General features: G+C 36.0%; 4 protein-coding genes, 1 long non-coding RNA gene and 1 pseudogene across 6 annotated transcripts; 5 read left to right on the top strand and 1 right to left on the bottom strand.

Moving 5' to 3' along the window:
- The first annotated feature begins 3,679 nt into the window (after positions 1–3,679).
- LOC140171328 (nodal-like) lies at positions 3,680–9,225 on the top strand. The gene is made up of 2 exons (XM_072194568.1): positions 3,680–4,094; positions 5,990–9,225. Exons 1-2 carry the CDS (start codon positions 3,743–3,745, stop codon positions 6,943–6,945), a joined length of 1,308 nt encoding a protein of 435 aa, XP_072050669.1. The 5' UTR covers positions 3,680–3,742; the 3' UTR covers positions 6,946–9,225.
- A 4,257-nt stretch (positions 9,226–13,482) lies between these two features.
- LOC140171326 (stabilizer of axonemal microtubules 2-like) lies at positions 13,483–24,895 on the top strand. 2 transcript variants are annotated; one of them, XM_072194567.1, is made up of 4 exons: positions 13,483–13,764; positions 20,571–20,750; positions 21,534–21,736; positions 23,134–24,895. In XM_072194567.1, exons 1-4 carry the CDS (start codon positions 13,727–13,729, stop codon positions 24,180–24,182), a joined length of 1,470 nt encoding a protein of 489 aa, XP_072050668.1. In that variant the 5' UTR covers positions 13,483–13,726; the 3' UTR covers positions 24,183–24,895. The 2 variants fall into 2 exon arrangements, with proteins under 2 accessions (XP_072050668.1, XP_072050667.1); XM_072194566.1 differs by lacking the exon at positions 13,483–13,764 and adding an exon at positions 18,412–18,581.
- An 8,496-nt stretch (positions 24,896–33,391) lies between these two features.
- Positions 33,392–53,298, top strand: LOC140171325 (ubiquitin carboxyl-terminal hydrolase 39-like). The gene is made up of 13 exons (XM_072194565.1): positions 33,392–33,532; positions 38,306–38,476; positions 39,456–39,522; positions 40,772–40,866; positions 41,706–41,842; positions 42,685–42,837; positions 43,874–44,099; positions 45,249–45,440; positions 47,524–47,666; positions 47,996–48,138; positions 49,793–49,940; positions 50,700–50,786; positions 51,978–53,298. Exons 2-13 carry the CDS (start codon positions 38,374–38,376, stop codon positions 52,044–52,046), a joined length of 1,563 nt encoding a protein of 520 aa, XP_072050666.1. The 5' UTR covers positions 33,392–33,532; positions 38,306–38,373; the 3' UTR covers positions 52,047–53,298.
- Positions 53,299–61,434: 8,136 nt separating this feature from the next.
- LOC140171335 (melatonin receptor type 1A-like) lies at positions 61,435–77,740 on the top strand (annotated as a pseudogene).
- A 14,320-nt stretch (positions 77,741–92,060) lies between these two features.
- On the top strand, positions 92,061–97,479 carry LOC140171336 (uncharacterized). Its single transcript, XR_011861585.1, has 4 exons — positions 92,061–92,752; positions 93,540–93,612; positions 95,056–95,224; positions 96,101–97,479. It is a non-coding gene; the product is annotated as an uncharacterized lncRNA (long non-coding RNA).
- Positions 97,480–101,871: 4,392 nt separating this feature from the next.
- Positions 101,872–117,692, bottom strand: LOC140171334 (S-crystallin SL11-like). Its single transcript, XM_072194575.1, has 5 exons — positions 117,448–117,692; positions 111,728–111,820; positions 111,048–111,163; positions 110,210–110,302; positions 101,872–103,588 (listed from the first exon to the last, which is right to left on the bottom strand). The coding sequence occupies exons 1-5, from the start codon at positions 117,584–117,586 to the stop codon at positions 103,424–103,426; spliced, it is 606 nt and encodes a 201-aa protein (XP_072050676.1). The 5' UTR covers positions 117,587–117,692; the 3' UTR covers positions 101,872–103,423.
- Between the last annotated feature and the right edge of the window lie 318 nt (positions 117,693–118,010).

The raw sequence follows: 118,010 nt of genomic DNA, 5'->3' as shown, positions 1-118,010 counted from the left end.
ATAAATCTGATGATTTATACTTTAAGTGTATGTAGGTGGGATGAAAAGCCGACGATCAATTGAAAATTTTGACCTTTCGTATTGAAGATATGGATTTTGTTCCCAAAACACCAACAAAAATTAGGTCTTTTGGGGAAAAAAATCCATATCTTCAATATGAAAGGTCAAAATTTTCTATTGACCGTCGGCTTTTCCTCCTGCTACATACACTTTAAGAATATGTCATTAGATTTATATAATTTACTTCGAGGACTGTTATATATCAAAATGTGAAAAATATCAAATTTTTATAATTTGTCATAAAATTTGTATTATATTGTGATTTTCAAAAATGAAAATTATTTGATATCAGAAAGACATGCTTCGTATTCAGAATGCAATTCGATAGGTCTGAGGTGCTCTCATGTCCCACAAAAAATACTGTCGAAACGCAATAAACGATCATTTTAGATCCCTTAAAACTAAGGATGTTCTTTTTTAAAGTTGTGTATTATTGTCTGCGGTCAATATAACACGCTCTGTATTGTGTGACATAGCAGCAATTGATGGCGTAATGTTGACTTTCCAGGCTCCGGACTTCCGTGCAAAAATATCGATATGTTTGGAAATCCCGCCTGTGCATAGGTGCACCACGTGCACATCATGCGTGAAAATATATGTGCAAACATTTTGAAACAGATATTCCTTGTATTTTATTAACATTTTAGTAACATTTATATTGTTTTGCTTTGGTAGTTTGAGAGCCCTGATAACTAAATGATAAATTTAAGCTGTTTCGTAATAAAACAGACCAATGCTGTATCTATACTGACTAAGGTATAACTGTACAATATATACTCATGGTATTTATGATCACAATCGTGCGTGTCATTTGTTAAACGACTGATTTAAACTTACCCATAGATTTGCGGTCTTGATCTTTGTTTTCAGTAATAGATGCCACATTTGTTAAATTTCCGAAGATTTTTTCCATTTTTAGATTTTTTTCTAGTTAAATCTGGCTACAGCTGTAGTAGAAAAACAATGTGAATAGATCAATTAACATGGGCTTGATTACGAAAACGTTAAACGTAAACATTCGTTTGAATTTCTTTCAATAAACATTTTTTAAGTTTGTATGTTGCTTTTTTTACCCCGTTATTTCCTTCATTTCCCGAAGTCATGTCCTCTTTTCCAAAAATGAACATAATTATGAAATGGGGGAGATCAGCACTTTTTAAAATTTTGAAATTCACATTTTATCCCTTTTATACCTTTACATAAGTACTTTTAATTGCATTAAACAAATTTTCATTTAAGAAAATGTTTTTCTTGCTACTTTTGACATTTTATGAACAGAATATCAACTGCTGCTTCCAGCTTCCGACAGCAACCGTTGCATTTTGTTTAAACGCGTAGTACTCACAAAATATACGCTCGTTTAAATGGTGGCTTTTCACGCGTTTTGTGGCGCGTTTGACAACTCTCGCTCTAGAAACGCACTTCATTACTTCATTGTACACGGTATGTACGCGGCCTTTCATTATTCCTATGGCGAATGATTTGTCAAAAATTAAGGATTATTTTTCTTTGGAAACTTCATTAATTCCTCAATCAGTTTCTATTATTTTATTTTATTATTTATTTATTTATTTGTTTGGAAAACGCTTTTATAACAGCGGCACCCACCGTCTTGGTGGTGCATCCATATAAACAAAAACGTTTGCATCAACATGATCAAGCTAAAGCATCTTGATTCGATTTAGCTTGATCATGTTGATGCAAAATTGTTTTTTTTAATCATTCTAGAATAATAACATCGCAGTCCTAACTAAACGCTAAACTTAACGGTTGCCTCAAAAGTAATAGCTTATTTTAGCTCCGCATTTTTGGTCCTCGTATTATTACAATGCTAATGTTTATTAAAATAATCATTTCCCCCAGAAAGATCAGACAACAAATTATTTTGATGAAGCATACTTACTCATTAGAAATCCCGCTAAAAACTGACAAATTAAGCAGAAGGAAACCCGATGTTTCCGTTGTCCAGATGATTTCACCGACACCGCAACATGAAGAAATTGTGTTACGTTTCGATTTCCACAACAACAGGTTACCGCCAGTGCGTACGATGAGTGCGCACTGCGCAACGAATGAGCGCAATGACGCGATGAGGTATCCAGCGTGGTTGAACTCAAGGTCAATGACCTGTGCTTGCACATGGTATGTTTTATTTGATTGGACTGTTCATTTCAAATGTAATGAAATGAGAATGAATAAGGAAAACACATACAAATTGACAAATTAACAACAGAAGAAAAGGGCGTGCGTCCTCATTGTCCATCTCACTCGCCCTTACTCAGCAAATCATAATAATGGCATTGGTAAATTATAGGCCTCGCCACATATATCTGGGCAAACAAGTCGACACATCCACTTTTGCGATGAAAGTCATTGTGCCTAGAGAAAAACGTAATAATACAAACCTATACGTCCCCAGTTCAGACATTCAAAAAATAATTTATGCTAAGATCAGGCTGTAAAATAATCTATTCATTTGTTTCTCGTTCACACAATGTATATTTCATTCCCATTATCCTGGTTCTAAAGAAGGCTCCTGTTTCCTAATGTCATTAATGCGCTTGTCAATTCTAATCCCGACCCCCGTGACCCGCGCAATAGTGGGAACTTGCTGCGGCTGGGGATTGGCCAGAAATGTGATATTCTCGTTTGGTCAACTTTTCAAAATCAGCCCCCCCCCCCTTCCCAATAAATAACATAACATAACACAATGTTTAAATGCACCTTTGCCTAGGGATTCAAGGGGCAAGAGAAAGTAAACCAACAAATACAGAAAGCAATGGTAACAAAAATTACGGAAATACGGTGAGATTTGATTAAAGGGCCTGATGGTTTAAAATAACACTTCTTAATACCAGAACTATTTATGAATCCAGAAAAGATGTAATAATTACATATACTCTGATGAAACAAACAAGAAAAAAATGCAAAGTAGAAAAATAATATTCCAAAAAGGAAGAGGCTGGGTGGGGAAGAGAAACATTTATTTTATTTTACTAAGCCTCAACCGGAACTCAATGTTATCATAATTAATAGTTACATAGCAAACGGAATCGTGTCCAGGAAAGTGACCAATCATGTTTGAATGAGGCGTAAAAATATAACAAGCACGTGATAAATTATTTTGAACTGTTGCTCTTTATACCGTACACGTGTTAAAACTTTTAATCTTGTCAACTCCTTTGAGTCGATAATACTTACAAATCGACATGATTAATATTATCTTTAGAATTCCAATAATTACCGCTATTAGTACAAATACTTTTACTTATAACTGACATGTCAACTTAGTTATCATTAAGTCCGCTATTCCACCCATTTGAGTGGTCAAACAATAGGTGGACATCAAGTGGACATTGAGTGCACAATAGCCGCTGATGGATGACAATGTGGGGAGGAAGATAGACAGGATGATTGGATTATGATATTCATTGGTTAACCCGCGCCCTCGTGGTGAGTTAATAAGGGTATATTCAGAGCAATTCGAATCGATCAGAATTGGATTAGGCCCATTTAAGAGCTGCTTGAAGCTGATTGGTTAACTACTAGAGCTAATTAAGTTATATCAGTTCAGTTTGTTTTGGTTAAAGTCAAAAACCTCACTTGGATTTTATCCATACACCGATCAACATCATTACCATTGCTCTCTAAGTTATCATATAGGAATATTATCATCATCGACATGGAAATTTTATATTTGGTTTTGGCTTCAGTCTTCGTCACCCATTGCGTCGCATTCGATGCGGAATTTCTGCACGACGAGTCATTCTTGGAAGAACTTGATGAAATTGCTCGCTCCAAAAGGGACACGAACCAGCTACCTCATCTTCTGAATTTCAACGGCAGTATAGATGTAACCGATGAGACTGATTGGAACGCTACAGGACATTTTATCCATAACCCGTCTCCCACTTATATCATTAATTTATATCAATCTTTGACTACGGGATACAATTTGTTGCATCCGTCAAAGACAGAGAGTTTGGCGATAGAAGAGTCCGATACTGTGAGAAGTTTTGGTGCTAAGCTTGCCGGTAAGTCTATGTTTTAAATAATGTTTATTAATTTTGTTGTACGGAACGTGTATGAAACTAGGTTCAAATAAAGAATCATAACGAAAAAGAAACGGAATTATTTTTTGGCGCAATTACATACTTCAGCGCCTTATCAAACGCTCCTTTCCATTTTTAGATATTTCACTCGTTCGTTCATCATTCAACAATTCATTCAACTTCACAGTATTTTAGCTCCAAATTAAAAGTGGATCATTATGATAATTATTACCATGATTACCACAAACATTATCACACTGATCATAGTTTACTTTTTTCAAAACACTGTTTTCAAAATGTACATTCTTGGAACGAACGTGTAAAAAGTTCTAAAAACGAGTTTAACATTCGGCATTCAGCCATATTTATCTTGTAGAGACGTTATAAATCTACGGGCAAAGGACAAAATGCGAGTTTTTATTTTCAAATGTGAACTTTTGAAGGTATGATGTCCAAGATATGTGTGATCATAACACGGATATTGGTGACACCCTTGTGTTCAAAATCTGTGGCCACGTCCATTGAACCGCTTCCCATCCATGTTCAAGAAAAGCAAATGTTGTTTTGTATTTCTTATACACATCTTACCAAAACCACTTGCTCCTTTTTATAAAATATAAATGATCTCTTTATAAAACGACTGGAAAAACTGCCCCTCTGTAAAAAGTACTACATGATATAGTCTAACATTGAAAACTGCGTATATTAACCTGCACACGTGCACTGGTCACTACCTTTAGGTCAAGTCTGGCAATATACTTTCATCTAGAACTTCACTAATTTTGCTCAACAGACATGATTGACCCTTCATTTTACAGGAAACTGTGTCAGCTTTCTATTTCTTACAATTTTGGACTCAAATTTTAACTTCAAAATTTTATAATCAACCTATCCAAGAAGGACCAAATTAGCGAAGCACATCAACAAAGTCAATTTTACGGGAAGTCCACTTTCTGCATGCAAGCAGTTCTTGAATCCGTGCATGCATAAAAATAAATAATTACTATAAATGCTTCGTATTGCGGAGCATTCGGTGAAATTGTCTTCAGCGGTTATACCATTATTTTCTTTGAGTGAAACCACTGATATTAATTGCATATTATATGATTTTTATCAATATTTTTTACATTTTTGTTGACATTCATTTTAGGCCTGCATTTATATATAGATTGTGTACAAAATGTTGAAACTTAACAGTGGTTCAATTTTGTCATATTTCAGACAAGCCAATTATGTCGTCTGATGGCATACAAAGTCAAAATTATTCCTTTTCAATAAGTCGACCTCGACTTGAAAACATTAATCGGGTTTGCTCTTTCTCAAAAAAGAATTTGTAATCGCGTTTATTTAACTAAGTAAGTGGAAACATTTTACCAATCGTTCAAGAGATCCCCTACCTAGTTCAAATTTAGTTTTCTATAATTTTGGTGTATACTTTTGAAGAACTAAATATAAACTAGTTTATTTAGCCAAAAAGGGGCCCTTGCGAAGCACGGCTTTGAAGAGGGTCCCCCGTGGTAGCTAAACAAGTCGCAGTTTTTGGAGTGCGGAATGTTCAATAAAGTGGAATAAAAGGTCCACGGTGTTTCCCGAATAATTAATTTGTTTGTACTTTCCCGAAATATCGTTGAAGAAAAATGTCATGTTTTTTGTGTGTACAATCTTTGAAAAAAAAGGTTCTAAAGGGTTCGTCAACTGACCTCCAGATCTTTAGAACCCTTATTGGTCCTTATGAGCTTTCTGGTTCTTGAACTTGTACGGGACAAAAAGGTTCTAACTTCTATGTTGTAAGTATTTTCTCATGTTTATTGACTATTGTTAATTGCTACCATAAAAGTAATCAAATCCTTCCATCATTTTTGTCTTTTCTTATACAGTTCAGAATGTCTCCTCTGATGGCACCTCAGCGCAGTTCCTGGCCAAATTCAAGTTGTCATCATTCATGACTCACCCAGAAGATCTTCATCTAGCAGAGCTTCGAGTTCAGATCCGACCATCTCGGCGTCACGACACTGTTGAAATCGGCGTTCATCATTTCGCACGAAGGCCTTGCCATACTGATGCTACTGTGTTTGATTGTCTTGTAAGGAAAATGCTTTCCCAACGGCAACTGTTTGAGCGTCATCATGATTTCTACGATGGTCGAGAAGTCTTTGACGTCACCGAAGTTCTCCGGGCATGGTTAACTGAAGATGCACAATGGGATAATAATTTTGAACTTCGCACAAGACACGAGTTTAGTGACCCTAATTTGATCGTGGATATTGAAACTCCAACGGATATTTTTAGTGAAGTTGTGCTTGTTTGTTTTTCAAAAGCTTCAGTGCCTTTAAGTATTCATTTGGACGCTGGTGCGTCAGTGAAAGTTCGACAGCGACGAGGTGTAGATCGACTAGCAGCTAAACGGCAGAAAAAGAAAGAAAAAGAAGCTCGGAAATTAGAACGGGAGCGTCAAGAACAGGCTAGACGGGACAAACTTGAAAGAGAACGTTTGCAAGGAATGCAGAAAGAGATGGAATCAGGACCTTGTCGTCGTGTGCCAATGGAAGTTGACTTTCAACGCGTCGGTTGGGAACAGTGGATTATATACCCAAAGAACTTTAATGCGTATCGCTGTGCTGGCAGATGCACTGGATATTTAGACTCTGATGATAACCCAAGTAATCATGCTATTTTAGTCGGACTTTTACGGATCCGCGATAAACGCAGGGCACCAGCGCCGTGTTGTGTACCAACGAAGTTATCACCTTTGAGTATTTTGTATTTTGAGAAAGGTTCCATCGTTATGAAAAACCATGAGGATATGATCGTGCAAGAATGCGGATGCAGGTGATATGAACTTTGAACTTTGAACTATCTGTGAACTATTATATTTTCAAATGTGGAATTTTTATATCAAATGATACAGACTATAAAATTATATAAAAAATGTGTACATAGATATATATTTTATAGATATTATATATCGATCTTATTTTCAATGAAAGACCTTAATGTAATTGTATAATGCTGTCAATTCAATATTGATCATCTATTTCCATCAGAAAAATATGTCTTTTTATGCCTAATCATAATCATAAAATCCTTTAATTTCCCAATATTATTGACATGGATTTTAGTATTGCGGGTTCCGAGCTTTTCCTGATCCATTTATCATGAGAGTACACATTATACAAAATGATCAATGCACGAAGTTGGCTTCAATACATTACAAAATTTAAATTATGTTATTACATTAATTATTATTATTATGAATGAGTGGAAGAAGTATATACCGTGGCTACCCCGTTGGTTTGGGAAACTGTCAGAGAAAAAAAAAGAGAAATTATCCTGTGATTATCATTCTTAAACTTTTGAATCTTAAAATTTCAATTTTAGCAGAGCTGTGAATTGTTTAAGCTCTGGTGGCATAACCATCTTTATTTTAGCAATTAAAGCACGATAGTTTTAATACATAAAACGTTCAGCCATGTAAATTAAAGCTATAAAAATTGTATTGTAATTGACGTTCCTGATTCTATCATCCATCTGATGTGCGATGTCCCTTTTAAAGGAATTTTATTAGTAGTTACTTTTTTTAGGCGACAAAAAACACATGTTCTACGGGATCCCCGCGGGAGGACGAACTTCCCAAATAAATGTAGGGTCAGTCAGTCGATAATTTTGTTCTTGATTTTTTTTCTGGAAGAAGCTAACTGACCGTAAAAATCAGCGAAAGCTTGAAAAATCTGATTTTGTTTTCAAATATAGTATGAAAGTTATGACCGTTTAAAAAATCAATCCACCCCGAAAAACTGCTGGTTTTATTCCCTGATTTCATATAGCTAACAAAATCCCCGAAACGTAAAATCTCGATCAGTCGGGACCGTAGAACATGATTTTTTCGTAGCCTGCAAGACAATGACGTATACATTTATTAGCAGTGTATTAGATTTCTACTTCTTGAATACAAGTCAATCATGGTGAATCAATAATAATAATAAATGGATTAATTAAAATGATTAATAACCAGTAATTGTGTATATGCATTTATATATTATTGATATTAAATTAGGTAATTATTCATTCAAAGGGAGGCTGATACATGCAGCTCAAGAAGACATTGTGGAAAGAAGTTCAAAGAATACAAGTAGACATGGTAAAAACGATTTTAAACTTCCATATGAGAAAGTAAACTTGTTGAGTGCATTATCTTTTAGATTTTGATGATATAACATGCAAATTTAACAAATGTTTCAATCATTTGTAAAATACTATTCTTAACACAAACAAAAGACATGTCAATTCAACCATGATTCAACACAGTAAAATTAACATCAGTACACTCGAACTCGGCATTAGGCGGAGGCGCCGTCGTATTTAATGTATAGCTTTGGATATCTAATTATTTTCTTTATTTTTCACCCGGGTAAGTCGGGTAGAAAATAAAGAAAATAATAATATTAAATTTCCAAAGCTAACGTTAAATACGGCGCCTCCACCTAATGCAAAATCATTAAGTTCTGACCATTGTTGGTTGAGAAAGTGCGCCACCATTGGAATATATTTGCAGGCCACAAACAAGTTGCTTTCATGTTAAATCGCCTTTGCTTGTTTGATCATGATGAGAACATCTGCTACCCATCAACAAAAATGCTTTAAAACGTTAAAAAAAATAACGCTTTGATTTCGGTCAAAACGTTTTAATGACATTTAAATGTCTTTTTAGATAAAGGTAAAAAAAACATTTTCAAAACGATTTGTAATGAAACAAACATTAATTATAAAATGTTATTGCAAAATACTTTTTTTGGCAAACAATATTTTGTCAACACTTAATAACATTATGTTAGAATGTTTGCATCAACCTGTTTTCTGAATGTTATTATTAAACCATTTTATACCGTTTATATAACCTGACATTTAAACGTTTTCTATAAGAACGTTTTGTTTCCTGGGTAAGACTTGAATTGATCTGAGATGATACAAGACAAGTTAAGCATCATATTCCATCCAGATTACATTATACAAATATATCATTTTATGTACAATAGTTATTATTATATTTTGGTCTTCATGTATGCGTCATTTCATTTGTATCAAATGTTTAATAAATATTATTAACATGATTAAACGTGCTAATTGTAAACAAACATAATTCATCATTGTCATTGTTCCTTTTGTCTGAAGTGCTTACTTAAAAAAAATAAAGCAGTAACTATGGTAACTGCAATTAGTACACAGCAATAAGGATACAGCAGCCAAAGCATCAAAAATGGTGGTGGTGGTGATGGGATGGGTCTTCAAAATATTTTGTACGGGGATGTGCCGCGCAAACTTTCGGTGCTGACTTTCTATATACCAACTTTTTGCTGTTTTTCAAACACAAAAAGACCACCAAAAATATGCAAAAAGTACCCAAATTTGACCTAATTGGGCATTCTTAGGGACACTTTTTTCCTCCACTGAAAACCCGCCCATCGATATACCAATCTCGCTGAAATTGTCCCAAAACCGTGGCACATCCCATACCTCCAACCAGGGTGGCCCCCCCCCCCGGGTGGTGATGTGCGGGTAGTGATGGTGGTAACAGTGGCCTGGACATGGATGGTGATGATGATTTGATATAACGACAATAAAGTAGAATTAAATAAATTAAACAAAATTAGGACCCAATTTGTTAAAGAATTTTACTCAAATTCCCATTTAAATGATCCCAGCTTAAAAAATATTTTTGATTCAATTTAAATACAAAATCTAAACGGCGATTCAATTTAGATTCTTCCAACCAATCTATTATCATAGGATCACGTTTGGCGGTAAAATACTATAAATTAATCAAGCAGCAAAGACAATAAAAGTGTATCTTTTTTAAAATGAACAATGGAAGGAATTCAACTGCATCTTCGGAATTTGGAGAAAAAAATGCCTTTTTTTTTTAAACGTACATCTGGATCAAGTTTTTCACCGCAAGAACTTTAATCGGAGATAGAATTTAAAAAAAGATTAGAATGTCCTTCTGATATCAATTAATTTTGATTTTTTTTTAATTCGCGATATAATACACATGGCAAATGATTAAAAATTGACGTTATTAACAGTCCTCATAGTAAACTTGATGAATCTAATGATATGTACTTAAAAAAGTGTATGTAGCTGGGATAAAAAGCCGACGATCAATTGAAAATTTTGACCTTTCGTATTGAAGATATGGATTTTTTCCAAAAAACACCAAAAAGTTTAGGTCTTTTGGGGAAAAATGGATATCTTCAATATGAAAGGTCAACATTTTTAATTGATCGTCGGCTTTTCATCCCAGCAATATACACTTTAAGAACATATCATTAGATTTATGAAGTTTACTCTTTGAGGACTGTTAAATATCAAAAATTTAACAAATTTGTATTATATCGCGCGCGAATTTCAAAAATCAAAATTATTTGATACCAGAAGGACATTCCCCATATTCAGAATGCAATTCGATAGGCCTGGTGTACTCTCAGCTCCCACAAAAATACTGTGCAAACGCGTAAAACGTTAATATCCGATCCCTTAAAGGTGGGTGACCTGATTGATAGCCTCATCTCCAACTTTACCCTATCAAAATGCAGATTTTGGTATCAGGTGAAAGCTCATATCTTTCTCATTAACATATTAAAATTAGGCGTTCCAAATCGGTATATTAGCGAAGAAATCATCAAAAAACTGCCGAATTAGTCTTAAATGTGGTATGTATACCACATTTTAACTAATTCGGCAGTTTTTGAAGATATCTTCGGAAATACACCGATTTGGACCTCCTAATTTCAGTATGTTAATGAGAAAAATAAGATCTTTCATTTGATATCAATTTATTACATTATCATGATAATTATCATTAATAAAAACACCACGGTAGACTGCCAGTTTTACGCTCTATTGAATGTCAGTAATTCCATGAAGAATTAGTCGCATTTACAATGAACATTTACATGATCTTTTTGCATGAATGCTTGAAAGGGACAGTACTTTATGTTATACATAAGTTTTAAAGAATTTGATTTTAATATATCAGGTCATCATCCTTAAGTTGTCGTGATTATTGAGTTTCTGACAACGGCGTTAAAACACCGTGCCTTGTGGTTAGTTTTGTTCCTTCTAACATACAAACCGTCTCAAAAACCATTATCAACAATATCTAGGAAAGTTGTTTTTGCCTAGTAAAATACCGTAGTTTTCTGTGATTCCTTTTCTCCGAGAAGAACCAACCTTTCTTTTACGCGCTATAAAACCAATCAAGAGCCATAGGGAGTTTGATTGACAGTGGCGTCAAACGCAGTCTTTTGGGCGGGTGCGGCGTGCAGGTGCGGGTGCCTGTATTCTCTGACTATTGACCTACTTTCTCACATGCCGCAGTGTTGAGAAAATATTCGTGCCGGTTATATCCCAAACACCCACAGAGGTGATAGTTTACGGCGAGTTTTGTAATTATTACTTGATTTTGATATGTAAGTAATACGATAAAGTCGTCATAGGCAGTAATGTGTTTGTATTAAAGGAAATAACAAAAATAATTATTTAAGTAATAGAAATACTATTTGGAAATTGCAGCAAGATTTGCAGATGTTTTTATTTGAACAGTACCAGTTCACCAGTTTTGCTAGTTTTCCTAATCTTTGGGCTAAATTAATAGCATCGTGAAGGTCATATATATCATTTTATACTGATAGCTTCGGCATGTACTTAAATACAGCTTGTATGTGCATTTCAGTGTGTATACATAGGCTATTTACTTTTCAAATCTTGTGACAAATAGTGCTTGCTGATGCTTGTATAAGGTATTATAGACAAATTATTAGAATGCATGTGCACCAGTAGAAATGGCCCAGGTTGAATAAAATAAATAAACATATGAATGAATATTTTATTCCCTGGATTATTTTTGTTGGGACAAAATAATGATATAGTTTGACGCTTTGAAATACAGTTATGTTAATCATAATAAAGTTACAAAGTTAAAAAATAATATCGAAATATTGTAAAATCAAACTTTTCCCCTCATAAGTTGTATCAAAACAACATAGGCCTATTGAGGAAATTGATATGACAGATTTTTAAACTTTGATATGGAAAGATACCCCAGCCCTGTTGTCTCACCAGAGAAGATGAGCAGAAGTCTTTCTATCTGATGATAAAAAAACCTCTAGGTATGATTACGAAAATGTTTTAAATAACTATTATCTACAAAAGTTTTATAACAATGTTTTATATAAAATGTTAACATAAAGCGTCTTCTGTTATGATGTGAAGGGTTAATATAAAACAGGGAAAATCTGTTCCAACTGACCAGCAGAGAACAAAGGATAAGCAATAGATAAGATTAAAATCAAGGAAAATATGATACAACCTCCAATGGGGAATAACAAACGTATAAACGTATAAAGTTAAAAACTCTTTTAACTTTGTTTATACGTTTTGTGTTATTCCCCATTGGAAATCGATGTTGTGTCATATTTTCCTGTTTTTAATTGTGAACTTGACTTACTCATTCTTTCATTTCTCTTGACAATTTTTCATTTGCCCGCCCTATTCCTTTTAAAGGAATTTTTATTAATTCGGTCTCAGATTATAATTACACCTGGAAAAATAGAAAATAAATATTATTGATCAGAGACAAAAATGTTGTAACTACTCTCTGATTTATATTTTAATTAGATCATCAAAATATCCCCAAAATTGGTTACAACTAAAGAAATAAAGACCAATGCATTTCACTCTTCTGTTGAGAACATTTCACAAATTTGAGAAAGGAGTTGACTAGATGTTTGACTCTAAATCAATAATAATGTATTTTATTATTTAGAAGTTAACTAGTTGCGGTGGTTCAAAGCTAGTTTTGGGTGGAAAAAATCAAGTTTTTAGATTTAAAAAAAAATTGGCCAAAGATACACACGTTCAAAAAACTTCCCTATCATAAAATAATTCATCTAGGCCTATAGTGTCTGACAAACTGATATGGTTTTCAAGTTCGGGAAAAATCGCCCCAAATCCCAATAAATTTGAATAACAATATCAAAAAGTTCCCGGAAAAAGTTGCACACATATTTCAGTACCTTCCCACAAAGCTCAAATTTAGCCACCAATTAAAGCAATTTTACTGCATTACGAACACTGTACACCATATGAGCCGAAACAAACCAAAACCTGAACCCGAGACCATTATCCCTTGGTTGACGATAACGTCATCCCTAGACAACCACACCGCGACTTTAGATTCTATTCCCACACACGTATTGTATTGAACTGCGACGCTACCTCGCTACAATCATTTTGTTATTGATCAAATCAATCAATTATCCGCAGCGGTCAAAGGGCAATCGTTGGGGAAGCCAGGCTCCGCCTTTGATCACTGTCAATTTGTGTACTTGTTGGCTTGGCGACCATTGAAGTAAGCTGTTGTCCTTGATGCAAACACGACAATTAAACAACGTGGAAACTAGGCATCGATTCTTGGCAAACGCTCAGTGAATGCTGACAGCTGAATTCAGTACTTGGTGTACAAATTTGAGACAAATTTTGAGTAATTTATTGCGTGTTTTCGCCACTTTTGACGTGGATTTGCTTGGCATAATTTCACGCCAGTGCTGTTGTCCAACATGGGCAGAAAATGTATTTGCGAAATATGTTTGTGTGGGTAAGTAAGCTTAGTTAAGGGACCGTTCATAAATACTTTGGTGGGGGGACTGGGCAAAGTGTGGGGGACACAAAAGTTTTGAGTTGCACAAAGGGGGGACCAAAAGTTTTGGTTACCAAAGGAGGGGGTCAAAAAGTTTTAAACAAAAAAAGAACAAAAGAACAAGAGCATACAAAATTTTTTTGGCGCTACCGGCGCAAGATATGTATAATAAAGCCCTTTTTACCACGATTATGGCCCAAAATAGTGTAAAATACATTTTGGGGCGCGCTACGCGCGCTCATTGCCGGTATCCCATTAAAGCCTTTTTGGAATCTCAAAGACTTTACATGTATTCTACAGTCGCTATAAGAAAAGGGTGATTATGTATGTATCCCACTGATAATACCGGGTCAAAATGATGCAACCAGGATTTGTTTTTGTCTTTGCCCGAAATTTATATTTTGCCCCCTGGCTAAGAAAGCTGGCTACGCCCTGATAAACAAGTCTTAAGTATTAAAAATCTTGAGTATGTGCCCAGATGTTGCTCTGAATTTCCAATGGATAGCGACGGGGGCAGGTGGGGGCATGTGCCCTGGGCGCCACTCTTAGGGGCACCAAATTGACCAATTCAGCATCGATTCTGCGCTACTCTAAGCGATGAAATTCAAAATTTTAGCAAGCGCTTATGCCGCATTTCAGGACAAAGTCATTTGAAAGATCAATTTAAGACCGATATTCTTTCATTATAACCAAAATTAATTAGCGGTAGGCCCTATTTGTGCTCCGGCGCAATAATTATTTCAAGAATCGGGAGCGACACCTAGCCTTAGCCCTGGGACCCCCAAGCCCTAGCTACGCCACTGTCAATTTCCCTTTTTGTGTTACTTTTATTTATTTGATTACTGAGAATGAAACAAAATTACAATGCATAAATTGAAATTAAACTTCATACAAGTCACAGCATGTGAAAAACACCTTGAACTTTCAGGCCTATAATTGTGACTGAGTTTGCACAAATGGAGTAGCCCCCCTCCTCAGACTGTTTTTTAACCTCTTGGAAGGGGGGTCAAAAAAGTTTCATATATCTAAAGAGGGGGGTCAAAAAAGTTTTAGGTTCTCTGGAGGGGGGGGGTCAAAAAAGTTTTGACTCCAAAAATTCCAAGTGCCCAGCCCCCCCCACCAAAGTATTTCTGAACGGTCCCTAAACGATTTAAAATTTTTGTTTTTCAGGAGGTACTATAAACTTTAATTGATGTGAAAACAAGTTTGATTGATATTGTCTTTTGTGCAATTATGCTTTGCCTCCGGCTCAGTCTCAGAAAGCTTCAGAAGTGCCAAGGCATCTGTTCTGTTCGTTCTTCTGGGATGCATTTTTTGTTTTCTCTTTATTTTTATTTTTTAGACTTTTTGTCATCTTTGTTATGTTTGTGAAACTTGAAATCATAATCATGTAGTATGATAAAGTCTTATTCGGATTTCCTTTGACAGCTTAACCATCGCGTATACGTGCGCGACGTCAAGCGTGTGCATATTGGACCTTGTGCAAATAATACTCGCTGGACGGCCAGCAGTACGCTTAATTTGTAAAAGGAAATCTGAATAAAACTTTAATATCCCAGAGTTAATGAATCTGGTGAATGATAATGCATGTTGTAGCTGGGGACAAAGTATCAGCACAATTCAAGTTTCAACCTAAAACATGTAAAGTTAATTTTTTATTACTTCCGTGAATTGCGATCGCGCAGAAGTGCGTTGGTCAGCCAATCAGCGTGATTGTTTATCAGTTCTGTGCACAGTTGTTTGCTTGTTGTTACCAATTAGTCGGCTTCATACATATGTATTCCATCATGATAATAGTGGCGTATAGCCGAGTCATTTTGCTAAATCAGCAGTCAAAATTAGCTCAGTAATAATTAATTACCGTATTGTTTGTAATAAACGCTCCCCCTCTAATAAACGCCCCCCTCCAATTTTTCTGTGAAAATTGACAAAAATGCAAACATTTCAGTCACGATCGCTAAATTGAATGGACAAAACCTATTATGACTCAACTCCCATCCATTTCATTGCCTAATTATGGTAGAATTTCACTCATGGACATGCACTTACAGGTGTAATTTTGTTGTATTCCCCACAAAAATATCATTTTCCGTGGGCGCCGCCATCATGTATAGTGTAAATCCCTCCTTTTAATAGGAGCACCATCGGGAAATTGAACACAATTTTTAAGCTTTTTTTACTGACAATTTACTTTCAATAAACGCCCCCTTTTGGAAAAATGCAACGCCCCCGGGGCGTATTACAAACAATACGGTAAGTACATTTGGCGTTTCATTACAAAGTGCAATTGAGTGTTGGGAGTGGACAAAGTATCAGCACAATTCAACCTAAAAACATGTAAAGTTAATTTTTTATTACTTCTGTGAATTGCGATCGCGCAGAAGTGACAAGGACGTCTACTACGCGCCGCGCCGATTATCAATATGGACCATATGCCACTTTTCATACGGTACACATTTTAAATAGTAAACAAATTTTAGAAATATTGGCAAATGAAAAACATTGTATGTCACTCATACTAGTCATAGCGGCATACATCAGTTTGTTACTTTCCATACTATGGAATTGAGCAGACAAACAGTAAAAAGGATTACACAGCGACCGAGATGGTATAAGGTTGCGATAAGGTTAGAGTATTGCGTTTTGCATGTTTTCCATAGTCACGTTAGACGTATCATTTTGTACTTATTGTTTTCAATTTGCCATTAATGTGTCTTCATTTCTTTTGAAAGTTCTATTAAGATAAAATCTTTTTAATTTACTAAAGAAATTTCACATCAATTACAAAATATAATTAATGTATACGTCTGATTTACACATTTTATAATGGACATTTCTTTGACCCTGATTTTCTCGAAAGTTGTTTATTCACGGTGCCCCACAATACGTCACTATGGAATACAGCCAACAGTGTTCGATTTACCACCTGCACACCTGTGACTTTGATTCTGTGCAGGTATTGTGGTCATTTCATAACGGACCAATATTTATATTAATTCTTTGATTAGAGGCACATTGTATGTTTCTGATTCCAACTGTGTAATTTACGACTAAAATTCTACCGGTACATAGTATGCACTTGTGCAGAGTAGGCCCTACATTTGAAAAGTTACCTGCACAAAATCAAAGTCATCTGCAAATGTGCAGGTGGTAAATCGAATACTGGGGGCGTTAGTTTTAGGGTTATTTTCATCACAAAAACTGCTGGGGGGGAGCGTTTATTTGAAGGGGAATGACTATTTGAGGAAATACGGTATGCACTGCAAAGCACTTTTAGTAATGATTGGCAATTATCATACCACTCATAGGGTTTTAACTTTTAAATGCCTTTTTCAAATGTGTACTAGATAATAAAATATGCATTTAAAAGCATTGTGGTGCAAATGTATGAAATATTTGAAATTAATTGCTTGAAAATGAAGAATAAGCACTGTGGTAAAAATATTTGAAATTAATTGCTTGAAAATGAAGAATAAGTCTACTACCCGAGGTATAAAAACCTCTCTGGGTACCGGTATTTCAAAATTTGACAAAAAGGAAGAATACAGCAATGCTGAAAATGTGAGGTGATTGCATGTTGTCCATAATTAATGAAGCCTCCAACATTGACTTACAGATAGCAAATTGTATCCTTATATATTACGTCATATCTCATGCAAGGTATGTTTAACTAGAGCTATGTTTGTAGAAATTTGATTTTTTTCTGATTTTGTAAAGCACTGAGAAATTTATAACCTGTATAAATTAGCCATTTTGTTTCCTACTAGCCTTGCCACTTGGCAACGGACCCATACTCCAGTCCTAACAGCAATACTTATTCAGGACTTGAGCAAACATTATTCCAAGAAATCCATCAAACAGTGAAATGTTTTGACATATAATTGACAATTATGTGATCTGCAAATTACAGTTAATGTTTACAGAGTTACAGAGCTGTAGTGTTAAAGGTATTTGTTCTGATTTTAAAATAACCAGGATTAAACAACACCCTTCAATAGTGCTACATGATATAGGTACCGTATTAAATTAATCAATGCCTAATTACCACAATTATAAAACCTTTTCCTCTGATCAAGTTTTTAAAGATATTCAACATAAATTAGAGGCCCCTGTGAACTTTGCCCATTCAGGTAACCCCATTTGAAATTCAAAATGGACATCATGTATAGCCTGCAGCTCTTTGGGGTGTTTTTAAAGATATTCAACATAAATTAGAGGCCCCTGTGAACTTTGCCCATTCAGGTAACCCCATTTGAAATTCAAAATGGACATCATGTATAGCCTGCAGCTCTTTGGGGTGTTTTTTCTTCTTTATTTTATACACCAGAATTTACAAAAGCTTCCAAATTTTACCAAATTAATATCGATTATACCGGAAATTAATAATATCACTTTAGTAACTCTGTTGCTAATTGATCATGATGCCACTGGCTTAAAACTATGGTAACCAAAGGAAGCTTTTAGTAATGGCTCATTACAGCACAAACTTGCCGCTCTAATGGTATCACCATGGTAGTCAGAATTCTATAGATACGTCAACAAACTTACATAAAGACAGGTGGAAAGAAAAATTGTGTCTTGTGCAGTGATCGCTAACTACCAACAGGAGTAGACGCAGACTGATACATCACCGAGTTACAGTTTTATTCTAACAAATTACCAGGATTTATAAAGTGATATATTAGCGGTTCAGGAATCTATTACTAGGATATATTTTACTAGTGTCTCGATATTATGGCACCCAAAGAGTGCATTTGTCAGCTTTGTCAGTGTGGGTAAGTTGATGTAATAACTATGATTTTATGTAATCTTAAGATGTTGCAGAATTTGATTTTTAAAGGCTGTGGTATTTATGTATAATTTTCTTCAGATGAAAATTAAGAGGAAATTTCCTGATGGGGGAAATGGAATCTGTTGTTAGGAATAATGGTCTTGACTCTTAAGAGGAAAATTTATCCTGATTTTGGACTAGTTTTAGGATCTTTCCAAATGTTGCATAGAAAGCAAGATCGACTTTATAAGAATGATGTGCAGGATGATGTGTTTGGTGGTTTAAAAGCCAGGTAGTATTTTGTTCACTTTGCAAGAATTCAATTACAATCTGGCAACAGCATTTTACGACAATCTTTAGATTTTCTCCCATTTTCTTAGTGTTTAGGCTCAGAATAGAGAATAGATCACAGAATTGTGAGAATAGATTCTCAGATTGTCACAAATTTCTAGGCCTAAAGGGTTAGAACTGTAAACTGTTGGAAACATGAATCGCTAGATAAAGAAGTCAATTGCCAAATATAGAGTATTCATCAGTAAAATATATTTTAGTTTCATTACTTGCATTTTTGCACATCAGCTAATTCATGCTTTAAATTTAAATGCTGGATTGGTGAATATATGACTTATAGATTGCCCAGACAGATTGTTGCCCCTTTTTTGTGAGCAACATAAAAATTTGTTGCAGGTGACGTAGCAGAAAATGTTTTAAAAATCATATATTTTTCAGATGCACATGATTAACAGAAAAAATACATTAACCTTTTATGAATTTCCCTGTAACATTTAGCGAAAGTACATCTAAATAATATACAATAATGGTGTATCCATGACGTACACGTAAACAGGTGATCAGTACACCTATTTATGGAGCCCGTTGCTCAGGAAACAGTATGCTATCCTATTCTATTGATTTGTAATAAGCGATAGACAAAAAATACAAAACAAACGACTAGCTCGCATTGCCTGTGTTTTTGTGTGAAAGAAGCCAGGGATATACGGCTAAATAAAAACTGTTTTTCATATGGCACACATGCACATTTTGTTTTCAGAGCTATTCTTATGCACTTTTAATTTGAAAAATCCAGAAAAAAATACATATTCATGTATAAAATTCATAAGAAAAATTGAGATATTTTCTCATAGTTTGAAATCAATAGCTGTTATTAAAAATCACACTATATAATTTAGATTTGAAGCAATTTTACTTGACACACAAGTTTAAAAAAAAACATCTCGCATATGGTTTTTGGAGCATCTACAGTTGTACAGGAAATGTTGTTTTTTATGCAAAGATAATGTTATACCATACATTAACATACTTGCTGAATGCCAAGTCTAAATGCTCACAGTTAACCCAAAGACCCAGGGTTTTTTCCCATAAACCAAAAGACCTAATGTTTAGAGAAAACAATGTTATAATGACTCTATAAAGAAGGAACAAGTTGTTTACCCATTTATTTGTATCATTTCACAGCAAAATGCTGAATTAAACAAAAAATTAAAATTACCATTGATTCACATCAACAAATTTACATGCTATTACATAGGAACACGTGACAATATTTTGTTAGTTTTTCAAAATAAAGGTGTTACACGCGAATCGATACTCAATAATACTTAATAATGTGATTTGAAATGTGCACAATTAATTTTTTTTCTATCGATTTGCGTGTAATACCGTTATATTGACAAACTAAAAAATATTGTCATGTGTTCCTATGTAATAGCATGGTAATATTCAGTATTATTGCGTGGACTTGGATGTCGACCTTTTCCCATGATACATCACAATTTTCCCATGATACATCACGATTACATCGCAAACCGCTGGCGGCGCCCTTATTGCGAATAGCGAGAATTGACTTCACCATGATATGGAGCAGGAATAGCCAGAGATTATCACAACTGTATTGTTCAATTAACTTGTAAAAGAAAACCACTTGCTTTTTTAATGTCCAATTTATATCATTTTCTCTTTTACATTTCTGCAGGCGCCATCGATGCCCACACAGAGCCAAATCTACCATACTCAAGAACCACGGACCATGTATGTTAACAGAGTATGCTAATAAGTACAAGTCCTATCCAGGAGCTGGGATGAGGGAGAGCTTTAAACCCAATCAACAGATGCTGCAAGGAGGAGAACCTATGTCTGATGCTACCACACAGAGGTAAGGATCAGCCCACTTAACCATATAGTGTACACACCATTGACCAACTGTTTTTAAAATACTCCCTAAAGTTTTGGTGACGACACATGGACTTGGATGCAGTAGTGTAATTACACCAAATTTGACCCTCTGTGCAAGTTTGAATTAAATTATGACCCCTGAAACAGGTTTACATGTTCAACTGGCTTGACAAAAACACCCCTTTTTCTTGAAAATCAGTTTGGTTACATGAGTGCACACCAATTGATATCTGAGTGCCCCCAACCCAACCCCCCACCCCAAAAAAAGAAAACTAGGCATATAATATTTTGTTTGTTTGTTTGAATATTGATTAAATTATTATAAAATCTTACCACTTTATCTTTATCAACCATTGCCTTTTAACATTTTTAGTATATGGATTATGAATGCAAAAAAGAGGAACAGAAAAAAAAACCCAGAAAGATAAACTAATCCTTTTTGCTCATAGAATATCAAGTACCGGTAGTTAAGCAGTAAATAGAGTTACGCATCGTGAATCAGAACAAACAAACACATTGGCAATCAATTTTGTGATGCAAGAGGAAGCTGATTTTACAAACATAACAAAAGAAAAGGATTGTTACTTTTAACTTGCAAATAGACAAAGGAGGTGACTTGACTTGTCCAAAATTGAAAAGTAATTCTTGAGGAGAACTGAATGCAAAACCAAACTTCATTGGTGCAACTTTCTAAATATACCACATCACATAGCCTACCAAAAACAATGAATAACTAATAATTTTCTTTCTTGTTTCCCCACAGACTTGATTACATCCCTCACGATGCACAACGCCCTGCTCCCCATGTTCCTGATGGTTACAGAAAACCTGATGGTGATTTTGACCTCTTGACCTCATACACCAAAGACTATCCTGCAAGAAAAGCTGATATGCCCAAGAGTTTTAGGGGTACACACACAAACCATGTACCAACTGGTGAATTCAGGGGACACCCAACATACACAGGTAAGACTAATGGCTTACAAATGAGAGAATGTTCTTAGACATCCAGTAGTTGAAAATAGAATTTGGAAATCAAGTTTGGAAGCTTCCCTATATTTGGCTATTCAATTTAAAATCCACACTACCCCTTTGGAAGATTTAGCTAAAGTCTTCCACAGAGGGAGTATAAGTTTTGAATAGAACAGACACATTTTGGGTAACTTCCATTTGAAATACTCACTCCAGTTGTGAAAGATATCTAGGTAAAGCTATAATACAGGGGAGTATTGGTTTCAAAATGATTTACCCTGACCAATTACATTTTAAAAACTTGCTCCACCTGTGGAAGGTATTTCCAAAATCTTCCACAGGGGTAGTGTTTACTTCAACTGGAATAGCCCATTGCATCTGGAACCTCCAGAATTCATCAGGCATCTGACCTGCTGGATGGGTTACATGATAGATAACTATGTATCGTCTTGATGGCTTAGTCCCATACATGAGATAAAAGTTCAAACTGAGTCCTCCTGTCTTGTTTAGTGATGGTTGCTTTTAATCTCGGTCCCAGATGACTTCTTTGATGCATGACTCTCACAGATGACTCTTTTGGTGCATTCCACTCATACTCTCTTATGCCATCTATCACACAACTAGTCCAGTGGTCAGTTGCCTGATGAGATCTGGAGTCCAGACACACATAGCAAGATTGCAAAAGCATGTTTCAAAATTTGATTTATTTTCAAACTCTGGAGGCAATGGTGTCTTCCAGTGATAACTAGAGTGAGGGAGGAGACTTCCTTCTTGGAAAATATTAATAGGTAAAATCTTGACAAAAAATATTAATAGGTAAAATCTTGACAAAAAATATTAATAGGTAAAATCTTGACAAAAAATATTAATAGGTAAAATCTTGACAAAAAAGATAGATCAGCCCTTTGTGAATCCTCTGTCTTATTTAACAAGGATTTTTTAAAGACCAGGTTTTTGCCCCCTAGGAATGCTAAACCTTAAAAATTGCAAATTGTCATGCACTTCATGTGAATTTGTTCAAATTTACATCATATTTGACCATTTTAACTTTAAAATGGCAATGGCTTTTTAGCTTGTTTCATGCATATTTGTACCAAGGGACTAGATTATCTCTACAAAGAAATCTATGCCACTGTGAAGAATTATTCATGAGTTAAAGAGTTATACTCTAAAGGCTTAGAAATTTCCATTTTGAAGCCTTCTAAAAACAGATGAACTTCACCTAGTCGTCTTCGCCCAATTAAATGACTCTTTTTGTTTTTCTCTCAAATGTATCCATAGACTTGCTCCTCTGTTCAAAGTTTGAATGTATTTTCCTTTCTGTTAATTTAAAATGCAAATTAAGACACCTGATAAATATAAAATCTACATTGTTTTTTTCCTTTCTCCAGATGACTACCGCAAATGGGACCTTGCACCAAGAGACGCCCCGAAACCGCAGAATGCCTACATACCTCCAAATGCAGCCTTTGATGGAGTTTCTACTTTCACTCGGGACTATGCCCCTAAGAGAGCTGAAATGCGACCAAACATGAAACCATCAAACTCTGCATATCAATCCCAAGACCCACTAGATGATAAAACAAGTCATCGCTTGGACTATATTCCCCATCAGGCACAGGCTCGCTATGTGCCGCCAAAGGAGGCCTACAAAAGAAACAAGCATCCATTTGACAGCATGACAACGTTCAGACGTGACTTTACCGGTACAAACGCACCACGATCGGACAGCTTCAAGCCTCCAGTTGATGCACTCCATTCTGATACGCCGTTTGATGACAACACTACTTTTAAAACTGATTACAGACCATGGGAAGGGCAGCGCCCCCAACCCCACGTACCAGAATCATGGTCAAAACCAGCTGGTGAGATGGACTTAGCAACAACATCAAAAATCGCATACCCACCTCATCAGATCAGACCACCAAGCCACAAGAGGCCAAAAACGACTGGTCGCATGACAGAAGCGCCTTTTGACGACCGCACACATTACAGTCAAGATTTCAGGCAGTGGAGCAGTGTGCCCGAGAGACGCGGTGACCCAACACAGAAGCCTTACCAGAGGCCAGACTTACCATTTGAGGGAACGACGAACTATAGGTCTCACTATATCCCGAAACAAGCGCCCCCAGTACGTAGCCTGGGCCCTGATCGTACAGCTAATCTTAGCTCGGAACCATTTGATGATCGCACCATGTATAAGACAGAATACATTCCTAAAGAGAACGCCTTATGTCCCGCTATTAATTTATCAAATGCTGGTTATGAATTCACAATGTTAGACCAACGTGGACATGAAATCTGGGCTATGAGAGAAGCGCAGAGACGGAGTGCCGGTTCTAGTAGAGCAGCCAGTGCAATAGGGATGCGTACCGGTAGCGGAAGTATGCAGAGAACACCCACACAGCAACTCTCAATGGAACAAGCCACTCTAGCTTGAAAGAGCACCAGAGACGTTGGTAAAATTGTATCCATAAACTCACTCTCAGCACTCATGGATGCTCACTACAGTGAAAAAGATGTGTGCAATGGGACCTGCTAAAATCAATCAGCCAATAAGAGCCGATTCAAGCAGACCATGCACTCAGGAGCCACAGCTGTATTCAAATACTCAAAGTCAAGTGTAACATCATCACAAGGCTTGTAAATGGCATTTTCTTGGTTGACATAAAAACAATCAAGTTAGATATGCTGAATTAGCCCAAAGGGGGCATGTAGAAAAAGGGGATAGTCATATTGTAGGGAAATAGTCCCTGCAATTCTGCTCCGTAAAATTCATGTTTTCCATGTTTCTGTTCAATTATCAAAATTCAGTGCAAGCATTGCATTATGAAAACTCAATGCCCTTAAAGTGCTCAAAAGTTATGTTTTAATGCATTCAATTTCTTTGATATATTGGAATGTATTCTAAACAATTTCTTTAGTTCATGGCTGTGCTGTATAATTACAAGGCTACACCTTGCGCACCAGCGCATCACTCAACCTAATCAGGGATCATGAGAGTCTGACAGCTGGACTGATTGATTTAAAGTCCAGGTAAATTAATCTCTATTTGGCGACGAAAAAATACCTGTCTACGGGCAGACAGACCTTTCAAATATAGGGTCGGTTGGTCTGGCATTTTTCTTTTTCTGGAGGCTAAAATTTCATCAAAATCTTGACAAATCTGAAAAAAAATCTGAAGATTTTTTGCAAACATATTGTTTTTAAACTTTTTCAGCCAAAATTAATAATTTTTTGCCCCAAAACAGCTGATTTTACATAATTTTAGCAAAATCAGCTTTATTTTGCCATGTTTAATTTATCTATAGTCTCTACATAACTTGGCAATATCAGTATAATAAAATACTTACCGTAATAAAATAATGACATCATCACCCATGTTATATAGCTATATAAGGCGATTGAAAAACAATTTCCTTTGATTCTCTAATTGAATTCCACCTTTCTCTTCCCTTTCAATACCCTCATCCCAAGAGCAGCTGACATGTTGGTATTTTGGTAACTATTTTGCTCATATTACCCCCTTCCCCACACCCAGAATATCTGTTGAAATCATAATGTCACCCTTCTCCATACCAACAACTTTTGTATCATAGAATCTATTTTGTATACTGAAATATATACAATGTAGCATAGAGCAAAAACAGTTGATGACAAATTAAGCAATTTTGGAGATGGTCGAGGTGTGTGTAAAATACAGTTTTTGATATGAGAGAGTGGATAAAAAAAAAACTGAAATATTTTTATGGCGGTTTTAGTTGTGCTAATTTTGGAAACATGAGTCACTGTCTAATTGTAATTAACACTGTTGAAAGTTTGGTCTTTTAATTAATATCTTAATTTGTTTCTTTTGTTTTTTATTTCGAGCATGTTCAGTTATACATGCACCATGCATGATTGAAGGCTCTAATGTGGATGGATTCATAATCAGTCAAGCAAGCAATCTTAGAGTTGTTCTTACAATGCTGGTGCAATGTGTACCAATTGGCAATCGCTTTCCTTTTTGCTTATTAATTTACAATGCATTTGTATTGTCAAATGACTAAAGAAAGAGGTACGCAGTGTTAAAGCCATATTGTAACATTTGCTGAGGAAGATTTCCTCAAGTTCTGTCATAATTCTGATGTTTACATGATTTTAATTACACATTAATGAACTAACATACCATGCAAAAGTCATGCCCTTAATAAATAAAGATGTGTCCCATTGGTTAATCCATACAATTGAAATTAGTCGAATGCCTACGTTGATGACACTGTTAGTACATGGCGTGTGGAATGGTCATAACACATCAATATGATATATAGGATGAACTCAGTCACAATCGACAGTACACGCATATAGGCAACATCAGCACTGGAATTAAATTGTGATTTTTTTTCTTCAGCTCAGAATTGAAAAGGCAACTTTATCTGACAGTAAAAACCAATATTTTGTAGAAAAGAATACAAATCTATTTTATGGAAATGTTACAATATGGCTTTAAAATAATGTTAGGTTTTATGACATTTTAATTAACATTACAACAAGTAATCCAAGTATGTGAATAGTAAATCAGTTTATGCCTTTAAAAAATGTAATAATATGAACAATTAAGTTGCTGAAATTATAGACTATAGTATTTTTGTACCTGTTGATAGCTTTGGTTAAATGGCATCTGGTTATTTTGACATCTTTAGTCAATCAATCAATTACTTTAATGGCAGTTGCATTGGTATAGAAGGAGGCTATTGATCTCTGTCTTAATACCTGGTAATTGCATATTGATTTAATTGTTAGGATATCACACCATACAAATATTGAGTGATGATGTTCAGATAGCGCTGGTCAAATTTATGCCAATTTCTTATTTCTTATTTTTATTTGTAAAGTTTCTTAGTCAAATTGTCAAAGTAATGAGAGGGGTATAAGTCAAATTCTTTGTACATGTATTGGGGTTAGAGCTTTTAAAATGAACAAGTTTCAAACTTAAATAAGTGATATATTTTGACTAAATTGAAAATAACAAAATGAGTTCATAATTCAGAAAGTGACAATTTGTACACTTTCATTCAAAATAATACATGTAGTATATCATGATTTGGCGACACAATTAATACCAAGGTACATGAGCATCATAGGTAATTAACATTATAAGGAATATAATGAAGCTATTTAATTAACAGCAAAGTCTTTTAGACCGATATAAGGTTTCCGGTTGCCATGGTAACTGCCAGGCTTGTGTGTATGGTGGTGCAGGGTCAGTGTTAATTAAGTGTGTTATTCAACAGGCTCTGTATTCCTGGTAAACTATGCAGAGAAATTGTTTAGGATTGATTTCACTACACACCAGCTTGGTATGTTGCCTTAGCAACCAGGTGTTTCTAGAAGGAAATTGTATCATCAATTGATATAGGGCCACAAATGTATTGCAATGGATTGATTTGTGGAGCAGGAATTTGTGAATCAATTTTATTTTATTGATTGTTTATTGAAAGAAACATGTTTATTGAAAGAAATATTCCATCCAAGATATGCAATGTACTAAAAATGAAAATTATTTTGTTGAACATAAAAGTTGTACATAAAAAAGATATAAAACTATAGAAAATGTCTAAAATGGAATTGATTGTACAGTAAATAGACAATGCAAACATGCATGCATGTTGTATGTAGGAAAGAGCTTACGGTTTGCTGCACAGAGCTAGAATATCATCGCAATGCTAAATTTGATAGTCCTGAATATTTGGTTTTGTTTAGATTTTTTTTTTACGAGAATCATCTTTGATTCGCACAGATTACAAGAATCTTAGCGAGAATCAATTTTAGTACAATTCTAACCCTGTCAGGCATATTTGCCGGTTTAATTGTACTATTTCTTCATAACACCTTGATGAGGTGATAAAATGGGTTGTGAGCTATAAAAGAGAAACCAAATATCTGGATTATAACTTTAAGGGATCTAAAATGAGCGTTTATTGCGTTTCGACAGTATTTTTTGAGGGACATGAGAGCACCTCAGACCTATCGATTGCATTCTGAATACTGAAGCATGTCTTTCTGATATCAAATAATTTTCATTTTTGAAAATCACAATATAATACAAATTTTATGACAAATTATAAAAATTTGATATTTTTTCAAATTTTGATATATAACAGTCCTCGAAGTAAATTATATAAATCTAATGATATATTCTTAAAGTGTATGTAGCAGGGAGGAAAAGCCGACGGTCAATTGAAAAATTTGACCTTTCATATTGAAGATATAGATTTTTTCCCAAAAGACCTAATTTTTGTTGGGTGTTTTAGGAAAAAATCCATATCTTCAATATGAAAGGTCAAAATTTTCAATTGATCGTCGCATTTCATCCCACCTACATACACGCTAAGTATAAATCGTCAGATTTATAAAGGTTGCGTGAAGTACTGTTAAATATCAAAAATATCAATTTTAATGATTTGCCATAAAATGTGTATTAATTTGCAATTTCAAAAAACAAAATTATTTGATATCAGAATGACATTCTTCGTATTCAGAATGCAATTCGATATGTCTGATGTGATCTAATGTCCCAAAATAAATACTGTCCAAACGTTCATACCCCAGCCCTTAAAGACAAGCATGAAGTATATTTGATTTTTAATTGAATATCCCTATGTTTTCTCTTGTATTATCTCATTGATTTCCAAAATAAATCTTGTATGATTCCCATGTGATTCGTGTATGTGCGCTGTGAGTCCTGCAGTGGTAGAAGTTCTAAAGTTCTCTATAAGTTCTTTTTGGAACAGCCTCGTGTGTCACATAATTTACATTTTGGCTATTCTAGTTGAAATACACACCCCCTATATGGAAGACATTACCTTATTCTTCCACACAGGGGGTGAATATTTCAAATGGGGTCACCGTAAGCTAACCCAATTTCAAAGTCACACTCTCTGTGTGGGAGATTAAAGTCATGTCTTTTATGGGGTGTATGGATTTCAACTGGTATAGCCCATTTTGTTACATTGAATGATGGTGAATACTAATTTAATTGTTTTGATCTGGCATAATTGTAAATAAATAGATTTCCACATGTGTAATACATGTAATGTAAAATTGTAAATAATATGGTAATGCATGATACTGTACATAAACATATACAGCTCAGTACTAGAAGAGGGTATGTTAGTTTGTTGTTTGCCGGTTAAACTATAGACAACGTGTATTAAATAATAGAATGCTTGAAACATATTTTTTGACATTTAAAGCTGCCTTAGTAAGAACTAAGCATTAAATAAAGAAAATAATCAAATAAATCAAACTTTGTGTGCTTGTTTATTCTTCTTCTCATACACATATAACTAAGTATAAAGCCTCCAGCATACTTTCCTACCGCTTGCCGCTGCGGGAAGCGGCAGGGCGTTTCAACCAATGACAAGCATTTATTGTGTCCGTTTTGTCTGCAATGCGCGTGCGCCACTCAGCGGCAAGCGGCAGGGTAGTATGAAACCAGCATAAGCCAACATTTTTGTATACATATATTTTTGTGATTGCAAACATTTTCACGGAGTGATGACGGGCCTCTATCAAACCACCAAATATGCAAAAATAAAACCAAGCAAAATGCACCTGATATAGAAGTTTTAGACCACCCAGGCAGGCATGGGTGGCCCTACTGTCCTTTTTTGGTCTCACAATTGGAGTGCATTTGAAAACAATTCAAGAATAATATGGATGTTCGAAGTAAACACAGCAAAATACTTCAACACATTTGAATCTTGTGATCTCACACCACCAAATCAGAGTCCCATAGAGATATGTGCTAAATATGCCTTAAGAAAGCGTCATTTTTTCTTCACAGGAGCGACTCAGTTTTAAGCGACAGCTATCATGGTTGAAATCAGCCCTTGCCTGATCCCTCTGGCTGGGAAAAAATATAGGTTGACCGTCATTATTTTTTACGACTGGCCCTCGAAGTCTACGATGTCTGGGAATTGCCTATTTTACAGGCAAAACCATGCTAGTGTTTCTGTAAAGAAAAGGCTGCTTAAAATCATTAAAAGTTATTTGATCTCGCCCATCTGTGGTACACTTGCAGGATATAATATTACTAATCATGACCAATCCAAATTTGGCTAAAATTATGCAAATTTCTGCTCATTTTAATGCTTAAATTGAGAATGCATGGGTTTTTCTAAGAAGTGAAATTAAGGGCGCACAACGATATAACGGTGGTGTGAAATCTTGTACACTGACTTATTTATTAATACACATCTACTGCTGATAACAAGTACTTTATCAACCCACATCTACTAGTGATGACAATTAGTTAATCAATACCCCAATCTACTGCTGATAGCAAGTTGATCAATATGCCATCTGCTGATAGCAAGTAGTTTATCAATATCCCATCTACTGCTGATAGCAAGTAGTTTATCAATATCCCATGAAAACTGCTGATAGCAAATAGTTTATCAATATCCCATCTACTGCTGATAGCAAGTAGTTTATCAATATCCCATCTACTGCTGATAGCATGTAGTTTATCAATATCCCATCTACTGCTGATAGCTAGCAAGTAGTTTATCAATATCCCATCTACTGCTGATAGCAAGTAGTTTATCAATATCCCATCTACTGCTGATAGCAAGTAGTTTATCAATATCCCATCTTCTGCTGAAAGCAAGTAGTTTATCAATATCCCATCTACTGCTGATAGCTAGCAAGTAGTTTATCAATATCCCATCTACTGCTGATAGCAAGTAGTTTATCAATATCCCATATACTGCTGATAGCAAGTAGTTTATCAATATCCCATCTACTGCTGATAGCAAGTAGTTTATCAATATCCCACCTACTGCTGATAGCAAGTAGTTCATCAATATCCCACCTACTGCTGATAGCAAGTAGTTTATCAATATCCCATCTTCTGCTAATAGCAAGTAGTTTATCAATATCCCATCTACTGCTGATAGCTAGCAAGTAGTTCATCAATATCCCATCTACTGCTGATAGCAAGTAGTTTATCAATATCCCATCTACTGCTGATAGCAAGTAGTTTATCAATATCCCATCTACTGCTGATAGCTAGCAAGTAGTTTATCAATATCCCATCTACTGCTGATAGCAAGTAGTTTATCAATATCCCATCTACTGCTGATAGCTAGCAAGTAGTTTATCAATATCCCATCTACTGCTGATAGCTAGTAGTTTATCAATATCCCATCTACTGCTGATAGCAAGTAGTTTATCAATATCCCATCTACTGCTGATAGCTAGCAAGTCAGTAGTTTATCAATATCCCATCTACTGCTGATAGCAAGTAGTTTATCAATATCCCATCTACTGCTGATAGCAAGTAGTTTATCAATATCCCATCTACTGCTGATAGCAAGTAGTTTATCAATATCCCATCTACTGCTGATAGCAAGTAGTTTATCAATATCCCATCTACTGCTGAAAGCAAGTAGTTTATCAATATCCCATCTACTGCTGAAAGCAAGTAGTTTATCAATATCCCATCTACTGCTGATAGCAAGTAGTTTATCAATATCCCATCTACTGCTGATAGCAAGTAGTTTATCAATATCCCATCTACTGCTGATAGCAAGTAGTTTATCAATATCCCATCTACTGCTGAAAGCAAGTAGTTTATCAATATCCCATCTACTGCTGATAGCAAGTAGTTTATCAATATCCCATCTACTGCTGATAGCAAGTAGTTTATCAATATCCCATCTACTGCTGATAGCAAGTAGTTGATCAATATCCCATCTACTGCTGATAGCAAGTAGTTTATCAATACCTCACATCTACTGCTGAAAGCAAGTAGTTTATCAATATCCCATCTACTGCTGAAAGCAAGTAGTTTATCAATATCCCATCTACTGCTGAAAGCAAGTAGTTTACCAATATCTCATCTACTGCTGATAGCAAGTAGTTTATCAATAAAAAAAAAGCTACTGCTGATGGTAAGTACTTTATCAACCTCCATCTAACTGCTGATAGCAAGTAGTTTATCAATGCCCCATCTTCTGCTGATAGCAAGTTGTTTATCAATATCCCATCACCTGATAGCAAGTACTAGTAGTTTATCAATACCCATCTACTGCTGATAGCAAGTAGTCAATCAATATCCCACTTACTGCTGATAGCATGTGTTTATCAATATGCCATGCGCGTATTGGTGGGGAGCTTTGGTGGCACCAGCCCCCCCGGTAAAAGCAGGGGCGGCAAAAAGGAAGGGGCAGCAGAACTTGACCGGCAAAAAAGTTATTAAAGAAAAAAGGGCGGAAAAATTAAAAAAATGTTTTAACATGTTTAAAAACTTAAGATTTTATGTTGCAGTGCAGTGGCTGAAGCCCCCTGCACTTTGTTACATGGTTACAAATCATGTAAAATCAGCCGGTTTTTTTGGCGATTTTAGCCATTAAACCTCTAGACTATGCCATAGTCGAATTTTGATAAAAATATGTTATTATTATTATTTAATCATGATCATGATGAACGCATTCCGTTGAACCCAAAATTATACCGATGTTTATTAAACATGTTTAAATGAAAGTGTTCAATAGTAAACTTGCCATAAAGAGTTTATATAATTAGATGATTAGTGACAATAAAAGTTTTCGAATTCAACATATCTTGCATAATTATAATGGCTCACTTCTATACTAAACAATTCTGATTTTGGAATCTACCAGTTTATTGATCGCGAAAGCCCGAGTAAAAAAATCCTTGGGAAGCTAACAAACAGAGGGAGTATGGTGACTGGAAATATCAGATGTGAAAATCTATCAATTGCACACAAATTAATACAAATCAGCGTTTTATGCTTAAATGTAATAGCCAGAGTATGCAAAAATGTCTGCCAAAAAAATACACTAGGCCCTGCATTTCACATTTTAAAATCTTGTGTTTTATTAGGGGCTGGCATTTTCTCGGAAGGGGGTCCCAAAAATACAGGGGGCTGGGGGTCATAGAATTTTCAGACCCAAAATAAGGGGGGTTATAATTTTTTAACACCTGAAATAGGGGGGTTATAGAATTATTATGGGCTGGTGACTGCGCGCGCATTCTTTAACTTCACAATCGAAATGTGCGTACAATCTATGCACAAATTTTACACGTTCTGCACGCCTTCTTTACACTTATGATAAAAATTAACGCGCTTCGCACACTAAATTTCTTCGCTCTTAAATTTTGGCACGCTCTGCGCCTTAGTTCCGGCAATGAATAATTTGTCTTCAATGAGTCTGTGTAGGTGGAAGGGGGGTCATAAAAAATTTCGACCAGTGATAGGGGGGTGATAAAAAATTTTGCCCGCGATAGGGGGGTCATAAAAAATTGACTCCGGTCACCGACATATTTGGGACCCCCCCCCCCCTTCCGAAGAAAATGCCAGCCCCCTTTATCAAACGTTTTAAAAATGTGTTGGCCAAGAGGAACTCGACATGTAAATGTTATTAAAGCATTTTGCCCAAAACCAAACACGTTTATAAGCTTTTATAACCTTTTGAAAAGATAAAAAAGCTTTTATAACCTTTTTGCAACTTTTTTTTTTAACATTGTGTGCTGGGAAGAAAATATAACAGTCTGTGTATTTTTTATTTTTTAATTTTTTTTTGGTGGTGGCGCGTTTGGTTTTGTCATCAAGCTGTCCATACCGTTTGTCGTCGTGACGTAGCTCGTAACCCACGTTGACCGAACGGCGAGTTTGATTTTTGCTTTGTGATTTTCTTTTTTATGTTTGAAATTTGCAAGACCTTCCAAAAGAAACAGGGCCAGCTACTTACATCTTCCTGCTTGAAATCAGTAGCACTTGTAAGTTGTGTAGTAGTTTTTGTGAACAGTGTTGTCGTTAAAAAAAAGTAGAACGCTCACATGCTCAAATCAATTTAATTTTAAGCTTACCTGAGTTCACATGCATTAGTATGCTAGGTGAATTTAAATTTGCCATCAAACTGCATCATTTTATATATCAAATTAAAGCCCTTGAGTAAAGCCCTTGAGCCAAAACTGAAAAGCTTTTTTTCATAGCACTTTCCGTAGCAAAGTTACATCTTGTCAAAGATTGACTTTCATCAAAAAGTTTCAGCTAGCAAAATTCCCCAAAACGGCATTTCGGGGGTGTTTCTAGATCTTAGTCTCATTATGATAGCAGCTTTTTTTAATGGAAATGCTATCCAAATCCCTCTAAAATTCCATGTGTGGGTGACTTATCACCATAAAAATCATATATTTGGGTCAAGTGAAGTATAGAAAACATATTTATGTAGGTTTCTTTCTTCGGGCACTTGTTTTAAATTTCTATGTAAAAATGCATTGACATTGTCGGCGAATTTGACTGACTAGCAAATGTGTTAACTAAGGTTTGCCTGGGTTACCTACATGCATGCATGACGTGAGCAGATGAGTTTAGCTCATGGGATGGTGGGAGTCAGTATAATTACACAATGCATTTTCCTGATGAGATTTTAAAGATTTATGTAAGTATTTATTGTCAATAAAAAATTATGTGAATTACCGTATGCAAACTTGCTGACACTGTACGATTATAGGTATCCCCCAAGCAAACCTTAGTTAACACATTTGCTAGTCAGCGAAATTCGCCGAGACCGGGCCCAAACACAATGCATATTTACATAGAAATTTGAATTTTTTCGAGAATAGGCGGTGAAGGAAACCTACATAAATATGTTTTCTATACTTCACTTGACCAAATATGTGACCCCGCAGCACAACTGAGCCCGGATGTCGCCAGTGCCACTATTGAGATATGCTCCATTGAACTTAACAATAAACAATAGGAAACAAAGGATTTATTGACTGTTTTATTGATTTTCCACTACTTAAAGCCTTAATGTACGATCTTTTTAAATTTTTAGATTTTTCTTTTTTTCTTCTAAAATGATAATATGCAATCATTATGAAAGTTCCCAATACATTTGGACGCTTGAAAAACATTGGGAATTTGCAAAGAAACAGCATCATAAACTTCACCTCTATAACTCAAAACATCTCGCACTATTTGGATTAGGACAGCGAAAAGTGCGGCCTGAGAGTTAGTCTCCTCTGCGGCCAGTTTGAGTTACGCTCCCTCCACATGTGGAGGGAGCGAACAAGCTAGTTTTGTAGGAGACTACGGTTTATGATCGTGGCCGACATAAAGTCATAATCTAAAATTATGACTTTATGTCGACCAACAGAAAATCGTCCCATTTTACTACAAATAGGACGAATTTGAGAGTTTGCTCATAGATTTAAGTTAGAATATGTGTAAGTATTACAAATATGCCAAAAAGTCGGTTTTGAAAAAAATAAAGGTAAATTCTGAAAAAAGATCGTACATTATGACTTTAAATGTCAAGTACTATAGACATGATATACATCATTTTAAAGCTAATTTTAAGCAGAATATTTTGGTTAAATATCTCAAAAATGATGATTGGCGACTTCAGGGCTCAGTTGTGCTGAGGGGTCACATATATATGATTTTTTATGGTGATAATCAAGTCGCACATGGAATTTTAGAGGGATTTTGATAGCAGTTCCATTAAAAAAAGCTGCTATCGCCATGAGACTAAGATCTAGAAACACCCCAAAATGCCGTTTTGGGGAATTTTGCTAGCAGAATCTTTTTGATGAAAGTCAATCTTTGACAAGAGGTAACTTTGTTACAGAAAGTGCTATGACAAAAATGTTTTCAGTTTTGGCTTTCTTTACTCAATGGCTTTAATTTGATATGTAAAATGATGCAGTTTGATGGCAAATTTGAATTCACCTAGCATACCTAGATTATACAGTGTAGGGTTTTTTCCCAAAGGCAAAAGTTCGCCCTGGCGAGTGAATTCTTGGCCAATGTGAAACAGATCGTTCCTTACTTACAAACCAATTCTTTAATACTCGTTGATGATTTACAACACTGTTAAATGGCTAAATTTTCAACAACTCTTCCTATACATGTACTTTTGTACTGGAGCCAACCGTTGTTAATCTGTGATGAATCCACACTTTAACAGTAAGCGTAATAGCGTATGCGCGAATGCAAGCGCGCATCCGTGTTACGCGTGAGCGCGTATGATATGATTCATCATGTCTTGAATCTGTGTGTGTATCACACTTAATACAAGTTGAATTCAGTATTTGGAAGTAGCGGATAAAGATTGCCGTTTTATTTAGTTTTATTGCTGATATCAACAGAAATCATAGTCCTGCCAGCAAGACTTCAGTCTTTATCATAAACATAATGACATAGACGGACCTAGGTATGACGAGTTACAGTTACTGGAACTACAGAAATCACCGATCTTTTTGTAAGGCTGACTATCAATGATTAACTGACATTCCTCAATGAAATGATCATGTGAATTATACGATCTTTAGCTTGTTTTCGTTGTTGAAAGGAATTCAATCATGTTTCACCGTTGTTCATCACCGATTAACAATCGGTGTTGAACAACGGTGAAACATGATTGAACTATATGGTAAAAAAAGTCTTGTCATTTTGACAGTGCCGTCTTCGTGGTTAGAGCCGAAATATGGTAAAAACTGGGTCTTGCTATATAGCTAGTTACATGCTTGTCGGGGATCATATTTCAAAAACTAATAAGTGGATTTTTAGGATACTTTCAGAGATATTAACCAATAGCAACACCTTAAACTGGACTATAAATTAAAAGTAGCTATACCTACTTCTGTCCAAAGGTTATATGGCTAATATTTGTTACGTTTTTGAAGACACACATAGAGGCCTTGCTGGTTTTAATAATTAGGCCTATCGCCAATTCAACAACTCTTCCTATACCTTTGTACAGGAGCCAAGCGTTGTTAATCTGTGATGAATCCACACTTTTCCATTACTTAGCGTATGTATACACGAACGCAAGGTTACGCGTTACATGTGAGTGCGTAAAATTCGTCATGCCTAGAACTTATAAGTAAACACTTTCTTATTAATTAATATGTTATTAAAGTAACAGCTAAACATTACCGCTTTATTCTTTAGATTTATTGCTGATATCAACAGAGAAATCATCGGTCTTCTTGTAAGGTTGAGTGGCAATGACAAACGTATATTCTGAATGAATGAATCATATGAATTAGAGGATCTTTAAGCTTGTTTTCATTGTTGAAAGGGATTCGATCATGTTTCGCCGTTGTTCATCACCGATTAACAATGATGCGTCCGCGTGGTTTACTTCGCGAGGGCAGCTTTAATCTATCTGTAACAATGGTGAAACATGATTGAATACCTAAGTCTTAGCTTATTAATACACAGATTGGAATTTTCCATGCCTGTGCCCTCTAAGCGTACTCGAATTCAGCTGACGCCGGTACAGCGTACAGGCCTGGCGACATCGCTTATCTTACACGCGAAGTTTCTTCTGTGTACGCTCGCGCTATTTGCGCTATTTTGAGTTTGCTCACGCGGTACCTGACTTAGCGTCGATCCCCTGAGGCAACATGCCATGTTTCCACGGTATGACCTAAGTAAATACCACGAGTTACAAGCCGTCATTGTCTGTCTGTTCGCACAAATTTTGGGTGCAACTCAAGTAATTATGGGCTAAATTTAGATCCCTTAATTAAGGGCGCACCACACACGCAAATGTTTAAAAGCCTAAATTGGCACCAACAGACCCCTTTTTATCCATTTCGAGAACAAGTTTTAACCCTAATTTGTCAATTCCGCGGACATTCCCTCAAATTGACCCCTTTTTCTGTGATTTTGGTCAATATCTCAACTTGAGTGACCCCGCCGGGAAGGTTACAAATGTGTTCAGGTTGTATAGCTATTGATCGGTCAACCCTTTGCTGCAATTTTTTTTATATGGTGAAACTTGACAAGTATTCAATTGGCTTCTAAAAATCATTTGAAATCTATCAGGCGGTGAGCGGCATGATGGGCGGAGAGAGACGGCAAAACCGCTCAGCCCGCTAGCCGTATGGCATTTCCATACACTCTGTTAGTTTTGTGGGGTTCATTATCGAACCCCAACGGTTTTAGCTTCAAGTATTAATATTTTTTATTAACATAGGCCTATTTGTTTGTGATATTTCAAGCATTTTAAAATGTCAAAATCCCTTTCAATTACATGGTTGACAACGGAAATGTACTGAATTAAAGAGAATTTGTGGGCGCTCACCAACTGAAATCTATATTCCCTGTGTGGGAAGTTACAGTCATGTGACTCATGTCTTCCATAGAGGGTGTATGGATTCCAGCTGGAATAGCCCAATTTTGTCAAATGAGGAGGAAGAACTTTGATCAGTCACCACCTTTATGAAATTGACCATAGAAAGAGCAGTTTCCTGAGGAGCACATATCAGTGGTGTATCGACATAGGGGCAGTGGGCAATGGGCATGCCTCCCAAATCGATTTGAAAATGTGAAAAATAGCTTATGCCCCAATCAGGCCTCCACTAGGATGACTTGTGCTGCCACTAGCGGAGATGAAGTTCCAAGTCAAAATAAGTGTGTCTGTGATTGTGATTTGAAGGGGTTTAATTTTAGTAGCCAATCTTGGCTAGAATAAATATTATTTAATTCACAATAGAATAAAAATTCAAATTTGCCTTTTTTTTTATTAACAGGAAAACTCTGTCAAATACACAGACTAGGTTGAATACCAACTGGTAGTGATCTAAGCCAAGCAGTGACAATGTCCATCAAAGGTCATGTAGCAGGTGTGAAGCGGGAGAGTCAGAAGCGCAAGATTAAACTTGTAGACGTCTCTTCTGATGAAAGTGATGAGGAGGAGATTGGTAATTATACTGGACTACCGGTACTGGTTGTGTGCTTGAGTTTGATAGTGAGGTTGTGCAGCCTTGAAACATGTGTGCACCTTACTCAGAATCACAGCTTAAAACCATGTAACATTTGCCGAAGAGGATGCCCTCAATATTTTTCAAAATTCTGTTTTGTTTATGATTGTAATGTACTTTATTAAAACTAACATACCCTGCAAAAATCAAGACTTTGTAGTTTTGTCAAAATACAAGATTTTGAATAATTTTGCCCTGTGGATTTTAACCCAATAAACACCATTTTTTAGGCCAAAATAGGGTAGAATTGCAAAAGTTTACATGCTTCAAAATTGACCTCCATAGTCTGAATTGTAAAATGTCCATGCATTTGCGCACAATTGTCCCAAGCAAAGCAACCCAATCAGCTTGTCCCCTCTAAATGCTTTTAAGTTATTTTATTAAATATAAATCATCAGAGCTTTGGTTTATAAGAAAACATCAAGACTTTGCTGCATATTTGTCTGCAAATTGATTTGTCACTTGAGGTAGCTAAATTCAACTTCTTTAAAATTGGTTTGCAACTTTGCATGTACACATCAATATTACAGACCAGAAAATGGAACAAAGGTTGGTTTTTCCTAACTAATTGAATTTCCCAAAAAGCAAATCTTCCTTATAACGAGCAGTCCCGGTCAAGGGCTTAGCCAGCGACTCTTCCACTGATATTTTGGATGGGCAATAATCAGGGTTGTAGCTACAGTGGGCGGTGGTGGGTGGCAGAGCCCACAACTCAGCTTTAGAGCCCACCACTCGGCTGCAATTTTAGCACTGGAGCCCACCACTCAGAGTCCAGAATTTTATTGAATTACAACAAATCGTCAAATATGCAAGATTTTGATCAAATGTCACCCAGCACTAAAAATATCCTAGCTACAACCCTGGCCATAATGATTTGATATGTGCATGACTATTCTATATTCTATTGCTTTTTCTGCAGTTCCAGTGAAAAAAGAGCCAAAAGTTGACAAAAGCAGAAGTTGTCCATATCTGGATACCATCAACAGGTTAGTCAATGTTACAACATGGTGTAATGCTACCTAATGGTAGTATCATAATAGGAGTTGCTATGAGGGTAGCATTTTTGGTGACATGTATTTCGCGTGTAAAACCAGTCACTCACATATAGCTAGCATGTCCATGCGTTGTTGTCTTTGTGTTTATATGAAAGACTGTAAAAATATATGGTATGTGCTGAGACCGAGACTGTTTGTGATTTGTCTGTAGTAGTCTGTGGTTGGGACTTGCATATTGATATGTCATAATCTGACTGACTCCCACACAAAATGGGCGTTAAGTCATAAGGGCACTGTAGAAGATACAGTTCATAAAAACGTAGCAAGGTTTGTTGAACTATTCCATTTAAAATCCACATGACCCCTGTGGAAGATGTTCGGAATATCTTTCACAGGGGAGTTTACTATGAAATTTGAATGATATTAGGCAGTTCTATTTGAATTTCATACACCCTCTGATGAAGATTAAATCTGAATCTTCCACAGAGCAGAGGGAGGGTGAGTTTCAAATAGATTGAGTACATGCTAATTCCATTTGAAATTCATGCTCCCCTGTGGAAAATATTTCCAAAATCTTCCACAGAGGGTATGTGGACTTTAAATGCAATATAGCCCATTCCAAAACAAAAACATTCTGTAGGAAATATTGATTTTGAAGGCCAAATCAAGGAGCAACCCGAACATGTTTGGTATGCTTTTAAAGCTGATAAAATCAGGAATTTAATCTGAAATATTGCAGAAAATTATTTTGTCAACTGTATTCTCATTTTGTGAGAGCAGGTCAAATGATGTATATGTGACACGACCAAGGGAAATGAGTCGGATGTCGCTAATATTGATTTTGAGATATTGGCAAAGACAGTGTTAAGATTCTTTTGTTTTATATTATTTTCAGCGATTGATAAATTGACAAAATTGGCAAAAAAAAGTCGTATCAACATGGGGTTTTTCAGTTTCTGAAAGCTCTACATGTCTTCTTTATTAACATAATGTAAATCTCTTTTTCGACTAGGGTCGACATGCGACTCATGATCATGTCACATATAATGTATTTACGCTTCATTGGCTGGCAAGTGAAGTACATGTCCGTGAAATTTTACTTGACAAGCAGTGAAGTTATTAATTTTGAATTGTAAATTTAGTTAAACAACTCAATAAATGAATGGAAAATTCACTACCATGTATTTTTTTTATAATTATACTGACATACTTTGTACTTTACCCATTGTTAATGTTTCAGGACTGTGTTAGATTTTGATTTTGAGAAGCTGTGTTCAGTGTCTCTCTCCCATCTGAATGTGTACGCATGTCTTGTGTGTGGAAAGTATTTCCAAGGTAAGAAAAAAACACAAATGGAATGTGGTTGAAAAAAAAAATGCTACTTAACATTTCAAAATAAAAAGGTTCATGTTTTAATTATAAGTTCATGACTCCTTTTAAACTACTAAAACAAGTTCACCATCAATATGTCCTTAGTCTTAAATATACCATATGCATGTATTAACCCCAACGCTAGAAGTGGTTTTGGGCTATCGGAAAGGATATAAAGAACAAAAAAGGAGAGAAGAGGTAGTTACAGGTGTTTTGTTGGCCCAGCCAACGAAAGTGAGAATGCCCCAGAGGCGTTGCATTTGTCCAAATGGGGGCGTTTATTAAAAGTGAATTTTCAGTGAAAAAAAACCTTCAAAATTGGCTCCGAACTTTGGAAGAATCACCTACTTCCGGGTTCAAATTCAAGATGGTCGTGCACGCGGAAATGTATGGAACATGATATTTTTGCGGTAAATATAATGAAATTACATCCGTAAACAAGAATCTTATGAAATTAGTAAAATTCTACCATAATTGGGCAATGAACTTGATGGAAGTTAGAGTCATAATAGGTTTTTTCCCAAGCAATTTATTGATCATCAGTTTTGTCATCACTGCATGACTGATGCAAGTTTTAAGCTTAATGAAGTTACACACACTATGGTATGGCAATTTTTATCCCTCTGTCATTGAAAAATTGGAGGGGCGTTTATTAGAGGGGTAGCGTTTAATACAAACAATACGGTATATGACTTAGGGTAATTGCATCATGGCATCACATGGGATGAGCAGTGGTTTTGCTTTGAAAGATTATATAGAGGTAGGGTTAAAAATTGTTTGTATGTTTGTTTGTCCCCTTCCAGGTCGTGGTCAGAAGTCGCATGCATACACACACAGTGTACAAGTCAACCACCATGTGTTCCTTAATCTTCACACACTCAAGTTTTACTGTTTACCAGACAACTATGAAATCATTGATTCGTCCTTGGAGGACATCACAGTAAGTGTCAATTTGAAAATACTGTATTCAACCTAATAAGTGCCCTTCCTGTAAGCGCACTATACAAAATATATTCCAAGTGACGACTGTCAAGCGCCCCCTGCTCGATGTGTCTGAACAATGAAATTGATCAATTGTCTAAATAAATATACCATTTATACCTTGTGACTGATTTTGACTTCAGGTACTCTGTAGTTTGAATGTTTCTGTGTGTAAATTCCACATGTTGACTTATTCATTGTTTCAATAAGCTCCACCAGAAGTGACTGACTTTAGCGCCGGGGCACTAATATGATTTCATAACCATGGAAATCAGAGACAGTGCCAAGCATCAATGCTAGAATATCATCACACAGTATGAGAATCAGCCTTAATTTTTGCCCCAGAAATATATAGTAATCATATGTGATGTAATTAAGGGGAATGAGTGGATGTCGCTAATATTGCTTTTGAGATATTGGCAAAAACAGTGTTCAAATTCTTTTGTTTGATATTGTTTTCAGCCATTGAGCAATTGCTCATAACTCGGTAACGAGATGTCTGATTTTGATGTGGCTTGCATCAAAATGTAGCATGCGTGAACTGCCAGAAAATGATATAAAAAACTTATAATTGAAAATTGCTGACATATGACTCATTCCCCTTGATCATGTCACATTTGATTCTTGCAAAGTATCTACTCTTTGAATTACAAGAACCAGCTTTTGATTTACACAAATCTTGCACCAAGCTTGTAACCCTGAAGCTTAGAACATTCTGTCAAATCCCCTTTTTACCCTGCATAAAGTCATACTAGTAATAGGCCATAGAAATCACTTTAATATCATTTTATTACTTTTCAGTATGTACTGAAGCCTACCTTTACCAAGCAGTTAATCAGGAGGTTAGAGAGGAGTAGTAAGTTATCCCGTGCCTATGATGGGACAACATACCTGCCAGGAATTGTAGGTCTCAACAACATCAAAGCTAATGACTACTGCAATGTCTTACTACATGTAAGTTGAATGAATCACATTTATTTATATGAATTAGTATAGTTTGAGGTACAATGTTATGCCACATGCTGCCTATTGTTAGGAAACCTTGATACAGTCCTATGAACGAAACTGGTGTCATCGTTGCAAGAAGGAGTTACAAATGTCAGTTAATATGTTTCGCCTATGCTCTCAACAGCATTGATATTATTTTGACCCACTTTGGGAGAGTCAGGATCAGCTATGAAATAAATCTAGTTACTACTAGAACTAGGACTTTTGGTTTGTTCCTTTAGTTTTGATAAATATTGCTATTGTTGTGTTATGTAAGCCCAATTGCCATTGTAACTTCCGGTTTTTGAGAGCAGTTTTGGGACACTTATCAGGGAAATTGCTGTAATTATTATTAATTTATTCATTATTGTCATAATGTTATCATTAAAAATATTCAAATAATTAATTTGTAGATAATTAATGTTTTTTGAGTTTGTTTTCATTCTTGTAAAACATTTTGGATGATATTGTGAACGCGCAAAAAACAATTTTTCTGAATTTTCCCAATAGGTCAGAGGGCAAAGTGTCCCAAAAGCCGATTTGGCTTATTGTCAGTGTGAAAATAAGACGCAGGCCCTTTTGGTTCTCGTCAATTTTCACAGCAAACTTGAGTTCAGTGTTGTAGAGACTAGCTTGAAACTGCATTATTTTTGGCTACTTGCAATACTCGCAAATTAAATCAACAAAAGGTAATCCCCTGGGCCCCATGGAAGAACACAGGATACCTTAAAACATCCACTGAATGAGTAACCCAGGTAAAAGCAGAAATGAAACAATCAAACAAAACAGGGATTGATGCTAAAGTTAGCATTGAGCCCAGCAGATACTGGTAAGATTGGATTTTATTGACTCGCGCAATAAAAAAACCCACAATTTTCATCCAATTATAAGCCGAACAAACTTTAGCAATGTCAAATTCAAAGGTATCTCATTACCTGAAGTAAAAATTAGTACAAAAACTGGTTTTACATCTGAAGTCTTCTTATTATTGCTATTCCAATAGGCCTTGGCTCATGTGACTCCACTGAGAAATTACTTCCTAGATGAGAATAACTACATCAACATCAAGCTTCCTCCTGGTGATATCATGTATCTCTTGGCTCAGAGATTTGGAGAACTCATGAGAAAGATGTGGAATCCAAGGAACTTCAAAGCTCATGTCAGTCCTCATGAAATGTTACAGGCAGTGGTACTGTGCAGCAAGAAGAAATTCCAAATCACTGCACAAGGTAAAGAAAAACTATGAAAGTATGCTAGTAAAATTAAAGCAGTGTTAGTTGCTGATGTTGGGTGCAAGTGGTGTGGAATCCAATGAATTCAGGGCTCATGTCAGTCCTCATGAAATGTTACAGGCAGTGGTACTGTGCAGCAAGAAGAAATTCCAAATCACAGCACAAGGTAAAGAAAACTATGAAATTATGCTAGTAAAATTAAAGTAGTGTAAGTTGTAGATGTTGCAAGTGCTGTATATCATTAAGTTTTTCTTATCTTTAATTTCCATTTGTTTAATTTTGTTGTGAATTGAGATGAAAACAAATAAACTTGAACTTGAACTTATGTTAATGTTAATAAGTTTATTATATATGATATTATTATATATATATGAAGCAACAGGAATTTTATCAAGACTGCATAATTTCAGTAGTCCACCAACCCAGTGTTATAATCACTGATGTTTGCCTTATTGTTAAGAAACCTATTTTACACACAATTTAGCATATTTTGATGAACTTGTGGAATTTTATATTATAATATATACCATTTAAAAAAGCAAAGCAATGCTGCATCTATTCTTGGAAACATTTTGACTGTTATGTTTCATATAGTTGTCTAGATATGTCTAATAAACATGGTAAGTATGTAACCATAAGTATCATTTTGGCTTTTGACAATTAATAATTTTGAGTTTGTAATACATTTTGTATGTATAAGTCTAGATAATATAAGCTTTTGTAATTGTTTGTTATTTTGTACATGTATGTTTGTATATGCACAGCCCCAAGGAAGAACAACTTTTATTGAATTGGGCTTTCCATGTTGAAATTAAGTCTAATATAATACAGCATCAGATTATAATGCATTATGACTGTATATATATCATATTAATAATATCAATGACATCACGGTCATACTGAGTGACAAATCCAAGATTGCTATAAACTGCCCTTTTGTATTATGCTGATTGTAGAAGGTGATGACCTGATCAACTTTTGGTGGTACAAAGGCATTTCTGCCCTTGTCGCTCCCCAAGCAAGAGATTACAAGATTATCACTGCATCATACCAACTAGATATGCAATTGTCCGGTAAATGTTTTTGAGTAACTTCTTATATTGAAATACATAATAATTACAATCAAACTCTTGTTTCATTCACCAGGCGACCCTGTTGAATTCCTCTCCTGGTTTCTTAATGCGATGCATGCATCATTGGGAGGAAACAGGAAAGCGGGAAGCAGCTACCTCTACAAGACATTCCAAGGCCGTATGAAGGTCTACTCAAGGAAGGTCTTGCCTATGGATATATCTGAGAAAGAGAAGAAAGAACTGCTCAAAACAGAAGAGTTCAAAGGTAATCTGCTTTTTTTCTTTCCAAAACTTTTATTATATGTGGCAACATACCAGTCTCTCACATCCTGCATTTTGAATTATCTGATTGAGTACCAGTTGTGAACTCTGATAGTGTAGGGGTATAACTCTTGACTGGTAATTGTGAGGCCTGGGTTTCAATCCCCGCTGAGTCCAACCTTTAAAACATGTAGAGAAGACAAAGTTAAGCACAGTGTGAATGAGCAATGCACTGACTTTCTTGTCATGTACACATATTATGCCAGTGGTGGTTATAATTGTATCAATGTTCCCCTGAAGGGGAAATCAAAAATCTCAATAAATAAATGGTCAAATTGGACTTAAAACCTCTTTTTTTCTTATTCTTCCTGGAAGGCTTTGTGCCAATTCAAACAAATCCTACACCAAAACATGCCATACAGTCTCAGCAGGAACACTGTTGCCTATTGTATGTCAAAGTTTTATAAATGTACCAAAAACAAAGTTGTACACGGATCACATCAATCAAATAGCATCAAACCGTCTCTTCATGTGACCTCTGCATATATCTAAGTTCAAACATCATTCCACATATGATACCTGAAACTGATTTCTGTGTTCATTTGAATACAAGACTATAGCTTCATTAAGGGGGTACTACACCCCTGCCAAATTTTGTGCCTATTTTTGCATTTTTTCAAAAATTATAGTACATTGGTGACAAGTAAGATATGTATCTTATAGGGGCAAGGACTACAACTACTACACTGGAAATTTTATTTCAGCACAGACAACAGTTGTGGAGTTACAGTCAAAAATGAGGGAAACCCAATATTTGATCAATAAATCAATAACTAAACTAAGCTCAAAAAGAAACTTATAATTTTTCACAACTTGTGAATCACAAGGTCATATCTTAAAAGAGTGTCAATCAAAATGAATCAAAATTACACACATGATTACTTTAATACTCTACTCAAAACACATGTCAGTAACCAAGCAGTTGTCCAACTGACCCAACAGCAAAATGCACTGTCATGGGACAGCTTCCTGGAAGTTCCTCCACTTTCACAGCCCAACATTTGGCACCCAGCACAAAAAATCTGTGAGAATGCACACAAGATCCTTGCACAGATGATAAAATGGTGCTGCTTTCTGCTTTTCATACACTTTTTTCATGAAACAGGGCTGGGCTGTGAATGTGGTCCAGGAAGCTGTTCTATGTCAGTGTATTTTGCTGTTGTGTCAGTTGGATAACTGCTTTGTTACGGACATGTGTTAAGAGTAGAGTATTGAAGTAAACCTGTGTGTAATTTTGGTTCAATTTGATGGACAGGATTTCAAGGTATGACCTTGTGAAGAATTATAAGTTTCTTTTTGAGCTCAGTTTACTTGACTTGAGTTGCTGATTTTTTCTATTTTGCTGAATAGTCCTTGTCCCTATAATATACATATCTTACTTGTCACCAATGCGCTATAATTTTTGAGTAAAATGCAAAAATAGGCACAAAATTGGCCAGGGGTGTAGTACCCCCTTAAGCAGCATCTATCATAGAAATTTAATCAATCATATCTGGTTATAACAAATGATCATTACAGGCATGTCAAAAGTGCCATAGTAGCGCAAGAATTGTGCAAGGAGCACAATTACAGCTCTGTGTGTTGTCATGAAAATAGGTAGATAACATAAAACTGCCATGATATCTTCTGATTGAAATTATCAATTGGTAAAATTCACATTTTCTGCATAAGGATAAAATGACAATGCATCACAAAAACACCAAGTTGTGTACAGATTCAGGGTTTGCAGGTTTTTTGGCTGCAGGCGAAAAAGAATTAAGTTTAACCACAGTTGTTTCCACTTGGTAAAACACCTTTTTCCTGGCAAAAAAATAGCAAAAACTATCTGACATGTAACTTGTCTGAATCTGCCTGTAGGTACAAAGGGCAAGAGAACTTTTTGCACATTATTCCAAATGAAGGACGTGATCTCATGGATGGTTAGGGCAGAAACTTGAATCTAATAGTGATGGTAAAAATTATATACTACTTAACAACAAAATGCAAGAAACTGTAACTTGTGAGTCAAATCTTCTTTTTCTTTTCAGAAACTGTACAAGACACCCCATTCTTGTACCTCTCCTTGGATATCCCATCAGCACCTTTGTTTAAGGATGAATTTGAACAGAACATCATCCCTCAGATTCCACTGTCTTCACTACTGGCAAAATATGATGGGGTCACAGAAAAGGTAAGATACACAAAGAGATATTATATGATGCATGGTATATTATAATATTTTAGCAATTATTGCAAAACAAACTGGTGCAGACACTGGTTATAACAACATCTGGCAACGTATGAAATTAAGATTTTCACCAACTTCAGCATATGTGTATTATGAACAAATCAAATATACAACTATCTCATTACACATTGTGCTATTGTGAATGACTTAGAACTGTTCAAATATTACAGCTTAATACACTTTACATTTATAGTGAAGCTATTTCATTTCTTGATTAATGTTCTTTTTATAAAATGTTATGTACCTAAAACTGATTTTAATTTTATATACAGGAATACAAGACCTACAGAGACTCAACAGTAAAGAGATTTGTGTTGACCAAGCTGCCACCATATCTCATCATGTGTATGAAACGCTTCAATAAGAACACATTCTTTGTGGAGAAGAACCCTACTATTGTCAACTTTCCTGTCAAGTAAGTCCTTGGGTGACAAAATCAAAAACTTGATGCAAATTACCATAATCTAGAAACAAATCTTTTTCACTTCGCTTGTGTTTTTTCAGTCAAAATAAATCCACTTTTGCCAGAAAATGGCAGATTACCCCAAGACTGAGAATAATCCGATATGAACTAAAATATAGTGAGGACTTGTCTGCCCTCAAAGAGGATCATTTATTCGCAACTATTATTTCTTTATACATATACCAGCTGATATACCATCAATAATTTCTTAATTTCTACGATTTCATAATGCTAAATGCTTTTATTGATATTGACCGAGTAAAGTACCCTTAGCCACAACCTCTCGGTAAAATACCACTAAAGGCTAACTTAACATACTGAAATATATATAAAATGTATATTGGGACCCGGGTAAAGCTTCCCATAGCCACTGCTTCCCAGTAAACCTACTACTGAAAGCCAATTAACTGTATAAAATATATATTAGGACTTGAGTAAAATCGGAGACCAACCCCTACCCATAGCCACTACTTCCCGGTAAACCTACCACTGAAAGCTAATTAACTGTACATAATATATATTAGGGCCAGAGTACATCGGAGAGCAAATCCACTCTTAGCCACTACTTCCCGGTAAACCTACCACTGAAAGCTAATTAGGTAATATATTCTGACCGGAGTAATCGGAGAGCAAACCCTACCCCTAGCCATTACTTCCCGGTAAAGTACCACTGAAAGCTAATTTAACATAACATACTATAAGTTAGCATAATATTAGCCTAATTATTAGGCAATATTATCAGAATTGATATCATAACATGATTAAGAAATAATATAAGGAAATAAACCGCCAAACAATTTTATTTGCAAAAGAAAATTTTTCCGATCCTCTCTGAGTAACAGCAAACAAATTGTGACGATTTTACACGGCAATCAAACGTCACAGATTTTCCACTTGAACCAAGAAAGCCCATTGGCTGAACGGGGATACCAACGATTGGCATCGTAAACAAATCAAGGCAGCTATGGCAACGCAATGACCAAAGCATTCTCTGCTGGGGTAAATTGGTTCTATTTAGACAAGCTAAATAAAACCTTATTTAACATGCAAATATAGTACAATCTCCAAAATGTAAAATATCTGTGGTTTCTATCCTTACACAGATGTTGAATTATATTGTAACGGTTATATTCAACTCAAAAATGTATCAAATTCTCAAATAAAGGTCATAACAACACAATATCCATTATAGGCTACTGTTTGGCATTCAAATGGCATATATCCACAATGATGACTGCAGTCAGTTTACTGTTGACAGACTGGTGAACTTATGTGCAATTATTGTGATGGATTTTTCTTCAAAATTAATTCTGCACAATTGATTCTGCAAAGTTATGTCCAAATAACCCTTTAATCGGTGTCTGATATTTGAAATTTTAAAACAATCCTGTGTTTGACCCTGTTAGAATGATGCTCAATAGAATAGCAGTTGCATAGGTAGTTGCCGTAGTCTGCAAAAAAAGTTGCATGCATGTATTTTTTTTGTGCTGTCACTTTCAAACCCTGTTTTTCAGTCCTCACTCACAAGTGTAAACCAAGGACATATTCAAGCACTATATGAGGTAAGATACAATGTACATCATGTTATCATTTTGTGTTTTTGCAGGAACATAGACCTTGGCGAGTACCTGTCAACAGACAAGGCTGTTAGGGATGTACATCCATTTACTAACTATGATCTGATTGCCAACATAGTACATGAGGGAGAACCAGGGGCTGGTAAAGGGACCTTCAAGGCTCATGTATTGCACAAGGTAAGCATTATATCATATGTTATTGATCTGATTGCCAACATAGTACATGAGGGAGAACCAGGGGCTGGTAAAGGGACCTTCAAGGCTCATGTATTGCACAAGGTAAGCATTATATCATATGTTATTGATTTGATTGTCAACATAGTACATGAGGGAGAACCAGGGGCTGGTAAAGGGACCTTCAAGGCTCATGTATTGCACAAGGTAAGCAATATATCATATGTTATTGATTTGATTGCCAACATAGTACACGAAGGAGAACCAGGGGCTGGTAAAGGAACTTTCAAGGCTCATGTATTGCACAAGGTAAGCATTATATCATATGTTATTGATCTGATTGCCAACATAGTACATGAGGGAGAACCAGGGGCTGGTAAAGGGACCTTCAAGGCTCATGTATTGCACAAGGTAAGCATTATATCATATGTTATTGATTTGATTGCCAACATAGTACATGAGGGAGAACCAGGGGCTGGTAAAGGGACCTTCAAGGCTCATGTATTGCACAAGGTAAGCAATATATATCATTGCCCATTCGGTAAGTCCCGAAAGCCTTTGTGCCAATGCGAACATCAGTACTGTGAGGATGTTTACAAATGATGTGCGCATGATGTCAGCATGAAGTATGCAGGAACCAACTGCAGAAGCTTTCAGGATTTAATGAAAAGGTCAATTGCCAATAAAGGGAGAACCAATAAAGACCAACAAATATGTAATTGTAAGTATAATTTGTTTTTGTGATTCTTCATGCATTGACAGGGTACAGGAAAATGGTATGAGATTCAAGATCTACACGTGGCTGACATCCTTCCACAGCTTATCACACTCTCAGAAGCATATATACAGGTAAGTTGTATAAGTTTAAGATCTATATTTGCTTGTCACTATGGAATGTAAAATTGTTTACCTCTGGATTATTTCGTTATGCCCAGGGAAATAAATCCAGAGGTGCACTATTTTGCACTACATGAGTGACAAACAAACATGGTGAAGTCGGTACTCTTTGTTTTACCCCATTGTTTAGACCAGGTTTAGAGTTAGACCTGATCTAACTTGTTTTGTGCATAAGGACCCAAATCTTTCTCAAGGATGAAAGTTGGCTTGGATTAAGGTGTCATATACTGACATACTTTTGTTAATTATTATGCTATGTGTTGATAAAATGGAAGTGTAGTATTCTGCCATTTTGATTCCTACTGACTATCATAGTGAGCACACAAGAACACAAAGTCCCACCTATATTGCTCATATTAAAGGAAGTCAATAATAACATTATGCCTTATATGTTGGAAAAATAATTATCAAGCCCAAATCACATGGTTAAATTTGAAACTCATATTGACCATAAACAAGAAAAAGAACAGCTGGCTCTCAACACGCGATAATCCAAATTCCTACACCAAAATTTTATAGCGCAATGACGTAATGGTTATTTGTGTCGTCAGCCTTCATTGTATTACTGGGAGACGTCATTGCACTAGACAATTTCAGTGCCCGGGAATTTTGAATATTGCGTGTTGAGAGGTGGCTGTTTTTATTAATTTTTATGGCCAATATGAGTTTGTGTAAAATAAAACCATGTGATTTGTAATGTACTTGATGATTATTTTTCTAAGATATAAGGCATAATGTTGTGATTGTCAGAGTGTTTCTTTAAAAGGTTTTAGAAAGGATTTTGAGCTACTACACTTGTTTTTAAATTTGTGATTTTGAGTTTTCTTACATAGACATACAAAAAATAACATATTCATGTGTTTTTTCATGGTGGCTGCATTGAGCATGAAAAGCATGATAATTAATGCTCAGAAATATGTACACTTTTACAGTACACCATTTAAAAGCTTGTAACAAAATTTTGGCTTCATCGCTTGTTGTCATTCGTGGACTTGTATACCAAAAATGAACAGCTAACTTGATGTGAAGCACAGTGACAGTATGAAATTGTGCTATTTGAATCTGGCTTTATTACACTCATCAATCAATGTCAGTTTGGAACATGGAATTATCTTTATCCTTTTCTCTTTTCAACAAATCCAGATATGGGAGCTACGGAGGACCAAAGAGGAACCGCCACCACAGCTGAACCTAACAACACCTAATTCATGATGATGACTTCTTGAAATTAATCTCAGTACTGTTTTATATGATGTCAGCACAAAGAAATTAGAATATGAGAACCCCAGAAGTCTGCCATTTTAGAATGTCAATCACTAACTGGGTCCAACATAGAGTACATTCTAATCTTAGTTTGTGGATGTGGTTTAGCTTGTAAGCATTAAATTTCATTGCTTCCTGAGGGTCATCTATGTTGCAGGGGTGTGAAAGTTCCTCTTTTCAACTGATCTCCTCATTTTTGGTTGGCAAAATTTACGCATTTTCTTTTATTTTCAGCCCATATTTGGTGTTTTTTCCTTTATTTTATGCTGTTTTTCAGTGTTTTTAGTAATTTTCCTCTTTTTTGGTCTGTGACCTCTCACACCCCTGATGTTGACATAATAGAAGATAGTGGTCACATTGTCCAGGACACTAATATCCGGCAATGAGTAAGTGCATGCTGAAATAATCTAGAAGTACACTACATTCCCTTGTAAGTGACATACAAACATGGTGGACTTTCTTAGTATTTGTGAAAGACAGGGTTTCTTTGTGCAGCTCAGTGATGCACATTTAATATTGTACAAGTTTAGATGCAAATGGGAAAGCAAGAAATTTTCCCCTGTTGTGACATTTTCATTATATTTAGTGCGGGAGTGAATATGGTATTTCTACATCCATATTATGTTGTTCTACACAAACTAAATTGATATTGTGAAATGTTAATTTAATAAGACCTTCAGTTTGTCAGCAAATAACATGTTTTACAATTTTCCTGAGAAAGGTTGTGTGTGCTTATTCCCCAGAGGATGATAAAAGCAATTCATAACAAAAGTCACTCTGCAGATATAATAGCTACTTAGTTTTACCTCTGTTTTCCCACTGGATAAACTTAAGTCCCATTTTAAAGTTGTGAGAAGGCATGCCAAGGTCACATACACACTGCATAGTTCTCTGTGTGTGGTTACATTTCAATTTTTCACTGCAACTAATGGGTGTACCGTTAGATTATTAATATATTTTTTTGGGGGGGGAGGAAGCTTCCCCAACATTTCAGTTTTTCACTGCAACTAATGGGTGTACCATTAGATTTGTTTGTTTTTTTTAGGGGGGGGGGGCAATGAAGCTTCTCCAACTATATAAATGTGACAAAAACAAATCACCCCCACTGATGAGTAAAAGAATAATTTCCCCATCCAATTCTGTATAAAAGTATACTTAAAATTGGGAATTAAAAATGAAATTGCCGCTAAAGGCGACGAATAAACTCAAATTCTGAAAATTTTGTATTCTTTTGTGTTGTGAGTTTGGTGTCTGTCACCAGTCACTTGCTGGCCTGGCACCCATGCCACCTGATAATATGAGTAATTCATGTTCATAAAATATGATGCTACTGACCTATCAGTGTCCTGTTGTTTCAATGCTAGCTACAAGTTACAAACATAGAAACAGACAGATCTGTAGCCAAAATTTATTCTGGAGGATGCAGAATTTCCAAAATGTGAACCTTTTTCAATTAAGTTTGCTTACATGCAAAAAGTGGACCTGCATGCCTCCACCCCCATAAAAATTGACTTTGTCAGGCTATTTTGAACAGTTTAATATGAAAAAGTTGTCCCTTAATTAGTTAATTTTCTTTCTAATGACAAATATTGAATGTGGACCTTCTTTGGTACCTTTACCCTTATAGTGGACCTTATTGAAAAGCTATATATTGGTTGTGGTTGTGCAAAAAGTACCAGTTATACAATAATTCTCTTTTCATGTAGGTAATAGCAATTGTACAAAATGAGACATGAGCTTTGAAGTACTTTTATAGATGTAAATTAAAAGAAAATATTGAAACCATCGAGTCTTGTTTTGTTTCATTTACATAGAAGGGATAAGGATCATACTACGCATGCTATATATCTTCTTCACATAATTTGTCAAATATTTGCCAAAAAAAATTGCCAAGATGAAACATATTCATCAGTGCTGTCCAAGTTTAAGATCTGTCGTTGCCAAACCACACTTGAACCCAAACTTTTTAGGGCATGTTTTATAGTGATTAATAATTTTTAAATTACCCGTGCAATTTATAATGCAAAGTTTTTGTTTCAAGAAAAAAAGATTAGATAAGTCTGGACTCCTGAATGGGCTATTCCAGTTGATATTCATACACCCTGTATGGAAGACAATCTTAATCTTCCACAGAGTGTGTGTGAATATCAAATGGGGTTACCTGAATGAGTGACTCCATTTGAAATCTACACCCCCTATGTGGGAGTACAAGGTCTTCCAAAGGGGTGTATGGATTTCAATTGGAATAACCTGATGTTGCTCATGGAGGGGAAAATAATATTATATCTCCATATCATTTCACCCTGGATCATATCAGGAAACTGATTGAAAGTGTGTGTGTGGGGGGGCAGTGATGTAAATTTTGCAGAAACAGCCCGAAAAGGTTGACCCAATTTTTTCCAACCTGGATGATGCTCAAAAATCGGAAAAAGGAGGCAATTGCCATGATTACATGATAAATACAAAGGACCTCAAACATATTAAGGGATCTGCTGGAATGAGCGTTTCGACAGTATTTGTTGTGGGACATGAGAGCACATCAGACATATCGAATTGCACTCTGAATATGAAGAATGTCCTGATGATATCAAATAATTTTCATTTTTTGAAATTCACAATATAATACACATTTCTGACAAATTATTAAAATTTGATAATTTTTGACATTTTTGATATATAACAGTCCTCGAAGTAAATTTTATAAATCTAATGATATATTCTTAAGATTTTTTCCCAAAAGACCTATTTTTCTTGGTGTTTGGAAAAAAATCCATATCTTCAATACGAAAGGTCAAAATTTTCAATTGATCGTCGGCTTTTCATCCCACCTATACATACACTTTAAGTACATATCATCAGATTTTTAAAGTTTACTTCGAGTACAGTTAAATATCAATTCAATTTTTAATCATTTGTCATAAAATGTGTACAGGGCTGTCAACTTTTTAGAATTGCTTGGCGTGAGACAGGCGTACCGGGATTTTTATTTGAGCCACGGCGCTCTAGAATGTGAAAAGCGGGGGGAGGTGGAGCAACAAATTATTCATGACGATGCGTGAGATTTTACTCATTTTCCAGCTTTTTGCGTGAGATTTACTACTTAGGCATGAGATACCTTGGTGTGAGACCGTGAGAAAGTGACCCAATGCGTGAGACTCACGGCCAATGCATGACAGTTGACAGCCCTATGTGTATTGCATTGCGAATTAATTATTTAATATCAGAAGGACATTCTTCGTATTCAGAATGCATATATGCTCTAATGTCCCACAATAAATACTGTCCAAACGTTCATACCCCAGCAATTAATTGCAATGGGGTCCTTGAAAGTACATGACGAGGTGATTGCACAAAGATGGATAAAAGACCCAATTAAATACTAGGGGAAAATAAATTAAATTTTTGACAAAAGACTGGCAACAGCTGGTTTGGAGTTGAAACAGATATCCCTATGCCCAAAAGCATTGCTTGCAAAATACAAGAATAAAATTAAAAGTATAAGGCCGGTGGAGAGTTCTGTTTTTAAGTTGCAATAGTGTGAAGAAAAAAAAAGTGTCATAAAGAAACTGGCACCTGATTTGTAGTTGCTACACAGTCTCAGCATTTTTTACATTCGTCTGATGCTACATTACCAGATTCCTATATTGCTGCCGCCAGGTGCACTGCCGTACAACTACTAAAAGTAGGCCTACGTACTTTGGTACCAGTACTCCAGAGCACACACATCGGAATCACGTATAACCTACACCGGTACTAGACTGGTGCTGCACTGGAACTCTAGATAAGGCAAAAAAAAAAAAAAAAAAAAAACATGTTTGTTTCCTGTAGCAGGTCAAAAGAGTCAAATGCGAAATGCGGGGCTTTTTTTTATCCATGTCTTCAAATAAAAAAATACCTTTTTTGCTGCAAATTGGAATGGGAATTTACCGTGGGCCTCTCCGACACACACAAACAAAATAAATCATATAAGACCCGTAAAACTAAGCCCTGTAAAACTAAAAATACTACTACTAATAATAAAACCATTCCCTACATCTGTATAGTATGGTGTGAAGTAGATATCAGATCCATGTCAAAAGCATTCCGCTCCAATGTCAGTGCCATGTGTATCTTCAGCTAAATTTAAGCATGTAATGTCATTCATGATGCACCATGAACTGGAAAGATCACATTGCCATTAACTTTGCCTTGAGCATACATCGGGCATTTATATATAGAGCTTTATAATAAGCCATGGTTTGCACAAATTATTTCACATACATGTATCATGTTTGTTTTCATAGCTGTGTTTGTGTCGGTGTGTGCCTTTTGTTTTCCGTATGAAGTTTTGTAAAAAGTATAAATAAAATATAGGCCTGTGCCGATTTAATTTTAATTTTTTATTTTTAAAACCCAATTCGACTGGCAACCACGCTACCACTGTTATCATTGTTATGTTATTCTCTGGAGAAAGTTAAAATAATATTTTTACGAAGACGCCGGGGTGTGTTTATACTGGTTGAATCTTAGTAGTGTTATTATTTGTTCATATATTATTGTAACTAAAGTTTGACCTTCAATAATGAAACAATACCAAAGTATAAAAATACGAATATAATTATTATTAATCCTTCTCCGGGATTTTCATATCCACTCGCCGGTATGATCAAAATGTTTCAAATATCAAATATCAAATCTTGAGTTCTTTATATAACCCACCATTAGGGACCGTTCATAAATACTTTGGTGGGGGGACTGGGCAAAGTGTGGGGGGACACAAAAAGTTTTGAGTTGCACAAAGGGGGGGACCCAAAAGTTTTGGTTACCAAAGGAGGGGGTCAAAAAGTTTTAAACAAAAAAGAACAAAAGAACAAGAGCATACAAAATTTTTGCGCGCTACCCGCGCATATGTACCAATAAAGCCCTTTTTACCACGATTATGGCCCAAAATAGTGTAAAATACATTTTTGGCGCGTTACGCGCGCTCATTACCGGTGTCCCATTAAAGCCTTTTTGGAATCTCAAAGACTTTACATGTATTCTACAGTCGCTATAAGAAAAGGGTGATTATGTATGTATCCCACTGATAATACCGGGTCAAAATGATGCAACCAGGATTTGTTTTTGTCTTTGCCCCGAAATTTATATTTTGCCCCCCTGGCCAAGAAAGCTGGCTACGCCCCTGATAAACAAGTCTTAAGTATTAAAAATCTTGAGTATGTGCCCAGATGTTGCTCTGAATTTCCAATGGATAGCGACGGGGCAGGTGGGGCATGTGCCCTGGGCGCCACTCTTAGGGGCACCAAATTGACCAATTCAGCATCGATTCTGCGCTACTCTAAGCGATGAAATTCAAAATTTTCGCGCGCTTTGCGCGCATTTCAGGACAAAGTCATTTGAAAGATCAATTTAAGACCGATATTCTTTCATTATAACCAAAATTAATTAGCGGTAGGCCCTATTTGTGCTCCGGGCGCAATAATTATTTCAAGAATCGGGAGCGACACCTATCCTTAGCCCTGGGTGCCACAAGCCCTAGCTACGCCACTGTCAATTTCCCTTTTTTGTGTTACTTTTATTTATTTGATTACTGAGAATGAAACAAAAATTACAATGCATAAATTGAAATTAAACTTCATACAAGTCACAGCATGTGAAAAACACCTTGAACTTTCAGGCCTATAATTGTGACTGAGTTTGCACAAATGGAGTAGCCCCCTCCTCAGACTGTTTTTAAACCTCTTAAAAAAGGAATAAAAAAAGTTTCATATATCTAAAGAGGGGGTCAAAAAGTTTTAGGTTCTCTGGAGGGGGGTCAAAAAGTTTTGACTCCAAAAATTCAAGTGCCCAGCCCCCCACCAAAGTATTTCTGAACGGTCCCTTATTACAGTATTACTAAACCGTCAACGTGGTCAATTTGGTGCATTATTGGAAAGTGGACAAAACGCATCTGTTTTATAATTAAATTTGTTGCTGTTTACATGTCCATTTATAAGATGACAAAATATCGTTACACATTGTTACGCAATTTATATTGGCATGACCTTGTGTAGGTTCAGCAACCTTTTTAAATATAAACATGATAAAGAATGCATGAAACTATTCAGTATTTTATTGTTTACTCCCCAGACCCATTTTTGTCCTCAAAGACCCCATATTTTCTTGTTCGGTTTTGTTCCCCCAGGTGAATTTTTGTGCCTAAGACCCTTTTTGTTGAAAAAAATCATTGTTACATCTATACCCCCTCCCCTTCCCCCATAAATTCAATTATTAGAATCTGCCTCCAAAAGGACATAGCCTATTTGTTTTTAAGCAAAGACCCCAATTTTTACCATTTCACACAACTAATTTTGTCCTCCAAATACCCCTTGTTGTAAGTTTCCTATTGGAGTGCCAATTTAACGGTGTTTTCTGGTAGCGCATTGTCAATTAACCTCTGCAGAAAACTGAATTTTGAGAAAGTGGATTTAAAAGGCGCAGATAGAGGCAGGATTGATTGTTTTGATATATATACCCATACAAAAGTTAAGTAAAGGGATATTTCGGATTTTGCCGCATCCATTAAATTGCACTAATTGCCCAAATATCTTACATAAGCATATATGGCAAGGCTTTTAAGGGATTTGCCGTATAAGCTATATAAGCAATTGGTGCTATTATAACATTTATACCTAAATTCCATCTCGGCGTCAGTAATTTGTGCAATTTATGCAAATATAAACTTTTAGAACTTTATGGTCTCCAGTAAGCGCTATTTGAAAGTTATAATATAGCGTGATTCTGCATGGAAAACAAAATGACATCACTTCGTTTTGTATTTATATAATTGGTGTTAATTAGCGTAATGAGCATAAATCCCTGACTTATAAATAGCATAATTAGCGCGGTTCTTAGACTTACAATTTCCCCAAATTATTGGGATTAGCGCGGTTTTTTTTAATACTTTTTTCTCCTTACAAACTTCCTCGTACTTTCTCCCGAAAAGTTACCCAGCTAACATAAAACATTTTACAGACAACGTTTAAATGTCGATTATATAAAGGGTATAAAACGTTTTAATAACATTTAGAAAACATTTTTGAAATAGTGCTTATATACACATTACTTTTAAAACTGATACAAAGTTGCCATAGTTGCTCATTCGATTCACACATTATATTTATCATATTTATTGTCAGAGTTTTAGATAGAACCATTATATACTCTTAGAATAAGAAACTCCATTCATGACATCCCCTTCCTGCCCCTATTGATATTTCCCAAGAAACACTTATGTCTTCTATTGTCTTGCTAATTTCCTCTTCCTTTATGTCCATGTCCCTATATATATGCATGTTTGTGTGTTGTCTTGTCACTCTGCCTTTGAAAAAGATCCTGCTAGGATCGAAAGCTCAGGCCCCTAAAACTTTGAAATTTTAGAATAAGAAACTGTTAGAAAACCACCGTTTTGCTCTTTACGCCAACACTTTGTTCCGCGATCCGCTAAATTTAGCATCACTCAAAAGGTATCTGAGTTTTCACTCCCTGTTGCAAAACATAAAGAGATAACATAACAATAACACATAACAATAACGATTTATGGATTTAGGCACTTAAGGGGGTACTACACCCTTCCATAAATTTGTGACTATTTTTGCACTTTTCTCAAACATGTCAAAACTAATAACACACTGGTAACAAAAGTTATGTAGGCCTATATTATAGGGGCAACGAATCCAATTACTACACTGGAATTTCAGTGACCCAAGACAAGCGGTTCGTTATTTATGATAAGAAATGAGGTACCGCTATAGGATGTACCTCATTTCCTATCATATATACTGAACCGCTTCTCTTGAGTCACTGAAAATTCAGTTTAGTAATTGGATTCCTTGCCCCAATAATATACATAACTTTTGTTACCAGTGTGTGTTTAGTTTTTGAGAAAAACACAAAAATAGTCACAAATTTACCACAGGGGTGTAGTACCCCCTTAACATACAAACTAAACAAGCTACGGAACTAAAGACTCATAGAAAAAAAGTGCAACTAATAGAACCTTTTTGTCCCGTAAGAGTATACACGTAAAAAATAATCATGATAAAGGGTATCAAATGCGAAAAAGTAGAACAAATATAGCATAACAATGATGACGTCAATATGATTTTTACTCATATTAGATACTTTGCCACGCTTTTGGATTACGAAACGTTCTTTCTTAAAATGCATTATCAGTCCATTGTCATTATTTATATCAAGGTTATATGTTGCTATGCTAAGTCACTATTTGTTTATTGATAGAAATGAATCGGAGAAAAATAAACGCATTCAAACTTTTGAGATTAAACCATCATGTGATGCTGAGTTATAGGAAATGCCAGTGTGCGTAAACATTCCAACTTTCAGACAGAAAACTTCGAAACCTTATTTCACTACCGGTTCCAAATAAAGTCATTCGAATCTTTAATGTGCATTTAATATGTAAATTGTATAAAATTGGTATGAATCTGTAATTCTATATGGTAAAATTACATTAGTAAAATCGCCTGCTACTATTGGTCGAAATAATAAAGCACTGTCTTATTGGCGGGCAGTTTTATACAAGCGAGCAACGTTAGCATGGTTAGACCAGTTTGCTTCGCGCATGCAGGCAGGGATAATATCAGATGTCGATTTGCCAACCGTACAAATTTGCATCTCAGTCTTACGTCTTATGAAATGTAGCTAAATGTGAAGACCGCACGTGAACAACAATGATGAAATCTGCGACAAAAACTCTCTGAGTATACACAAACATAGCTTTGGTTTTGGAATTCTTAAAAATAGTGCTTGTATTGGAATTTCAGCGAAATGGTGGTTGTTCGCGAAAAAAATCCTACTATCGTGACTATTAATAAGCTATTAGTGGATTAATCAGTGGCCGGATCGAGATTTTCACGGAATTTTAATACCTTCGCCAAGATGTTTTTCACTCTGGGGTATACAACACTGTCAACTTGAAACGTAAGTCAAGATGAATTTGTTATGTCTAATAATGGACATGTGAAAAAATAAACTGTTCAACGGGTTTTTTTTCATTGCATGCTTTAATGTCTCATCATGCAGGCTTTTAAACCAAACTTAGCTTATGAACAAAACTGCTATCTTCAGTAGATAACACTACTGTATATTATGCATACTGATGCGCAAAAAAAAAGTTGATGGATATCGCAAATGTATTTTTGTGTTTGGCAATGTGCATCCCAAAATCACATGTATAAACATAAAGTGTTTCAAGATTGACTTAGAATTTACTTTTTTTTATATAATTGTTGTAAATATCAATATATTTTCTTCTCACAGTTTCCACAGATTTTAGTATACGACCTCCTAAATTATCATGTCTGCTGAGCCCGAGCCTTTGTCACCCGAACCAGAGGTGGAGCCTGAACCAGAGGTTGAGCCGGAACCAGAAGGGGAACCTTGGCAATGGTACCTCAATGGTACAAGTGAACCAGAGCCAGGCTGGTGCCGAACCTGAGCCTGGATTTGGACACGATATTATGCTGCTGTTTGTGGTGTTAGCGACGATTATAATAGTGGTGGGAACTAGTGGCAACCTTTTGGTTATCGCGGTTATCTCAAGAAGGAAAATAGGTAAAAACATATAGAGTGATCCTAGCATCCTATTTTTGTAATAAGGATTAATTATAGATATCCGCGAAAAAAAGCTTACAATCATGACAATTGCCATAATTATATTACCGCGTGCCATAGGCTATTCTGTTGACAGAACATGCATAATACAAATTGGAAGATGTCTTTGGCAAACGAAGGAATCGGCAAGAAAGTACACACAAATAGTAGTTCTTAGTCTCTATAGTTTCCTGAAATTCTGATGGTATAAAAACTTTTTGGAGCAAGGAGGGGTGTGCTTCTTATTACGATGTGCGCCTTTTTTTATTGATCCAGGAAATCTAACTTCTAAATTGTATATACCAATCATGATGATCTTGACGCAGAATGGATTATGAATTAATGTTCTGTCATTCAGTAACTAATTGGTTACAATTTTATCTGCATCCATCCAACTTCATTCAAATGTCAAAATGTGCTGGTTTGGGCACAAATAGATCATGTGGAAATAATTTTGCTTTGCATCTGTTCATTTAATTAGAAAGAGATCTTTAATGCCCTGATAAATTTGAACAAAAGACACAATTTCATTACTTCTGATATGAAACACATACATCACCATTTTACTTCTGATGTGAAAAGAAGTATTGGCTGTTGCAATTCTTGCTGCATTTATCATGTTTTGCCAGGTCGATTTTTTAATAGTCAGCTTTACATGCCCGGTAACTAATTGGGTACTATATTTTAACGAAGATGCGCTGAAATTGTATTTTGATGTTTATTTCATTTCAACCCTCCACCCAGTATAAATTGTAAGTTATTGGTAAGACTTAAGGGCTGTGGTAGCAACGTATGCACAGCATTTTTGTAGGACATGAGAGCACATCAGACATATCGAATAACATTATGACATAGGAATGTCCTTCTAATATCAAATTATCTTGATTTTTTTAAAATTCGCGACATACAAATTTTATGGCATATTATGAAAAATTGATATATTTCACATTTAACAATCCTCGAAGTAAATTGTTTAAATCTAATGATATTTACTTAAAGGTCATATACATTGCTCGGACAACATCATATCATTGGCAAGCTAATATTATGAGGACACTGAAAATGACTCCTTTTTTGAGAAAATAAGACGTTTAAAAGTTCCTTTGAACAAGACCGATTTGACCTAGAAAAAAGTTGACGTCATGAAATGAGATGTGCCTGCTTTGAGAGAAGGGACTATAAACATTCTCAATGCACAGAACGTAGGCCTATACTGTTGTTGTTCTCAGAAACTTGAAACTCTGAATTAAGTATTACAAATTTAATGGTTTTTAAACATATGGATAAAATCAGCCACTTCTGTTTTTATATATTAGTAAATTGTGATATTACAATTCATATGTATATCAATATCATGAGAAATATTTGGATTAAAAAACAAAAAAAATATTTTGAGCTTAGAATTTCAGCGTGATCAATCTGAGACTAGTATATTCAGGTATAGTGATCAATATTGTATTTATTATGCAATTAAACAATTTCAATGAGCTGGTAGCTAATCTCATCTAGGGGGCCTACTATTTCCATGCCTTTGATGACCATTGGAGTTCGTGCATTTATACATGAATCATAGATCATCTATATGATCTATGCATGAATGAACATGAAAAGAGCTCTAGGTTCATTGTGTTTAATATCGTGAACATAGGCATGATAGTGTCCGCTTCATTTACTTACGTCATCAGCACGCTGCCTTGAAAATTAATTTCGCTTCGAACGGAAGAATGACACGTACGAGCCCGAACTTTAGTCTCACAGCAGAGGATGATTTAAGGAAGCCCCATCATGCACTGCAAACGTGTTATCACTAGAGTTTCAACTGCCACTTTACTTTTCAAATCCCATTGAATTCTGTGCAAAAGATGTTGTTTAAGAATTGTGCGTGTGTCATTATTACTTGGTCGATTTCAGAACAAAAGTGATGTATGCATAAAGGATAATTCACACCTTCTGTAAGTAACATAAAATGTGCAATCGACTAGCATTTTGAATGCGTTTTTATTGTAAATAATATATCAGTCCAAATTCAAATTTAACCATGTCCGTCAATGCAATGTGCGAGCAGTGGTGTCATGTTCACTCACACAGCTGTGCTAACCGCAAGTCAACACAGTGGCGTGGTGGGAAGTGCTTAAATCATCCTCTGGTCTCACAGCAAAATCCTGGCTACGCTACAGCTGCGCTGGGTCGTTGAAAATGGGTTTCATACTATGTTATATATTCACGATTTTCGTATTTTTTTTAAATATTTTTTCAGAACGGACTTTGACAGAGATCTTCTTGACATCCCTTGCAGTGGCTGATCTTATTGTCTGCATAGCGGCTACTCCTTTGCTTGTCGTTGGCATCATACTGCATCAAGGTCACACGGGAATTTCTTACCAAGTGGAACAGTTTCTCTTCTACTTCTCTTCCGTAGCATCTATTCTCAACTTAACCTCTATCGCAGTTGATAGATATGATGCAGTTTTGCACCCAATGTCACGGACTTTGACAAAAACTAACATTAAGTGGGTATTGCTTGGAATATGGAATATCGCCTTTGTTGCCGCTCTTGTTATTCACTTCATTCCGCCAAAATTTGAGCTTTTAGTTTTGGCGCCATTTTTCGCAATCCCATTAGCTGTTATGATCGTCTCCCAGTGGGCACACCCGACGTTGAAATCACGTTGAAATCAGGTTGACGTTTCGACGTTGAAATCACGTTGTATTTGCAAATCGACTCTAACCTGATTTCAACCCGATTTCAACGTTGATTCAACGTCGAAATTTCAACCTAATTTCAACCTGAATTTCACGTTGTATTAAACGCCGAAATTTCAACCTGAATTTAATCCGATTTTAACCTGATATTTATTTAAATATAATTATTATATAGTAATAAATTTATACGTACCCACTTGTAGAACCTCACCGCTGTGGTCCGTCTGGGAGAATATTATCATGAATTCATGATTATAGGCTAGGATTGGTATCGCCCCTGGGTAACTGGTATCGCCGTCGTTGTCGGTGCAGAGGGCCGGTGCAGTCGGCACCCATACGCGGGATGCAACCGGGTGTAGAGTCGTGGTGAGCCGCGCGCAGTGGTCGGTGCAGAGGGACGGTGCAGTCGGCATCCATACGCGGGAGTCTACCGGGTGTGGTGTCGGTTGGCCTCGTGCAGTGGAGCATGCGTCGGAGTCGGAGGGCCGGTGCAGTCGGCACCGCAACGCGGGAGGCAATCAGGTGCGCGGGCCCGTGCGCGGCGGTCATGTTTTGACCAAAAATCAAATTTTGACCAAAATCAAATTTTGACCAAAAATCACATTTTGACCAAAAATCACATTTTGACCAAAAATCACATTTTGACCAAAAATCACATTTTGACCAAAAATCACATTTTTGACCAAAAATCACATCTTTGCCCAAAAATCCCAGTTTTGACCAAACATCACATTTTTGACCAAAAATCACATTTTTGATCCAAAATCGCATTTTTGACCAAAAATCACATTTTTGAACAAATATCACATTTTTGACCGAAAATCACATTTTTGACCAAATATCACATTTTTGACCAAAAATCACATTTTTGACCAAAAAATCACATTTTTGAACAAATAACACATTTTTGACAGAAAATCCTATTTTTGACCAAAAATTACATTTTTGACCAAATATCACATTTTGAACCAAAAATCACCAAGAGTACATTTTTAACCAAAAATCACATTTTGACCATGAATCACATTTTTTTATTATAAATCACATTTTTGACCCCTGACCAAAAATCACGTTTTGAAAAAAACCCATATTTTTGACCAAAAATCACATTTATGACCAAAAATAACATTTTTACCAAAAACACATTTTGTCAAAAATCACATTTTGCCCAAAAATCACATTTTTTTCAAGATGGCCACCACTGAGTAAACATGCAACTTGGGCAATCTTCTTAGTATTCGATTTTGCTAATTTCTCACCTTTTTATATCAGTTTATCGTAAAAGCCTCAATTTGATGATTTGACCTATTTTTAACCTTCAAATCCTAAATAGCTTTCCAAAGATTTTACGTGCAAAGTAAGCGTCGCGTTTTAGGCCATAAGTCGAGTTACCTTGAACTTTGAAATTTATTTTTGATATCATCATCATATAAATTTTTCAACGTCGTCGTAGAACCTGCAAGTTGAGTTGCCCAGCAAACACAAAATATTTTACAGATAACGTTTTATTGTTGGTTTATATAAAGGGTATAAAAACGTTTTAATAACGTTCTAAAAACACTTTTGAAAAATAGATGCACGATATATTAACATGTTATTATAGAGTTGACAAAGCATTTTTTGTACCTTTAGCCTTAGCTGAAAACAACAACAAACACATGTACATACAGGACACTTCTTTCACCTATTATTGGTATAAAATCAACCAGGAATATTATAGTGCTCTAGCTGCAGAACAAGGTAATCCATTATTTTTTTCAAGATGGTATAGCCACTTTCATAGTGGCTGCCGCCTTAGCTGGAAAACACCAAAAACACTTAAATAAAACTGCATATTTATGTTCTAAAGACACAAAACTAGAAACAGTTCTCTCAATATTTTTTTATTAATCAAAAATATGGGTCAAAAATTTTGACCAAAATTTGGGATATTTTAAGGTCCTTATTCCAGAAATTGAGAAAAATTTTTCTAATTTTATTTTGTGTCTTTAGAACATAAATATGCAATTTTAAGGGATCTGGAATGAATATTTTTTGTGGGACATGAGAGCACATCAGACATATCGAATTGCATTCTGAATACGGAGAATGTCTTTCTGATATCAAATAATTTTCGTTTTTTAAATTCACGATATAATACAAATTTTATGACAAATTATTAAAATTTGATATTTTTCACATTTTGATATATAACAGTCCTCGAAGTAAATTTTATAAATCTAATGATATATTCTTAAAGTGTATGTAGCTGGGAGGAAAAGCCGACGATCAATTGAAAAATTTGACCTTTCATATTGAAGATATAGATTTTTTTCCCCAAAAGACCTAATTTTTTGGTGTTTTGGGAAAAATCATCAGATTTATGAAGTTTACTTGAGTACTGTTAAATATTAAAAATATCAGTTTTAATGATTTGCTCAAATGTGTATTACATTGCGAATTTTAAAAAAATCAAAATTTTTTAATATCAGAAGGACATTCTTCGTATTCAGAATGCAATTCGATATGTCTGATGTACTCTAATGTCCCACAATAAATACTGTCCAAACGTGCATACTCCATCCCTTAATAGAGTTTGAATTCAGGGTAAGTTATGGTTTCATATTTTGAAACATATTCTCCTACACATCGCAAATCCAAAATAAAATCAGCTCCGTCCTTTTGATTTTCAAGTTACGTTACCATGGTTACATGTATCATACTTTGATACAATTTGTATCTAAACGCATCCTGAACACTTATATCCCGTCTTCAACACTGTTAACGTTTGGCTAAGTGACATGCATGTTTAGATACATATATATGTAACAAGTAACAACATCATAGGACTTCCTACCATGAAGATGTGTGTCACACATCGAAAATTCAAGGTTGCTTGGAATTTTGTGCTGAAAGTCATTTTAAACTTTTAGAAATTAGATATGTAAGCTTTTTATTTGTGATTTGTGATGTTTAGGAGTTGGAGTTGCCAAAAATACCTATCGTTTCGTGAAAATGTGGAAAACAATATTTTCTTTTATTCCTAAGCACTTTAAGGAGTCTCCGGCAATCATAACATCATGCCTTATAAATTTATGTTAGAAAAATAATAATCAAGCACGAATCACATGGTCGCCATGAGTTTGTTTCAGATAAAACCACGTGATTCGTGCTTGATAATTATTTTTCTTACATATAATAGGGCATAATGTTGTGATAGGCGGAGCCTTCCTTTAAAACGTGTGTATTTGTTTAAAAAGTGTTAGAGCTGGACATTTAGAGCCTAAATACATTAGATTTGTGATGGTTCTCAAAAGAACTCGTGAATTTTCAGAAAGCTGTTTGTGTTAAAGTGCGAGGGTTATCCATAGGCCTATATATGTACTAGGAGGACACTTTAGAACTTGACCCTTTTGGAACCTTTTAAGAATGTACTGGATGCAATGTGCCCATTATACTTAATGTTAATATAGGGTTTCCCCTGGCTTGCGTAAAAATCTTGAGTAAAAATCTCAAGTTTTTCTTCTTTTCACGTTACAACTTACTTAAAACTTCTGATACCATGTAAGATATCTTTAACATAATTATGGTTTCTAAGTCCTGACTTTTACACGTATAACTAAACTGGAAATTGTTGACAGTTTATACAACTGAATACTTCTATTTTTCTCATCGAAGAACTTCACAGAACTTTCTTAGACTGATGATCAGATCATATACAGATAGTGTGATCAATAGCTTTGGAAGTGTTCTGCGTTTGCAATCCACCCTTCAACGTATTCAAAGGATCCTTGTCGTGCTCAGTTTTAGCTGAAGGAGATAAGCATCGAAAACGTCAACCCTATCAGTAGGCTTATATCGCATTGATGATGTCATCAATACCAATATTAAGAAAATCTAGACCAGAATCTGTATTTGCTTGCTTAGTTCTTTCTATATCAAGACACATATCAAGGCAATAACAGCTGTTATCATTAAGCTGATGGGTTTGCACATTTTTGACCAAAACACTTTTTGAAGCTAGTCCATTTCACAGTTCCTTGAATGTGAGGCGTGAGTTCATTCCATCTGCGGGCTATATGGAATGAATGATGACTAATAACTTAAGTTAGATCTTGAACGGATGAGTAGTATGTGGCAGCAACTGCTCAACAATGGACTTTATTCAGTGTAGGAGTTGGTCCATGCCATGCCGTGCCAGTTTACTCCATCTTTGATTTGACCGTGCTCTTATGTATTAAAATTATGGCTCTCTCAAGTTGTCAGTTCATCCGAAATCTTTGGCTGCATCTAAACTTTCTAAGTTAAGTCAATTTTCTTGATGCTTTATACATTGTACATTGTCATGGACTATAGTCTGTCTATTGCATGGCCAATCTTGTTTTGATTCCATTGTCACGTGGCACAACAACAGGTCAGCTGTAACGACAAAAATAACAATTTAGGGATTTAAAAATACAATTATTTCCATAATTTACACATACAAAAACATTATATTTGACATAGACTTACAGTACGATTAATATGCTTAATGTAAAATAGGCATAGGCCTACTAAAGGTAGACCTGTTACTCCTGACTGTTTAGGGTAATTCTGCTGAACAATTCTTAGGGCCATTCTTGGGACCAAAAAGAGGGAAAGTATAACTTATCTTTGCTCCTTTAGACACGTGCTTTAGACTAGAGAAATTATTTGGGGATGTGGAATCTTCTGCCTAAAAAATCTGCCTAAAGAGTGTTCAACACTAATTGGGTCATGCTTGCACATGTTTAAAGTAGGCATACTCAGAGAACATGATATTTTTGACATAGAGCAGTGATAAGTTCAATGAAAAATTAAAAATAGCCTCACTTTAAGTTTCTTTCTAGAGAACTGCAGATTGCACCTTAATGTTGAATCTATTTGAGGAAGATCTTTCCGACCTTTAATAACTTGGAAGGTATATGCCTATAGCTTTAAGGGCCTAAATCTCGTGAATACAAATACTGAATAAAGTTCATAATTCATTTAGCCTATTAAAAACGAAGATAAGTAGATTATTAATATTAGGGTCATATGATGTATATTTGTAATTTAACCTTAAGTCTCTCAGAAAAGATTAGATATAGGCCTACCCGTTATGTTTACTAAACGGTTGCAACTAGGCCTACCAAGGAAGCACAAACGAACATTAACATGATTAATTTTGAATAGGGGATGTCCTTCTGATATATTTAATAATTTAAATTTTTTGAAATTCGCGATGCAATAAAAATTTTGGGGCAAATTATTAAAAATGGCAATTTTTGACATTTAACAGTTCTCAAAGTAAACTTAATAAATCGAATGATATCTACTTGAAGTGTATATAGCTGGGATGAAAAGCCAACTATCAATTGACAAATTTGACCTTTCATATATAGATTTTTCCCCAAAAGACCTAAATTTTGTTGGGGAACTATCTATATCTTCAATAGGAAAGGTCAAAATTTTCATATGATTGACGGCCGCTCGTCCCAGCTACATACACTTTAAGTATATCATTAGATTTATAGAATTTACTTCGAGGACTGTTTCAAAAATATCAATTTTTAATCTCGAATTTCAAAAAAATCAAAATTATTTGATACCGTACTAGAAGGACATTCCTCGTATTCAAATCAAAATGCAATTAGATATGTCTGATGTGCTCTCAGGTCCCACACAAAATACGTGAAAACGTTGCTATCCGAGCTCTTAAGCTCTATCTAGCCTATATGAAAAGAACTTTATTCCACAAATTCCACTAGCCTAGTCTAACTAAATATTACTGGTACTACTATTTACGCCTAGCCATATTTATAGGCCTGGGCCATGTATGCTTCATAATTCTGCGCTTATTAAAATATCATTTTGTCAGTGGGATGTGGACTTCCACAAACTTGGTATCACTATCACTCAGTATATTATTTTTTAAAATAATTGTCATTTTGACATTGAAATTCATGTCAAATCATCAAAGACACATCTAGTCTGCCCTACCAGTAACTTAATGTCTAAAAAAATACACTAGAGATAATGATTTGCGCTCACAGAGCGCAGACAATCGCAAGGCATGTAACTCTTTAATGACCATTTGACCTGACCTTTGACCTTAATGTTTCCCGGGCCACGAAGTTTGTTGTCACCGAAATTGAGCCCCCATATCCATTACAGAAAATGAAATTACGGTATAAGATTTGACCCCAGTTAACCTTTGACCTGACCCCTGCAAAGTGTTCCAACATATCCCCCCTGGTCATTAATTTTGTTGTCACCGAGTTTGAGCCTCGTACCCCTTACAGAAAAAAAAAAATTCATTTCTAAAATTTGACCCCTGCATGACCTTTGAACTCACTGACTCCTGCAAAATGTTTCCCTGGTCATGAGATTTGCTGTCACTGAGTTTGAGTCCAGAAGAAGAAATTATAAGATTTGACCAAGATAACCTTTGACCTGACCCCTGCAAAGTGTTCAATATATTCCCTGGTCAGTTTGTTGTCACAGAGTTTGAGTCCGTACCCCTTACAGAAAATGCATTTCTAAAATTTGACCTTTGACCTGACCCCTGTAAAATGTCCCCCAGCCCTGGTCATGAGATTTGTTGTCACCGAGTTTGAGCCCCATACCCATTACGGATGTCGAGATAATGCAATTGTGAGATCCCCCCCTCTTAATGACCTTTGACCCCAATTCTTTGTACAACTTTTAGACATTGGCTAAGGCGATGCAGGTATGCAAGTGACGTCATTGTATTATGTAGTTTGTGGAAGATGAAGCATTTTTAGTGAAAATCACATTTTGGCCATAAATGACATATGACCTTTGACCCCCCCGAGTTGGACACTGGCCTAGAGCATATGGCTACGATGACTCGTTATAGGTTTGACAGAAGAAAGAAAGAAAGAAGAAGAACTGACCAAAAACAGTACAATCGGCGAATCGCAAATTGAAAATTTGCGATTGTAATGACCTAGCACATGAGCATTGCTGCATGATATGACTAGGGCTAGGCAAAATTTTCAAGTAGGATATTTCACATGGAAATTATTTTGTTTAAAAAGGTGATTATTTAACTTAAAAAATGAGGGGTCAACCATGTCTGTAGGTCAAAAATTAGCGAAGTTATGGGCAAATGTCTGTTTAAAAAAAAACATGTAATGCATCATTTTTCACCACGGCGATCCATTTTACACAAAGGCGATTTTATTTTATGAAATCTAACTTTCACTGCATGCTGACTTCTGTATCAAGGATAAAGTACCGGCACATTTTAGACTACGTCGTCAAGTTTCTGGTGTCCAAATTTCAAATTTTTGTATTTCCCTTTTTGGATTGAATGTCGCCCTCTATAATAAGGAATGTGGACATGTCTACCCTAGGCTAGGGGCCTAGTTTCTTAATTATACGATAAACATTTGCATTTCCCCCAGGCCCGTAGCCAGCATCCCCCCCAAATGCCAAAGGCCCAAAAGTTCCCTTTTAACCCAAAAGTCCCATTTGCGAGCGCAGCGAGCGAAAAATAGAGGTTTTTATGCCTTCTGTAATCTTGGTCCGTCCAAAATGTCCAAATCCGCCCAGTCCAAAGTTCCAAATTTTGAAAAAAGTCCACTTTTTCAAAATCAATACCCCCCAATCAATCCAGACTACGGTCCTGATTGCCCCCAGCAAATATTCCAAACTGGCATGACTGGGTCTTGTACAAGTACAAGTCATTAAGCATGTCAACTTCAAGGCACTGTTTCGTGTCTCGAATGGTGCATTCATGATTGTACAGCATGCATGGCATGTGCATGCAGCAGGCATGTAATTTAACTGCTCAGTAAGCTTAACTATTTTAACATATCCTGATGATACAAAATGGAAAACCAAGTTGAAATATAAATCCAGCAATGTGTCCAAAAGTCAAGTAGACCTTTAAAGAAAATTTAAATGTTTACTAACCTGTTTTATTTGCAAATTTAGGCCTCAAGTTCATGTTCGTCACACGTACGCGTACAACTCCTTTTGCTTACTGATGTACATTGGGCAATATCCGTTCTGGAAAAGTGTTGGGCGAAAGCGATACTACTATAATTTTAATCCAAAATTTTTTTAACTTTTGAATGTCCAAACATGGTGATCTAGGATTAGAAACATGTTTATAGGTCAAAATGCGACCAGAACTAACGAATATCCAAAATTTGAAATTGTTTTTCAACATGTTTCATAGGCCTAGGCCGACTAGCCTACAACTCTAGCGTGATGCAGAATTCACTGCTTGCCTATCCAGATCCAAATCCAGATCCTACATCAAGTTCAAACAAACGGACACATTCAAGGCATTATGTCATTGATTGATGCGCCGTCCCGCTCGTGGCAGTGGCATCAGTTTTGCACTCGCGTGTGCGTAGGCCTACCCATAAACACTTGTGTGCGTACTCACAAACACTTGTGCACGCGCGTACGTATACCTTAAATAATTTGCAAATGTGCGTGCGTACCTATAAACACTTGTGAACGCGAGTGTGCACTTGCAAACACTTGCGAACTCGCATGCGTACCCGTAATAACTTTCGCGTACCCATAAACACTTGCGAACGGGCATGCGTACTCGAAAACACTTGCAAACTCGATTGCGTAACGTACGCGCGTGCGTACCCGCAATAACTTTCGAACACAAGTGCGTACCCATCAACACTTGCGCATGCGTGTGCGTACCCGTAAACACTTGCGCATACGCTTGCGTACTTGCAAACACTTGCGAACGTGCATGCGTACGCATAAACACTTGAGAACGAGTGTATTCACGCAAACACTTGCGAACGTGCGTGCGTATACTCCCAAACACTTGAGAACGTGCGTTTGTACTTGCAAACACTTGTGTATGCATTATGTGTATACTTGCAAACACTTGCGAACGCGCGTGCGTACCCGCAATAACTTGCAAACGCATGTGCGTACCTATAAAGACTTGAACATGTGCATGCGTACCCATAAACAATTGCGCACGCGCATGCGTATTCGCAAACACTTGCGAACGTGCGTGCGTACCGGCAATGTACGCAAGCGTAGGCCTACCCATGAACACTTGTAAACATGAGTGCGTACTCGCAAACATTTGCGAACGCTTGTTAACACAATTGTGCACGCGTGTACATACCCACCCACAATATCTTGCAAACGTGCGGTATAGGCCTACCTATAAACACTTGCCGTCCCCCATGAAAAAAAATTAGAGAGGGCGTGCCCCCCCCCATAACACTCCCCTGCTTTCTCCGACTATGATCGACAACATAGGCCTATGATGCGGCCGGCCCACCCACTCCCGCACCCGGTTGCCTCCCGCGTATGGGTGCCGACCTCGATATGCCGACCTCGTAGCTACTACACCGGCTATGCCGCCGCGGCGATACCCGGGCAATTCCCCGGGGCGATATGATCGGGTTAGTAAAATAGTTTGAAGATATGCGAATAGGCATATTAGGGACCGCTCACAAACACTTGTTAGGGGGCTGATGCAAAAAAAAATCATCGCGAAAGTTTTTCGCCCCCTTTCAGATCTCTAAAAATTCAGCCTCCCCCTTTGACATGAAAATTATTGGTCAATCCCATAGAAAATCATATAAACTCAATTTTCCTGGGAAAATTTTTGGTCATTTTTTCAAGGCCCTCCTCTACCCCTAGGAGGGTCAAAACTAAAGCCCTCCCCACCCTTTTGCATCAGCCCCCCTAACAAGTGTTTGTGAACGTCTCTTGCACCAACTTCACCATGTTGTAGGAATTCCCATATCAACATCAGCACGCCAATTGAGCGGCGACGGGGCCGTATAGCATACCCCGTACCACCCGGTGTTTTCGCGTAAGTATTTGAGGTAGTGCACGCGCGCGCGCCACTTGAAGAAGGAACGGAAGTTCGGTTTAAATCGTTAGATCATGCGGCCTGGAGATAGAGAAAAACTTGGCTAAAATTTCAATGCTATCGACCTTTAAACATGTATTATACTAGGCATATGCATATTTCGTCCTAATAATATTTTATGTAACGTCATTAAGTTGTGCATTGAAACATTGGTTGAAATCAGGTTGAAATTTCAACGTTGTATCAACGTTGAAGTTTCAACCTGATTTCAACCTCCTTAATTTTTGCATTGAAAGTTTGTTGAAACATGGTTGAAATCAGGTTGAAATTTCAACGTTGTATCGACGTTGAAATTTCAACCTGATTTCAACCAATCTCTAGGTTGAAATCGGGTTGAAATCAGGTTAGGTTATATTTCGACGTTGTATCAACGTTGATACAACGTCGAAATCCTAACCTGTGCCCACTGGGCTGCTACTATCGCATACTGAAGACGGCTAAAAAATCAGAAAAGAAGGCGATGAAGAATGAACTCAGTGGAAAAGATGATAAAGCATCTAACACTAAAAGTAAAACTGATAAGACTGTGAGAATGGTGATCATCGTGGTGGTTGTTTTCGCCGTTTCGTGGATGCCTTCACTTATAAGTCGTCTGCTGAAGTATCTGGTGAGGTTGTCTCCTGCTGGTTTGGCGGGAATGGAAGTGTCAGCTTGTCTTATTGCATATGCAGGGAGTGCTTTGAACTTCATTGTCTACGCATTCATGAGCAGACGATTTCAAGTTGGTCTGATGGAGGTAAGTTCGTACTGTCATGACGAAAGTATTCATAGGGTCCTATAAACCGTCTGGTATATAAAAAAAAAAAGCGCAGTGATTTATAGTCCACTACGCACAGGCACAACGCCTAGACGTTGATCCACAAGCCTCAGCACACTTTACAGGCTATCGCTGACCACTACGGCCCCACATCATTCCATAAACCATTAAACAACAATTCAGTGACTTTTGCTGCTTCAAGAGCGCACACCCTAGACATTCCACAAATAACCATCGCAACCAGGATCAGCTCCCCAAGTTTCGTACGGGTTACAATGTACAACGAGACAAATTAGCAGTAAGTTCCTTGTCCAAGGGGAATTTCAAGCTAACTCAATTTTTCCACGAGAGCGTACTAGGTACCGCCAGGGTTCGAACCCGCAACCTCTCGTATACCATAGTCGAACGCCTTATATCGATTGCGCTAACTTGACTGATATAGACCGAAGCCCTGTTCTAAATTTTATTTTGTAAGATATTTATCTGAACAGCCTCCAAAAGTCATTGAATTAAAGGTCCACGCAGAAACTCATAACAAATATTGAATTAAAGGCCAATATAAAATATCAATTTTTCACCACAAACACCTTATAAAATGAAAACATTCTTTTATTGTAATGTGCAGAATTATTCAACGCGAGTAATGAAAAACAAGTTAATATTTACCCTGGAAAATTGTGTTATAGGAAATTGCAATGACAGAAATGATATAAACAAAATACAATTATAGGGCTTACTGCGCGATATTTTATTTCTACTCTATTGCTATATTAACAAAATTAATGAAATTAATTGTTGGCTGTGTTTTAATGCATGACTGCCCATGTTTCTTTCAGTGGCGTAACTGGGGGGGCAAGGGTTTAACGTGCCGCGGGCGCTACCACTAGGGGGTGCCAAATCGGTCTAAATTGAAGACCTCACACATGTCACAGGAAAACCTACATCAAGTCCTACATGTAACTCGCCGTTGGGACTTGACGGCATTGTTGTAACTCGCTTACAGGACTTGATGGTGTTGTCGGAACTCGCTTACATGACTTATGGTGTTGTCGGAACTCGCTTGCAGGACTTGATGGTGTTGTCGGAACTCGCTCGCAGGACTTGATGGTGTTGTCGTAACTCGCTTGCGGGACTTGATGGTGTTGTCGTAACTCGCTTGCATGACTTGGCGGTGTTGTCGTAACTCGCTCGCATGACTTGATGGTGTTGTCGGAACTCGCTTGCAGGACTTGATGGTGTTGTCGCAACTCGCTTGCAGAACTTGATGGTGTTGTCGTAACTCACCAGTGGAACTTGTTGGTGTTGTCGTCTCGCCTTGAGCTTACTTCGTGGGGGTAATTGACAAAAAACCTAATCTCTGTGGGGTAACTCGCCTTTTTAAGGCGCTTTTATAACTCGCCTTTTTTAACCCTAATCCGCCTAGTTACAGCTCCCCTCTGACGATAAAACATGATAAACCAAACAACCATATAGGCACAAAAACAGGCAAAGTTCGATGGCCAACAATGGCCAATTCTAGAGCCCATAGAAGTTTAAGGAAAACAGTACAAAAGTACACTGAAAGTGATGAAAATCAGATAAACAAAACCAAACAGACAAATAAAACACCGACGTTTCGACCAGATAAACTGCTTTTCTTCAGGGGCAGACAACAAAATATAAAAGCAAACAACGAAAACTACATACTGTAGTTTTAAAACAAATTCAAGTCAAAAACTGAAGGCAAGTTCAAATAGATATGTAGCAAACAGGACAACAAACTCAGAACAAAATAAGCTGTGTCTTAACTCAGTGGAAGCAAGTTCACTACAGGAACATTTTTAACAAGTAAACGATTTTGAATACACATTGGAACTTTAAAAGGTAATAATAATAAAGAATACTTTTTTTCTATCTTCAACAGTTATTTGGATGCCAAGCTTTTGCGAACAAAGTAGATGTGAATACTAAAATGGCAGATGTCGGAAAAACTGCCCTGCATCCTGTGAACCAACCAGGTGGTACTATACATGTGAGAGGCAGAAATAGCACACAAGAATCTGGAGGCACCAGGGCAACAAATGAGAGTAACGCTTAGAATGCTTCCTACAAGACCAATCTCTATATCGAATGGTGAAAAAGGAGGAAAAGGGACTTTTTAAAGTTTTATTCATATCATCCTAAATTATTTGTTAAAACACTGGGTAATTTTACCCACCGTTTGGCTCAGGCGTTGGACCAACTTACAGGTAAACGAGGTATTGTTGGTCGAAGTAGGCACAAAAAAATCGATTTTCATTATCTGAATCAAAATATTATTGAAAAATAACACTTTGGTGTTTTGCAAAAGTTCATTCTACAAATCATATACTTAAATGCCTATTCAGTGATTTGCTCATCCTGTAAATGAGGATCGTAAAAATCATCAAAATAATTATTCATAGATGTGCTTAGCCTGTTAATAGTTTAGCCAAGACCCTGTATTGAAATAAGACATTTTACATGAATCTGTAATTTCTCTACTTAATTTTAGGGTTTCAACTTTGTCAATACTGCCATTTTCCTCGTGTTTGGCAAAATATTTGTTTTAACAATATAGCTAATAACCATTTATATACAATTTTAGTTTAAATTTAGAAATTTATATTTTGACATATTTAACAGTCCTCGAAGTAAACTTTATAAATCTAATGATGTACTTAGGGATCATGTCACAAAATGCACGCAAATCTGTGTGCAATTCTGGTGGCAATATTGCACACAGCCTGCAAGCACTGATAAAAATATCCGCGTGCAATTGGGCGTTGTATCAAACCCACTGTAGGCTGCAATTATCTGGCCCAGTATGGTCTTTTTCCCAAAGGTAATCTGGAGTTGGAGGAGGAACTTGACCTTATACTTAACCCTCCCCATAAAAATATATTCCCAGTGCACATTCTCAGATTTGGCTGGCAAAGTTTTTAAACAGTTTGCCTATGTTTTACAATAATATTATAGGGTCTATAATTTTTTACAACAGATGTGATATAATGTTATAATATAAATTTTGTTACAAAATAGAAAATGTGTGAATTATGCATTTTATTCTTTATACTATCCCACCTAAACAGTCTTTTTGAGTTAGGTATTCCTTATTATGTATTGCACTTGGACATAAACTATATTTTATTACAATAGCAATGCATTCATTAACATGAATTTGAGAATGATTTTCTTTTAATGCACAAGTGATACACAAAAATAAACAAGAGTCTTCCACTCTTCGAAGGTAAGACAATAGTATATATTTGGGTAAATTTTAATGTATCAACCAAATAAGTCTTATTCTTTAAAGTCAACAGAGGCAGCACTTAATTAATTTTTAATTAGTTTTTAATTAATAGGTTATAATTATAGAGGCACGGGCACTGAAACATTTCAACATCCCATTATGATTGTCAAGCAATATGTGTTCTCTGTTGATTAATATTTTATTTCAAATACTGACGGCTAACTTACAGTTCCCATGTAAATACAGCCAAATTAAAAAAATGTCACTATAGTTGCATGAGTTTATGGCAAAATGATTTATATAATAATTTTCTATACACTTTCCTTCGAAGGTTGATGCCAAATTTGATATCAAAAGCTTAATCATCGTGAGCATTAGGAACCGTTGTTTGAAATTCGTACAATACCACATTGTCTTCAACATTGACTGGTATTAAAACCATTGCAATACTAATGAATAATAACACAAAATGCTATAAATATAAAGGAAACAATTTCATAAATATAAAATAGGACAAGGTCTATTGTACAGTATAGAGAGCTGTGCAAAAATTTGAGTGTCAAATATTATCCATCATTAGTTTTATTGGTAACTATTGTAGGTCAAGTATGATACTGTATGGAACCAAATTGCTGCCAATTAAAGTACCAATATCTGGACATATCATGGTTTTGGAATAAGTTTAATGCCATTTGTGCCTTATTATTTTAAAATGACTGAACACAAATCAAGAAAAACATTACGAAACTACATTTCAAGTATTAAAAAACTGTTAACAAAATACCAAAACATTTTTGCCGATTAGCATTATGCTAATATGTTTCCTCTAGTTTAATCAAAACTTACTCAATATGATTTTTGTTTTCTGGATCAAAATTCAAAGCGGCCAGCGAGGCGCACCAGATAGGACTGGTGGATTTTGTAATGTCAGAGACGGGTTGTTATGGTCCCATATATACTAGGCTAATGCTAAACAAGTGCTAATTAGTAGAGGCATATTCACATAAATATGTAATAAAATGGAATGGCAGAAGAAAATTATGAGAATGACAACATCACCACAAGCATGTGTCAAATATCACTGATTTGTGTTGCACTGACTGTGAACTCCCTGAGGTAATTACTACGCTATTAGCATGGTTAGGGGAGAGACCAGTTCACAGTCATCAACAGGTCAACCTCCTCCAGCGTGCCAGTGCTAGGTCGCAATTTCCAGTGCAAGATGTTATTGCCTGCATGCAAATAGCATTATCCGTGTGTGCAATTTTGCACTCTAGCCAGCAAAATTGCACACAGAAACTGCGTGCATATTGTGACATGACCCCTTACAGTGTTTGTAGCTGCATGGGAGGAAAAGCCGACCATCATATGAAAATGTTGACCTTTCGTATTGAAGATATACATTTAGTTTCCCAAAGGTCTTTTGGGAAACTTCATGTATATCTTCGATACAAGAGGTCAAACTTTTCATATGATGGTCGGCTTTTCATCCCAGCTACATTTACTTCAAGGACTGTTAAATATGTCAAAATGTCAATTTTTAATAATTAAATTCCCATAAAATTTGTATTGTATCGCAAATTTAAAAAAAAATCAAAATTATTTGATACCGTATCAGAAGAATATTCCTCGTATTCAAATTGCAATTTGTTGTGTCTGTTGTGCTTTCAGGTCCCACAAAAATACTGTGCAAAGGTGGGTAACCGAACCCTTAAGCTGGCTTCAAGAAATTACATGTATTCAGTGTCCTTTGGACACAGGGTGTTGTGATGCGTCTAGTGCATTAGCGAGGTAGATTAGTAGTAGCATGTAGTTTAGTGCTTGCAAATTTCTGCTTTCAGCTTCTGCCGCTGGCTAGCCGTAAGGCGAAAAGGGAAGCAAAGTATGTAAGCCTTCTCCTGCCAGTACATAGCCTCTCCTACATCAAGACTCTTACAGTGCCTCCCAGCGACAGCACACGGTAACTGGGTACCCCACGGCCCCAGGCGAAACTGTAAGGGATCTCGGAGCAGCTTTGGGCCCCAGAGATGCGGTGTGCAGGCCCACCGGCGTGTGGACATGCCCTGGCGCCCATCAACCAAGCCCCAGCTATGGGTCAAATAGCTGAGGTAGTTCACTACCTCAGGCGGTTTTGAGATGCAATCTCTTGTTTCCGACAGAAGGGCGTTTCATAATAGTAAATACTCTATGGATACGGTCAGTGAACACAAGCAGGGAGTCCTGAGACCTGTACAACTTACTACATCTGGTTGGAGACGGAAGTGGTAAGAGTGAAGGGCGTTGATAAAATGATTTCTCATTATTATACAGCGGCCACAAGACAACTGTGAGAAGGCAAACTCCTATGTTAAACCATTCTGTAGGAGTTGCGACCGCAGAATTAAGCAGCAAAAGAAAAACTATGACAGCAAACCTAAACTACACTAGGGTTAGAGTCCCTACAAAACACCAACTCCTGGAGCTGACACGGATTCTGAGAAATCAAATGATGGCTTGTCCTCAAAGCCGCAAGGAAGGGACAAGGCTGACATATGTGGAAGCAAAAGGAGTAACCTTATGAACTGCAAGAAAATTGTCACAATCTCCACCATGAATGTGAGGACCATCAGAGAACAAAGATGCAGCGAGGAACTAGTGTGCAGCTTAATGGCATACAACATAGACATACTGGGGATACAGGAACATCGTATAGTCCACAAGGAACCAGTCAGATATGAGAACATCCTTGGCCAGACGCTAATTACAACTTCAGCTGTCAGAAATAGAGCAGGTGCAGCAACTGGCGGAGTTGGCATCGTTCTCAGTTCTAGTACTAAAAGCTCACTAGCTAGCGTGACACAACACACAGACCGTATCCTGGCTGCCAACTTTCAGGGTAACCCAGCAACAACAGTAATAGTTACCTATTGTCCAACTAACGTGGACAATGAAGACAACATTGAAGCACACTATGACAACTTAAGAAGAGCCATTGATTCCATCCCAGCTCACAATGTCCTTGTAATAGTAGGAGACTTCAATGGTAGAGTTGGAACTGGAGATGCAAATTATACCTATCATGACACAACCAACAGAAATGGAAAGTATATGGTAGATTTGGCAATTGAGAAAAACCTCATAATTGCTAATACCTACTTCCGAAAGAGGAATGGAAAGCTGTGGACGTACATGAGCCCAACGGGAAGCAAATATCAACTGGACTATGTTCTGATTCGGAAAAAGTGGAAGAACAGCTTGCTGAACGCTGAAGCTTATAGCACATTTTCCAACATAGGATCTGATCATAGGATTGTATCAGCAAGGATCAGACTAAGTCTAAGAAAGAGCAAGGCTTTGTCAAGAAAGAAACACTACGACTGGAAGGTACTGAGTTCAAACAACAGGTTACAACAGCAATACACAATTGAGGTACGCAACAGATTCCGGCCTCTAGAAGACATCAATGAAAATGCAACCGAGCGATATGAGAGATTCATAAGCGCCACTGCAGAAGCAACAGAGAAGATCATCCCTGTTAGAAAGAAAATCAGGAAGGCGTGCTTCTCAAGTGATCACAGAGTAACAACAGCAAGACAGAAAATCAAGAAGGCTTATGAGACATATCAAGAATGCACAACTGAAGACAACAGGCTCAGTTATAATCAGGCAAAGTCTGAACTAGCAGGAGCCTATAATCAGGCAATAGAGGATGATCTCAACATCAAGCTGAGAGAAGTTGAAATGGCTCATGACAACTGTAAGCACAGTCAGAGTTGGAGACTGATTAATGACATTACAGGAAGAAAATCGTCAATGAGGGGCCAGCTGAAAGGAGACACTCAGATGGAAAGGGTTAACAACTGGTATCATCATTTCAAAGACCTACTAGGAAGTTCCCCAGATATAGAGGGAGAAGATGATACGATAGAGCCCATCACAGATGATCTCACGATTGAGGTTGGTCCTTTTAGCCATGAAGAATACACAAAGGCAAAGACAGCAATAGCAGAGGGAAAGAGTAGTGGAGAAGACGGCATCCCACCAGAAGTCTTAAAGAGATGTGACCTGGATGACCTGGTGCTAGGATTTTGCAACGATGCATTGCTGAAAGAAAGAATGCCTGATCAGTGGTCTATTCTTAACATAATCCCAATACCAAAGTCAGGAGACCTAAGTCAAGGAGGTAATTACCGTGGCATCAGCCTATCCTCAATAGTGGCCAAAACCTTCAATAGGTTGATACTCAACAGGATAAGACCCAAAGTTGATGGACTTCTGAGAAACAACCAGAATGGCTTCAGAGTGGGAAGAACTACTGTCAGCCACATACTGGCTCTTAGAAGGATAATAGAAGGAGTGAAGGCCAAAATCTACCAGCCATTATCACATTCATTGACTTCCGAAAAGCCTTCGACACTATTCACCGAGGCAAGATGCTACAAATCCTCAGAGCCTATGGGATACCAAAACAACTTGTGGATGCCATTGGAAGGACATACAAGAAAACCAAAGCCAAAGTGATCTCCCTGATGGAGAAACTGAGCTGTTTGACATCGTAGCCGGCGTTCTGCAAGGAGATACACTTGCCCTGTATCTGTTTGTGATAGTGCTTGACTATGCCTTGAGAGTGGCTATAGATGGCAAGGAAGAAGCACTAGGATTCCAGCTTGAAAGGAGAAAGAGCAGACGAGTTGGGCCAGAAGTGGTAACCGACCTGGACTTCGCTGATGACATCGCCCTACTGTCAGAAGAGATAAAACAAGCTCAGGAACTGCTGCAAAGGGTAGAAGCATCAGTCGGAAGAGTCGGATTAAAGATGAATGCCACCAAGACAAAGTTCATGTCCTTTAACCAAGATCAGCAAGTTAACATCTGCACAAATAATGGTACAAAGCTAGATGAGGTGAAAGACTTCAAATACCTTGGAGCATGGATGGCTAGCACAGAGCATGATGTCAAAACACGCAAGGCAGCTGCTTGGAGAGCATGCAACAGCCTAAGTAAGATCTGGAAGTCTGCTCTACCAAAGAATTTCAAACTGAGGGTCTTCAGTGCAACAGTGGCGTCTGTGTTAACGTACGGATGTCCGGGACGGATGTGAAGCCTGGACCATAACTCCCAAACTATCTAAAGAGCTGGACGGCTGTTACACCCGTATGCTTAGGGCAGTGTACAACATCCATTGGAAACAGCACATAAGCAACAAAGAGTTGTATGGAGACCTCCCAAGGCTCTCAGAGAAGATCAGAGAAAGGAGAACACGCTTCGCTGGCCACTGTTTCAGGAGCAAGTGTGAACCTGTCGCCAACCTGATAAACTGGGCACCCAAGCATGGAACAAGAAACCCTGGTAGACCACTCCTTACATATGTTGATGTACTCAAGCAAGACACAGGACTGGAAGCATCTGACCTGGGAACGGCGATGCAGGACAGGAGGATATGGAGAGCTGTCGTGGTTCGGGAAAACCACCCGAAATAAGCAAGTAAGTAAGCAAAGCATGGTCACGTGTGTAATGTGCGCATTTTCTATTTACTATAGGCATACGAGGCAAAAATGGGTATTCTCAAAAATCGCTACTGGTTGATATGCAAATCATGTAATGAACATGGCATGTTCAATGAACATTGTTCATGTCATGAACATGGCAACTTACATTCCGATTCTTTTGTTTTGTATGTGGCATGAACATGCCATAAAATTCTCTATCAAGGATTCATGGGTGGTGAATTTTGAACCCATTGAAATGTAATTGACGCCCTTGAATAAAGAATTCATGGGCATGGAAGTAGAGAAAATTTGACATTGACCCTGATTCATGCCCATGAGTTACCCATGAATAAGGAATTTATGGGCATGGAAGTAGAGAGAATTTGACATTGACCGCGATTCATGCCCATGTGTTACCCATGAACATGCTCTGAACACGGCAAGGCTCTGATAACCCATCAAAAATACCCAAATTCACAAAAATTCATGCCCGTTGCTAGCCAAAATAGGGCATGTTCTTGACAAGATCTTGGCATGTTCATGGGCATGGCTCATGCATAAATTTTTGCCTGGAAGGTCCATGTAATAGCCTAGATCTGGTTATTTGTAATATTTACACCAATATGAATTTCCTGATATACCGTAAAACCCCGTCTACAAGCATACATATATAGTGTTTTTGTGGCGCCCTCTACGGAGGCGCGCCACAATATAGGTATGACTTTGTGAAAAGCTTCTAATTTCACTCTTGCTAGATTGACTTCGCAATTGTTTTGCTAAAATTATGCCCAGCTCAGAAATAAAACCACAATTTGCTTGGATTTTATTTTATTATTGTTTTCTGATATGCACGGGATAAAATGGTGAGCGTACATTCTTTGTTTAAAATACAAAATTAGGATTTCTAAAAACACCAAATAAATCCTGACCTTTGTATGCGTTCAACCAGTTTACCGTGTGCCTTAGAACCCGATAGACGGTGACATTTGACCATACACTAGGATCCACAACATGCTCATCTATCATGGGAACAGTTCTTGCACCCTAATACATTTGTACATTAATCCTTTGAAAATTTGGATACACAAACTCATACTCTGCAACTGGAGGTCAAATTTTGCACTATGATTATGTAATTGAGGTTATTGGACTGTGCCATTGGGATGAGACTCTTGTGGTCCATAGTGATAAGATCAATTAACGAGGCCTCTTAAACTGATGGCTTTTGTTTGCTGATTATACCATAGAATCTATATAGCGGTTATTGCCAAAGTTGCAATATCCCAGCAAACACAAAACGTTTTCGACATCATTCACAAAAGGTTATAAAAGGTTGTCAGAAAACGTTTAAATGTCGGGTTATATAAAGGGTATATTAAGGTTACACAAAGAGACGTATAAAAAACGTATAAAAGACGTATAAAGTTGTTTTCTAAAACAGAGTTTTCTCAGTAATCAAACTATCGCAGCGAGTGAAATGTTGGTGCATTGGATGTAGCTTAACATTTTTGTGTGTGTTATATACAAATTATTAGAATAAATTTGAAAATCCTTCGTTTAAAGCATTTTTACCCACCATGTTCACAAGATCAAAAACACGTTCCATGAGGGTTTTTTCAAATGTGCGCTCCGTATAAATCCACACCGAGCGATTGTTTTCTTCTTTTTCGTATTGTATTACAAATCGATCAAAGAAATAATGTTGCCATGGGGAAGAACCAAATACAGTACCGATTAAATTTTAAAAGCCCGTTTTGGGGGAAATTTTGGAGAATTTGCTTGAGAAAAAGCTGGTTTGTGAAATTATCGATATCTTGATTACGAGACGTTAATTTAGACATCTGAATACCTACATTATTTCTCAACATTCTGCCAATTGCTATTCCATTTGATTTTCACTCCAAAATTGAAGTTCGTTCAGTTCGTTCAAAATTTCAGCGCCGACATGCGTGTTTATTCTAAGAGCCATAATGCGGACGCGATTGTAATCATGTATTATTGCATCCAATTATAGTTATATCATCCGCTTTGAGAACAGTCAATTGCATAAGCTGATCTATGGCCGAGTGGATAGAGCGTTGGACTGGGAATTTAATATGAACTATTTTTGTGGGTTCGAGCCTCCGTGTGGCTGAATTTTCTTTTTTTCTTCTCTTCTCTCATTTCTACTTCCTTTCTTTCCTCTTTTCTTTCTCCTTTCTTTTTTCATTTCTTTTTTTTTTCATTTTTTTCATTTCTTTCTTTCTTTCTTTTTCTTTCATTTTCTTTCTCTCTCTTTCTTTCTCTTTTCACTATTTCTTTATTCTTTCTTGCTCCTTTCTTTTTAGTTTTATTTGATTGATTCGCTGAGTGCAGTGAATCGTGATTGATTGTTTTTCACTTTATATAATTCAGGCCTGCTAAGTCTGTCTTGTTGATTTTCATCCCAAATTCGATTTACAAATAATTGCTTTTTGATATTGTTGTTGTTGCCTACCCTTACATTGTAATCAGGGGAATAGCAGCATTGATTTCATCAAAGATATCAAGGCTATAAATTCAAAATCAACACATTTTCCAGGGCGTAGCTTGACGAAGTGCCCCCAATCAATTTTAAAATTTATAAAATCCTTACAAGTGAAAATTGCCGAAAACGGCTTGTGCCACCCCCCCGGCATCCGAGCTCCGGGCACGAGCTAAGCCAAGTTTCATAGCCTTTTCATGTCTTGACCGTGGATCGATATTCTATTGTAAGTAGGCCTACGTCCCGGTACGCTTGTTCATTTTCTGCATGGCTGTTTCTGTTATGAACTTACGCCCTCTGAAATCAAGCGCATGAAAAACTCTCGGCTAACCTTAAGAGTATAAAACGTTTTCATAACCGTAAAAACATTTTTTGATAATCTACTGTTCAGCAAACAAAAATGTTTTACAGAAAACGTTTAAATGTCGGGTTATATAAATGGTATAAAAACGTTTTAATAACATTCTTGAAAACTTGATACAAAACTTTCTAAACATAATGTTATTTTTGGGTTGAAAAAATATTTTGCGAAAAATGTTTGCCCAAAATATTTTCAATAATGTTTTAAAAACGTTTTCATGACCTTTATATAACCCGACATTTAAATGTTATTAAGAGGTTTTGAAAAAAAAACCATTTTAAGAACATTTCTGTGTTTTATTTCAACATAATGTTATTTAAGTATTGACACAATATTTGGCAAAAATGTTTGCAAAAATAGTTTACAATAACATTTTTTGAAAACATTTCAAAATATTGTTGTAGTGTGTTTTCATACAAAACGTTTTAAAACGTTATCATGACCTTTATATAACCCGACATTTTAATGTTATTAAAACGTTTTTACCTAAACCAAAATATAACTTATTTAAAACGTTTTTAAAACGTTTTTGTGTTTGCTGGGATGGTGGCACAATTGGGCGGCAAACTGTATGCAAACAACACGTCATATTAATTAGAGAATAAACGATAGGAATTTTTATTTTGCCTATCCTCTACCGTGTGATAGACGACAGGCAGGTCCAATATTTTGAGTAGTGGATGCCGGCGCAGCCGGTATCCACTACGATAAAAATATCATGTTCTACATTGTTGTATTTTAAAACACTGAAGACCAAAATTGACTAGCTACTACTTCCATGATTGGATTAAGTAAATAACTAAATCCTGTTATCTACCCAGCAATGTTTGCTTATCTTAATAATTGTAACAAACTGTAGTGTAAATGGTATAAGACAGAAAAGGCAAACAGACAGAAATTTAGAGTTTTAAATTAGAGAGTTGACAGGAAGTTGTAAGAGTTAAATTGTTATGGATATGATTGGTGTAAGCGCGAAAATGTTGAATGTCAGATCAAAGTCATCCGAGGTGAATTAAGCAATGTCAATCACAAATTGTTACAGGTCATTTGAGGTGGACTAAGTTTATATTTGGATTGTCAGAACACCTTCCCCAATCAAACACATTTCTCTTGCATTTGATATCTTCTACTCTTCCCTAGAAAAATATTACAGTACCAAATCTACACACCATGGAATTCACCATATCACGTCCAAGTTCACATTGGGCGCCACATTCCTTTTTTAAAGGAATTTTTATTCATGAAAGCTAAATTAATTCGAAACCAGCGTAAATATACCAATACAATAGATTGGTCTTAAAATAATACTTGTTTGTATATGCTTGGATCCGTAATTTATTTGCTCATACTCCATAATGGCGCCTGGATTAATGTAGCTTTCATCAGAAGCACTCTATATGCTTGTAGACGGTATACACAGAGTGTCCTATAAATGTAAACTGATTTAACATGTTTAGGCTAATGACTATGCTTTAATCTGCAAATGAATTAAATTTAGGTTGAATTCCAACAAGCACTTCATCATTTCGCCATAATTTTGACAACATCTAGATAGAAGGTTCAGACTTATTGTTACAGTTGTAGCTGATAATTAGTCAGCTACGAGCCCAAGATATAATAATAGGTCAAGGTTTACACGTTGGCAATGATTTCAAAGCGCATTCAAATTTATACAGAAACAGAAATATGTTTCTAAAATAATCGTTGTAAATAGTCGGCTTTTAAAGGCTCGGATAGCGACGTTTTCACGTATTTTTTGTGGGACTTACCTGAGAGTACATCAGACATATCGAATTGCATTTTGAATACGAGGAATCCCGGGCGAGGAATGTCCTTTTTTGGAGAAAAAAATGTATATCTTCAATATGAAAGGTCAAAATTTTCAATTGGTGGTCGGTTTTCATCCCAGCTACATACACTATTCCTATTATAAACATGTTAATAAACATGGTAGGGGAAAGCGCAGTGATTTATGCGCGCTACCGGATTAAACCCACAAGCCGCAGCACACTTAACTTATTTAGGGGAAAGTGGGGTAATGCCGGACTGTGGGGAATCCCGGACACGTCGATTGCAGCTAAACGGAGAAGGGTGGCACTATTATACTACCTTAGGGTATTAGCTACCTCAAGGTGTACCTCACGTGTACTACTACCAGCGCTTTGGGTCTCGTCTTTCTTTGTGAAAATTACGAAAAAACAGAAATTGTCATTTTCACTTTTTATCTGAAAAGTGATTTATTAGCTGGGTGACAGTTAATGCGACAAGGGACACAGATTAAGTATGGATGAAAATTATGTTTGATACTTGATTGTTAGCTGAGTGTATGAATTCTGGTATCTTAAAAATGGATTAGTAGAACAAGCACTGAAAAAATAAATCGATACCGTGAGGGGTAATCCCGGACACACATGCGTCTCTATACAGATGGGGTAATGCCGGACACTTGTTATTTCGAAAATATAGACAACAACAACAGCCCCCATAGTTGTATGCTTGAGGTAACAGAAGTACCTAATACATTCAGAGGATTATCATCCTACTCCACTTTCCCTTTAGCAACAATCATGTGTCCGGGATTACCCCGTGTCCGGCATTACCCCATCATTTTTTTCCATTTTGTTTTTTAATTATAACTTATTAACTATAGATGTTGAGTTATTATAAACTGGTTACTAGTTAGAACATTACTCCTACTTTGCATTGATATGATTTTCACTGATGAACTTTATTTAATCTTGTACCTGTGTAGCCTTAACGAAAGGTGCCCGGGATTACCCCACTTTCCCCTAATATTAGGCCTATGTATGTGAATTACTTTTGGACTTCTTTGATCTTGCACGAATATCAGAATACTCTCAGCTAAAAGGAAAGGAGATGCGTTTATATTGATTGACGTATTCGAAATTAACCAATTAAACGTTTGGAAAGGTATTTTAGTGGGACATGCAGCTATAGATAGCACATCAGACATGTCGAATTGCATTCTGAATAATACGAAGAATGTCCTTCTGATATCAATAATTCTGATTTTTTTTAAATTCGCAATATAGGCCTAATATAAATTTTATTGCAAATGATTAAAAATTGATATTTTTGATACTTAACAAGATATTGATTTTTCCCCAACAGACACCAATTGTTTTTAGTGTTTTAAGGGGGAAATCCATATCTTCAATACGAATTTCCAATTGATCGTTGGCTTTTCAATCCCAGCTACATACACTTTAAGAACATAATCATGGATTTAGAAAGTTTACTTCGAAGACTGTTAAATATCAAAAATTAAAAAAAATATATCAAAAGTTAATAATTTGTCATAAAATTTGCAACTTCCCGAATTTCAAAAAATTCCAAATTATTTGATATCATCAGGACATTCCTCGTAGGCCCTATTCAGAATTCAATTCGATATGTCTGATGTGGATGTGCTCTCATGTCCCACAAAAATACTGTCGAAACGTTCATACCAGAGCCCGTAAGATTTAATAAACTGAAAATGTTCAACCAGAGAAGATGAGAATCTTCTCATCTTCTCTGGTTCAACTAACCACAGACCACTAACTAATCAGCAGTCTTCGTTGGACGTCCAGAACGACCACACTGTTAAAAATGAACGTTAATTTACAGGGAAAAAATACAATTTTTACCGTTTTAAAACAATTTATATACAAAAATACGGTGAAAAATTAGGAATTTTACATTTTCCTGTATATGTAATGTTTTTATCAAATATCCCATTTTTTACGATACAATATACAAAAAGTAAAAAATAACTGTAATTTTAATGCAATTTACTGTTTATTTACAAATAAAAACATAATTTTGAACGTTTTCTTACAGTTTCTTTTAAAAGTACATTACCGACACTGTTAAAAATCGTCAGAATGTTAATTTGCAGGTAAAAATACGGTTTTTACCATATTTAAACAAAGTTTACACAACATTATGGTCAATAACCGTAAATTTACAATTTCCCGTACCATTAATTGAAGTGACAGTTAATTTACATGCAAATTAACAGTTTGTCCTGTTTTAAAACAATATATACAAAAAAAGACGTTAAAAAATCAGCAATTTTACGTTTTCCTGTAAATGTAATGTTTAGTTTATTTTTTTACGATACAATATACAAAACTAAACAAATTACTGTAATTTTAATATAATTTTCTGTTTATTTACAAATAAAAACATACGTTTGAACATTTTCTTACAGTTTCTTATAAAAGTACATTACGACACTGTTAAAATCGTTAGAATGTTAATTCACAGGTAAAAAAACGGTTTTTTACAATATTTAAACAAAGTTTACACAACATATTATGGTCAATAACCGTATATTTACAATTTCCCGTATCACAAATAAGTGAAAGTTAATTTACATGAAAATTAAACAGTTTGTCCCGTTTTTAAAACAATTTACACAAAAAAGACGCTAAAAATCAGCAATTTTACGTTTTCCTGTAAATGTAATGCTTAGTTTATTTTTTAACGATAACAATATACAAAATTAAACAAATGACTGTATATTTAATGTAATTTACTGTTTATTTACAAATAAAAACATGCGTTTGAATGTTTTCTTACAGTTTCTTTTAAAATTACATTACAGACACTGTTAAAATCGTTAGAATGTTAATTTACAGGTAAAAATACGGCTTATACCATATTTTAACCAATTTTACACAACATCATGGTCAACAACCGTAAATTTACAATTTCCCGTACCACAATTGAAGTTCAACGTTAATTTACATGAAAAATTAAAAGTTTTTCCCGTTTTCAAAACAATTTATATACAAAAAGACGCTAAAAAATCAGTATAATTATACGTTTTCCTGTCAATGTAATGTTTCGGTTTTTTACGATGTAATGTGCAAAATTAAACAAATGACTGTATATTTAATGTAATTTACTGTTTATTTAAATATAAAAACATGCGTTTGAACGTTTTCTTACAGTTTCTTTTAAAAGTGCATTACTAACACTGTTAAAAATTGTTAGAATGTTAATTTACAGGTAAAAATACGGCTTATACTATATTTGAACAAATTTTACACAACATTATGGTAAACAACCGTAAATTTACAATTTCCCGTACCACAATTGAAGTTCAACGTTAATTTACATGAAAAATTAACAGTTTTTACCGTTTTCAAGACGCTAAAGTCATCAATTTAACGTTTTCCTGTCAATCTAAAGTTTAGTTTGTTTTTTTTAACGATACAATCTGCAAATTTTTTATAATTTAATTTTAATGTAATTTATTGTTTATTTACAAATAAAACATACGTTTAAACCGTTAAAATATTAGTATGAAGTTAATTTACAGGTAAAATATGACTTTCACCATTTTTTTTTTTTTAATTAACACCATCACTGTTAAAAATATCAAATTAAATCATAATATAAATGTGAATTGATCCTACCGCAGGTAAAAACACATAGGACCCTAATTGTTTTTCAACATTATACTTCACTTTTTAAGTGTTTTGAGATATATTTTCATAGTTTTATAGAAGCAAACTATTCCGTTATTTTACGGAACATTCCGGCAGCAGGGTTACGGAACATCCGTAAATTGTAATTTATTCATTCCGTAAAACTTATTCATTAAAAATACAGAATAAAACGAGGTTTCTTACGGAAAATATTCCTTAAAAATACAGAATATTCGTAATATTCCGTAGAGTTTTAACGGTAAATATTCCAAACAACTCGGAATCATTCCGTATTTTTACGGAATTAATGTTATTTTACAGAAAAAATATGGATGTTCTGGTAAATCCGTAAATTTACAGAAACAAACAAATAAAAAATGTATTTTCTTTTTTGAAAACCCGTAAGTTCACAGGTCTCCTGTAATAATACTTTATAGACCGTTTTCCCTGGGTAATTATGCATAATTGATTGAACTGAGGATGCGCTGTTAGTATCAGAATACCGCATGCAGAGGAGCAGCCCCCGGGGAGTAGCCGTTGCGCGCTGTAATGAGACGTATATCGGCCGATAGGACTTGAAGAAGACGACCGTGGCGTCGAAGTGTTTTACTTTGATAAGTTTGCTAGATCGCTTCTTTGCTGGTCAACTTTAACAGAGACAGGCAAGTAAACGCTAGTTGTTTTAGTTCACATGGTTTAAGTGCATGGTACGATCTAAATGCCCATGTACCGGTACCATAGATCAATGCTTATCTTTCTGTGGGTCATTTGGGTCAAAAAATCAGTATAATTATACGTTTTCCTGTCAATGTAATGTTTCGGTTTTTTTACGATGTAATGTGCAAAATTAAACAAATGACTGTATATTTAATGTAATTTACTGTTTATTTAAATATAAAAACATGCGTTTGAACGTTTTCTTACAGTTTCTTTTAAATGTACATAGAGGGCACACTAGTGAGCTGTGAGCAAATTGCATATAATAATGCTTTAATTACAGTCAATGGAAGATTTAAGAATCTACAAAAAGTAATATCTGATAATTAGGAAAGAAGTACCTTTTTTCCTCTGGATTGATATTATATCTTTCCCCAGAGACGTGGCTGGTGCATAACATTGAAAAAAAACACCTACATTCAAATAGTGCTTTTTTTTTAGAACTGGCAACCTTTGTATACTAGGACAATACTCTTCCCAATAAATTGAGCTACAATATTATGTTGTATCATTTAATTTGCAAGTTTAGTTTCAAAACGCTGTTTGTCGCATTCCTAGTGAAAGGCATTAGAATTGATTTTTTTCCTTTAGCTTTTTTTCAGTGCTGTGAAGTGGCCACATTTCAGGGAGAGATTATTTAAATGTTCGATATCAGATCATGTACACATTGATACCATTGCTACTTTGTAATTATGTTTTACTGAACTTGATTTTCTTTTATATTTCAAATAGACCTTGACAAGTACTTCAGCTTCTACCATTGAAACACTGGAGTTACCGGCAACACCTTGTCTTGTTGCCCATGGTAAGTTCTATTCATTGTGGCTTTATTGGCTATCGATTATCACTTACACTCTCAGAAAAAGGGGGTGCCAACTGAAACATTTTTTGTCCAGTATATGGAACCCTGGCTATTGAACCCTCAAAAAAGGTTACAGAAAATTCAGGAACCCTTTAAGGTTCTATAGCTTGTTACATTAAGAACCAATAAAGGTTCCCTAGAGTGTCTTAGTGGTTCCTTTTAGAACCTTAAAGGGTGCCATATAGAGGACAAGTGAAGAACCCTTTTAGAACCCTTATTTCTGAGAGTAGTCTAAAAAATAAGCTCTAAAATCAATTTGCTTTCTACCTTTAAAAATTTGTAAAGACAATTGACTTAGCTCATTGAGAGGTTAAATTGACATTTTAATAATCTTTGAATTACATTTTTCTGGAAAGTACCTAAATTTTTGCACATTTGATTTTTATCCAGCAAAGAGCAAAAACCTGGTCATGAAACTTTGGGAATAAATGAATAAGCATAGAAATTCTCTTGTGGATTTTTGCAACAAACACTCATAATCCAGTCAGGAAACACTTAGGCCTAACTGACAAAAGCCAAGAAAGATCATTTTCTGAACTAAATATATAGCCTGACATGTCAGTATTGCTTTAGCTTAAAACATAGGCCTAGTAGCTAAAAGGAGGTTTAGAAGTTAAGTTTTATTCATTATCACCCAATATAAAGTTGGAGCCAATCTTGGTTGCTAATTGTGTCAGTTCATAAATTAATTCAATGTAATTTTGAGAGAGTAATCAAACTGCACAGATGCCAGTTCATCAGTTAAGGACATACTAGCCCTTCAAATGAGACAAACTTGTAATGTAAACATAATGTTGTCCAACCAAGTTACAGGTAGATCCAAAATATGTAATTTTGTCATAGTTTTAAATCAGTTTGTTTTAAATTTCTTCTACACTTGAAGGAAAATAGTCACAGATTTGAATTCCTCATCAAATTTTCTTTCAGAAAAAGTAGTACTTTTACTTGGAAACAATAATCGCTTTGGAATTTATTATTGTTTTCAATATGAAATCATGTGCGAATGCTTAAAGGGACAGTCAGAGATCTGCGGGTCAAGGTCAAACTTTTTTTCACACATACCTTTTTTTTTTTTTTGCTTGTTGGGGAAGGTTAGCCTGAAAAGGAATCTTGCACAAACTATACAGTTTGTGAACGAGAGTCAAATCTTTATTTTCTGATGCGCGGGCATCAGAAATTCGCCATAGAAGCCTATGGAACAATGCAATGCACACAATATTGCATAACTTCTAAACGGAAGGTCAGACTTGGCTAAAAGTTTGGAATTAAAGTGATACCTATTAAAAGGGGATGTTGAATCTCTGTACAATCACTGACTGTCCCTTTAACTGGCATTCCTTTCATTGTGTGTATGCAATGCATTTTATCTTTCTTTACTTTAAATAGGAGATTCACCATTTGACACTAACAAGTTCTCACTGACAATAAATGGGAAGGTAGTCATTGATCTCATCACCAACCAGCTGTCAGCATTGGCCCTGTGGTTCTCTACATTCTACGTCTTTAACTTCGAGTACCCTGAGAATATCGGAGCAACATTGGAATTTATTCAGAGGTAAGATTATATATAAGGATGTTTATTTCTCTGCTTCATTTGCTTTGAGGTGTTGTGTGATGTGTTTTTCATTATTAACATTTTGTACCGCCTAACACATTATGGATTGGATGAACTGAGGGTGCAAGAAGCTATTTCACAATTTATTTGAAACTTTTGCAATAATTTTGAAACTTTTATAATAGATTTGAGGAGTTTTATGTAAAATGATCATAGGAATTCAAATAATGTGTCATTCATTACTGGTTTCATTGTACATGTACTATTGTAGCCCTTGTAGCTTTTTAATTATAATAACAATGATGAAAACTAAATAATGTGCATATTTTGATTGCTTCCAATGTCTGATGATATTTTTTTAATAGTATTTAGTAATGCTGGAAACAAGTTAAAATATTCATTTTATTATTGGCAAATATGCTGTATAGATTTCAACAACAGTTCAAATGGACAAATTGCTGTACCTGAATCCAACCTTAACATTAAACAGAAACACCTGAATCATGTGATCATCAATCAGTGTCAGTTGATGTGTATGGGCCTGTAACTAGTGGGAAAATCATAATTTGTAGAGTGGTTAGTCCACAGTAGGTCAAAAATGTTAAAATTATACAGTCCTTCAAAATAAACTAATATGAAAAATCCATGTAGTGCATAAGTTTCAACTTAAATACCTTTCGTTGTAATAATTTAGTGCAAAACCCTTTTGATATATGAATGAACCATATTCTTAGATGTTTGTGACTTATGTTAACAGCATTCAATGTCTATGAAAATCTTTTACATAGAATATTATTCAATAATAAAAACTACAAATTACAATGTATTGTCACTGATATTGAATGAACTGATATGAATGTATGAATTTGATTTCAGGTGCTTCCTTGGCATCAACCCTAGTCAAGGGTCCAAGAGAAGTAAAAAGAAAGGCAAGAAGACAGCCGTTCATCCACAAGTCCTCCAACTATGTAACAAACTGAAAGACTTTGAAAGTGATTGGCTATAGACTTTGAAATTGAACGGATAAAGGAAGCTATATCTTATCATCTAAATCATCAGATGTCGAATTGATGTTTACTGTTCTGAATTATGTATTCTGTTCAGAGTAGGTTGTTGCATATATCTATATCAACAATTGAGAAATGTGACTGGTTACTAGAGCTATGATTGGGTTCAAACTTCGGCAATCGTGAAACAAAAGTGCTGGTTCAATATTGCGCCACTGTTTATTGTGTAATACACGAACAATACGTGGTCGAACCAGTTGCAACACACCAGTTGCCCAAGTAGCCAATCATAGTGAGACTCGCAAATAAGGGAGCTAAAAGTATTACAAATGAACTGATAGTTCACCAGTGAGAGACATGGGCTACTCTATGGCAAAACTCAAGACAGATTGATAATTCCACTCAAAACTAATTGAAAAGTGATCAATGCTTTTTGTCTAGCATTACTGTGATTAGTTCTACAGTACCGTACCATTAATCATGTTAATTGTACAGACTAGTGACCAGGAGATTCTGGGTTCAAATCATACCACCAGCACATTGCTTACTTATGGAGTGAGTTTGGGTTGGGACTTGGCCTCTGTCATCAAGTATTTATTCTAGACTTTGTAATCTGTTTAAGTCATGGAGTATTATGAAGATACCAAGGAGTATTCAATGAACAAATTCCAAGAGTGGAATTCACAGTGCAGGCCTATACACGATTTTCTATGTTTGAGTTTATATTTTTGGCCTCACAAAAAGTTTGTGAAAGTTTTAAGGGGGAGCCGACCCTTCGTGCACCTAGCGGTACTACTCTAGCCTGTATTGTGAAGAATTGGGAAAGGCTAGAAAATGAAAGTTGCTATGAATATAGCTAAGGTTTTTGCCATCCTTCCTATGTAGTTTGATTTTGTTTAGCTTTTATTGATTTTCGCATATAGTGTCAAATGTTCAAAACTTTTGTTTTTCGAACATTTTACACTCTCGAAGAAAATTTGTAAAAGCTAAACAAAATCAAACTTCATAGACATGATGATGGTAATCTTGGCTATAGTCATGGTAACTTTGGTTTTTGTAGCCCTTCCCAATTCTTCAGAATATAGTCAGGAATACTGTTAGTAATTAGGTGCATGAAAAAAAAACGCGAAGGGTCAGCTCCTCCTTAAGTTGATGAAAATATAAAAGATATCATTAAAAAGATACCAAGGAGTATTCAATGTACAAATTCCAAGAGGGAATTCACAGTGCAGGCCTATACATGATTTTCTATGTTTGAGTTTATATTTTTGGCCTCACAAATTATATGAATTTAGTGTAAAGTTGATAAAAATATCAAAATAGCATTAAGAAGATACCAAGAAGTATTCAATGAACAAATTCCAAGAGGGAAATTCACCATGCAGGCTTATATACATGATTCTCTATGTTTGAGTTTATATTTTTGGCCTCACAAATTTTGTGAAAGTGTAAAGTTGATAAAAATATCAAAAATAACATTAAGAGGATATCAAGAAGTATTCAATGAACAAATTCCAAGAAGGGAATTCACAGTGCAGGCCTAGGCCTATACATGATTTTCTATGTTTGAGTTTATATTTTTGGCCTCACAAATTATGTGAAAGTGTAAAGTTGATAAAAATATCAAAAATAACATTAAGAAGATATCAAGAAGTATTCAATGAACAAATTCCAAGAAGGGAATTCACAGTGCAGGCCTAGGCCTATACATGATTTTCTCTGTTTGAGTTTATATTTTTGGCCTCACAAATTTTGTGAAAGTGTAAAGTTGATAAAAATATCAAAAATAACATTAAGAAGATATCAAGAAGTATTCAATGAACAAATTCCAAGAAGCGAATTCACAGTGCAGGCCTAGGCCTATACATGATTTTCTATGTTTGAGTTTATATTTTTGGCCTCACAAATTATGTGAAAGTGTAAAGTTGATAAAAATATCAAAAATAACATTAAGAAGATATCAAGAAGTATTCAATGAACAAATTCCAAGAAGGGAATTCACAGTGCAGGCCTAGGCCTATACATGATTTTCTATGTTTGAGTTTATATTTTTGGCCTCACAAATTATGTGAAAGTGTAAAGTTGATAAAAATATCAAAAATAACATTAAGAAGATATCAAGAAGTATTCAATGAACAAATTCCAAGAAGGGAATTCACAGTGCAGGCCTATACATGATTTTCTATGTTTGAGTTTATATTTTGGCCTCAAATTATGTGAAAGTGAAGTTGTTGAAAATATAAAAAATAGCACGTTATTTATATTGCTATTGCTATTTGTGTCAATTCATATCAAAACGATGGACTTGGTCTGAGAATAAGAAATCAGATACTCTTAGTTAATCATCAAGGCCTACTTTTACTTATATTTCACTTCCTAAAAATGCTACCAAATTTGTAATAATTAAATGCTTATTTACTTAGTTAGGCCTACACAGGAAATAAGTCAACTTAAGCTGCGTTCTCACATGTATTTAAATCCAGGTTTATCTTTATCACCTATAAATCCGCTGCAATTAAAATAAATCCGATAGAATCTCTGCACGTCCAGACAGTCAGGTTTAGTGCCTAAATCCAATAAGCTTAAACCCGGGTTTAGACTATGTGCTATTTGAGCATATTTCCTTAGAACTTTCGATTATACGAAATGTACAAGTGTGCACATGACAATTTTCGATGTTTTATCTTCAAGTTCAAAGCAATACTTTGGCACGAAAATACCCGTTGTTGAAATTCGAATGATATAGGCCTACAGCATGATGAAAATTTGCCCTTTCCTCTGCTGCCCCGAATAGCTAAAAACGTTGACCGTGACTTTTATATAGTAGGGGCCTAACGCGATCAAAATATGAAACATGAAATTCTAAAATTTATAACTCAACTCGTAATACCTGCTTCCATCATGAAATCGGCACCCTATAGGCATAATACATGTAATAGAGTTCGCTTCTATCTAAACTGCGTAGTTCAATGGGCATTATGTTAGTTTTTACCCCTTAAACCCGACAGCTCTACGAACACCGTTCATACACAGCGGATTTAAGCTTAAACCCGCTACTAACCCTGGTCAAAAGCAGGGTTAAATTGGCGGATTTAGGGCTCGATAAATCTGCTAGACTTAAATCCGATGATCGTTCAGACAGCAATTTAAACCCGCCGCTAAATCCATCTGAATTTAAACCTGGGTTTAAATGTCTTAAACCTTACTGTGTGGACACGACTAATCTTTTTAATTTCATTTTTCATACTCTGTATTATTGTACCAAAAGTCGTTTTGATATAGACTGACAGATTTACATGTATATTGATACATTGTATTTGTTGCATGTGTAAGTTTCGAGGGTTTAGTTCAACAAAGGGCTCTCTGCATTTTGAGGAAACCAATGTTTATAAGATTTTACTGATTTTGTTCATCTGTTTGTTGTTGTTTATCTCAGCTGTGCTGATTAATAAACAGATTGTGAAAACACCTTCGTGTGATTTGTTGTTTATTCCTTTTCAAATTAGTTTGCTGAGTACTCACAGCATGAATGTGTTACGAAGGCATGATTTATAACAATTAATGATCAGTCAACAACTTTAATTTTCAGATGTTTATTTACGTTACCTGTAGCAACGTCTGCAATTAAACGTAAATAAACTAGTTTGTATTGTAAATTTTGCAGTACAAACCTGTGTTTACGTTACTACCTGGAATATACAAATTGAATGCGAAATAACGGCCTCACGTGGAATATACAAATTGACTGAAATAACCGCCTTCAACGCTATTTTACAGTACAATAGTTTATTTACGTTACTCCTGAAATAACGTCTTCAATGCTATTTTTTACAGAACAAAAGTTTATTTACGTTGCTACCTAGAATATACAAATTGACTGTGAAATAACGACCTGACGTGGAATATACAAAGTGACTGTAAAATAACCGCCTTCAACGCTATTTTACAGTACAATAGTTTGTTTACGTTACTCCCTGAAATATACAATTTTACTATGGAATAACATTCTGCCACGTTTATTTACAGTAGAACTGAAATTATACACGATCTCAGTAAAATAACATCTATCATGTATGTTCACGCCAACTGTTAAATAACATTAAAACATCGTTTGTTGACATTGTCAAGCGTCATTTTACCTAAAATGTTGTTAATTAAGAGATAGTATAGTGTTATATTACGGCTGAAGATGGCATTTATACTGCCCAGATACTCCAAATAACGGGTCATTTATGTAGAAAGTACCATAAAATAACACTGTTATCGTTAATTAACGTTGTTATTAGAATTTAAGGACCTCTTAAAAAACGTTAAAAGTCGTATTATTGCATTATTCCACTGTTAATTTACCAGTAACGGGCACGAAGGAAAAAAACCCGGTTTTTTAGGAGAAAACGTACAACCGTTAAAAAATCAAACGAATTGTTCAATTAACGGTCAATTCTTGTTTATGGTTGCTGTATTTTACCGGTAAAATACCGGCGTCCCAGCTGCCAGTATTTTACCGGTAAAATACAGCAACCGTCAAACGAATTGTTCAATTAACGGTCAATTCTTGTTTACGGTTGCTGTATTTTACCGGTAAAATACTGGCAGCTGGGACGCCGGTATTTTACCGGTAAAATACAGGTTTTTTTCTAACAGTGCACGCGCGTTTGGAAAGGTATTTTTAGCCGGGATTTTTGGTTTGACATGGTTAGTTTGGATTCGTATGTAAACGTGTGATGTCCGTATTATTTCATGTGACGTAATATTATTAAAGTATTATTTTATTTGGCACTTCAACATGTTCGGTTTGAACAATTTACGAAAATAGTAGACCGTTCCCCGTCCCTCACCCCCCCCTTAAGTTGCCCTCTCCTCCATGGTACAAATCAGATTTCCCCTCAACTCAGACCCCCCCCAAATGGATTCCACTCTCACTCCTATGGTGTATTAAAAGGTTGGGTCAGATTTTTCATATTCTGCTTTCTATCCAAATTTTGAGATGTACGTAGCGGCATTTATACCGTCGTGCCCTCCACTCCCTTTAAAGAAATGGAAAGCAGACAACAGCGCCATCAATTTGGAAATGATTTGTGTCCATTACAACAGTGATGGCGGTGTTGCACTTGAAGAATTGATGGTCGTAGAATTAATTAATAGCTTGTAAGTTGTATGTAATACATCATTCTACCCAATTACAGAATGTATTTGAATAAATTGTATTTTGAATTCTGCATATGTTGCCTTGTCTCGTTTTGTCTTGTCTTCACATCAAAATTTTGTCTTTCTCCGTGTCCCCCGCCGTGTCCTTGTCTCTGCACTATAAATTATACTGCATTCAATATTATTATTGAGTAATAAAATCATTTATATATTTAGTTTGCCCACTATGCTTATCTGGCTTATATGCATTTAAATCATTTACTAATATTGTGTATCATGTAAAATAAACTGATATTGAATGTGTTTTTCTTTCTTTGCTTCTTTCCCCCCGAGCATTCCGAGCAAAATATTATAAATTGGTACACTTTAAGTTAACAAAACGGGGTTTTTAATAATTACTTTCTGTTTATGACTTTTCAACATTTGCATTCTATTTCAGATAAAAGTATCCATTTTAAATCAGACGAAATAAAGTTTGAATCGGACATGTGACAGTATTATAAACATTTATTTATCTAAAAATAATACATTGTATGACACATACCACCTATGTATCTTTGGACCTGTTCATGTACACAAGTGCTTCAACTCTTTAGTTTACAATGATTAGTAAGTGGTGTACGTCAACATTGGGGGATGAGTGTATGGACCACCCCCTGGCAAAATATTGGGGGGTATATCCCCCCCATCCCCCCGGGATCTACGCCTATGAGACCAACTAAATTTAGAACCATACGTTCTTACGTTGTTGACCTTCCAAGTTGCAAACGATTCCATGTTTATTGACGCATTAGTGCTCAACAATGTTGAGGTAGTTCATCAGGCGAACTCTCCTTGTGTCAGATATGAAGATCATTACCGAAATTTGTTTAAAAGCTTTAATTTCAAAAAGGGTACAGATCTTTTCCCTCCATCTCAACAATCTTTCACTTGATTTGACTTGTACAGTTCGTATAGGGATCTACCTTGAAGGCACGTAATTTAATTTGTAACAAGTTTGCACTTTGATTCTTTTTTGCCTGTAGTGCCTTATAAAATGTTTTATACGATTTTCATGTTAAAATCTCTACTTTCGTTTATTTATTATCACAATATCCCTGGCACAATTTTAAAGCTTTGACCCGTAAATATCTGACCCGTGGGTTGTCAAGTTGACGACTAAAATGAATAAAGAAATAATAAATTAATGAAATGAGAAATATGTAATACCATTTGTACTTGCTATATTCTACCGCAATGGCTTATTAGAGTCAAAAACTGATTATGTCCACTACGGGTGTACACTTTATAAAGGGTATTGCTTCACCAATTCCGAACATGTTAAAGATATAATAATTATTACATGTACCACTCGACTCGAATATTTGCGAGAAATGAGTCGACTTGCCAACGACTCTACACCTCTGATATATACATGTTTGAGAATGAATTCAACGGAGGCTCGCTGTCTCTGCCAATGTTTTCGATAGGAAACATCAAACATCAATTGTGGACATAAAGAGTTCTGGTTCTAAGCCATCGATGTGAATTCGATTAAATGAGCAGGCTGGCTCTGTGTTAAGATGCCGACATATAATTATAAATGTGCGATGCCTAATATCTTACCTGAGACTAAAACATCTTTCTTAAAAAAAAAAAAAACAATTCACAAAGGATCTTACGTGAAACATAATAATGACGCAGTATTGTAGCCAGGGCCACGCGTGAGCTCACCCGGAGAAACAAAAACGAAAAGAAAAGAAGGACACTCGTGAGAGACAAAGGGAGGAGGCAAATAGAAGAGGAAGAAAAAAGGAAAAAACAGAAATGAGGGAAGAAAGAGATAAAGACAAGGACGGTGAAAATAAAACTACTTGGAGGAAATTTGCATGAGTTTGCACGCTGCTGGCAACGCCCCTGTGCCCTAACTATAACACACGAAGAAGCAGGGGTCTTATAGTCGAGAGTTTTTACTGGTACAAACCAAATACTATTTTTGAACATAAGCCTACATGTTACACTGTCTTGTCTTAAATGATTTGGCCATCCAGAATTCTTGGTCCTATTAAAATGGCGTTTCAGGTCGTTTGGCCACCCATGCAGCAATCTTTGGTTCTGTACCCATCTTTTCATTGAGAGCTTTTAGTTTGGGATAGTTTTCCAGGATATTTCCTGCCTGTGCCAAAGTGATTTCCATTGTTCTGAAGAAAGCGATGTCAGCAAGTGTGATCTGAGGAAAAAAACAAATTTACAGTATGGTAACAAAGTTGTCTAAATCTATGAATAAAAATTCCCTTTAAAAGGGAAAGCCAGCCTCAATGTAGAAGAGGTCTTGTAATTAGTTTTGGTCAATGTGAAAGGCATTTTTAGGATCACGCTTACATCTACATGACAGTCCACCAAACCATCAACGATGAGAACATGCACACTGAAACAGCAGAAAACATTAATTCCTAATCTCATGTCAACTCTTTTAATTCATTACATGTACTCCAAATTGTTCTGGTCTGTTTGTTTTGTTGTTGTTGTTGTTGTCGTTGGTTTTTTTTGTCTTTTCAGCTTTTTACCCACGATATCTCAATTTCCAATTTTGTAATACCAGAACTTACGTACTCAATATCTTCGCTTAGGAATGTCCGATTTCACTGCTTTCGATATATACACTGCCGGTTTTATTTATTTATTTATTTAATCTTTCTTTAACCAGGGTAGCCCCTTCAGTAACTAGTACTGATCTCCAAGGGGGGGCCCTGAGTGACAATTCACAATATACATATACATTGTACAATTTCAAAACAGAGGTTAATATAAATTAAATTAAAAGCAATGCATGGAATCAAAAGTTACAAGATACATTAGTTACATTGTACATCAGGTTAATTTTTACATTAGGTCTGGTAACACCAATAGTTACATGATTAAATGCTGATAATATTATAACAATGTACATGTTTGGCAATCAGATATAAAGAAAAGACAAAAGTTGAATAAATTTGTGGAAATTGAAAAAATCTAATCACAAATCTGAAATACAGGTTTTAAAAGTATTAAGGGTCATGGAAGAAAAGTTTCTGCGGATGTCTGGAGGGAGTTCATTCCAAGCATAACATGATCTGTAGTGAAAAGTTCTCTTGCCAGGAATTATGTTCCATTTTGGAATGGCAAGAGAATTGAAAGTTTTTTTGAGTTAACTTACATGTACATTTTATTTTAAAATAACTTAATTAATTCGCAATGTATAGTTTAAGCCTACTATATTATAATAGATAGTGGCCAGCACATTTATAAAGGACTGGTTACTCACTACAATCTTCACTCTTAAACTGTGTTTTTCTGAATGGGCTGATCATGTTGATTGCTAGTCGGAAACTCCTGCGAAGCTATGGACATGGCATCTTACATACTCCATTCTATAACAGTCTGCCTAGTGCCTTGTGTGTTTTCTCTTCAATCATTTTGTTGAATGTAATTTTATGAATCAAATAGTTATGTGTCATTTTATTTATAATAAAGAAGTTATTAAATTAATAAAGTAAGACAATTTATTTATCTATAAGTGCATGTCAAATGGGGTACATTGTTCAATACTATATGCATAAATTATGCCCATATTATAGCTAGGCCCTAAAAACTTTATTTTGCATCGGATTTTTCCCGTTGAAAAGACAAAACTGATGTTTATGATAGCAACCATTTCATCAATAACATTTTGAGTCATTTTTATCCATAAAACGACACAGGATATGATAGATAACTACTTCACATCAATATGGTCCATATGATCACAGATTGTTGAGAATCTGTGATATGATCCGGGGATATGATGAAGATTTTGATTCTACAGGGTGTATCAAAATGATTGGTACCGAAGACTTCTCATTTTTTGTCGAATTTTTTCACTATTTTTTGTGCCAGTTTGGGGTTAATTGTTTAAATATTTGTAATTATAGTAGTTTTATCTTCTCTAAGAATTTTAGATCATAAAGATAGCACATTCTATTCAGAAGTTACATGATTCTATAGGAAAGTAGGTGTGTTTACACTTTTCGTCGTAACGCTGGATCAGTACCGCACCATTTTCAAAGCTCTATTTTACTGCAAATACCTTGTGAGGATGATATGTTGAAAATCATGGAAATGTTTAATATTTTCCTTGCCTATTTCTTCATTCATAATATATATTAATGTAATAATCAATATTTATTGCTTGAGAGTAATATTATTGACTTGAATAATTTATGTGGGGTGAAAGAAGTTTGCGAATCAACACCATCCAGGGCGGTAATTTAAATTGTATTTTTGAGATTACTAAGTAGATGGTGCGGTGTGGCAGAATGGCTATAGACTGTAGACAGTGTAGGTTAGTTTAGACCTGGTAAAAGTTATTGGAATGGCTCCACAGTATTCCACACTTCAGTGTGCATTCATAGTTAAGAATCACTGGTCGACACGAAGCTATGGAGAAGTACAGAGAAGATTTAGGAGACAGTTTCTAAGAGCAAGGCGTATCCCATGCAAACATGCTATAACTTGCAATGCTTCACAATTTGATATGGGCAGTTACAGAATGGACCCATCCAAGTTCTTTCAAGATAGGGTTTCACCTCACACTGCCAGAGTCATAAGGCAGGGACTTCAGGAACTATCTTTCTAAAAGCACATGTAAAGCAATTTTATGTTATGTATACTGAGGTGAGATATTGAAGAATATGTATGCAATAAATGGTTCAAGCAGTGAACCTATTCATCTTGTGTTGTGTAAGTCAAACCATGATTACGTCGATCTTCGTTTAAATGACAATAGCTCCCAGATGTATCAACCTATCAACTTCAGATTAATAGATCAATAAGTTAACATATGCCCCTTTCTATTTATAGTACAAAAAATATATTAATTAGCAGTTTTATATTTTTGATATATTTTTGAAAATGTCACATAGCCCGGTACCAATCATTTTGATACACCCTGTATAGATCTGTTATCAACATGATATCACGCTGTTCAGTGGTCAAGGAGTAAGGACCCCCGGTCAAGGACACTGATATGATATCATAGGTGATGTCAGATTTTCTTCTGCTGACCATATGATGCTATATATAACTATTATTGTTACATTTAGGCCTTTAAACTTTTAAAGTCATAATTAATTAGTTCAAACATAACTTTGGTAATAGGCCTACTCATTCGTTTTCGTTCGTTGAAACGGCAAAACATACTTACTTTTCCTAACAAATCGAATTAAAATATTTTAAAAAAAAATTTAACCACAAAAAGTAATAAAAAAAATCATTCCAATACCACTAAAATATAATCTCTTGAGTAAACTGACCCCAAACCTGAAACAGGTACCAGCCCCGAATGGGCTGGCGATAAAACGAAACTTGGTGCTCTCCTGTGAGCAGTCTTATAGTAGGGGGCCTACTATAATATCAAAGAATGATATTGAAATTGTCTCAATGACGACAAGAATGAGGATCACGAGGGTCACTTATATATTTATCATGTTCATAATTTGTATGTTTCATGTGTACAGGATGTAGTCCTCTCGAACGCCAGTTCGATACGCCCCTCATACCACACACACAAACCCTCTGCCAATGTATATAACAGCACGAATACTTTTTGATTGGCTAGATTTTTGCAGCAGTGCTGCATTAATTCTGAATTGGCTGGGTGTTACTATACTGAAATTTTCGAATGTGAAAGGCATTTTGTACCACTGAAGTTTTTCGTACACATCGATAGCTTTATTAATATAAAGATTGACTTTTGTAGAATTTTGGTTGTGTATCCATTGATTTTATATGCGATTTCATTGAAAGAAGTGTTTTTAATGCAATGATTTTCAACAACACACTCAACCTGGGCTCCTTGCATGAGGAATATTAGCTACAAGCATTAGCTGAGCATGCGTCCTGTCAATTTCTACTCTCACACCCCTGATTTAGCATAGGGATTGGGCTCGTTTGCATATGCATGAGTTCGTTGAGTTGGTCGTAGCGTCCTTGGAGATAGTACATTTCTAGTAAAATGGTATAGATGAGTTTATAGTCAAAATGCGTGATGTATTTTAGCAGTTTAAACGTAGGCCTATGTTTTTGTAAATGTGCATAATTTCCAATCACGTCGCAGATGGCAACTATCACAGCACAAGTAATAATTTATCCTAGTGTATTGCCCCGGTAGAATAGGCCTACCTTGCATATGCCATAGACAAATTTTGATAAAGACAGAGATGACGTCAGTGGTACTGATTTTGGTTTAGATCTGAAACCATATTATACCTCAGGTTTAGATTGAGAAAGTATAGGCCTACATATCAAGTAATTATCTGGTGGGAATTGTTTTATTGTTGTATTAATTGTGGTATACTGAACCCGACAACCACATTTGAAGAAAATAATTATAACTATGATCAGTGGCGGCGCCAGGAAATTTTTTTCGGGGGGGGCATTAGGGGGGCAAAGTGAATTTCAGGGGGGGCAAAATCAACAAAGTTTGCGCAAAATTACCGTAAAAAGTGGAAATTTTCGTAATTTTGGGTTTTTTCTGGGGGGGCAACAGGGGGGCAACAGGGGGGCAAGAGTTCTGACTGGGGCATTTCCCCCATGCGCCCCTGTGGCGCCGCCACTGACTATGATTAATTTTATCATGGGCTATATTTTTGCCGGCGGAGGAATATGGATTTAGCCTGGGGAGTTAGCTTTCAAAAACTGTATCACGTGTCATTACATGTGGATGGGATGGGTGAAGTTTCGTGTTACCAAAGTATGGTGTGTTACCATTACAACAACAACTTACTTATTTACATAGTACATCCAATCACAGCGTGCTGATCTGTCTAAAGTAATAAACAAAGGTTGTTCAGTCGCACAGTAACAGTGCATGCACGTCATTAGAGGCGCTGTAGTTTAATATGGATATGCAAACGAGATGGCCGGTGACCGTGACTCAACTGTAAATGATTATTCTTCGGGACACCTTGACGGATTTTCCCGCAATTGACACACCGTGCTGTAAGCATGGTAAAGTGAACCTGTAAAATGTACCAAATGCAGTTTTTGATATTGCGGTACATGTCAGCTATTATTATGCAATTTTCGGCCGTTGTTTCGGCCTACAGTTTGTTTAGGACTTCTTTGTTGTGGACCATACTATTTTGTTTTTACGAAAGTGATAATTTCTCCATCATTTTGTTTCAAGTTGCTTTATTTATTACTAAATAGCCTATTCGGTCTGGGTATTAAATTGATAGGCCTAATGGCGCAGTGTAAAGGACCATGCGGTTATAAGTTGAGACTCCCAAAAGACTGACGGCGTGACATTTTTCTTGAACAAATGAAATGATAATGATATTTTCAAAATGAATACTTACACCCCTCATAGGGGTCTATGTAAAACAGTCAATTATCAGAATTGCAAGTGTAGTCTAAAAGTGACAAAGAGATATTGTATTCTCTGGTTTGGAATGAGTATTTATGACTGAAAGCAGTTTAAGCAGCTAATTAGCACTAATTAAACCGTTTGAATAAATAATTAGGTCTGTTAATGAAGTAAATTTTGATCACCCTGTATACATAGAAGCAAACATCGCACCCAAAATAAAGTATATTTCTGGTTGGCTTTTTTCAATTCAAGCTCTGTTTGATTTTGTGGTCCTCAGATTGAGAAAATATTCCTGAAAAGAAAAATATACCACATGTTCCTTAAAAAGTTCATTTTTACACACTGTATATCATCTAGTACACCCTGAATATTGATTTCGAATTTTGGTCAGTTTAATCTCTGTTCTTAATGCTTTCCAGAAATAGGCCTACCTGTAATTGGTTCATAAAATGATATAACTATTCATCGCAAAATTGAAAACAATGGCCATACCCGATGTCAGTCAATGGTATATCCAAACCACAATATGAACCTGAAGACTCGTCATCAGACTTAGACACTATCCATGCTATCAATGAGGAATTGCTATTACCCCATACCACAGTATTATGTTTATAATCATTCCTAGGCCTTATTAAAGGCTCAAATGCATACAACTTTTAACTCATTTATGTTAAGTACAAACTTGAGAATAATTATGTTCTTCATTTTAAGTAAATGTCATCATATGTTATTAAGTATACCAAGAAATGAACTAAGTACTCAGCATATAAATTAATTTGTGCCCTCATTGTGGGTTTTTAAGACAAAATAAAATAAAGGAAACAAACATCATTCTCCTTTTTACAGTGTCGTTTCTAAAACTTAAAGCTCATTTTTAAGCCAAAGGTCCTCTCAGTGAATGTGAAATCCAACATTTTTTCTTCATTCACTGCGCCGTCTTTTTTAAAGACATTTCTTGTTTCCCATGACGTCATCAAGCACGAATTGGAAGAAGGCTTTCAAAAGGTTAATCGGCTCATGCATGCACTTTCAGCAAAAAGTTCTAAAAAGCATTAAAGAACATATTTGTCCTCTATATGGAACCCTCAAGAAAAAATTATTTAAACTGAAAGAACCGTTTTAGCTTTATCCCTTTGAAGAACCTTTTTGGTTCGTTATATTCCATATGTGGACAGATTTTATAACCCTTTTAGCTCCTTTTCTTTCAGAGTGTGTTATACGCTGGTTCCCATCCCGTATATGATTATTTGGTGTTATATCTCTATAGCCAATTAGAAACTGCGTTATTGCCAGACGGTTTGTGTGGAGAGCGGTCGAAATCAACTCGCGGCGAAGGACTATGTTTTATGTTTTTAGGTTAAGACTAATTAGGCTATACCAGTTGAAATACATACACCCCCTGTGGAAGACATGACCTAAATCGTCCACATAGTGAGTGTGATCTTCCGAACTTGAACCTACCGAGTTGCCGACGAACACGTCTCCAACTAGTTTCTCCAGGATGGCCATTACCGCTGGTATGCTTTCCTCCACTGCCTTCTTCTTCAGCTCGGCCTGGAATAAAAGTTTTTAATAACCTTGATATCACCATTTGTTACAATTTGGCCACATTAAAACATGTAGGCCTACACAATAAATTTTGATTCTGATCCACGAGTTGATCAACAAGCACAAAGTTTGTTCAAGTAGGTGATGTGATATGGTGACGTACCTGGAAACATTAATGTGAAATGCGGTTTTTTTTTTCATTTTCAGAGTGAACATAATGCCTCAAATCGAGGATATTTAATGTGACATCAGTGCGGAGCCAATATTTACGTCAGGGGCGAATTTGTGTTTTAAGGGGAAATCCCATTTTTTTCCGTGGAGGTCTTTAGGTGGAATCTGAATTTTCTTTTCTTACATCATTAGGGGAATGTTAAATTTCAAATGGAGAAAAAGGGAAATCCGAAAATTTCAGACGAGCGGGGCATGTAACGCAATTTTGTTTGTCATTTTTTGGTCAAATACTCCACCTTCCCCCGGGCCTTCCCCCTGGCGTAAATACTGAACGGTCCCTTATCTTTGACTTTCATACAAAAGTAAACATTATAAACGTGCACTAAAAAAAAATCTGAAAAGTGTGGAGAATATGTTGTTCGTCAGTGACAGACTTCGCTTTAAAATATATTAGGCCTATCATAAAGACATTGGGTTTAAAAGGGGGGATTCATAAACCCCCTGTCATATAAGTATTGATTGGTCCCTAGAAAAATAACGGATGAAAGGATTCAACATGTTCAACATGGAGTATGGTTACCTTTTTGGCTTCATCCTGCTCACGGAATATAGGCATTAGTGCCATGCGGATATCATTCATCGTATCCAGAATACCATCTATTTGTAAGGCTTCCAGGTTATCTTTGCCATACAGTTCTGTACATATTAAAAATAGAACACACTATATAGCTTTGGTTTTCATAATTTTGTGAATAATGTAACGTTCAAATAGCAGAATTTCATTCTTTATTATTCAATTTATAACAAAATCTAAAACTGATTTCCATCATCTTTATATAGTTGTCATCATCATCACTATCATCATAAATCATCTGATCATCCTTTAACCTTATTTATCATAAATCACCACCTGAATCTCTATCAAGGTCTAATCATCTCCTGAATCATCATCAATTCGCCAGCGAAGTGTTACGTGTAATCCGATTATTACCATGCCAACTGGATCACGCTTTTGATTCTGCACCACGATCGAAATGATCGCAACATAAAGTCTATGGCATACTACCAATTCCAAAAGATGCGTGATCTAGTTACCAGGGAGTTACGTAACCACTTCGCTGGCGAATATAAATCATGATATCAATCTTATCATCATCATCATCATCATCATTATCATCATCATCATCATCATCATCATCGTCATCGTCATCATCATCATCATCACTATCATCATCATCATTTATTGATCAGTATACTTACTGAATTCTCTAGCAAGGTATCGAGCTATAGCAGCACTTTCTGCGTACTGTTTACCATCTACTTCAAGCACGGGGACCCTTCCAGTTGGTAAAACTGAAGATAGAAAATGGATAAATAACACATTAATTTGAAGAGACCCATGGAGGGGCGGTGGTGCAGTTGGCGGTGGTGCAGTTGGCGGTGGTGCAGGTGGCGGTGGTGCAGTTGGCGGTGGTGCAGGTGGCGGTGGTCCATTGTCAAGTATATGGGTTTTCTGTTTTGGGCAACTTTTCTTGAATTCATGTATTATATCATGCGTAATGAATCTGTGGTTTAGTTTAGGAACATAAAACTGTTTCCATCATTGCTCTTTGTAAAATGGTCACACATTGTGGTTCAAATTTTTCTTATGTATTTCATTGTTTTTGACCGCAAATGATGACGATATATCATAACACACTCGATAATAATTTTTAAATCCTGAGAAGAGTATACATTTTCTGAATGGAAATTGCATGAGGAATCTTAATATTGCATTTAAAAAGTTGTTGAAGCTAATATAAAACAATTATTGTCACTTTTGCAAAATTACTACTTTAAAATTTGTTTTGGGGGCACCCTGTATAAATCAGATCTGGTTTTCAGAAATTTGTTTCATGAACTAGGTTAATGTAGGCTTAGTAGAGAACATGTTCTGATGTTTAAAATTTGTAACAAAACCACATACAGGTTTAAATTTGAAATTTATATCAGGGTCCAATTTGAGGAAAATTTTAAAATATATATTTACATAGAAGTCTGGCTGTTGTAACAAAAACGCAACATATTTTCAGGGTAAATTTTTTGTCAGTGATATTTATAAAATATAAATAAAAAATACATTTTTGATGATTTATTACTATGTTCTGGACCACCTTATGACATGCGACCAGAGTGTTTTCCTATGCCGTTTTTCAGAGCGTCTTATTATATAAGATGTCCCATAAATGTGCCAAAAATCGCTAGTCCCCTTCAATCTGTCAAAAATTGCTCCCCTCTTTTGGTTTGTCAAAAGTTTCTTGGTCTGTCCTGAAATTTATCCTCTCCCCATGTTTTATAAGGGCAATAATTATGAGCCCCTGGGAAAACTTTCAAATGGCATGCCAAATTGCTAGTCCCCATGCCTAGCCTTTGCACATGTCAATTTTTTGGGATACAAATTTGCAAACCTTTTGGATATTACAAATTGGAGTGGAGCGAGCAGGAAATTTAGCATATTTACAGTCGCCTGATCTGACCTTCCGGGGGAGATTAAAATTTCCCAATTTCTGATTAGAAGTTGTCGCTCAAGCGTTGAACGGGTGGGGTCCAGAGGGGAAGCCCTGGCAGTTCCTGGTTTTTTTTTTAGGCTATTAGAAGCTAAAAAGGTCAATGTTTCAGAGTAGGCCTACAAATTTCACAATGAAAGTAAATTTGTTTGAAGCTGCACTAAAATGTGTACAACAGTTATCCTTGATTTTCCCTTTTCTCTTCTCCTTTCCCCTTTTTCTTCCCTCCTTTTTCTTTTCCCTTTCTCTTCCTACCCCTTCCCTTCTTTTTCTTTCCATTTCTCTTCTTCTTTCTCTTTTTTCTTCTCTCCTTTTCTTTCCGTCCCTCTTCCCTATTATTTTGCTCTTCTTCCCAGTTTTTTGTGTCGGGGGCAGCTCCCCCTGTTTACGCCACTACTGTTTCTGCACAGTTTTACCAAGCCTTTTTTCAGGTGTCCCTTATAATAGTTTAGGTTTACAAGTGTGCCAAAATCACTTTTTCCCCCGGCTTTTGCCCCTCTCCCCTTCAGCAAGCCAAAACAAACAAATTATTGCCCAACCCCTTTTTACGCTCCCAGGGCTAGCGCATTATTACAGCACATCCCCTAAACTTATTGCCCAATTTCTTTTCACAACACTGAAGCCATATATCCTAATTAGGGACCGTTCAATATTGGGGAGGAGTGCGAGTTAATCTGAATTTTGTGAAGGGTCTTCAGCCCCGTCTTCAGCCCGAGTCTTCAGTGGGGAATCTGTATTTTTTTTGCAGCAGCGCTGCATTATTGCAGCAGCGCTGCAGCGCTGCATTAATTCTGAATTGGCTGGGTGTTACTATACTGAAATTTTCGTATGTGAAAGGCATTTTGTACCATTTAAGTTTTTTGTACACATCGGTAGCTTTATTAATATAAAGATTGACTTTTGTAGAATTTTGGTTGTGTATCCATTGATTTTATATGCGATTTCATTGAAAGAAGTGTCTTTTAATGCAATGATTTTCAACAACACACTCAACCTGGGCTCCTTGCATGAGGAATATTAGCTACAAGCATTAGCTGAGCATGCGTCCTGCCAATTAAGCATAGGGATTGGGATCGTTTGCATATGCATGAGTTCGCTGAGTTGGCGTAGCGTCCGTGGAGATAGTACATTTCTAGTAAAATGGTAAGATGCCTTTGTACTAGCAAAATGCGTGATGTATTTTAACAGTTTATAGTTTAGCCTATGTTTCTGTAAATATGCATAATTTCCAATCACGTCGCAGATGGCAACTATCACAGCACAAGTAATAATTTATCCTAGCGTATTGCCCCGGTAGAATACCTTGCACATGCCATAGAAAAAAATTGATAACTTGGTAGGTAGACAGAGCTGCAGAGATGACGTCAGTGGTACTGAATTTGGTTTAGATCTGAGACCATATACCTCAGGTTTAGATTGAGATATTATACATACCGGTATCAAGTAATTATCTTGTGGGAATTGTTTTATTGTTATTGTGGTAGGCCTATACATCTTGGCCTATACTGAACCCGACAACCACATTTGAAGAAAATAATCATAGCCTAACTGATGAGTTATTTTTATCATGGGGCTATGTTTTTGCCGGCGGAGGAATATGGAGTAAACATGGGGAGTTAGCTTTCAAAAACTGATTCACGTGTGATAGCTTGTGATCACATGTGCAGTAAGCTGTTCTGTCAAAAGTAATGATAAAGAAAGGTTGTTCGCACAGTAACAGCGCAGGGAACATTATAGTGCATGTATGTATTAAATCAACAAAGCATCAACTCGGATACATCACTTAATTTACATACATCCAATCACAGCGTGCTGTCTGAAGTATATGAATTATTAAAACAAAGGTTTGTCGCACAGTAACAGTGCATGGACGTCAATTAGAGGCGCTTTAATATAAGTTAAATATGGATACGCAAACGAGATGGCCGGTGACTCAACTGTAAATGATTATTCTTCGGGACACCTTGACGGATTTTCCCCGGGATTTTCCCGCATTTGACACTCGTAATAGTGCTGTAAGCATGGTAAAGTGAACCTGTAAAATCATGTACCGAATGCAGTTTTTGATACTAAAAGTATTGCGGTACATGTACAATGTACACACGTCATCTTATGCAATTTTCGGCCGTTGTTTCGGCCTACAGTTTGTTTAGGACTTCTGTGTTGTGGACAATACTATTTTGTTTTTACGAAAGTGATAATTTCTCCATCATTATTGTTTCAAGTTGCTTTATTTATATCTAAATATTCGGTCTGGATATGAAATAGATAGGCCCAATGGTGTAAAGGTCCCCCGGGAAAGGACCATGTGTTATAAGTTGAGACTCCCAAAAGACTGACGGCGGCGTGACATTTTTCTTGAACAAATGAAATGATAATGATATTTTCAAAATGAATGCTTACACCCTTCATATTAGCCCGGTTTTAAAACTTAGTTCATTCATTTTAATCCCGGGGTGGGCACTCAACATCAGAAGTGACGGGTATAGGGTATGTGCCCAGCGTCGCGAAGTAGGGGCCTATCGGGTAAAAAACGATAGTTTTAAAAAAGGGGGTCATTGGGTATAAGATTTTGAAAAAGGGGGTCATTGAGTAGGCCTATAATATTTGAAAATAAGGGGTCATCGGGTAGAAAATTGTGAAAAAAATGGAGCAAAATCTATTTTCTTGTTCCAAATTCTCCACACAAATTTGTTGAAATAAGAGAATTTGACAATTTCGGCATCAGGCCTATTTTGTGGCATTTTGATAATACTATTCTAGAAAAACGGAGGTCATGGGTAGCTGCAACCAAAAAAAAGGGGGTCATCGGGTATGACTTTAAAAAAGGGGGTCATCGGGTATAGACTTCAACATAGGGGCCTATTGACAGGCACATACCGTCACTTCCAAAGTTGAGTGCCCCCCGGATTTTAATTTGACTTGACACCAAAACCAGGGTTTCCCATTGATGCTGATTAATTGTATGATTACGCTACGAACTTGCAGGTTGGCGGACGGGGGCGGGTACCATAGAAAGTCTATGGAAATAAGTTCATATCAGTTTCATGATATACTTTTGTTCCCCTTTTATGTTGACTTGAAAACTAAAATCCCCGATTATAGTTCCAATTTGATATCAGTAATTGTAGCAACTAAATAATTATGTAGCCTACTTTGTGTAACTTCTCATTTCAGACGATTGAGCACGTTTACAGGCTTGTCCATGTCTTGCCTCATAAGCGTCTATGTAAAACAGTCAATTTTCAGAATAATTATTGCAAGTGTAGTCTAAAGTGACAAACAAAGAGATATTGTATTCTGTCTGGTTTTGAATGATTATTTATGACTGAAAGCAGTTTAAGCAGCTAATTAGCACTAATTAAATCGTTTGAATAAATAATTAGGTCTGATAATGAAGTAAATTATGATCACCCTGTATACATAGAAGCAAACATCGTACCCAAAATAAAGTATATAATTCTGGTTGGCTTTTTCAATTCAAGCTCTGTTTGATTTTGTGGTCCTCAGATTGAGAAAATATTCCTGAAAAGAAAACTATACCACATGTTCATTAAAAAGTTCATTTTTACACCCTGTATATCTTCTGGTACACCCTGAATATTGACCTCGGGTTTGGGTCAGTCTAATCTCTGTTCTTAATGCTCAAGTTCCAGCAATAGGCCTACCTGTAATTGGTTAATAAAATGTTATAACTATTCATCGCAAAATTGAAAGCAATGGCCATACCCGATGTCAGTCAATGGTATCCAAACCACAATATGAACCTGAAGACTTGTCATCAGACTTGGACACTATCCATGGGTATCCATGCTATCAGTAAGGAATTGCTATTATAATATAAATGTACATGTATTACCCCATACCACAGTATTATGTTTGTAATCATTCCTTATTAAAGGCTCAAATGCATAAAACCTTATAACTCATTTATGTTAAGTATAAACTTGTGAATGCGTTTTTCATTTTAAGTAAATGTCATCAAAACATGTAGGCCTATACCAAGAAATGAACTAAGTACTCAGCATATAAATTTGTGCCCTCCTCGTGGGTTTGTAAGACAAAATAAAAGAAACAAACAATACAAACTTTATCTGCTTGCATTCTCTTTTTTACAGTGTCGTTAGCTCATTTTTAAGCCTGATGTCCTCCCAGTGAATGTGAAATCCAACATTTTTTCTTCAATCGCTGCGCCGTCTTTTTTAAAGACATTTCTTGTTAACTATGAGAAGGGATTCGGGGAATATTAAGTTTTAAATAGAGGAAAATGGGGAAACAAGGAGGGAAACTGACATTTTTAGCTGACGTGAGAGGCCCGGGTGAGAGGGTAGGGGCCTATAACAGTCTATAGCCCTATAACCAAAGTATTCTAGTAACAGTCTATAGCCCTATGTATATGATACGTGTACATCGGGCTGCATACTTTAAGCTTACCTGGTTTAAAATTAGTGAGAAAATCCTCTCTGTCTTTCATGCGGAAATCTTCAAATTCGACACCCGCATACGCGAAAATGAGTCTGGAGAGCTCAGCAAGGCCTCGGCCATTGAAATAAATAAGCTTGTATTGCGGCATTTTGGCAGTTATATAAAAATCAGCTGCAGAGAGTGAAACCAAGAGACGTATAATGCAACGCAATCACATTCAACTGCTTGTGTCACGGTGTGCTCGTGCACATTATTGATGCAGTACAATACATGTGGGTGAGAGGTCGGGAAGAGAAAGCATTATTGGTTCCGGTATAACCCTATGCGAGCAGACTGTATGCGAGAGACGCCGTGCAAGACCAGATGAAAATAAAAGAATAATATAAAGGCCACATAAAAAAAATAAAGGCCACATTAAAAAAAGTGTCAGTCAATTTTGTAGTAACCCCTCATCTTAAAATAAAAAGGGACCATGATAGCTCATGATGATCCTCGAAGATGCTGAACACTGCACTAGCAATATTAAAGCCTAGCTATGTCAATTAATTTTACATGAAAAATGTTGTATCAAC

Source organism: Amphiura filiformis, chromosome 15 (assembly GCF_039555335.1).
Source record: "Amphiura filiformis chromosome 15, Afil_fr2py, whole genome shotgun sequence".
Lineage (NCBI taxonomy): Eukaryota > Metazoa > Echinodermata > Ophiuroidea > Amphilepidida > Amphiuridae > Amphiura > Amphiura filiformis.
Note: the sequence above shows the minus strand (reverse complement) of the source record. Positions and strands in the feature narration are given on the sequence as shown.

Bases quoted from the DNA above. Each gene is read 5' to 3' on its own strand.
- LOC140171328 (XM_072194568.1), top strand. From the start codon at position 3,743: ATGGAAATTTTATATTTGGTTTTGGCTTCAGTCTTCGTCACCCATTGC. The intron at 4,095-5,989 runs GTAAGTCTATGT...TTTCTTATACAG, and splicing joins TTTTGGTGCTAAGCTTGCCG to TTCAGAATGTCTCCTCTGAT.
- LOC140171326 (XM_072194566.1), top strand. From the start codon at position 18,541: ATGGCACCCAAAGAGTGCATTTGTCAGCTTTGTCAGTGTGG. The intron at 20,751-21,533 runs GTAAGGATCAGC...GTTTCCCCACAG, and splicing joins TCTGATGCTACCACACAGAG to ACTTGATTACATCCCTCACG. The intron at 21,737-23,133 runs GTAAGACTAATG...TCCTTTCTCCAG, and splicing joins GGGACACCCAACATACACAG to ATGACTACCGCAAATGGGAC.
- LOC140171325 (XM_072194565.1), top strand. From the start codon at position 38,374: ATGTCCATCAAAGGTCATGTAGCAGGTGTGAAGCGGGAGAGTCAGAAG. The intron at 39,523-40,771 runs GTTAGTCAATGT...TTAATGTTTCAG, and splicing joins TATCTGGATACCATCAACAG to GACTGTGTTAGATTTTGATT. The intron at 40,867-41,705 runs GTAAGAAAAAAA...GTCCCCTTCCAG, and splicing joins GTGTGGAAAGTATTTCCAAG to GTCGTGGTCAGAAGTCGCAT.
- LOC140171334 (XM_072194575.1), bottom strand. From the start codon at position 117,586: ATGCCGCAATACAAGCTTATTTATTTCAATGGCCGAGGCCTTGCTGAG. The intron at 111,821-117,447 runs GTAAGCTTAAAG...TTCTATCTTCAG, and splicing joins TCTCACTAATTTTAAACCAG to TTTTACCAACTGGAAGGGTC. The intron at 111,164-111,727 runs GTAAGTATACTG...TAATATGTACAG, and splicing joins ATACCTTGCTAGAGAATTCA to AACTGTATGGCAAAGATAAC.